The sequence below is a fragment of the Pogoniulus pusillus genome, chromosome 19, assembly GCF_015220805.1.
Source record: "Pogoniulus pusillus isolate bPogPus1 chromosome 19, bPogPus1.pri, whole genome shotgun sequence".
NCBI classification, from domain to species: Eukaryota; Metazoa; Chordata; class Aves; order Piciformes; family Lybiidae; genus Pogoniulus; species Pogoniulus pusillus.
The window spans coordinates 6,394,683-6,501,453 of NC_087282.1; the positions used below are offsets into that span (position 1 = coordinate 6,394,683).

The 106,771-nt window shown below is 54.6% G+C and overlaps 9 protein-coding genes and 1 long non-coding RNA gene across 16 annotated transcripts; 4 read left to right on the forward strand and 6 right to left on the reverse strand.

Annotated features, from left to right (window-relative positions):
* The first annotated feature begins 2,586 nt into the window (after positions 1-2,586).
* On the forward strand, positions 2,587-40,025 carry DRP2 (dystrophin related protein 2). Of its 2 annotated transcripts, none has more exons than XM_064159066.1 (24): positions 2,587-2,955; positions 12,167-12,320; positions 15,991-16,124; positions 16,888-17,044; positions 17,747-17,867; positions 18,358-18,626; positions 19,218-19,364; positions 25,889-25,967; positions 27,140-27,200; positions 28,255-28,316; positions 28,587-28,661; positions 30,734-30,935; positions 31,121-31,206; positions 32,547-32,704; positions 32,844-33,010; positions 33,350-33,461; positions 33,818-33,954; positions 34,220-34,285; positions 35,080-35,145; positions 35,431-35,574; positions 36,423-36,660; positions 36,803-36,923; positions 37,068-37,154; positions 38,461-40,025. In XM_064159066.1, exons 2-24 carry the CDS (start codon positions 12,213-12,215, stop codon positions 38,517-38,519), a joined length of 2,856 nt encoding a protein of 951 aa, XP_064015136.1. In that variant the 5' UTR covers positions 2,587-2,955; positions 12,167-12,212; the 3' UTR covers positions 38,520-40,025. The 2 variants fall into 2 exon arrangements, with proteins under 2 accessions (XP_064015136.1, XP_064015137.1); XM_064159067.1 differs by having other exon boundaries at positions 2,588-2,955; positions 37,947-40,025.
* An 865-nt stretch (positions 40,026-40,890) lies between these two features.
* On the reverse strand, positions 40,891-45,389 carry LOC135183836 (aryl-hydrocarbon-interacting protein-like 1). 3 transcript variants are annotated; one of them, XM_064159070.1, is made up of 6 exons: positions 44,819-45,389; positions 43,733-43,885; positions 43,359-43,547; positions 43,088-43,264; positions 42,824-42,965; positions 40,891-42,341 (listed from the first exon to the last, which is right to left on the reverse strand). In XM_064159070.1, the coding sequence occupies exons 1-6, from the start codon at positions 44,912-44,914 to the stop codon at positions 41,137-41,139; spliced, it is 1,962 nt and encodes a 653-aa protein (XP_064015140.1). In that variant the 5' UTR covers positions 44,915-45,389; the 3' UTR covers positions 40,891-41,136. The 3 variants fall into 3 exon arrangements, with proteins under 3 accessions (XP_064015140.1, XP_064015139.1, XP_064015141.1); XM_064159069.1 differs by having other exon boundaries at positions 43,733-43,912; XM_064159071.1 differs by having other exon boundaries at positions 43,733-43,845; positions 44,806-45,389.
* Positions 45,390-45,469: 80 nt separating this feature from the next.
* On the reverse strand, positions 45,470-51,344 carry TAF7L (TATA-box binding protein associated factor 7 like). Its single transcript, XM_064159075.1, has 11 exons — positions 51,007-51,344; positions 49,972-50,050; positions 49,728-49,861; positions 49,216-49,342; positions 48,950-49,008; positions 47,885-47,957; positions 47,370-47,483; positions 47,065-47,253; positions 46,851-46,963; positions 46,480-46,539; positions 45,470-45,891 (listed from the first exon to the last, which is right to left on the reverse strand). The coding sequence occupies exons 1-11, from the start codon at positions 51,070-51,072 to the stop codon at positions 45,847-45,849; spliced, it is 1,059 nt and encodes a 352-aa protein (XP_064015145.1). The 5' UTR covers positions 51,073-51,344; the 3' UTR covers positions 45,470-45,846.
* Positions 51,345-51,349: 5 nt separating this feature from the next.
* LOC135183837 (magnesium transporter NIPA2-like) lies at positions 51,350-56,050 on the forward strand. Of its 2 annotated transcripts, none has more exons than XM_064159074.1 (5): positions 51,350-51,577; positions 52,495-52,551; positions 53,194-53,284; positions 53,432-53,592; positions 54,854-56,050. In XM_064159074.1, the coding sequence occupies exons 1-5, from the start codon at positions 51,439-51,441 to the stop codon at positions 55,339-55,341; spliced, it is 936 nt and encodes a 311-aa protein (XP_064015144.1). In that variant the 5' UTR covers positions 51,350-51,438; the 3' UTR covers positions 55,342-56,050. The 2 variants fall into 2 exon arrangements, with proteins under 2 accessions (XP_064015144.1, XP_064015143.1); XM_064159073.1 differs by having other exon boundaries at positions 51,370-51,577; positions 54,710-56,050.
* Positions 56,051-57,194: 1,144 nt separating this feature from the next.
* Positions 57,195-58,640, reverse strand: TIMM8A (translocase of inner mitochondrial membrane 8A). The gene is made up of 2 exons (XM_064159077.1): positions 58,421-58,640; positions 57,195-58,026 (listed from the first exon to the last, which is right to left on the reverse strand). Exons 1-2 carry the CDS (start codon positions 58,541-58,543, stop codon positions 57,865-57,867), a joined length of 285 nt encoding a protein of 94 aa, XP_064015147.1. The 5' UTR covers positions 58,544-58,640; the 3' UTR covers positions 57,195-57,864.
* Positions 58,641-58,691: 51 nt separating this feature from the next.
* BTK (Bruton tyrosine kinase) lies at positions 58,692-67,432 on the reverse strand. The gene is made up of 18 exons (XM_064159068.1): positions 67,292-67,432; positions 67,033-67,131; positions 66,724-66,792; positions 66,094-66,175; positions 64,447-64,575; positions 64,290-64,357; positions 63,574-63,755; positions 63,228-63,290; positions 62,916-62,970; positions 62,584-62,666; positions 62,348-62,475; positions 62,136-62,210; positions 61,473-61,644; positions 60,975-61,191; positions 60,237-60,301; positions 59,731-59,849; positions 59,185-59,342; positions 58,692-59,048 (listed from the first exon to the last, which is right to left on the reverse strand). Exons 1-18 carry the CDS (start codon positions 67,430-67,432, stop codon positions 58,977-58,979), a joined length of 1,977 nt encoding a protein of 658 aa, XP_064015138.1. The 3' UTR covers positions 58,692-58,976.
* LOC135183841 (uncharacterized) lies at positions 63,725-68,512 on the forward strand. Its single transcript, XR_010305732.1, has 3 exons — positions 63,725-63,985; positions 67,088-67,228; positions 67,340-68,512. It is a non-coding gene; the product is annotated as an uncharacterized LOC135183841 (long non-coding RNA).
* Positions 68,513-71,609: 3,097 nt separating this feature from the next.
* On the forward strand, positions 71,610-74,765 carry RPL36A (ribosomal protein L36a). The gene is made up of 5 exons (XM_064159076.1): positions 71,610-71,710; positions 72,021-72,126; positions 72,854-72,921; positions 74,489-74,611; positions 74,696-74,765. The coding sequence occupies exons 1-5, from the start codon at positions 71,708-71,710 to the stop codon at positions 74,714-74,716; spliced, it is 321 nt and encodes a 106-aa protein (XP_064015146.1). The 5' UTR covers positions 71,610-71,707; the 3' UTR covers positions 74,717-74,765.
* Positions 74,766-76,114: 1,349 nt separating this feature from the next.
* Positions 76,115-81,806, reverse strand: GLA (galactosidase alpha). The gene is made up of 7 exons (XM_064159726.1): positions 81,637-81,806; positions 81,102-81,276; positions 80,764-80,941; positions 79,231-79,322; positions 78,257-78,418; positions 77,517-77,714; positions 76,115-77,264 (listed from the first exon to the last, which is right to left on the reverse strand). Exons 1-7 carry the CDS (start codon positions 81,804-81,806, stop codon positions 77,001-77,003), a joined length of 1,239 nt encoding a protein of 412 aa, XP_064015796.1. The 3' UTR covers positions 76,115-77,000.
* A 4,634-nt stretch (positions 81,807-86,440) lies between these two features.
* Positions 86,441-97,657, reverse strand: LOC135183842 (glycine receptor subunit alpha-4-like). Of its 3 annotated transcripts, none has more exons than XM_064159078.1 (10): positions 97,540-97,657; positions 94,806-94,939; positions 94,410-94,477; positions 93,454-93,677; positions 93,239-93,321; positions 92,954-93,094; positions 92,654-92,868; positions 92,202-92,351; positions 91,318-91,413; positions 86,441-88,754 (listed from the first exon to the last, which is right to left on the reverse strand). In XM_064159078.1, the coding sequence occupies exons 1-10, from the start codon at positions 97,617-97,619 to the stop codon at positions 88,467-88,469; spliced, it is 1,479 nt and encodes a 492-aa protein (XP_064015148.1). In that variant the 5' UTR covers positions 97,620-97,657; the 3' UTR covers positions 86,441-88,466. The 3 variants fall into 3 exon arrangements, with proteins under 3 accessions (XP_064015148.1, XP_064015149.1, XP_064015150.1); XM_064159079.1 differs by lacking the exon at positions 97,540-97,657 and adding an exon at positions 96,823-96,840; XM_064159080.1 differs by lacking the exon at positions 91,318-91,413.
* Positions 97,658-106,771: the final 9,114 nt, after the last annotated feature.

Consider the following 106,771-nt stretch of genomic DNA (forward strand, 5'->3'; position numbering starts at 1 on the left):
CAGGGACAGTGCCTCCACCACCTCCCTGGGCAGCCCATTCCAATGGGAAATCACTCTCTGTGTGAAGAACTTCCTCCTAACATCCAGCCTAGACCTACCCCGGAATGAGTACACATTGTTGAGTTGGTGCTCTAAGTATTCAGTGCTGCTCCTTTTGGAGCCAGCTCTAAGGAGGTCGCTAGTGGGAAATCTCCTCCCAGTGTAGTGTGGTCTCTCTGCCTTCTTCCTCACTATGCGTTGCTGGGCTCTGCACCTGACTCCTGCTTCACCTGCCTAGGATGAAAAAGGAGCTTCCTTGTGGTCGACCAGGGTCACCTGCTGGAGGTTCCAGCAGGGTCTACCTGTGGAGCACATTGATTTTTGAGGACTCTCTTGGATGTGTTTTACTGAAGATCACTTACGTTCTGACTGCAGTGACCTAGAAAAGCTTTAGCTGTGCTCAGGTTCCCCTTCTAACAGCTGTGTGGCATTAGAAAGCTTTGTTCTCAGAGTCTCCAACCTGGCTGAAAGGGCAGACTCTGCCTCCCTGCTGTGCTGGTCACAGCAGTGGGTAACACGAGGCGAGTTTGCCACTGCTGCTCCACGCAACATTTCTAGACCAACATCCCTCGATGCAGGGCCCACGGAAAGCCCTGTGGCACCTTGAGCAACTCTCCAGCCACATTTGGCATTGCTGTGAGAGGTGTCTTGGCCAGAAATTACTTTCAGAACCACGGTGGCATTGTGAAGCTGTCATTACAACTCCTCTCACTGGGTCTGAATGAGCCAGGTGAACCTGTGTTTTGAGGTACACCCAATCTGCGGTCTGTAAATGAGTGAAAATGGGCAACCTTTACAAGCAGCAGTGATATTTCTGCAGAGTATGGCTGCATGAGTACAAAATTAACCTCTTCAGTCTGCCAGCTCTGGCAGAACAAGGGCTAGAGCTCATTCTGAAAAGGACCAGCGAGATTGTGTTTCTCAAGCTTTAATTTTCCCAGGGAGAGGCTGAAGCAGTCAAGTGGCTAAAGCACAGGGCTGGGATCAGGTTTGAATCCTCTTTCTGGCCAAGTTAATTAACTGTTTCTGTTTGTGTAATGTGGGAAAAACTTCACTGGCATCTTGAGTAGCTTGAAATCCTTGGGTGGCATAATCTGAAGAACTTCTAAAGGTTGTGTACAGACCAAAATCTCAAATGCAGGACTGCTTCTGCCCTCAGCCAAGTCAGCAGCTCAAATCCTTTTGTTTCTTGAGAAGATACCCTGACATTTAAAAAATCTTGGATCAGGATTTCTCTCTAGCTTGGAGAATTGGCTCTTTTTTTTCTCCATAGAAGATTAGGAAGCACAGAACCATAGAATGAAGCAGGTTAGAAAAGAGCTCCAAGCTCAGCCAGTCCAACCCAGCACCCAGCCCTGCCCAATCAACCAGACCATGGCACTAAGTGCCCCAGCCAGGCTTGGCTTCAACACCTCCAGCCACGGCCACTCCACCACCTCCCTGGGCAGCCCATTCCAATGCCAATCACTCTCTCTGACAACAACTTCCTAACAACATCCAGCCTAGACCTGCCCTGGCACAACTTGAGACTGTGTCCCCTTGTTCTGTTGCTGGCTGCCTGGCAGCAGAGCCCAACCCCACCTGGCTACAACCTCCCTGCAGGCAGCTGCAGACAGCAATGAGCTCTGCCCTGAGCCTCCTCTGCTGCAGGCTGCACCCCCCCAGCTCCCTCAGCCTCACTTCATAGGGCTTGTGTTCCAGGCCTCTCACCAGCTTCATCATGGCCACAATTAAGTAATTAACACATTTTTGCTCTGTGATTTTGAATTGGGATATTTTAAAGTTGTTACATCTTATGCCAGACACCAAATCTGGGGTTAAGAAAGGTGGTGGCTGGTTTTGGGATTTCCCAGTGCATGTATGGCCATATCTGACCTAAAATGAGAGCCACCAGTCCTGTGGTTAAGAAAGGTGGTGACTGTTTGGGATTTACCAGTGCATACATGGCCATATCTGACCTGGTAGGTATAGGCTGGATATTAGGAAGAAGTTCTCCACAGAGAGAGTGATTTCCCATTGGAATGGGCTGCCCAGGGAGGTGGTGGAGTCACTGTCCCTGGAGGTCTTCAAGCAAAGACTGGATGAGGCACTTAGTGCCATGGTCTGGTTGACTGGATAGGGCTGGGTGCTAGGTTGGACTGGATGATCTTGGAGATCTCTTCCAACCTGGTTGATTCTATGATTCTATGATTAAAATGAGAGCCACCAGTCCTGTGGTTAAGGAAGGTGGTGACTGTTTGGGATTTACCAGTGCATGCATGGCCATATCTGACCTAAAATGAGAGCCACCAGTCCTGTGGTTAATGAAAGGTGGTGAATGGGATTTTGCAGCTCATACATGGTCATCTCTAACGTAAAATGAGAGCAACCAGTCCTGAAAGGGGGTGGAGAGATGTCGGCAAGCAGCAGGAAGCATGACTGAGCCCGGCAGCCTGTGTCAGGTCTCCGGAGGTCAGACCCCAGCGCCTTCTGTACGTTTGCATTTCTCCTCCCCTCCCTTTTCTTTCTCCCTCTCCGTGTGTATTTTGTCTCCTCCTCCCGTTCATGTCTTTCTTCGCATCTCCGCTCTCCTCCCTCCCCTCCTCCGGATCGATCGATCGCCGGCCGAGGAGCCCTCCAGAGGGCCGGGCGCGCTGTGGCATCGTCCTTGCTCCTCCGCCTTGGCCGAGTCAAGGGTAGCTGCTGGGCGGCTCGGAGAGATGCTGTTCCTCCTGGTGATGTGATTGCATAGCAACACAGCAGTGCGGGGCGGTGGAGGAGGAGGAGAGGCAGGCAGCGTGCAGCCAGCAGCGCCCAGCCTCAGCATGCATCCCTGTCACAGGGTCTCCTTTGCTGATTCACAGAGGCAGCCCCAGTCCCCGCTCCCGCCGCCCGGCCGCCGCTGCCCCCGCCTCTCAGACCCGCTGGACTCGCAAGGTAGGCCATGGCAACGTTCGTTTCCCACTCAGATCTTGGGCTGGGCTGGAAAAGAGGGGAAATGTCGTGGGATGGTTCGCCTCGGAAACGCACTCTTGGGCGTGTGTGCACGTCTGCGCTCCTTCGCGGCAGCGCTGCCCCTGAATATGCCGGTAAGGGAACTCACAGAGGGGAAAAGAAGGCTGGCAGAGAGCACACAGTGGGAGCAAGAGAGGTGGCCAAGACCATTTCCACGAAGGAGAGGCTGGGGAGCAGTAAGTGATGCAGATTCCCATGGCAAACAATAGTAGCTGGCATCCCGATTTCCCCAGCTTTGGCTCTTTGCACACTGGAGGCTTATTTACGCTGACAGCGTTTTTGCCCGACCTGAAGGACTGCTCAAGGCAGAGTGCATGGTGGCCTTTTAGCATCCTCCTGGGAGAATTAGGGGGCAGAGCAAGGCAGGGACCCAAATATTTCTCGAGTAGTGAGTGGGGGTTAGACTGTAGTCTTAGCTTTGCCCTTTTCATTCACTATCTTGCCCGGTGCAGCCTTGCATTTTCATGTGTCCAGCCTCCCCTCCCCCAGCTTCTCCCCAGTCCCTTTCATTCCTTCTCCTCCTCCTCCTCTCTCTCTCAGGCCTTATATTGCTTCCACTGACCTTTCCTTTGATGTGAACAGCCTTAGCTGGCTGTAGAAGCACCTGCAGGAGGCACGGGCTCAGCTCTCTGCTCTCCATTCCATGCCAGACAGGGCAGTCTGGGCAGTTACCCTCTAAGATGTACTGCCACCTGGCACACAGTTATTACCAGTGCCCAGTTCAAGCAGCTTCCTTCAGTCTTCCCTCCAGCACAGCACTGCAGGTGTGGAGCTGCACTGGTGGAGTTGGTAGCATCCTATTGATGGGGTCTCAATGCTGAGATTGCCTGTGTGCAGAGGCAGAGACGAGGAGCAATTACTCCCACACTTTGAAATGCTGTGGGAGAAACTGATGCTTGTTTGGGTTTGGGGTTTTAGTGTTGAAGAGAAAAAAAAAAGGTCTCTAGGCAAATCTTTCTGTGTTTTACCTGTGCCCTAATCCAAGGTCTTTCACACCTTCTCTGTTGCTCCTTGATCTTTCTGGAGCTAAGAGAGGTATTGCATGATAGTTCTCTTTGGTGGCCTTCGTTGATCGATCACAGCACCCCACAAAAGCACACTCTGCCAGGTCCTAGCCACAAGGCACAGCCGTGCTGGGAGGGTTTCTGTGTCTCTGGCAGCCACGCGTAGCACATGTGCCTGCTGTGGCTCTGGTGCCGTCTCACATTTCCCCCTGCCAGGTCCCTATGCTGAAAGCTACTTTCCATGCTGCTGCAGGGATTGGGCAGATGGGCTCTGGTGAGGAGCGTGTGATGGCACTCTGGAAAGGAACCACACTGTAGAGGTGCTGTTTCCCACCATCCTGTTTCACAGCTCTGTGCCCAGGAATATGGGCCCCTGGAGTGCTGGAGTGGGAAGTTGTTGGAGTGGGTGTTGTGAAGTGATGCTGGGTTCAGGTTCTCGCTGTCAGTTGTGGAGATGAAGACCATCTCTCTCTGGATGAATACCTGAGATAGACCAATTCCCCTGGTTTGGACTGGCTACTGTAACTATGAAAGGGGTTGCTCAGCCTGCAGTGACTCTTTTCCAAGCTAAACAAAGTGAGACAGGGAAAGGATTAAATGAATTGGTTCAAACAAAAGAATCATAGAATCAGGCAGGGTTGGAAGGGACCACAAGGAGCAGCCAGTTCCAACCCCCATGCTATGGGCAGGGACACCCTACCCTAGAGCAGGCTGCCCACAGCCTCATCCAGCCTGGCCTTAAACATCTCCAGGCATGGGGACTCAACCACCTCCCTGGGCAACCCATTCCAGCCTCTCAGCACTCTCATGGTGGCCTCACCACCAGAGTCACCATTCCAAGGTCTCACCACTCTCAAGCTCTGAGCTCTGGAGCTGTGTGACGAATTTCTGCTTATAATGCTATGTGGAGAAATATATCAAAGGCTTCCACCTGAGGATGGATGCCTGTGATAGGAAAGCTTTTAAACAAACTAAAAAAAAAAGAATTGTAAGGCTCAAGAGAAAAAGAGACCATAAAGAATTCACCTTGCAAACAGCCTCTCATTTTCACAGCATTGTAAAGACCAAACTGAACTTTTCAGAATTCAACCAAAATAGCTCCATGCCATTTTCCTTTGCAATTTGCCTTAGCATAAGAATGAGATTGCTCTGATACCTCTTAAGAAAGAAAGGAAAAACGTCTTCATGTGGCACACAGCCACATGAAGTGGCCTCAGAAGACTGGTGAATCCCATGCTTTGCCTGGGAGTTCACTGCAAACACAAGCATTTGGGGGGCAAGGCAGAGTATTCAGCACAGAGGAACAGCTGCTACTTTGACACTGAGAGGAAAATCTGCAGGAAGCCAGAAGTTAGCACCATTACCTTGGCTGTCTCTCCATGGTGGATGTGCTCTTCCCACTCTTGCTGCTCAGTTATGTGGTGTGGCAAATGGGTGTTTGGCATGGAGCAGCAAGATGTGTTTCCTGTCCCTAACAGCAGGGAAGGGAAAGCTCAGGTTCTTAGAGGAGAAAAGAAAAGATGAGACACTTGGGATTCTCAGTGTGTTTAAAAAGGCTGATTTCAGGGCTACAAGACACAGCCAAGTCTCTGAAGAAGTGGGTGCAATCTTTAGGGCTGGTGCCAATCGTTAAGCAAGTTCTTGCCACCCTTGCTGTCCCTTCTGGGTGGCTGAAGGATGTTTGCTGCTTCCCCTGCTCCTTCTGTCCATCACAGAGAGCAACTTCTCTGTGTCCAGCAGAGTTGGGAATGTGTGTTTACAGCTTGGGTCCTCAAGCTGCTCAGGTGATTAGTTGTAGTGCTTGTTTAATTGAGGAAGAAGAAGAGATGAGAAGAACTGCTGGGCAAAGCAGGGTTTGGAGGCAGCAGCTTACAGCCCAGCTGGGAGCCTGAAAGAGCGTGTGGAAGGAATTCAGATTTCAGCCTTCCTAAATGAATTTCTGTAAGTTATTTTTAAACAGAGAGAGAGGAGCAGCCAGTTCTGCATGGCTGTGTTGTGGGCATGCACCCACAGTCACCCAGTTATCTGGGGACATCCTTGTCCCAGTTTCTGGAGGCAAGACTAGCTGGTGACATTTTTTCAGCTGGAGCTTTCGTGTGCGTCTGTGCTCTTCTGCTTGGGGAAATGGGGAGGGCCAGCAAGCACAAGTGATGCTGCTGCTTTGTTACGACCTCTGGCACCTCTTTATCCGTTGAACTAAACTAACATTTTGGTTATGGGCTCGAAGCTGAAGTGGTCGTTCAAGAAGGCAGCTCATTAGCAGCAAGAGTGCCCCACTTCACCCGCCCTTGGAGAGAGAGCCACTTGCTCACCACCAGACACCACAAAGGTTTTGTGTTACTTCTTAAGGGCTGCTGCTTAATTGAAGGAATCTTCATTACAATTAACAAAGGAGACCTGGTACTTAGGTGGAAGTGCAGTATGAAGCCCAGAGGAAGCTTTGGTACCTGGATTTTTTAGCCCATGGGTGACAGTGATGCATGCCTGCCTCGTATGGAAGGTTGCTGATAGTCATAGAATCATAGAATCAACCAGGTTGGAAGAGACCTCCAAGCTCATCCAGCCCAACCTATCCCCCAGCCCTATCCAGTCAACCAGACCATGGCACTAAGTGCCTCAGCCAGGCTTTTCTTGAAGACCCCCAGGGACGGTGCCTCCACCACCTCCCTGGGCAGCCCGTTCCAATGCAAATCACTCTCTCTGTGAAGAACTTCTTCCTAACATCCAGCCTATACCTACCCTGGCACAACTTGAGACTGTGTCCCCTTGTTCTATTGCTGGTTACCTGGGAGAAGAGGCCACCCCCCACCTGGCTACAATGCCCCTTCAGGTAGTTCCCCCTTCCCTGGTATGTGGCAGCAAGTGAGAGCCAGGAGACTGTTGGGGTGGGAGGTTTTCCCTTTTTAAGGGTTGTGTTTGGGTATCTGTTGCTGCTTAGCAGAAAGATGGAGACTAAGGGTTCATGCTCTAGGAAAGAGTTGTGTTGTCTGTACACTTTGTCCTAGACTGGTGAGACCTCACCTGGAGCACTGCATCCAGTTCTGAAGCCCCCATTACAGGAGGGCTGTGGAGATGCTGGAGTGTGTCCAGAGCAGGGCCAGGAGTATGCTCAGAGAGCTGCAGCAGCTCTGCTGTGAGCACAGACTGAAAGAGTTGGGGCTGTGCAGTCTGGAGCAGAGGAGGCTCCCAGGCGACCTTCTTGTGGCCTTCCAGGATCTGAAGGGGGCTAAAAAGAAGCTGTGGAGGGACTTTTTAGTCCCATTTAGGAATGGAGCAAAGCTGCAGGTGGGGAGATTTAGAGTGGAGGTGAGGAGGAAGTTGTTGAGCAGGAGAGTGGTGAGAGCCTGGAATGGGTTGCCCAGGGAGGTGGTTGAGACCCCATGGCTGGAGGTGTTTAAGGCCAGGCTGGATAAGGCTCTGAGCAGCCTGATCTAGGGTAGGGTGTCCCTGCCCACAGCATGGGGCTTGGAACTAGATGCTCCTTGTGGTCCCTTCCAACCCTGCCTGATTCTATGATTCTTTTGTTTGAGCCAATTCATTTAATCCTTTCCCTGTCTCACTTTGTTTAGCTTGGAATAGAGTCACTGCAGACCTTCATATTGGTCCCTTCCAACCCTGACTATGATTCTAGTGGGACAAAGGCTTCTCTCCTTTCTCCCTCATCAAACCTTGTCCTAGTGGGGTCATGGGAAGTAGGTCTGCTGGCTTTCTATCTCAGGCTTCAACTATTTACTCCCACATGCAGGAAAGAATTCTTGCTGAAGCAGGATGTGCTGTTGCACTGTCAAGGCAGTCCTGCTGTCTGATGGCTTGGGAATGCTCCCTTTGTTAGCATCTACATGGGAGTTGCACTCTGAAATAGCCACTAGCCTCCCACCTTTCCCCTTAAAGGACACTGAGCATGCTGAGCTAAGATGTTATTACTTCTTTTGCACAGTCAGTTAAACAACAACAAAGCCATTAACATTTCCAGCAGCAGGGAATGTGTTTGTATTTCCATTCCCCTCGTGGGATAAAGGCTTGAGCTGCCTTGCCTCAAAATGCTGCCACATTTTTTTTTCTCCTGATAGGCCAAGATCTGAAATGGAAAGATTCAGCCCAGAAAGAAGGTTTTGGAGGAAATTAGCAATTCAAAGCATAAGCCTTGTGATCAAGAGATCTCTTGACCTATATAGAATCATAGAATGGGTTAGGTTGGAAGGGACCTCAAAGCTCATCCAGTTCCAACCCCCTGACATAGGCAGGGACACCTCCCACTAGAACAGGTCGCTCAAGACCTCATTCAACCTGGTCCTGAACACCTCCAGGGAGGCTGTGGATGACAGAATCACAGAATGTGATCAAAGATGTATTAAAAGCAGAGGCAGGTGTTGGGTGCTTTTAGTATGAAAGGCTGCAAACCAGCATCAAGTAATTAGGCTGTGCCTGTTCCTTCTGAGGAAGGGTCTGATCACCTTTGGGCATAGAGTGAGGCACTCCAACAAAGACCAGGTGAGACACACCAAGGGGAAAGGCTTCACTCCTTGCTTTCTCTATTGTTCAGGTGCAGTGCTTCAGTGCCTGCTCTGGGGGGACTGTAAGACTGCTCCATGTGAAGTCTTCTTGTAAGACTGCTTCTGCTGTGGAAGTCCTCACTTGCTTCTGCTCACATAAGCCTTCCTGGTTTTCCTTCTTGCAAAGAAACGTGCCTGGAGCACCAACCTTGCTTTAAAACTGGTCAATGTTGTTCTATGGCTGTTGCATGCTTGGTCTCCAGCACCAACCTAAAGCCAAGTGCAGTGGGTGAGGGCTGGTGTGGGAGAGGCAGGGTGGATCACAAGTGCTGTTTCTGACAGGTGTAGGCAGCAGGCAATAAATGTGTAGCCAAGAAGCATCCACAAATAAACTGCTCCACATGCTGCAGTGCCCAGACACAGCACCACAACGAAGCAATAAAGTAAAAGAGAGAGAGTCAGAGCTATTTTGCATGCCACAACAGAGGAGCAGAGCAGATCAAGAGCATTTCTCCTCGCCTGGTTCCTATAATAGCAGGGAATTTGGCAAGGGACCATGTGTAGCTGTTGGTTTGCTTGCAGTCATGCCTCACCGTCTGGTAGCCTCTCTCTCTGCCACTGAATGTCCTCCTTTGGGCTGGTTGCTGTGCAGCTGAGTTATTTCCACATTCTCCTGGGTTCTCCATGCCCAGGCTTTGCCCTTGCTGTTGCATAGTGGCAAAGAGCAGCTGAGCCATTGCTGTCAAACCTGCAAGAAGATTTCTGTGTCAGCAAGGTGTTGCACAGGATGTGCTTGAGAAAGTGCACTTGGCTGGCACTTAGCTTCTCAGCTTGGTCTTGCTCTTTGCTGCCTTGAACAGGCTTTAATTCCTTGTGCCACGGCTTCATGTCATGATAGACTGTCACAGCTGAAGGAGTTCACCAGCCCAGCACTCCAGAGGTGAGGCAAGACTGTTCTTTGTGCCATAATGCTGGCAGAGAGCAAGGAAGCACACAGTGCCCTACAGGTGGATACCCAGAAGATGTGGTTTGCCTCTCTCTGTCTCCAGAATTGCACTCACCCTCTGCATGGAGACTTATCCTGGAGCAAAGTGCAGTAAGATCAGAGCTAGTGACCATCCCAGTGTTGCTTCCATCCTGCAGCACTGGTGGGAGGAACAAGGGAGCAGACTGCCCCGGGAGGCCAGGGAGCAGACAGCCTGCATGTGTGGTGCTGGAGGTCTGGCTGAACCTGCTGGGCCAGCACGCACCGTTGCAGTTTCCTTGCCCTGAGCTACAGGGAGGTTGAAACCTCAGGGTAGCAGCTGCAGTGAGACGTCACAGAACCTCATCAGCAAGAGCCATGCAGTAGAGCTCAATGACATTCCTCTGACGGTGGCTTTCAGGAAAAGTAACTTTCTGTGCCCTAAGAATTGTATCTCTGCTTGGCTGAGCCTCGTTTAGGGGACTGGAGACAGCTCAGATCCCAAATAGCACAAGGATTGGAAGACTAGGTCACAGGTTTACCTGCTGTCAGAGACAGAAATCATTCACTTGGATGATACTCTTGGAATTACTTAAGGCCCTGGAGTGTGTAACTATTAATGTCTCCTGACTGACCCTGCCTGCATGGGAATGGAGCAGGGCAAGAGCACTGTGCTGCACAGTGCAGTCTTCATTTGTGCAAATGGGCAGGAGGAGCAGAGGCCAGGAGCTTGGATTATCAGTGTGTTGGAGAGCTCAGCACAGGCTGTTCTGCTGGAGAGGGAGAGAATTAATGGCTGTAGAAATTGCCAAGGGATTAAAAGAACCATAACGTGGTAAACTGTGCTCTTAATATGTGTAATGGAGGAGAAAGAAGCAGGGAAAGCTCAGGCAGGGGAGCAAGAGTTTAGATAGCCTGAGAGATGGGCAGTGTGGACCAGGACCAGGCTTTCTCCTGTCTCTGGCTGCCCAGGGTGAGTGCTGGCTATGCAGGACATGCTGGCTGCTGCTGCCTTGCCAGCACCAAGCAGGAATTTTCTCAGTTAGTCCAAATGAGCTGGGCATAAAGGAGCCAATGACCTTCTAGCAGTGCTGCTCCATCTGCACCCTGGAAGCAGCTCCATCTCCACTTGGACATGATGTCTGGCTGCTGGAGCCAGGTGATAATTTATATCTAAAAGTAGGAAAGCAGTCACCAAGTTCAGCTGTGGGTTGGATGTGAGACAGCAGAGTGCCTCAGCACTGCCTCACCCCTCACAGGCAGCATTTGAGCATCTCTCTTGATTTGCTCTTCTGATCTCAGATGTGTGGAGTCTGGCCTGGGCAAAGCCCTCTGCAGCATTCACAGCTCTTATACTTTAGCTCTCCATCCTGCTGTGAACATCTGAGTGCTCAGCTCCTTTCATGGCACTACCACCGGCCAGATGTAGAGTTGTGGGGGTTGTGCTTCAGTCCAAGAAGCTTGCCAGACACAGGCAAGTGATGCACTGATTTCTCCGGGCTTTATCTGCTCCTGGCTTTTTTGTAAAGCAAGTTTTGGGCTCCTCAATTCAAGAGAGATGTTGAGGTGCTGGAACATGTCCAGAGAAGGGCAGCAAGGCTGGGGAGAGGCCTGGAGCACAGCCCTGTGAGGAGAGGCTGAGGGAGCTGGAGGGGTGCAGCCTGCAGAAGAGGAGGCTCAGGGCAGAGCTCATTGCTTTCTACAGCTCCCTGAAGGGAGGCTGTAGCCAGGTGGGGTTGGGCTCTTCTCCCAGGCAACCAGCAACAGAAGAAGGGGACACAGTCTCAAGTTGTGCCAGGGCAGGTCTAGGCTGGATGTTGTTAGGAAGTTGTTGGCAGAGAGAGTGATTGGCATTGGAATGGGCTGCCCAGGGAGGTGGTGGAGTGGCCGTGCCTGGAGGTGTTGAAGCCAAGGCTGGCTGGGGCACTTAGTGCCATGGCCTGGTTGACTGGACAGGGCTGGGTGCTAGGCTGGCCTGGATGAGCTTGGAGCTCTCTTCCAACCTGGTTGATTCTATGGTGCAGGCAGTGAGGTAAATAATGATTTTAGCTTATCCAGGGTACAAACCTCCAACAAAAAAAATGGCAGCATCGTGACCTGAGATGGTTTCAGATCTATAGAATGGACAAGGGCCCATTACTAACTAACTTCATGGGTCACACAGCTTTAAAAACAGGATGAAAAAGGGAATTTTGTAACTCATAATGAGTAAAAACTCATTAAAAAGTGGCTGTTAGCATGAGATGCATGTATGGGGGACTGAGGCTCTGGGCAATTTTCCTTGTGAACATAAAAGGAAAAAAAATAATGTTTGAAAGTAATGTCTACTCTGTCTAAGCCTAAGTGGTCATGACAGTGAGATCATCCCTTCAGCCTTTAAACCCTGGGTATCCCCTGAAGCTCAACCCTTCTTAAAACTACAACATGACCTGACGAGGACAGGAAATTATTACAGCCAATTGTATGACTAGATGGAAGGGGGAAAAGGGAGAGAGTGGGGAAAAAAGGAAGAGTTTAACTTAAACTGCAACATTAGCACGCATTTGGTTTAAGAAATAAGCATCATTTTAATCTCCAGCCTCGGTGAAGGCAGTGCAGCAGGCAGCTAGGAAGGGGCTCAGCTCCATCAGGAGTTACAAGCTGACCCAGGGACTTTTCCCGCTGCTTTTCAGGTGCTGGTGCCCAGAGCTGTCTCCATCCCCATGAGCATCGGTTCTGATGCAGCCCCTGGTGATGCAGGAATGGCCTTATGTCCTCCCACGATGTCCTGAGTGGCATGTCGCAGAGCCGGTGCAGGGCAACAGCACTGCCCACCCGCTGTCTCAGGTAAGAGCTGGCTCTAGGAGCCTTTCTCATGGCACTGCCTTAAAGTGGTTGTTAGCATCCGTGGAGCAAGCCCGGACCTCTCTTCCTGGTGGCAGAGAAAGCTGTTAGCTCCAGCGCTGCCCTCCCCCACCCCTTCCCCATCAGCTGCCACTTAATGAGCGTTAGCTCTCCTTCAGCATTTTGGCTGCGAAGTGTTTCCCGAAGCAGAGCAAGAGGGGCAAGCTACAGAGCTGGGTTTCCAGCTTCCCCCAAACTAAAGAGCAAGAGGCCATCATTAACAACTCCTCTGTATTTGGTTGGGTTTCCTTTTTTCCACACAAAAAAAACTTGAAAGAACATCAACTTTAGCTGAAAATGTAGTTTCTAACCTTCCTGGTTGCAGAGAAGAGCTTGGAATTAAGCCTCTGATGAAAGCTGGAAGGCAGAGGAGGAGTCTGACCTCTTTTTAGTCTAGTTATACCGGGGAACAGGGTGTGGGTGCTCACACTGCTGGGCTTCCTCCTCCCTTCACTCAGGATCTCTGCACCAGCATGCCAGACTCCTCACCAAAGCTGGGCAGGGAGGTGAAGGCTGGTGGGGTCCCTAGGTAAATGGCAGGGTAGACTGGAGAAGGCAGCATAAGAGGAGGGTGCAGACATCCCCTGCTCAAGTCACAGGCACCACAGGTTTCCTCCAGTGCCTGCCTAAGCCTGGCTTTCTGCTGTGTGGCTGTCGGTGTGGTGGGTGCCATGCACCAGCTGGCTTCTAGCTCCTGTGTTGTAATGGCAACCTGCCTTGTTCAAAGGGTCTGCCATGCCTTCCTCACAGGTGTAGGTGCTGTTACCTAGGAAACAGCTGTCCTCACTCGTCCTAGCTTATCCTGAAAGCTCCTGACAGGCTGCAGACCACACATCCTTTGTTGTGCCCTGGCCTTGCTGAAGCCCCCTCCTCCAGTCTGGAAGCTAGTCCTGCACCTGTTGTGCCTGGGAGGTGGTGGGGAGAAGAGGCTGGCCCTGGCGGTGCCAGAGGGAGGAAAAGCAGGAGTCAGATGTTCAGGCAGGGAAGGAAGGGACGAGAGGGAGAGATAGAAGGAGCTTTTCATCGCCCTCCTGTAGGTGGAGGAGAGCACGTAAACAATGCCGGGCAGCAGGACTGCGGGGGGCACAAAGAGCCAGCCCAGAGCCTTCTGGCAAGAGCAAATATTTGCACCCAGTCCAGGCAGGAACATCTGTGTTGGCACCCTGGGCCATATGGTGGGCAAGGAGGGCGTCTTTGACTCCTTGAGGGTTAGGTCTCAAGGACCTGACTTTTACTTTCCAGTAAACAAAAGCTTGCTGGAACTACTCCCTGGTGAAATCTCCCCGGTAAACGCTCCTGACATCCCTGCGTGTGCTCCAGCATCCCAGGGCAAGGTCTCAGGCAGTGATCCCATCTCAGCCCACTGTCACCTTTGCCATGCCCTTGCAGAGATGGCTCTTCCCCAGCTCCCGGAGCAATCCCTCCTGCACAGCCAGCTTCCCGCAAGGGGCTTTCCCACGCCGGGATGCCCGGGAGCGGGCAGATCCCTTTGTGCTCTGCGGGCAGCCACAATGGTACCATCGGGGTTAAGGCAGGTTGGAGGCTGCTGGAATGCCGTCGGACAAAGCTGGGATTGAGGCGCTGCCGCCCCCCTGAAGATTCCTGGGGGGTCAGTGGTCAGGGTGTCCCCACTCTGCTAAGCACACGGCGCTCGCTTGCGTCTCTGCCGGGTGCTGCCCGCGGCACTCGGAGGGGCGGGAGGCGATGCCCGCTCCTCTGGAGCAGCTGGGCAGCCCTGCGGGGGATCCGTGGCTAAGCACAGGTAGAGGTGTGCTCCGGAGCTGGTGTGAGTGTTCTGTGCCTGACAGCCAAGCTGCTGAGGGGCGGAGGGGCAATGCAAATCCAGGCTGGAACCGCTGGGGCTCGGGGGAAGAGGATGCTTACAGGGGAAGCTTTGCTTTCCCCCTCCCTTCGCTTGCAGGGCTTTTGTCCTCGGGGAACAGATGTTCAACACCTGGCCCCTGCTTAGCCCGTTGTCCCTGGCTCATCTGCTGGGCACGGTCTGCAAAGAGTTGATGGGCTTTCAACTTCTTAAGGCCGGGAGAACTGTGTTGCCTGCTGAGCTGCGCTGCAGTTGCACTCAGAGCCGATCTCCTCCTTTGCTATCCTCCGGGATGCATGGGTGGGTTGGGCTGGAGTGCTCCCTGGCACTGCTGTGGGGCTAACCTGCTTCAGCAACACGAGGATGTGCACATGCAGAGTATCGATTTTCCTACCTGCAAGCAGCAGCTTTAGCTTGAGCAGTTTCTGATTCATGGCCCTAAGATTCCTGTGAACCCCGTGGGTGACAGCTTTTTGTGTTTCTTGGCGCCCCTTGAACGACAGGGTGGGGACGCAGGTGTTAGATGTCTTTAGATGAAGAAAGCTTAGCACCAATGTCGGCAATTGTCTGAGTTCTCTCTGAGTAATGGAGGGTATTGTTTTAGCTGCGTGGCAAACCATGTTTGGTGGTTTCCTCTTACCTGCTCCTCTCCTTGCCTTGGCTGGTTCTGTCCACCTGACTCTTCGGAGCCCTTGGACAGGGAGGAGTGACAAATTCCCCTTAGGCAAGCTGCTGCTTCTCCCCAGAGGTGGCTTCCCTTCTCTGGCAAAGAGGTGCCTGTTGTGTGTTCTCTTCAGAAAGTGCTAATGCGTTTAATTATGGTTGATTAATCACCTGGGGGTAATTATCCCAACTGAGCTCTAATAGCAAGGCAGCATTAGATTGAAATGGTGCCATTTCCCCAGCAAAGCACATGGGTGGCTCACTTGTGGAAATGCAACGTGACGCTGTGCTTTGCACAACAAGCTGGGGTTTGGAGAGGAAATCCCCTGTCACTCACAGTCCTACATGAGATGCTTCTGGTCCTGCTGGTGTCTTTGTTGCCATCACAGGCAGAAGCATGGTACAGTGGTAAAGGCTTATAAGAGAACTCCTTCCCCCATCTGCTGAGGATGTGTTGTTTGGGGGCCAGCATTTGGGTTTCCAGGCTGAGTGGTTTGGTGCAAAAAGTGCTTCCTTTGTGTGCTTGAGTTGGGATCTGCTGTCATCTGCTCTGTGTCCTCTCAGAGCATCCTTTTCACTGCACCTCATTCTAGAGAGGTGTGGAGGAGAAGCAGCATTTCAGGTTTGCTGTGCAGGTTGGTAAGACCCTTACGCTTCTGCAGCTGCCAGTATTTGGGATGGCATAAAGGAGCTTTGCAAGTCCCCTTGGTCCCTACAAACAGCAGGACTCACACTGCTACCTCCTCTCAAAGGACAGCAGCCTCCTGTAGCATGGAAAGAAATGGTCATTAGCCCTGCAGGGACTGTGACACGCCAGGGCCAGCTCTGATTTAATACCTGTCAGTGAGATAAGGTCATTGCTGGATAGCTGAGGAGCACAGACAACCTGCAGAACAGAATTGGTTAAGGCCTTCCTTCAGCCTTTACTCTTAGTGCTGCTGGAGCTGGCACTGCATCCTTCCTCCTGGCTCAGCCATGAACTTCCCTGGAGGTGGTGACAGGTCCTTCTAGGGGCAAGCCACGCTGCTTGTGTGCTGCAAAGGCAGTCAGGGTCAGGACAAGGCAGGGTAGGTGTCCACAGCCCGGTGCCATACACTCTGGGTGCAGCGTGGTTCTGTTTCTGCCTAGGTTGATGTCTCACAGGATGGTGCAGGTCCTTTGTGTATAACCCCCCAGGCTCTGAGCAGTGCTGCTGGGCCCCAGGCCCCTCTAGAGATGAATCTTTGCTGGAACGAGATCAAAAAGAAGTCCCACAGTCTCCGGTAAGAGTCCCTGCCTGGAGCAAGCTCTGGCCTTCCAGCCTTGTCTGCTTCATGTGCTTTTTGAGCTTGTTCACTTGGGGAGCCACAGGAGCTCATGGTGACCTTCACTTGGTTTTCCTCTCTTGTCCACAGACCTCTGGGTTTTTCTCCCTGTGCTGAAAAGCACTGCCTTCATTTCCACACATCCTATCCTTGTCCCCCTCCCTTTCTCCTCTGCTTGCTTTCTGCTGCATTCTCCTCCCTCTACTGCTGCTGTGCCTGCAGCTGGTCTCTTTTTGCCCCACCACCTTGCTGCCATCTCCTCTGGCTTGTCCCTTCCCTGGGAGCCCACTCCACCTCATGGGGGGAGCCACCTTTCAGACCATCAGAGGTTGCAGCTCCAGAGCCAGCATGACAGAGAGCTTAACTGGGGCGTGTTAATTGTCTCCTGCCTCAATGCAGGGCTTCTGGAAGCTATTCAGTCATGTAAATGCTGAGCCAAGCCCCCTCTGCTAAGCAGGCAAATGTGGAGCAACAGTCCTCTGCTCTGGGTTCCAGGATGAAGAACAGTCTCAAAGTTTACACTCCCCAGTACTTCCATGCTTCAGCCCCCATAGCAGTGCAGAGTCTCTGCTGGCTGAAGGTTGTGCACAGTCACCAGTGAGGTCCTGGGGCTGCCTGGGAGCCTCCATTCCAGCTATGGTTTTACGCCTCCCTTCCCTGAGGGTTCTGCTCCTCTGCTGTCCATCTGACCACTGTCCTGCTGTCCTTGCTCTCCTGCCAGGGCTCGGCTGGAGGCCTTTTCTGACCACAGTGGGAAGCTGCAGGTGCCCCTCCAGGAGATCATAGACTGGCTCGGGCAGAAGGATGAGGAGCTCTCAGCACAGCTGCCCCTGCGGGGTGATGTGGTTCTGGTGCAGCAGGAGAAGGAGATGCATGCGGTAGGTTCCCTCACACCTCCCCTGCTACTGTTCACTGCTAAGGTGAGCTGAAGTTGGGCAGCCCTGCCTGGGACTCCTACTGAGGGGCCCAATGCCCACAGCCTGTGAATGTACCAGTCCTTGCCTGTCTCCATCTCTGCTCCCCACAGAGAGGCAGAGCCTCAGTCCCAGAGCAAATCCCCATGGTATGCCAGGGGCAGAGCCCGGCTGGGTTCAGACAGTAAATCCACTTTACACCCTCTAGCTGCCTGCAGGTGCTGTAGCTGATAGTGGGCCTGCCCTGCTAGTTTCCTCCTTTGCTCCTGCCTCTGAAGCAGTAGGACATGCCTCTCACTGCCCTCTGCTTTTGGAATCCTGGGGCCTGAGAAGGTCAGTGGGTCTAAAGAAGGTCAGGACATGAGTGATCCCTGTAGTAGCACACATCATCACCACATCTGAAACTGGGGTAAGCCCAAACAGATCAGAGTTTCCTGCTTCCCTCATCACAGCATTTTCTTCTTGCTGCCAGTGACTGTTGGGCTTTAATTGCTTTTAACATGAAAGCAAAACTAAACTGTTGCTTTCTTTCTTTATTTCTCTCTGTATCTCAAATGAGGTTTGGGTCCTTGAGTGGATATATCACTGCAGCCCTTGGTGATGGAACAACAGGGGCACAATTCTCCAGCTCAGTTTGCTTTCTTATCTCTGTGCTCTGCTTTCTAGGCTTTCATGGAAGAAGTGAAGTCTCGGGGACCATACATTTACTCTGTCCTGGAGTCAGCACAAGCTTTCCTTTCCCAGCATCCATTTGAGGAATTAGAAGAACCAACTTCAGAAAGCAAAGGTCCATGGAGCTTCTCAGTCCTTATTGTTTCACATCACAGCTCCTCCTGTGCTGGACCAGAGAGGATGGAATGAGGGTGGTTGGTGTGCCACAAATCAGCATGTTGGTGCTCTGCCTCATGCCATCATGTGCCAGGCTGTTTAGAGCCCTTTGGCCAAAGATCAGGGCAGTGCTTTGGGCCTGGGTGAAGGCAGAATATGATGGAGTGCATCTCATGTGGCAGTATCAGATGTACTCTAGGGTAGGGTTTTTAAAGGGCAGCAGGGCTTCTGCCTGTAAGGAGGGACAGAGCAGAGGTCTGTGGGCAGGCTGGATAGCTGGAGGAGCTGGCATGGAGACGGATGCCACCTGCTTTCCCTCCCTCTTTACAGCTTCCCCTAGGTGTTTGAAAGTCTCCCTTTTCCCTGCCCTGCCTCCATCTCCTACCCACTCCCCTCTGGGTTGGGCTCTCACTTTGGCTCTCTGTTCCCCTTCTGCCTGGCCTTTGCAGATGTGTCTCCCCGGCACCGGATCCAGAACATCAGCCGCTTCGTCTGGAAGCAGGCGAACGTGGCCAGCGAGCTCTGGGAGAAGCTCACAGCCCGCTGCGTGGACCAGCACCGGCACATTGAACGGACACTGGAGCAGCTGCTGGAGATCAAAGGGGCCATGGAGGAGCTCAGCACAGCACTAGACCAGGCTGAAAGTGTGCGTGAAACCTGGGAGCCCATCGGGGACCTCTTCATTGACTCCTTGCCGGAGCACATCCAGTCGACAAAGGTACTTCTGGCTCTGAGAAGGCTCCAGCCTTGAGCTCAGAGGCGATGAGATGCTGCTTTCCAGGAGGGCACTACTGCTCCTCCTGAGTGCTCAGCCAGATGTAGCATTGTCACTCAGGGCCTCTCTCTGACAGCCTCCTAGCTTTGTGAGGTGGGTTTGGCTCACAGGGTCTCGAGCATTTGCTGTGGTGAGCACTGTGTCATTGCACAGAGCTTCACAGGCACTTTGGCTCAGCATAGGTGAGCCTATCACAGAATCAATCAGGTTGGAGAAGACCTCTAGGATCATCGAGTCCAACCTATCACCTAACCCTTCTAATCAACTGAATCATGACACTAAGTGCCTCATCCAGCCTCTTTTTCCATGTCTCACTTCCCAGGAGGTTTGAGTAATCTCCAGTCTGGCTGCTTTGTTTTGTGGGGCTTTTTGCTTGCTAAGGTACCATGTGGGAGGGTTAGGCAGCAGCATCTTGCCAGCTACTAGCCCGCCCTAGCTTGTGGCAGAAGAATCAGATCCAAGTTCTGACCACTTGCCTACTTCTTTTTCTTCTTCTGTTGCTCTGTGCCTGTTCCCCCTGGCATGGGACTCCAGCTGTTCAAAGAGGAGCTCTCCCCCATGAAGGATGGGGTGAAAGTGGTCAATGACCTCGCACACCAGCTTGCCATCTCAGATGTCCACCTGTCCATGGAGAACTCCCGAACCCTGGAGCAGATCAACACTCGCTGGAAGCAGCTGCAGGTGGGAAAGAGTCAGAACCAAGCACTGCAAATAAATCACAGAGGGACATTGGGGAAGGGCTGGCACTATTGAGCCTCCTGGATGATGAAGTAAGGCTTGGCATAGCAGGGATTGTGTGATGGTTTGGGGGTTACCCCGCCCCTCCCACACTTTTGAATTTGCCCCAGCTAACTCAGACGGACCCTGGGAATATAGATGAAGCAATTTATTTACAGCTAGCAGAATGTACAAGCGGCTATTTACAATATATACAGTTATATACAATTATATACAGAAATATACAAAGGATAAACAATACAAAAGCACAACTCCCCTCCCAGAAACCTGAGTCCCCAGGAGGGGCTCTCAAACCACCCCAACACCTCCCCCCGTCCCTCTCAACCTTACCCCAGTTCTCAGGAAGAAAAGAGGTGCAGCCAAGAGGTTAGGGAGCAAGGTTAGTAGGAGCAGGGTTAATGAGATGTGACCAGGTCTAAGGCCAAAGCAAGAGTGAGAGACAAAAATGGAGAATGTTTTTTTTCTTCTTCCCAGAGTTCTCAGCGTGACTGTGAGAGAAGTAGACACAATTGTTTTTCATTTCACTGCCTGTTATCTAGTTCTGTTACCAAAACATTCTAGCTTGCTTCAAACTAGCACAATCCACCCCTTGTCTACTTCGCTCAGAGTATCGCTGAGAATTATCTAATCTAATCTAAACCAATATTTACACTAAAACAAATATATACAAGTTCAGTTCACACTTCAATCAGATGTAGGTGATTCAAAAGCTCAGAACAGGGACTCCCAGGTGATGTTGGGTTTCGTGCTCACGTACTGTAGATTCTATCATAGATTCTCTCAGTGTTGGGCGCCGATGTTACCTAGAACAGAAAACTCCTAACAGCTTAATTTAAACTCTCTCAGCTAAAGTTAGATTTCTTTGTGGAATACACTGGATTTCACCATTCTCCTGCATTACCCAGTATGTATGACCAGGACCTTCAGCAGAAACCACCCCTCGGACAGGTTTCCCTTCGCCTGAAGGAGAAAATACCCAAACAGTTTTCCCTAACAGATTCTTCTCACGTACAACAGGAACTTTATCACCGTCTACTGTTTGGACCAAGTCTGATTGTGCAGGTCCTGCTCTGTTTACTGAACCTCTACTATTTACCAACCAGGTAGCTTGTGCTAAATGTTTGTCCCAGTTTTTCAGAGTTCCACCCCCCATGGCTTTTACGGTGGTTTTCAGCAAACCATTGTAGCGTTCAATCTTCCCTGAAGCTGGTGCATAGTAGGGTATGTGATAGATCCATTCAATACCATGCTCTTTGGCCCAGTTTTTCACAAGATTGTTCTTGAAATGAGTACCATTGTCTGACTCGATTCTCTCTGGAGTTCCATGTCTCCACAAGATCTGTCTCTCCAAACCAACAATGGTGTTACGTGCAGTAGCATGTGGAACTGGATAGGTTTCCAACCATCCAGTGCTGGCTTCTACCATCGTTAGCACATACTGCTTGCCAGAACGAGATCGAGGTAAAGTGATGTAGTCAATCTGCCAGGCTTCACCATACTTGTACTTTGACCACCTCTCACCATACCATAAGGGCTTGATTCGCTTAGCCTGCTTAATAGCAGCACAAATGTCACAGTCATAGATGACTTGGGTGATAGCGTCCATGGACAAGTCAATTGACCTATCGCGAGCCCATCGGTATGTTCCATCTCTGCCTTGATGTCCAGATGAGTCATGGGCCCACCGAGCTAAGAACAGCTCACCTCGGTGTTTCCAATCAAGGTCAATGTCAAGTTCAGAGTTAGTATCAACTTGAGCAATCTTAGCAGCTTGGTCTGCCTTCTGGTTATGTTGATGTTCCTCAGTTGCTCTGCTCTTAGGCATGTGTGCATCTACGTGCCGCACCTTCAGTGGAATTTTCTCCAGCCGTGCATCAATGTCCTGCCATAGATCAGCACACCAAACAGGCTTTCCTTTCCTCTGCCAACCATTCTTCTTCCAGTCCTTCAGCCAACCCCATAGAGCATTGGCTACCATCCACGAGTCGGTGTAGAGGTAAAGGATAGGCCAATTCTCACGTTCAGCCACATCAAGAGCAAGTTGAACAGCTTTTACCTCAGCGAACTGACTGGATTCTCCTTCTCCATCTTTCGTTTCGGTACCTCTCCTGGTTGGACTCCAAACCGCTGACTTCCATATTCGCTTGTTCCCAACAAGACGACAGGAACCATCTGTGAACAAAGCATAGTTCTTTTCCTGATCAGAGAGATCACCATAGGGAGGAGCTTCCTCAGCACGAGATATTTTCTCCTCTGGAGGTTTGGAACAGTCTGTGCCTTCCGGCCAGTTGGTGATCACCTCCACCAGACCAGGTCGGTCAAGATTACCCATTCGCGCTCGTTGGGTTATCAAAGCCATCCATTTAGACCAGGTTGCATCTGTGGCATGATGTGGTGATGAACCTTTGCCTTTGAACATCCAGTTAAGAACTGGCAGTCTAGGAGCTAAAAGCAATTGTGACTCAGTTCCAATCACTTCAGAAGCTGCTTTCACTCCCTCATAGGCTGCTAGAATCTCTTTCTCAGTTGCAGTGTAATTTGTCTCTGAACCTCTGTAACAACGTCCCCAGAAACCAAGTGGACGACCACGTGTCTCGTTTGGAGCTCTCTGCCAAAGACTCCAAGTTGGACCATTGTCACTGGCAGCCGTGTACAAAATGTTCTTAATGTCCGGACCAGATCTCACAGGTCCTAAGCCCACTGCATGGACTACTTCTCGCTTAATTTGATCAAAGGCTGCTTGTTGTTCAGGTCCCCACTCGAAATTGTTTCTCTTACGAGTCACATCATGCAGAGGTTTGACAATCTGACTGAAACCAGGAATGTGTAGTCTCCAAAATCCCACCACACCAAGAAAAGAAAGTGTGTCCTTCTTACTGGTGGGAACTGCCATGGTAGAGACTTTGTTGATCACATCCTGAGGAATGTGACGGCGACCATCCTGCCACCGCACTCCCAGAAACTGAATTTCTCTGGCAGGTCCTTTGACCTTGTCTCTCTTAATGGCAAAACCTGCTTGCAACAGAATGTCAATGATTTTGTTACCTTTCTTGAAGACTTCCTCAGCAGTTTGGCCCCACACAATGATGTCATCCATGTACTGGATGTGCTCTGGAGCTTTACCTTTCTCCAGTGCATTGTGGATGACTGAGTGACAGATGGTTGAGCTGTGTTTCCACCCCTGAGGCAAACGATTGAACTGGTACTGGATTCCTCTCCAGGTGAATGCGAACTGAGGCCTGCACTCCTTTGCTATGGGAATAGAGAAGAAAGCATTAGCAATGTCTATGGTTGCATACCATTTAGCCTCCTTTGATTCCAGCTCGTACTGGAGTTCCAGCATGTCTGGCACAGCTGCACTCATGGGTGGCGTCACCTCGTTGAGGGCACGAAAGTCAACTGTCAGTCTCCAGTCGCCCGTAGGTTTGCGCACAGGCCAGATGGGACTGTTGAAAGGTGAATGAGCTTTCTCAATGACAGCCTGACTCTCCAATTGACGAATCAGCTGATGAATGGGCAACAAAGAGTCACGGTTAGTTCTGTACTGCCTATGATGAACAGTTTGAGTTGCAATTGGCACTTCCAGGTCCTCTATGTCATGATGTCCCACAACTGCAGATTCATCAGAAAGTTCAGGTCTAATAGACAATTTCAATTTATCATCCTCAATCTCTACAGATGCTATTCCAAAAGCCCATTTGTGACCCTTAGGATCTTTGAAACAACCTTGTCTCAAAAAGTCAATTCCCAAAATGCAAGGCGCATCAGGACCAGTTACAATAGTATGTGTCTTCCACTCTTTACCAGTTAAACTGATCTCAGCCTGTACCTTAGTTAACTCTTGAGATCCACCAGTGATTCCAAAGATAGAAATGGACTCTGTCCCTTTACAATTTGATGGCAATAAAGTACACTGAGCACCTGTGTCAACTAAAGCCCTGTATTTCCGAACTCTTGAACTGCCAGGCCACCTAATGAATACATTCCAATAGATTCGGTTCTCTCCACTATCCCTTTCCTCCTCCTGGCTGGAGGCAGGGCACCCCTAATGCTGAACATGGCATGTAGGGTGTACACAATGATTGGTGTTGTTGTGAGAGGAACTGCAACTGTTGGAACAATTGCAGTTGCTCTCGGGAGCTGAACAAGTGACAGCTACTTTTCTGGCATTATTGCCTCTGTTTCTGCCACTCTGCAGATCCCTGACCCTCTGAGTGGATCCTTTGAGCCTTGGATGTCATCTTCCTCCTCTTCCTCCTGTTGTTCTGGTGGTGCCGGGCCTAACACAATTTTCCTCATAGCATTCCTAAACTCATTGGAACCATCCTCTCTCCTGGCAGCTAACCTCACAGCGCTCCTCTCACTTGAGTATTGTTGTCTCAGCACATCTACAAGGTCTCGCAGACTGACTGTCTCCTCCTCCTCTTCTTGCTGATCACCAGAGGTCCCCTGTCTTACATCCTCCTGCGAACCACTCTTTGTCTTAGCTTTTGCCTTAGCAGGTGCCAGAAGGGCCTGAGCAGCAACAGACTTGGATGTGTCTGCTGGAGGGTTTGAATCCTTAGGGGTCTGACTTGGAGCATTTGTATCCTTAGGGGTCTGACCTGGAGCTTGTGAGTTCAAGTCTGCCTTGCTTTTAACAGGAGGATTTTTGTTCTGGTCTGCTGGCTGGGGGTTCAAATTGGCTGAGCTGATGTCATTAGGATTTGGACTGACTGGGCTAGCGTTACTAGCATTAGCATTAGCATTAGTGGGATTATTTGCCTGTCCTCCTGGGATGCCTGCCAACCCTGAGGTGTTATCATTTTTGCTGGGAACATTCTGATTTTGGGTACCTGCCTGTGCTCCTGAGGCTCCTGCTAAACTCTGTGGCTTGTTTTTGTTATCCTTATCATTGTTTACGTTAGTGGCGGGAACGCTGGCTGTGTTCCCAGCACTTGGAGAAGGAGGGGCAGAGGCTGGCAAGGGGGAAGCCGATAACTGTGTTCCCTTGTTTTGCTGTGAAAGAGACTGCTTCTGAGACACAGAAATTTTCCTAGCTCTTACAGAAGCTGGTTTTGAATTTTTCACACATAATGCCAAAATTAATATGAAATTTAAAACTACAAGAGCCAGTATAATGCCCAGCATCCCTGCCATGCTCTGTTTCGAGTAGAAATCCTTGCATGGATTTGGCATTTCAGTTTGGGGCTGGATGACCCTCATGAGGGCAGTAGATAAAGCAGACTCTCGATTGATTGTAACATTATTGACAAAAACTCTTGTAATATCACTAGTAATATTCTCAGTGACACTAAAACCAGCATAACCAAGAATAAAATCACCCCAGCTCCAGAACATGTTTGAAAGCTTAACTTTAGCCTTCTTAAAAACTACATGAAGTAAGAAATAACCAATTTGATCTTTGATCCAGTTGTACACAAAAAACCAGAAAACAGGCCACACAGCAATCCCCACCAAGTACAATAGCTGCTTGATTAGCTTCATCTTAATTCCCAGAGCTGATTTCCACTCACTGAAATATCTAGCCCCACGTTGGGCGCCAATAAAAAAATGTGATGGTTTGGGGGTTACCCCGCCCCTCCCACACTTTTGAATTTGCCCCAGCTAACTCAGACGGACCCTGGGAATATAGATGAAGCAATTTATTTACAGCTAGCAGAATGTACAAGCGGCTATTTACAATATATACAGTTATATACAATTATATACAGAAATATACAAAGGATAAACAATACAAAAGCACAACTCCCCTCCCAGAAACCTGAGTCCCCAGGAGGGGCTCTCAAACCACCCCAACACCTCCCCCCGTCCCTCTCAACCTTACCCCAGTTCTCAGGAAGAAAAGAGGTGCAGCCAAGAGGTTAGGGAGCAAGGTTAGTAGGAGCAGGGTTAATGAGATGTGACCAGGTCTAAGGCCAAAGCAAGAGTGAGAGACAAAAATGGAGAATGTTTTTTTTCTTCTTCCCAGAGTTCTCAGCATGACTGTGAGAGAAGTAGACACAATTGTTTTTCATTTCACTGCCTGTTATCTAGTTCTGTTACCAAAACATTCTAGCTTGCTTCAAACTAGCACAGATTGCATAGCTGGTGTTCCTGGAGGAGGAGAGCACCAGCCAGTGTGAGGAAATTGGCTGGTAAATCTGTAGAGGTCTTAAGCAGGAAAAAGGCAGTGGGAGAAGCAAAGGAAGATATTTGAGGAGAACCAGGATCTGATGGAGGGATCAGTAGTAGCTGTGGCTTTGGATATAGATACAGAGGAGCTGGAGATGTGACCTGTGCCACTTCAGGCTGCGGGAGGAGGTGCTGAGGGCTGAAGATATTGGGGCAAATACCAAGACAAGCAAGGATGAAAGAGGATTTGCATGCTGGAGCATGTCTGAGCCCATCCACTAACCTTCCTGAATGGGGCTTCAGGTTGAAATGCCTGATGGGCTACCATTGAATTCTCCTGTCCCATTCTGCAGGGCTCCATAAACGAACGCCTGAAGCAGCTCCAAGATGCCCACCGGGACTTTGGGCCAGGCTCCCAGCACTTCCTCTCCTGTACGTGAGTGTGTGCTCCTGGCCTCCTGCCATGAGACTACAGAGTGACTTATCATGGGCTGTGGGACAGGAGAATGGGTTGCAGAGCTCTGTTGCTGCACCTGGAGCTACTAGAACCACTCACACAAACAGAATATGGCACAGGTTGGTGCCTTGTGCACAGGAACCAGAGCAGGAGGCATCTCCCCAAGTTAGCATTGTGGTACCTCACCTTCTGGGACCAAGAGTGGGACATGAGTGTAGTTCCCCCTCAGAGCATAGAGTTGTGACACTTGTGGCAGCAGCTTCCAGGTGATGCTGAGACTGTGCCAGCCCCAGAGACTGAGTGGGCAAGAAAACAGATGGCAGAAAAAGGCAGTGCCCTGTACCCTGCGATAGTCATTTGAAGGCCAAAAATGTGTGCTTCGAGGAGAATTTCTCATGGTGAGGCAGAGGGATGCTGCTCCTGTAGAGCTGAGATGCTGCTGCCTGGCAGCTCTCAGACCTGCAAAGGATGGAAAAGCAGGTTGTGCTTCAGTGCCTGGGATCCATCCTCAGAGATGCTGAGCCCTGCAGGCTCTCCAGAGGACAGTGGAGCTTGTGGGTCTCTTTCTCTGCAGACCATGTCCTCCATCTGAAAGGAGGCACAACCTTTCCCCTTGCTGGAATTGATATGCTGCTCATGACAAGGGAAAATAGCTGAGGGTCATAAAAGGGCTTTAGTCCTCTTGATCACAAGCATAAGGTGACAGGCAATTGGCATGGGATATGTCCTCAACTTCCCAAGATACTGCAGCTGATACACAGAACATCAATAATGAAGGCAGCAAAGGGTTGCCCAAGCCTGGCCATACCTGACAGTGCTCTGTGTGTGCCCAGCTGCCGTGAGCCCTGCCCACTACAGCGCTGATTTGGGCCTCATCAAAACCATCAGTAAGCATCTCTGAGCTCATCCAGATTCAGAGCCCCTGTCTCAAGAGAGGCAGGATACCTCTGACCAGACCAGCAGTCTTGTTTCTTTCAGGCAGCATCTGCCTGCCTGCTCCAGCACCCACGTCTGGTGATGGGGGCAAGCACAGCCTCTTGAGAGACACCCACTTGCTGGCACAGTCCCTCTGGGCTCTCATCAGAAACAGCACCAACATAAAGGAATGTTTGTAGCTGGTCTGACATCTGTGTGTCTCTCCTTGCAGCCTCTGTCCAGGTGCCCTGGGAAAGAGCCATTTCTCCCAACAAAGTGCCATACTACATCAAGTGAGTTGTACTCCCTCCCACACCCGTGGTCTTCTCGGGTCCACTGGGAACAGGAACTGGGGGGGCAGTGAGCTGACCTCTAGCAAAGTGTGTCACTCTCAGCCTGCCAGAGCCAGGCGCACCCAGCCTGCTGAGATGCTCCAGATGAAGGGAGACGCTGGAGCTGGCTGAGGAGGGAGAGACCTTGGCAGCAAGCTGGGACACTGGAGCTGGCTGAGGAGGGAGAGAGCTTGGCAGCAAGCTGGGACACTGGAGCTGGCTGAGGAGGGAGAGACCTTGGCAGCAAGCTGGGACACTGGAGCTGGCTGAGGAGGGAGAGAGCTTGGCAGCAAGCTGGGACACTGGAGCTGGTTGAGGAGGGAGAGAGCTTGGCAGCAAGCTGGGACACTGGAGCTGGCTGAGGAGGGAGAGACCTTGGCAGCAAGCTGGGACACTGGAGCTGGCTGAGGAGGGAGAGACCTTGGCAGCAAGCTGGGACACTGGAGCTGGCTGAGGAGGGAGAGAGCTTGGCAGCAAGATGGGACACTGGAGCTGGCTGAGGAGGGAGAGAGCTTGGCAGCAAGATGGGACACTGGAGCTGGTTGAGGAGGGAGAGAGCTTGGCAGCAAGCTGGGACACTGGAGCTGGTTGAGGAAGGAGAGAGCTTGGCAGCAAGCTGGGACACTGGAGCTGGCTGAGGAGGGAGAGAGCTTGGCAGCAAGATGGGACACTGGAGCTGGCTGAGGAGGGAGAGAGCTTGGCAGCAAGATGGGACACTGGAGCTGGTTGAGGAGGGAGAGAGCTTGGCAGCAAGCTGGGACACTGGAGCTGGTTGAGGAAGGAGAGAGCTTGGCAGCAAGCTGGGACACTGGAGCTGGCTGAGGAGGGAGAGAGCTTGGCAGCAAGCTGGGACATCCTCAATGCTGCTGTGGCCGTGGAGCGTGCTGGCTGGGGTGCAGTAGCTCCAGCACCTGCAGACTCGGTCCCAGGACTGGCTGGGTCCTTTTTTAAATCTCTCATGGCAAGTTGCTCAATTCCCAGGTCGATTCTTGATTTCCTTCTATTTTTCTTCCAGCCACCAAGCCCAGACAACATGCTGGGATCACCCGAAGATGACCGAGCTGTACCAGACGCTGGGTAAGGAGACTGCCACAAAACCACGAGAGCACCTCTGTGTAGCGTGGGGTGCTGCGTGGGATTCCTGCAGTCCATCTGCTTCCCTCTGTGGCAGTCAGCTCCCAAAAGCAATGGGTGCAACCTCCTGCCAGCTCTGCCTCTCCTTCTCCCCGCCACGCACCCTGCTGCTGCCGGTGCGGCTGGTGTCTGGGAGCGGCAAGCGCTGCTCCCTGCCCTGGAGGTAAGGCTGGGGAGCTGCGGGTTTATTCTCCTTTTCCTCTGTTATTGCAGCGGATTTGAACAACATCAAGTTCTCGGCTTACCGGACGGCTATGAAGCTGCGGCGAGTGCAAAAAGCCCTGCGATGTGAGTGCCGAAAGCTTTGCCCTCCTGCTGAGCCTCCTCCGATGCAGGCATTAAACTGACACAAGCTTTTATCAGCACATCAAAGGCAGGAGCCTGCCAGGGGACAGGTAGCTGAGGGGAGAAGCTCTAGGAAGATGAGCGTGTGGCTGGAAACGGAGCAAATCCACCAGCCAGGGGGTCTGTGTCAGCTCCTTTCTTTGCAGGCTTTAGGTGAGGATGCCACAAGGGCTGGTGTTAAGTCCAAAGGATTTGAGAACAAAGTGGTCTGGCTCGGAATTACAAAGCTGTGAGATCAGGCAGGGGCTCTCCCAGGAGCTCCAAGTGAGCCCGGAGAAGCTGTGGATATAACCTAGAGCAGCAACCAGCCTTGCAAGCAGGGCTCCGCTCCTTAAAGAGGAGGAGGAGAATCAATAGAACTGACTTCTGGTTAAACTGCAGTTGAAAGGAGGTTTAATAGCCAGGTGAATCCAGTGCAATAGGAGTTCAACCCATGTGTGGCTCTTTGAGAGGCTCCAGGAGAACTGGTGAGCAGGCAAGGGGCAATCTGAGAGATGTGGCACCCTCAGCTGCTGGAAACCTTTCTGCAAGACCTCTCACCTAAGGCCCTGGCTAAATGAAACAGCAGCAGGATGAGGAAAACCCTCTTCCTGAACCAATTGTTCTTGATAGGGATGAGATACAGCCAGGCAGCAGAGGGGTCTCAGGGACACCAATGGACTTATGAAAGGCCTGGAAGAAGGCAATGAGTGAAGGTGAGAGGAGGTTTGGTACTTAGGAGCGTTGAATCCTGACTGTGGAGTCGTTTCATGACACTGTCATGAGCAGGCCATCCTATACCTGCAGACATTCAGGGACCACATAGCTTTTGCCATCCTATACCTGCAGACATTCAGGGACCACATAGCTTTTGCCATCCTATACCTGCAGACATTCAGGGACCACATAGCTTTTGCCATCCTATACCTGCAGACATTCAGGGACCACATAGCTTTTGCCATCCTATACCTGCAGACATTCAGGGACCACATAGCTTTTGGCATCCTATACCTGCAGACATTCAGGGACCATATAGCTTTTGCCATCCTGCCTCCATGCAGCAACAGCTGCAGAAAGAGCAGACATGGTGAGTAAAAAGGTAGAGCAAAGCAGAGACTTTCCATGTGAGGCTTGTGCAGCTTTGGTTGCATCTCTTGCATCTCATATGCTGTGCTGGCAGCTTCTTCCAAGCCCAGAAATGATGTGGAAGAACGTGAATAAGCATTCAAGACATACTTGAGAAGGGCAAGGAGGCTGCCAAGGCTTCCTTGACAGAGTGAGTGGCAAAAAGAGGAAAGAGGCAGTGTGGGATGTCAGAGCCATATGCAGCCGTGGGCAGTGTGGATGCAAGGGCGAGCAGGAGCAATGCTCGCTGGCATGTGAACTGGGTGTCCCCAGAGCAGCTATCAGCAGCTTTGACAGAAGAAGGGAGGACTTTGCCACAGCATCAAGTTACAGTGTGGAAATGGTACATGATCCCCTGGGCACTGAGGACAGGAATGGTTTCAGAAACAGAAAGACTTTCAGGAAAGAAAGGCTGCTAGATGATAAACACAAAAGAAATCTGAGAGCAGGGCAGCTCACACTGTCCTAGCCCCATTTCAGCTTTGTGCCTTGATACACCTGCTGCAAGTCAGAGGTGAAGACAGGACTGCTTCACTTCTGGGCAGCTGCTGGTAGGGTCTGTGTGGTTCTGTGCTCCCACACCTCCCCAGGCCATCCCTGCAGGGACCTGGCACATGCTGGGTGTCTGTGACTCTGTACAGTGCCTTTCATGGGTAGCAGTTTCGTGACCATGGCTGGCCACAGCAACAAGGAAGGTCACAGAATAGTGGATCAAGTTTGACTACAGCTGAAGATGTGGTTATTTTGGGAGGGGTTTATGGGTGAGAGAGAGCAACCCTGAGAGTTGTGTGCATCCTGCCACGGTGGGGCTGAGATGCCACAGGGCAGGGCTGCATCTCCCTCCTCTTGATTCTTAATGTCTCTCATTTTCCTCTCTGCCTCTAATCCATCCTCCTGTGCTTTCTGAACAGTGGACATGGTGACCTTGACCACAGCCCTGGAAATCTTCAATGAGCACAATCTGCAGCCCAGTGACCGGGCAATGGACGTGGTAGAGGTCATCCACTGCCTGACTGCCCTCTACGAGAGGCTGGAGGAGGAGAGGGGCATCCTGGTGAATGTCCCACTCTGTGTGGACATGAGCCTCAACTGGCTGCTGAATGTCTTTGACAGGTACCGGACCCTCGGTATCCCCTTGAGCTGTGGGGCTGCCATGCAGGGAAGGAAGCTTCCATGATGCTCTTCCAGCTGGCAGAGGTGCACAAAGGCCCTGGCCACTCGCAAGGGGGTGCCTGGTGACCCCTCTGCATAAAGCCCCTCCAGAAGGTTGCAAACCTGTGCAATGTCTCACCTTGCAGCGGCCGCAGCGGGAAGATGAGGGCTCTCTCCTTCAAGACAGGCATCGCGTGTCTGTGTGGGACGGAGGTCAAGGAGAAGTTTCAGTGTGAGTGCCCCATCTCACAGCATCACAGAATCAACCAGGCTGCAAAACAGCTTCGAGGTCATTGAGTCCAGCCTACCACCTTCTAATTAACTCAACCATGGCACTAAGTGCCTCATCCAGTCTCTTTTTAAACGTCTCCAGGGATGGTGATTCCACCACCTCCCTGGGCAGCCCATTCCAGTGCCAATCACTCTTGCTGTGAAGAACTTCTTCCTCACATCCAGCCCAACTCTCCCCTGTTGCAGTTTGAGACTTTGTCCTCTTGTTTTGCCACTGGTTGCCTGGGAGGAGACCAACCTCCACCTGGCTACAACCTCCCTTCAGGTAGTTGTAGAGAGCAATGAGATCTCTCCTGAGCCTCCTCCAGAGCCTGGTGTGCTGTCAACTGGGGAAAGTGGAGAAAGTGGAAATGATTTTGCTCTCTGTCTTAGCTCTTCTTTGCCCAGAAAGAGCAGGGCAACAGCTTTCCTGCAGTGACTAATGTGCTTGCATCACCACCTTCCCTCCCTGCCTCTCTCCCTCCCCAGACCTGCGCTGCCAGAGTCAGGAGGTGTTTTTGCAGACTAACTGCTGCTGTGGTGACCTTGCTTGCATGGCACTGTTAGGAGGAGCTAACAAGCAACAGTCATCCACTGCTTCTCAAAAGGAAGAAACCTGAGGGTGTGTGGCTGGGAAGTAGATTTCAGACAAGTTAAAGGGAGCCAGCCCCTTTCCTTGCTGTGTTTTAACTGTGGCAATCTCTGCTGTGAGATGCTGTGGAGGGGTTAGCATAGGAAGCACCAAGGGGTTAAAGGGATAGGGCAGAGGCCAGCTGTGGCTGTTCAAGAGGTGATGTATGGAACCTCTGTCTCGAGAAGACTCTGAACCCCTGGTTATTGAGAGCTGGAAGAATACTGGTAAAGGTTATTTAAGCATAGCTCAGTTCTCCTCTCTTACAGAGTCATAGAATGGTCTGGGTTGGAAGTGACCTCCAAAAGTCATCTAGTCCAGTCCCCACCTCTGCAGCAAGCAGGAACACTCTCCATTAGATCAGGTTGCCCAGAGCCTTGTCAAGTCTCACCTTGAGTGTCTTCAGGGATGGGGCCTCAGCTACCTCCCTTAGCAACCTGCTGCACCACCCTCACGGTGCAGAACTTGCTCCTAACATCCAGTCTAAATCTCCTCTATTTTGAAGCCATTGCCCCTTGTCCTGTCACTACAGGCCTTATCTGAACTCCCTGCTAGAGACAGGCAGTGGGACCCCTGGTCTGTTCTACACATGGCTCCCATGTGCCCACATCCTGCCCAATGTGCCAGGGAATCAGTCGTGTCTCTAATGTGTCTGTCTGTCCTGCTGGCAGATCTCTTCAGCCAAGTGGCAAACGCTGGGGGACTGTGTGACCAGAGGCACCTCGGGGTCTTGCTCCACGAGGCCATCCAGGTCCCACGCCAGCTGGGGGAGGTGGCAGCTTTTGGAGGTAGCAACGTGGAGCCCAGCATCCGCAGCTGCTTCCGCTTTGTGAGTAGGGTGCCACGGACCTGCGCCGCTCCCTCTTCAGCAGCCCTGCTGGGGAAAGCCTCCCAGAGGTGGCAAAGAGTTTGCATTCCATCACAAATGGATTTCAGCTCTGAGCAGCCCCTTCCTCTCCTCTCCCCAGAGCAATGGGAAGTCCACCATTGAGGCATCCCAGTTCCTGGAGTGGGCCAACCTGGAACCACAGTCCATGGTGTGGCTGGCTGTGCTGCACCGGGTGACCATGGCTGAGCAGGTGAAGCATCAGACCAAGTGCTCCGTCTGCCGGCAGTGCCCCATCAAGGGCTTCAGGTAGGGGCTGTGATATGGGACCTTGGTCTCCAAAGAATGGGCATGATGTCCTTCAGAAGGGAGCTGAGTTTGCTCTGTGCTGTTGGGGTAGCCTAGAGTCATAGAATCATAGACCTCTGCATCAGCAACACTTCAGGCAAGCCAGACCCGGTGCCAGCAGAGGGGGAGGAGAAAGATGTTTTTCTGGGGATTTCAGCCAGCAGCATTATGGGTTCAGTGGGAGGCAAGAGCAACACAGACCACCTCTGTCCAAGGCTGAGCTCTTCTTGGGCTCCAAAATGCTGTGACTTTTTTTTTGCTGACTCTCACTGCCCCTCTGTGGCCTCTTCATCTCTCCAGGTACCGCAGCCTGAAGCAGTTCAATGTGGATATTTGCCAGACTTGCTTCCTCACTGGGCGAGCCAGCAAGGGCAACAAGCTGCACTACCCCATCATGGAGTACTACACCCCGGTATGGAGCTGGGCTGGGCTGCAAGGGTCCCACCTCACACTGGGTCCCCATCAGTGGCAGCAGCCTTGCAATGTTCAGGGTGGTGCAGCCCCTAAGTGGAAGCCTTGTATGGTTTTGTCACCCTCCATGTGCTGGGGGTTCATCCCTGCTGTTCTGGGACTCCTGACGAGTGGGATGCATGGCACCCACCAACGCCAGGACAGGCTGACAGAGCTGCTGTGTGCCCTCTGTTTGTCCTCAGTCTTTGCCTCTCTCTTCCTTAGGCCCAGAAGAGATTTTTTTTCCCCTGCAGATGCCAACCTGTGGTCTCCAACTTTTCATTAAGCACCACCTTGGTCACGTTTGTGTCTTCACAGACTACGTCCAGTGAGAACGTGAGGGATTTTGCCACAACACTCAAGAACAAGTTCCGGTCCAAGCAGTACTTCAGCAAGCACCCACAGAGAGGTTACCTGCCTGTCCAGTCTGTCCTTGAGGCTGACTTCTCTGAGACGTGAGTTGGCTGCATCCCAGGCTGTGTCTTTTGGCCCTGCCTGATATGTGGGCTCCACAGATGGAAACTGCATCTCAGCTGTGAGAGAAGGCTCCCATGGAGCGCTTGATCTAAGGATGATGTAGCACCCAGAGGCCCATATCTCTGCTCCTTCTCTCTTCAGTCCTGGCTTTTCTCAGCTGGGGTGAGAGCAGGGCAGCCTCTCCAAGGCCTGGCTTTGTGTGAGAGCTGCCCAGCCTTGCTGACCAGTGTGCATCTCTTGCAGCCCAGCCTCCTCCCCGATGTTACCACATGCTGACACCCACTCCCGGATTGAGCACTTTGCTAGCAGGTACCACCACTGGGCACTGCTGCCACAGCAGGGCATGAGGCATGACTCTGATGGGGGTGGAGGTGTTTTGGGGAAGATACATGCTGATCTCCTGATGCCTGCAGCCCCTTCCATGCACCCCAGCATGCTGCCAGGCAAGCGCAAGCCAGCTGTGGTGGCTCAGGCTGCAGTGCTGTTAGGAAGAGGCAATTTCAGGGCCTGGCAAATCTTCCTCAACAGTGTTGCTCCTGCCTGGAACACAGCTGATGCCACATGAGATGACAGCACCATGCATTTGACAGCCAATATCTTAGTGATGCAGTAGCCTCCACATACCTTCTGCTCTTCCCAATACGAGCAGCTGGTTGGATTTTCAGTAGGCAGATCCCTCAGTGCCTGCCTGTGTGCTCACCAGTGCTGCTTGTGCTTTTCCCCTTGCTGCTGCCTTGTGGTTTTAAATGCCTCTGTCCTCACCACAGATCCAGGCAGACCAGGGATCTGAAGGAGCACAGAGAGCCTGACTCTGGCTCTGGAGTGCAGCTGGTAGGCTTTCACCCCTTTCCTTTGCTTCTGCAAGAGGAGGCTGAGCCAGCTGCATGGCAGCATCCCTTTCATTTCAGAGACTCTCACTCAGGGCAGCACTCTCCTTTGTTTTCTAAAAAAGCAAAACTCTCCAGAGCCTATGAAGAGAGGCAGACTAGTGCAGGCCAGCTGGGAGATCTGGCCAGACAGGGGTCTTGCAGGGACTGCTGTAAATAGGCTGCACTGAGCAGAGTGTCTATGACCATATCTCAGCCTGCTCTCTTTTCCTCCAGGCTTGCAGAGATGGAAAGCCAGAACTGTTCCTTCTTCAGTGACAGCCTGTCCCCGGATGATAGCCTGTGAGTTCTAGCTCCTTTCCCTTCTCCTCTGCTCCTCATGAGTCAGGGCTTCTGTGGCTCCATCTCTGTCTAGCCAGGCCACAGAAACACTTTCCTTCATAGCTTCTTTCAGTCTGAGGCTCTTGGGTATCCTCAGCTACCCAGGAATTCTGAGGTCTAGACCTGGAGCAGTCAGAATGAGATCTCACAAGGAACCACCTTCCTCCAGCTGTCCTTCCCCAGGGGCACACAAATCCCATGAGACCGATGCCCCTCACTGAAACGTTTCTTCACCTGCTGCAACAGGGATGAGGACCAGTACCTGCTGCGTCACTCCAGCCCCATCACTGACAGAGAGCATGGGGGCAGCCAGCAGCTTCCAGGAAGCCTCAACACAGATGACAAGGGAGATCTGGAGAGAATCCTGGCACACTTAGAGGATGAGAACAGGTAGGGGCATGGGCAGCTCTGAAAGGGGGGTTTATAGTCTCAGAGGAAAGGGCTGGAGAAGCCTGGCAGAGCGCAGGGTGCAGACAGGGAATAGCTGTCTGAGCTGTCTGAGGCTGGAGGTGGGGACCAGAAGAGCTGAGAGGGTTGGTTTGGAGAGTGCCTAGGCTGAGCTGTAAACCTTTATAGATATGCTGAGTGAGGGCATAGTCTCCAAGGAAGGGACAAGAATTTGCTCCCCAAAATGGTGCTGCACTCCTCCCCAGAACCTGTTACCCTCCTGAACTATAAACTGGTTGAAATGAGCCCAGGGCATGGCTGACCTTGTTCACAGAAGCACAGAAACATCCATGTTGGGAAAGCCCCTCAGGATCACCAAGTCCAACCTATAACCCTACTCTACAAGATGCACCTTAAACCATATCCCTAAACACCACATCCAAACGACCTTTAAACACATTCAGGGTCAGTGTCTCAACCACCTCCCTGGGCAGCTCGTTTCAAGCAGTGGTGGTGCTGCTCTGGATCAGGTGAGGTGAGACTCTAGGCAGCACAGAGCAGCTAAGGAGGAGGTGATGCTTTCCCTGCCCTTGTCCTCATTTTCCTAGGAAACAGCTGCATGTCTCTTTTAAACCACTGGAGTGGGGTAGAGCTGCAGGTAGACCACCATGTGGTGCAGGGACGGTGTCTAGCAGTGTGCTAGACCTCAAGCTTCACATCTGGCAAAGCCATAATGCTCTTCTGTCTTTGAGCCATGCCCCATTTCCCCCCTCCCCCCAGTGCACAGCTGCAGGTGTTTCCAGCAGGCTCTAGACAGGAAAGCAGCGATGCTGACCTAAGCTGTCTTGCAGAATCCTCCAGGGAGAACTGAGACGTTTGAAATGGCAGCATGATGAGGCAGTGGAGTCTCCAACCTTGGCTACAGGTTCCCCTGAATCGGTGCAAGACCCACATAATGATGAGCTCCTGGCAGAAGCACGAATCCTCCGGCAGCACAAGAGCCGCCTGGAGACCCGCATGCAGATCCTGGAGGACCACAACAAGCAGCTGGAGTCTCAGCTGCACCGACTGAGGGAGCTCCTGCTGCAGGTACTCTCAGAGCAAGGATTTGGGTAAGCCTGTCCTTGGGGTGGACTTTGCCATAACACAGTCGGGGCGGTGGTGGAAAAGGACAGTCCAAAAGCGGGGAGGACAAGGGTAGAAGATTGTGATAACTTCCTTCTCTCTCCAGCCTCCAGCAGAGTCAGATGGCAATGGCTCAGCAGTCTCTTCTTTGGCTTCTACCCTGCACCAGTCTGAAGGCAGCCAGGTGAAGGAGAAAGAGCACAACACTCCTGACACCGAAGCTGCAGGTGAGGATTGGGATTAAGCTGAGCTCTTGGTTGATCGCTGGAGGCAGCTGCTGCCTGTGCCTTGCCATCTTGCAGAGATGCTGGCTGGCAAGGCAGATGCCCAGAGAGCCTGCTCACCCCTGCCTGCCCTCTTTCCTGCTGCAGACGAGGTGGAAGCCAAAACCCAGGAAGTCAGCGTGTGCCTGGAAGACATCATGGAGAAGCTGCGGAGCGCCTTCCCCACCTCTCGAGGTACTCGAGTGAAATCCCCCTCCGTGGCCTCCTACTGCTCCCTCAGATGAGGTATTCCCCACAGACCTCTGCCCCAATCCCAGCTTCCCTGCAGCCGACGATCCCCCGCAGCACCTGCAGCCAGGAGCTCTGCTGCCACCGCACTGCTGGGACTGGTGTGGTGCCTGGGTTGAAAGGATGAGGTTTCACGTCTGCAAGGAGAGGCAGCCGGAGCTGGCAAGAGTACAGACCAACTTAGACCCCTTTAGACGAGCTGCAAGGCAGCCTCCTGCCCTGCTCAGGACCCCACACACTGCAGGGTTTTCCCCTGTGAAGATGGACAGGCCTGCCACCATCAAGTTTGCTGTGATCATCTTGAGCAACCTCCTCGTTTCATCCCTGTCCAGGCCCTTGTTCAGGAGAGGTCAAGGTCCCAGTTACCCAGCAAGATGGAAGCAATGATGCAAACTCTCTTAACTGCTCATGCACAGCTCTTTCCAGCAGGAATGGGGACTAGGGGATGCATGTGTGGATGGTGCTCCTCTCGCCCAGTGGGTTTTGGTGTTGGTTTTTCTGCTGTCTCTGTGCTCCAGTCCAGGGACAGCACTTGGTCCCCTGCCCAGGCTGCCCATGCATGTGCTGGGGGGAGATATTGCTTGGTGCCAGCACTAACATGATGCAGGGCAGAGCTGCCCTGTTTGCCCATGCAGACCCTCACCCAGTTTCTGCCATCCTTGAGCAGCTCTGCAGCAGCCCCGTTCTAACCAGGTGGCTCTGGGTGTCATTTTCCTGACCTCTCCATTTCTCTTTCAGGTATGACCTCCCTTATCTAACACCTCCTGTGAGCCAGAGGCTTTTCCTAACCAGCTACCTGGCTGCTTTCCTCCCCCTCCTCTCCCTGCCATGCTTCCTGTGCTGCAGCAGACCTCGCACTGCCTCCTTCCAAGCCGGTCGTGCAGGATGCTTGCCAGTTCCAGAAGATCTCAGGGGAACATAGGTCATGCAGGAGTGGGACCATGAGCTCGCCAGGAGGCTGTTTCAGCCACTTGGCTGCAGTGCCTAAGCCTGAGTGGAAAGGTTTGGAAGACAGAACTGAAGCTATGAAAGCTGCCTGCCTCCCCCAGCACTTGCAGGCTGCTGCCTTTGACTGCAGCTCTTGGGGGATGCACAGCTCAGCATTCCATCCCCTTCAGTTTTGCCCAGACACCTCCAGGTCTCTTGGCACCAAAAGAAATCCAAACTCCTGGAGCCAACTAGTTTTTATAAGAACTCTTTCTAACAGCACCCAGCTGCCAGCCTTACAGATGGAACTCTCTCTGCTCCCCAGGGCTCCACAGCCAGCCAGGCATGTACAGAGGGCCTGCAAGGTTTATGGAAGAGGAATGAGTCCATGTTAGAGCTTCAGCCCAGCTAGTAGCCTTATCTTGAGAGGGTCTTTATAACAGAGCCTTATCCTTTAATTTGCATCTCTTTCTCTGTTATATACATACTCTGTACTTCAGTACTCTCATGGACTCACAGCATTAAATTCTAATACTCTAAGTGTAGCTGCCCTTCACTTTCAGTCCAGCCCAACCATCTGCTTCCCCGAGGACCAGTGCCTTCCCCATCGCTGGCGCTGCCTTGGGGCAAGGCTGCTGCAAGGGGACCTCAGCAGCAGGCACTCTGCTCTGCCTGATTCCCTGGGGAGTTGTGCCTTTGCCATAGCATAGAGAGCCTATCCTGCCTGGACCCAGCTCCATCCATGGGGAGCCTCAGCTCCTGCAGTTGTCCATCCCCATAGCACTGCAGGAAGGGGTTTCTACAGTCACAGCTCCAGCCCTGGGGTGACCAGGACATTTGGAGATATGGCTCCAGCCCTGGGACCACCAGGACAGTCAGTTGTGATGCAGGAGCATAACAGGGCACCTCCTTACTACCCCCAAGGAGCATCTGGCTCACTGCTGACCCCAAATTTGATCTGGGCTGAGGGGCTGGAGACACTTGCTGGAAGCAGGCCAGTCCCACTAGGCTGTTCTGCAAGCTGGCAGAGTCCCTCAGTGGTGGTGGCTCCTGGTCCCAAAGGCTCCCTCAAGCAGGCTGTCTTGTGCTGTGTTATGTCGAGAAAGAGGCAGAGTCAGGTGCTGCAGGGTGCCCCAGGGCAGAGGCTGAGCTAGTCCTGACGCTCTGGGGCTACAGGCTGTGGAGGGATGAGATATCTGAGCCCTCGGGGCAGGGCTTTGTGCTGGTGCAAATCATCCTGCCCAAAAGAGGACTTGCTGTGAGGACAGGGGCAGGGCTGTTGTTGCTGGCTGGGATGGGATGCAGTGGTGTAAGCTCTCTGGGGAGGCTGGGACCAAGGCAGTGTGTAGGGGCACAGGGCTGTGCAGATGCTTCAGCCTGCAGGGCACTGGGTTGTGTGAGCTTTATGGCCCGTGTCCACCAGCAGCAGTGCCAGTTGCTGTCCTGCTTGTCCCCTCTCACACTTGGGTGAGTGGTAGGAGTGTGCTAGCAGTGGCACTGTGGCTGCTGTGAGCATTCTGTGTGCCAGGCTTCTTGTTCGACCGTGTTGAGGGACCACATGCCAGTCTGTGGCTGTTATCCTCTTGGCAGGATGGGGGGAGCATGGGGAGGAGCACGGCTTTGGCCTGAGAATGAGGTCTGGAGTACCCAGCCTGGTGGGAACTGGAGGAAAGAAAAGGTAGGCTAAGGGCAGAGCTGCTGGTCCCAGCACTGGGTGCAAGGAGCAGTGGTGTCCAGGCTGGCTGCTTGGTCTGTGTTTGGGAGCTGGGCTGCAGCAGGGAGGGGAGCAGACTGGCTAATGCTCTGGTAACCATGCACTGAGATGCTGCTGTCCTCACTGCTTTGCACCATCTCTGCTCTGGAAAGAAAATAAATTTGTATTTATACCAAGCCCCAGCTCAGTGCTCTGTCCTCTTCTATCCCTGCACCTCAGCTGAGGCAGGGCGACCTCCCAGGGCTGTGCCACCCTGGCACTGCTCCTGCAGAGCTGCTAGGACACAGATGTCTCAGTGCTCTGTGTCACCCTGGCTGTCCACACCATCTGAGGAAGAGCAGAAGCTGTGAGCAGAGCTCTGAGCTCCTCAGACACAGGTGTGTGTCCCAGCCAGGACCTTCCTTCATGCTCTTCCAGCAAACTCTGCTCAGAGCCCTGTGGCAGCCCCTGAGGGTGGGACAGGGGCTGTGTGAGGATAGTCTCTCTTCCTCCTCTTTCTGCTGTAGGAAAGCCTTCAGCCCCAGGATGGATGTAGGCAGCAGTGGGATGCTGACCAGGCAATCCATCCTCTGCCTTCTCCTTGGAGCCCCATTAGGTCTCCAGGGGCCAGAGTCCGGGTGCCTCTGCCCCAAGTGCTGCCAATGTTTTCAGTGTCACAAAGAGGGCCTCAGATTAGGACTAGTCCAGGGCAAGGCTGGGGGCTTTCAGGCCCTCCCCACTGCACAGAATGCAGCCCAACCTCGACTGATGGTGAAGCCTGCCCAGGACTGATACTTGTAGGGCTGGATTTGCTCTCAGCCCTGCCTGGGAGGGCTGGCAGTGCTGGGCAAAGACCTGACACGGTGCCACCGCAGGGCAGAGTGTGGGCAGCTCTCAGACAGGAGCGATTCAGGAGCTTAAACAGGGGTGAAATGCAGCCTTCTCAATTCCCTCCTCAGGGGTAGAGCAAAAGCCACAGGGTCCAGGGCGAGGCAGGAGGTTCAGGCTGCGATCAGGGAAGCTGGTCACGTTCAGGAACAAATCCAGCACATGGTGCCAGGGAAGAGCTTTTATTTCTCAGCCAGAAAAGCTCAGCAGGACCAAGCTGAAAGGCGCTGGAGCCGATGAGTCGGGGCAGGGAGGCAGCAGGAGAGGCTGCACAGCAGGGCTGGAGATCTCAGCAGTGGCAGGGTGAGGACAGCTTTGTTTCTGTGTCACTGCAGCCCCCAGCTCTGGGGCTCTGTCTCCATCGAGAGGTAATGGGTCCTGCTCAGAGCTGGCTGTGTCCCAGGTCCTAGCCCTGAGTTCTCAGCTCTTCCCTGGGCACGCATCACCCCCCTCCCTGGATGCTGCGGGCAAAAGGGGTACTTCTGCTCTGTCACCCAGCTCCTCATCTGTCCCCAGATGCCCAGCCTGGAGCACTGCACCAGGGGTGAAGCTGACAGAGGGGATGTTGCCTTCCTCAGCATCACTGTTGCCTGCTTGCTGCTTTCCACAGCTCCCCTCTTCCACTGCCTCTCCGGATGTTTCACCCTCCAGCTTCGGGGGCCCTTTGAATGGTCCCAGCACCTTGCTAGGGGACTCTGGCTCTGGGGCTCTGCCTAGCTCAGCCTTGGCCCCACTCTCTGTGCCAGCTCCCTCTGACCCACTGGCTTCCCCCTCAAGCTCTTGCCTAAGGCCTGTCCACCCTGCTGCCTTGCATTGTCCTAGAACCTGCTTTTCCATCTCTGCTGCTGGGCTTGCTACTATATGCTCTTCCTCCTCCTCCCCTTTTCCTTCCTCCTCCCTCTCCCCTTTTCTTTCCTTCTCCTCTTCTCCTCCTTCCTTCTCCTCTTCTCCTCCTTCCTTCTCCTCTTCTCCTCCTTCCTTCTCCTCTTCTCCTCCTTCCTTCTCCTCTTCTCCTCCTTCCTTCTCCTCTTCTCCTCCTTCCTTCTCCTCTTCTCCTCCTTCCTTCTCCTCCTCTTCCCTCTGCTCTTTCTTGTTCTCCTCTTCTGCCCCCCTTTCTGCTCCCAAGAAACCTGGCTTTGCATTAGAGAGGCTCAGGTTTGCTTTTCCTAGTCCTGTCCCATCCCTCACTTCCACTTTTGTCCCAACACTCTGCTCCTGGGCTGCTTCTCCTCCTGCCCCTTCACACCTGGCTCTGGACATTCCCTGTTCTGCTTGCCCAGCCCCTTGATTTTCTGCTTCTTCAGTCCCTGCACCATACTTCCCGTGCTCAGTGGTCTTTAGGACCCCAACCTCACCCTCTTTCTGTGTGGCTGACCCATTGCCCTCCTTCTCCTGCTCCTCAGTAGCCCGTGGCCTTCGGGGCGTCTGGAAGAGCCCCTGGTAGCGCTTCCGATCCTCCACGTGCTTCTTCCTCATCCTCTCCCCCAGCTGCTTCAGCTCTTTCTTCACAGCAGCTGCCATGGAAGGGTCGAGGTGTGCCACCCGCAGGAAGTCCTCCCGTGCCTCCCTCTCGTTCCACACAGCAGCGTGTGCCTTTGCCCGCTTGAAATAGGCCTTAGCATTGTCTGTCGGGAGAGGAAAGTCCCTGGCAGGTGTCCTGCAGCCCAGAGCCACCAGCCACAGGAGCTGGGAACCCAGGGGTCAAGGAGAACAAGCACCATCTTAGGCAGGGGAACGTGGAGTGGCTTACAGGCAGAGCAGCAGAGAGACCTGAGCCTTGCAGCTACCACCAGGGCACAGGGGGTGCAGGGATCATCACAGGCAAGGGGAATGATGCTGGGCAGGGACATCTGGATGATGTGAAACAACATCATGGGAAGGGGGACCTAAAGGACACGGGGTGCAAGGACCACTGTGGACAGGGGAAATCAGAGACAAGGGCACGGTCGGGGCAGAGGAATCTGGACATGGGTTCTGCAGTGGGCATGGAGATCTAGATGGCACAGGTATCACCACAGGCAGAGAGACATTGGATGAGCATTGCTATGACTGGGGGATCCAGGGGCCATGGGCACAGCAGTGAGGGCGGGTTGCAGGGCACAGGTACCGTTGTGTTTCTGGAGGAGCTCTGTTGTGTGTTCCAGCACCTCATAGTACTCGCCCAGCTCCAGCTGGCACTGGCAGTAGTTGAGCACCAGCGGTGTCACCAGGCGCTCCAGCTTCAGCCAGCCATCCTCCCACGGCTTTTCCTGTCCAGGGAGCCACATTCAGTGGTTCATGGCTGTGACCTGAGCACCTAGGGCCCACAGGGGTGTGTCCTGCTGAGAAAAACCCAGACAGGGCTGACAGGAGGTGGCTGAGCCTTGCTTACCTTGGCCTGGAGGTTCCTCAGGCAGATGACAGCCTCCTGGTACTTGGCTGCTGCCTGTGCAAACTCCTTGCGGAGGACGAGGCGGTTGCCCTCGCTGTGCAGCACGGGCACTGCTGCCAGCTTCTCCTCCTTGCTCATGGCCCAGGTGTCACGTTTGTAGGCCGAGGGCTCCTCCACCTTCAGGGGCAGTGCGAGCTGAGCCGCCGACCCTGGGCATCCCTAGGCTGGCAGCCAGCCCTAGGTTGGCAGCCCTGCCCACCATCTCCCTCACCCGAAAGAGCTCCATGATGAAGATGAGAGGCTGTGGCGTCCGCTGCAGCTCATCCAGGTCAGGGTAGCCTGTGCTGTGGTAGTCAAACATGTTGCCCATGCCACAGCGGTGCTTCTGCCCTTCCAGGGGGTCCCGGCCCTCTGCGATCCTCCGCATGCCCCTGGAGACCAGGGCATACATGCCCGTGTGCTGCAGGGACAGGGAGCACTCTGCTCAGCTGCACTGGGCCAGCCTCTACACTCCTCCTCTGGGGCAGCCCCACCTTGTGCCACAGCTAAGTGACACCTGTGCCCACCCTGCTTGCACCAGGCAAGGCTGTAGCAGCTGTGGGGTGTACGGTCCTGCTCCCGGGCACATGTGGGGCCCTCACTCACAATGGTATCGCACCAGAACTCGGCCACCTCCCCAGCTCTCATAGAGCTGAGCAGTGTCTCCCAGATCTCCAGCTTGAACATCTTGCCCACGATGATCTCCATGGGGATGCCAGCTTCCCTGCTGTCGTCGATCACTGTCCTCTCAAAGTCATCCTTCAGCGTCTGGAAGTGGAAGGTGATCTGCCGCATTCAAAAAACCTCTGTGTTAAGGTGAGCAGCACTGCAGTGAGACATCTCCACCCCCTCCCCGCCCCCCACTGGCCCCAAATCCCAGTGCTGGGGGGGTGCTGTGGGGCCAAGCCTGCTCGCAGCAGGTGCTGGTTTAATTGGCAGCTCTCTATCTGCAGCAGGAGGCTGTGCCTCCTATCCCCTTGTCTTAGGTACCCAGCAGATGGCGGAGCGTCTTAGCACCCATCGGTGATGGCTCTTGCTGCACTCTCTGGCTCCCCCTTTCTATCCCAGTAGAATCGGAATCAGAACAGTCTGGGGTGGAAGTGACCTCAAAAGTTCATGTTGTCCAACCCTCCCCTACAGTCAGCAGGAGCATCTTCAGCTAGATCAGGTTGCCCAGAGCCCTGTTGAGCTTCAACCACCTTCCTGGGCAACATGTTCCAGTGCTCCACTACCCTCATGGTGGAGATCTTGTTTCTAGCATCCAACCTAAATCTGCTCTGTTCTAGTTTGAGGCCATTGCCCTTGTGCTCCCAACAGGACTCGGTGGAACCACACTGACCAGTCCATACCTACAAGGTTAGGAATCCTTGGAATCCCCTTGGAGCTCCCTGTTGGCACCCCTCACTCCACACACCAGGAATGACAGATTTCCAGCAACCCATCGTGGCTGCTGAACTCCAATGACCCCAGGACAGAGGGAGGTGGCAAGTGACAGGACCAAGGCAAGGTGAAGGCTGTGGGTGGTCAGTAACCATTGAGGGCAACGTGGCTGCCTACCTCCTGGAGGCAGGATCTCCCTGTACCACAGACCTGCAGCTCAGCGCATGGAGACTCTTAACAACGAGCAGGGGTGGAGGTGCCAGACTCACTTCCCTCTCCCAGGGCTTTAGGGTGACAACCAAGAGGATTTACCTTGCTCCCATCCTGCAACTTTGGCAGCTCCCCTTGGCCTCCATGCAGAATCTTCTTTTTGACCCCTTCAACATTCAGCAGGTAGGTTTCCTCCATGGCCGCTCCTGCTGGTCCCCAGAAGCAGCTCACATGCACGCAGCTGTGTTCTGGCCTTTCCTGAGCTGTCTCCCTCAGGTTGTCACTCTTTATTGACTATCTGAACACACAGGTCATCTCCAGGCCTGCTGGTGGCCTTTTGCTTTCTGTGTTGAGCTTGGAAGCCTTCTTCCCTTCTCCGTGAGGTTGCCACAGGAACGTCCTGCTGTGGTGCACCCTTGAAGCCCTCGGGGCCCTTTGCTGCATTCTGGAACTGCCTTTCTAATCCTCTTTCCACCCTGACAGGTTAATCTGGGATTTGCCTGCCTATTCTGTGAGGAATTAAAGGAGCTCTATGGGGATGGGGTGGGGGACAAAGCTTGTTCCTTCCAAAGTGGCAGTTCTTGGGGGTCCTGTCACTAAGTCCCCCTTTGACCCAGCCTTGCAAGAAACATTTCAGCAAATGAGCCCAACACACTGGTGCCAGCACCAGCCAGGGGCTGTGTGTGGTCAGGCACAAGCTGGCAAGTGGCAGTGCCAGTCTATGCCCTAGAGACTGCAGAGGAACACATGGGGTTAGAAATGGTACTTTATTGAGCCTGATTTGCAGATCTGAGCATCCTACAGAGACAAGAGCAAGCTCCTACCAGGCCATGGCCCATCAACTCCAAGACTCAGCAAGATGCAGGAGGCTGCACTGTCCCAGGGAGAACTGAATCACTCTGGGAGAAGAGTGCTGAGTATTTACAGTAAATTCAGTGTTTTGGCTGCTCTCTCAGGCGTAGCTCAATGCTTGAGCTCCACCAGCCAAGCCCAGAACAATGAGAGAGCCTGTAGCACTGTTCAGCAGCGTTTCTGGCAACAGAGGTTTGTGACCAGAGCAAAGGCCTCAGCAAGGCAGGTGAGTACCACTTCCAGCTCTGTGCACAGGTACAAAGACCCAGGCCTGCTCCTCACTTCTCCATGAGGGACTCCAGCTGTTCCTGCAGGGACATCATCTGGGAAGGAAGAGTGAGACATTACAGTAAGGCATGGCTGGGACTCCTGGCAGCACCAGCCCAAGCATCTATCTGTTTCTACAGATCTTCTACCTGTGCCAGTGGCTGCCTTGCCTGTACCTGGCTGTGCCTGGGCTTCTCTGAGACAGAATTCAGCACTGCCCATGATGTGAACCTGCATGACAGGAACCTGGGAGTGGGAACCTCCTGCATTGGTACTTGGTTGAAACTCAGCAGAGGGGCCCAGGCAAGAAATCTGCCAAGGCGTTGCAGCTCCTGGCTTTCTTCTGCACAGGTGCTAGAGGGTTCCTGTGTCCTGTCTTATTCCAGGCAGCAGTCCTAGCAGCCTTGGACTGCTGACCAGACACGTTTTGGCTTGCTGCTCCTCCAGAAGGAAGGCTGCAATCAATCCCACTTCCTACACCTCCTTGGGCCTTAGGAAGCTCCATGCACTGCAGCTAAGGGACAACCACACCTGCCCTGTAACACTGGAGTGCAAAGCAGCTGGCGTGGTACAGGATTCAGCAAGCTGCCAGAGGCTAATCCTGGAGCCTGCTACTTCCCACTCTGCTAGGGGAGTTTCCTCACCTGCTGCTTCTCTCGCTCTTCCTGCTGCTTGAACTCATCCAGCACAGCCTGGAGGCGGGTCTGCAGAGACAAACATGCCAGCCCACAGTTACCAAGGTGTTCTCAACTGAATGGGTGCAGGCACAGCACGTCAAATGGTGCAGCAAGCCCCAAGCTGCACTGACAGCCAGCCCCCTTATTTCCTGCAGTTTCGCAGGTTGTTCTGTCTCCACAGGAAAATGCTGGAGTGTGGATCATAACACCACAGTGTTTTTTAACCCTGCAGACAAAGGCCCCTGGCTTCTCCAGGACAGCAGCTGAATTATCTGCTGGATCTAATGGGAAGCCAGTGCTAAGCAGAAGACTTTCAGAGATCCCAGAAGAGCTCTTACCTTGAGAGCTAGGTTCTCCACTTTCATGATGAGGTCTTCCTGGCGCTTCCTCCTATCTTGAGTCTCCTGGAGTTTACTTTTCAGGTTGTCAATCTGCTTCTGGATCCCCATGACTGGGAGGGAGAGTGAGCTCAAACCCAGAGCAGCAGCAGAGCTGGGATGCGGCACCTCTCTGGCACCTCAGTGACTCTGCTGCACTCTGCCACCCACTCACCTATCTGGTTGGACCCTTCATTCTCCTGTTGCTGCCCATCAGACTCATTCAGTTTGTCCTGCAGCTGCCTATCCAAGTCCTCCTCAGTGTCCATGATGTTCAGGTCCTCGTCATCATGATGATCTCTCTCATCTTCATCTTCGCTGCTGCTGCTGATGTCATTGAATATCTCCCGCAGCTCATCATGTTCTAAAGGGGATGCAAAAAGGTAAAACACAGCTGATGCCCTTCGTCTACCAGGGGCCTGCCTGGCCCAAATGATTACTTAGTTGCTAGAAAGAAAACAACAGCCTTCCCCACTGCACCTGAGCCATGGCCTTGCTTGTGTCCTGACATCCCTGGGGAGGAGATGTCCAGGCTGGTGAGAGAGCCGTGGTTGTCTGCTTCTTTTGTTTCATCTTCAGCAATGACTTCCCAGCCTGACAGCAGGATCAGACAAGTCAAGGGAATAAAGAGGGACATGAAAGATGCAATAGGATAAAAGAATGCCCAAAACTGCAGACCACTGCCCCTCCAACAAGTCTGGCCTTGCAGCTAGGGACATCCAGCACAAACCACCCCAGCCCCTTTTTATGGATTCCTCCCTGCTTTTAATGAAGTTCCAGCTCAGCACAGCTGTGTGGTCTGCAAGAAAGGCCACCATGAAGAAATAATGAGTCTTCAACAAGGCAAAGATGAAGACCCAAAACCTCAGTGCCTCTTGTGTGCTTACGTCCCAGTCGCTCACACTCACACAAAGGTGATTTCTCTCCCCTTTCCACAACCCTCAGGTCCACACAAAGGACCCTGTGCCCTGCTTGAGCTTTTAAACAAAGGATACGGACACTGACAGCTTCAGCATCTGTGCTCAGGAGACGCTTCACCTCTTTCTCTACATCAGGAGACTCAATATACTGGGCCAGAGAGAGGAAAGAGAACAGAGGCACTGTTAAATTCTTTGTGCATGCTGCTGGGGCTGCTCACCTCCAAACCTCCACCTCTAGACTGAGCTCTCTGTCAAGCTTCTCTTCTCTGATGCTTTCTGCTCAGCCTTTGCTCATGCTCACCCTCAGAATAATTTATGCACCTTCAAAAGTGTTCCATCTATTCTGCACAGAGCTCCATGGTGGATCATAGGCTCTCACTTTCCTGCTTATTAAGTAAGACTGCATGTATGCAGAAAGTCCCTCAAGTGTTGTTTCCTGATGTATCACCAAATAAGCTCCTCCCTATCTCACTCAAAATGTTCCATTTTTCACTTTGAAATTAACCAGGAACCTTAATGCAGTGACAACAAATCTCTCTTCTGGACAATAAGAATACTGCAAGTAATTTGTTTCTCAAATGTCATGCAAAATAGCACTTCACTCTCTCCTCAGAAACTGCAAAGCAGAGTTGAAGCCTTCCCAGCCTTTCAGTGCTGCATCTCCCCAGTACCTTGCTTGGCTTCTCTATATGCACAGAGAGTCTCTGAGCTCCATCTGTTGTCACTCCCTCAGCTGAAATGAGCTATTCTATTTGTAGCACTTCTTGCTGAGGAAGTGAACAGGCCATGCATAGAGAGATTTTGGCTGAGAAAGAAGGAAGGAGTGAAGTCTCATTTCCACCCAAGTCTTTCTTTCTTCTCTAGAAACAGGAAAAGATAAGCTATGGAAAGGCAGCCACAAGGCTGGAGTCCAGCAGTTCTCTGCACAGAGGACCTTCCCCTCAAGAGCATCTTGGATAACATGGAGGAAGCACCCAATGAAATGTTTAAATCTATCAGCCTCCCTTCCTTCACACCCTGAGCAAGGAAACACGTGAAGCAATGTTAAGAAATCACATGTCTTTTGGATGAACAGTTCCAGCTCTAAGGTCTCTGCCTTCCTGTCCTCCAGTTACTGCATCTGCATGAGAAGTAACTCACTTTCTTCTTAGCCGTCTTCCGGAATCGTCTCTTCCGCACGTTTTTCAGGGGAAGAGTAACTGTGACAGAGAAAGCAGATGTCATGAGTCAGGCAGATGGCCTGATGGGAGAGCTGCATGCCCAAAGGGAGAAGATCCCTTCAGGAACAGAGTAAACATGAAAAACGGAGCAGCAGCACAGCCAGGATCTGGCAGTGGTGAGCTCCCGCATGGTTCTGAGGACGCTGTGGTGCTGGGATGGAGGGGTGTGGAACAGCCTCTACTCACTGCCATGGTTCCAGATGAATTTCTTCTCTCTGTCCTTGTCCTTCTTCTTGTTTGCCTTGGGGTCAGTGCTCACAGTTTGCTCTTCCAAAGGTGGGTAGAGATCACCATCCACAGAGCAAACAAGCATCTGGAATCCCCACGTAAACAGAGAGGGTGTTTCTTGTGACACAAGGACAAAAAGCTTTTCTGGAAACAAACAGTGACTGCCCCACTGCATGTTGGCAGCCAGAGGGAATCACAGGCATGGGCAAAGAGAAGCATCATGTCTCACACCCAGCTCAGCTCATATCTAACCACAGCAGCAGTCAAGCTGCTACAAGGACAATCATGTTACATGCTTCAGAAATGGGATTTCTAAGCACCACGTAGAGGGGGGGATTTTCAACCACTCATGTTGCGAGAGCACAGAACCTGGTTGTGTTACACCGGCTGCAGAAGTGTACAAGGGCAAATTTACTGCAGAGGGGAACAAGGAACTAAGCTGTTGGGCAGACAAAGAGGACAAGCCCTACCTGGCAAATATCAGCTGTCTTATAGAAAGTTTTCTTGTCAATGGTTTTTAAGCTCTCGATGATGCAGGGCAGATCCACCAGCTTGGCTGCCAGCGGCACCCGGTCGACGCGGACAATGCCATGGCGCCCATCCGCTGTGGAAAGCCATAGCACAGGTCAGTGCTGCTGCTCAACAGCTGAACTGAGGAATACAGGAATGGGCAGCAACTGCAGAGCTTCAATGGCTCTGATCCTGCTCACTCACCGTGCAGCTCAATAGTAAACCTGTCCTTCAAGTTGACGTTCCCGGACTGTACTGCTCGCCGCACAGTGGAGGCATATTCCTGGGAAGGTTGGACAGACTGATGTCAGGACTGGGGGTGCTTCCTCCAAGAACCACCAAAGGCTTCTGTCTAACCTACCCAACCTACTCCTGCTGTTCCAATAAAAGAAAACCAGCAAGAGCAGCAATGAAAACTGCACTCTGCTCCCAACAGCGCACACGAACTCTGTGGCTCTGCTATTCCCAGTGCCCTTCAGACCCCACAACACAGCTGTGGCAGTGCTGTGAGGCCCCCGACACAGAGAGCCTTCCAGAAGACCATGGCCCTGGGGAAGTTACAGTTCACAGTATCACAGTATCATCAAGGCTGGAAGAGACCTCACAGATCATCCAGTCCAACCCTTTACCACAGAGCTCAAGGCCAGACCATGGCACCAAGTGCCACGTCCAATCCTGCCTTGAACAGCCCCAGGGACAGCGACTCCACCACCTCCCCGGGCAGCCCATTCCAGTGTCCAATGACTCTCTCAGTGAAGAACTTTCTCCTCACTTCGAGCCTAAATTTCCCCTGGCGCAGCCTGAGGCTGTCCCCTCTCGTTCTGGCGCTGGCCACCACACCATGCTGTTGTCTCAGCTTTTAGAATCATAGAATCAACATCTAACAAGCAGCATCAAGTGCACTGACACCCATAGCAGCTGAAGACCCAGCACTTGGCAAAGGTCTACCCTCAGAAACATTTCCTGCCTAATCCTCCAAGCTGTCCTCTGAGCCTCCTGCTCTGTGTCGCTGCAGCATCTGCTCAAGAGGAGGCCGTGGAGGATCTGTTCGAGTGGAGCTGAGCTACGGGAGACCAAAAGCACCCGTGCTGTTCCCACGCCCCGTGCCAGGTCTGCAGACTCCCCACCGAGCTGGCACATTTGCCAATCCGCCTTCCCACGCCCGGTGCCCGTCCAGCAAGCGGCACGGAGCTGTGTGCTGCTCGCTGCTACAGCTGCGCCCGGCTGAACGGCCCTTACCGGCGGCAGTCGCAACACAAACTGGCTCTCCAGCTCGTGCGGAGCATCGTCCTTGCTCTTACTCATCCTCTCCTCTCCAGCCTGCCAAACAGGAGGTAGCTGTCTTGTCGCCGAGAAGGCTCACGCAAGGGAACCCTGACCGAACCCCTCCCCAGGGCCAGGCTCTCGCCGTGAGCAGAGGGAAGGGCGCGGAGCAGCGGAGCCTGCCCAGGGCTGTGCCGCTGCCGAGATGCCCACCCCCAGCAGGGCCTGTCCGGCGTTCGCGGGCGCCACCAGCCCCGACCGCCCCCCGGCACCAGCCGCTCCCCCGGAAGCCAGGCCTGGTGCACCGCCAGAGGCTCCCCCGGCCCTCCTGTGCCGCCCCGCCCGTTCCGCCGCGCTCGGCGGCGGGGGAAGGTGCTGGCCGCTCACCGGAAGCGGCGGCCGCCTGCCATGGGGGCCGCGGGCGGGCGGGCCGGCTTCTACGCGGGGCTGGGCCTCGCCCTGGCCTCCAGCAGCTTCATCGGCAGCAGCTTCATCCTCAAGAAGAAGGGGCTGCTCCGGCTGTGCCGCCGCGGCCGCGCCAGGGCAGGTACCGCCGCCTCCAGCGGGGCAGCGGAGCGGGGCGGCAGGGAGCGCAGGGCGCCCCGACCCTCACCCGCGGGCGGCTCGTCCCTGCTGCTTCTGGCCGGTGGGCAGCGCCTCCGGGCTGCCGCTGCGCCCCCGGGAGCGTGTTGCCCGGGCACCGCAGGCCGCGTCAGCCACATCCCAGTCCGGCTGGCGTCGGCCTCGGCTGCCCCCGCTCCCTGCTTGTTTGGGTCTAAAAGTAGGCTTTGCCCATAAAGTTGTTTAGCCTGCAGAAGAGGAGGCTCAGGGCAGACCTCATTGCTGGCTACAACTACCTGAAGGGAGGCTGTAGCCAGGTGGGGTTGGGCTCTTCTGCCAGGCAAGCAGCAACAGAACAAGGGGACACAGCCTCAGGTTGTGCAGGGGAGGTCTAGGCTGGATGTTAGGAGGAAGTTGTTGGCAGAGAGAGTGATTGGCATTGGAATGGGCTGCCCAGGGAGGTGGTGGAGTGGCTGTGCCTGGAGGTGTTCAAGACAAGACTGGATGAGACACTTAGAGCCATGGTCTGGTTGACTGGCTAGGGCTGGGTGCTAGTTTGGACTGGATGAGCTTGGAGGACTCTTCCAACCTGGTTGATTCAGTGATTCTAAGTTAGCCAGCCACTGCTCACAGCGGGGAAAAAAAGGCCCTTTTCTAGAGCTGCACACATGTGCTTGAAAGTACTCTTCAGATGCAGGAGAACCGAGGGATAAAATCACTCAGGGTGCAAGAACTGGGGCTTGTCTGGGTCAGGCCAACGTGCAACAAGGCAGGGAACCCCAAGGCAGGCGTAGGAAATCAGGCTGCTCCTGCTTGCCGCTCCCCGGTAGTTCTTGGGGACGCTAATGAGCCTTTTGTGTAGCTTCCTCTGAGTTGTCAACGTACTCTTTCTTCTGCACTCAGGGCAAGGAGGCCACGCGTACCTGAAAGAATGGCTTTGGTGGGCAGGACTGCTGTGCAGTAAGTACCTGCTTGGCAACCAGCAAAACATGCTTGAGACTGTCGTTGTTTCCAGTTGCTTTGGTGTTTTACTGTTGTCTTTATTGTTTGACTGCTTGGTTTGCATCTGAGTATGCTCTTAAAATACTGTGAAGTCTCATGCATTACCAGTTTCTCTGCAAAACAAGAGCTGAGGAGCTACTTTAACTTGCATGGTCTGCCTAGACATTGTAATGGCTCATCCAGCCTTTAGTACTGCAGCAATTGCAGCAGCCTTAGTTTTTAGCATTAATAACCAAGTGGACTTGATTTAACCTTTAAATATGATGTAAAATCTGTTGCAGGAGAACATTGACTCAGAAATACAAAACCAGGCAAAACTCTTCACACCTTTGAGGACATTATGAAAGTATTTCTCTGTGCCTACTGCTCAGCCGTATAGCTATGTGTGACTAAAGATCATCATGCATAACCTTGGGCCTTCCCTTCCCAAGAGAATCTGCAGTGGGTTTCTACTTCTTGCTGCTGGTATTTTTTCTTTCCTGGTCACACAGCATGCCTGAAGAAACAACAATGCTCAGGTGGAAACTTCTGAGCGCAGTCAAAGTTGTACTGTGCTGAATTGCTCCTGCTCTGATGCTCAACTAACACTTTCTCTTGCAGTGGGAGTTGGAGAAGCAGCAAATTTTGCTGCCTACGCTTTTGCTCCTGCAATGCTGGTAACTCCACTGGGTGCCCTGAGTGTCCTTGTAAGGTATGCAGCCAAAAAAACACCCTTCTGCCACCTACCACCCCTTAGTGGTACTCTTCTTTCCTCTGTCTCTTCCCTCAGGTATTCCATCTCTTGGCCTAATTGGTTTTGGGTTGTTTGGTGTCTTGTGTTTTTTTTTTTTACTATCAGTGCAGTTCTGTCTTCCACCTTTCTGAATGAGCAGCTGAATATTCATGGGAAGATTGGCTGCATCCTGAGTATGCTGGGCTCCACGGTGATGGTGATCCATGCTCCACAGGAAGAAGAGGTTAACAGCCTGGAGTCAATGGCAGAGAAGCTGAAAGATCCAGGTACTTAAATATAAGGAGTCCTGACAACTTCAGGCTTAGAAATGACAGTAGAAGAAGGGATAGAACTTGGCCAGATTGGGAAGGACTGAACTAAAGGGTAATTGAGCTGTTTCTGGTTCTGTGCACTAGTGGAAGAAATGTTCCCCAGTGTGCAGGATAGCTTGTGGCTTGCCTTCTGTGGTAGGGTAAGGCTGGGGTCTTCACGCTCCAAACAGGAAAAACTGGTGGCAGTCAAACATTTAATGCACATACTCAGGATTTACACCTCTCAAAATATACAGAGGCATGTCAGCTTCAGAATGGCTTTTTAGGACTGTCATGTCCTCTTGACTCCAGATGAAAGAAGCAGACAGGACCCCCACTTCAAAGGGTGGGAGTCTGGGTAATGCTCCCAAGTCACTGGGTCTGTGCCAAAGCAAAGATGAGAACTTGGGTCATTAAGTGTTACCAGATGTGTTTTTTGGGTACCATGAAGTGAAAAGCATGGGAATTAGCTGCAGCTGTCATCAAAGGGGTTGTCCTGTGGCAGTTCCAGGATGGAAGTAATCTCTGTACATGAAGGTGGCAGTGGTTTTGTCTGAGGGAAGACAGAGGAGCTTCAAGCACAGATGAATGAGTGATTCAAGGAGTTACACTTAAGTCATCCTGGTATTTATATTAGAAGGTTAATTGGGTTGCAAGGGTATGATCTGGACAGAATAAGCCACAGAAGGTGGAGGAAGGAAGCACAAGAGAAAAAGCAAAGCAGATCTGCTGTTCATTAGAGGGAGTGGTGTGGCCAGATCCTGGGTCTCCTGCAGAACTGTGCCCCCTTGGCTCCACTTGTGCCAGAGCCTGGCTGTGACCCTATCTGGTCCAGCACACACAGTATCCCCTGAGAAGGGTGACTTGGGAGGCAGTGCTGCGATCAGCACTGTAAAAAGCTGTTGTTGCCTCTACAGCTTTGCTCAGGCTGAAGACCAACCCTGCCTCCCAACTCTGATCCTACAGGTAGAGGCTAAAAAGACAGACTGATGGGGCAGTGCCTTGTCTCTCCTCCAGCCCTGCTTGCTGTTCAGTTACGTCTGTCAATGCTGCTGCTGTTCCCTGACAGAGCTCTTTAATTCCTTTCCCCAAGGATTCATTGCGTTTGCTGTGTGTGTCCTGGTGAGCTCTCTCCTGCTCATCTTTGTGGCTGGGCCCCGTTATGGACAGAGCAACGTCCTAGTTTATGTTTTGGTCTGCTCTGCCATCGGCTCACTGTCTGTGTCCTGTGTCAAAGGCTTGGGGATTGCCCTGAAAGAACTGTTTTCTGGGAAGCCAGTCCTGAAAAAACCACTGGGCTGGGTGCTTCTGGTGTGCCTGGTGATCTGCATCAGCATTCAGATCAACTATCTGAACAAAGCCTTGGACATCTTCAACACCTCTTTAGTCACACCCGTTTACTATGTGCTGTTCACCACCGCGGTCATGATGTGCTCTGCCATCCTCTTCAAGGAGTGGCAACACATGGTGCTAGACAACATCATTGGCACCATCAGCGGCTTCCTCACCATTGTGGCTGGCATCTTCCTCCTGCATGCCTTCAGGGACGTGCCCTTCACCCTTGACCTCCTGCCCCTCTTCCTGCAGCAAAGCAGGGCAGACTTGCAGGCGTCGTGGAGGAGTGCAGACAGACATCAGTCACATCAGCACCAGCCTCTTCTGCCCTCGGAGGACAATGGCTGTCAGAGCACGGAGGAGGAAGAGGTGGAAGGTGAAAACATGTGAGAAAGCCTCAGAACTGGTAGTTTTCTGCTCCCACTTCTTGAGCAGCTCCCCTGCAGGGTTGAGTTTGGTGCCTCAGCTGCTGCTAGCTGCTGCTGCACTGGCAGCTGATAGTTAGTGTCTACCTGCCCCAGGTGGGAGACAAGTAACCTGCCAGTGCCAAGAGGCTGACAAGAACAGCAACCTCCTGTAGCTACAGACAGCTGCTCTAGGACCAATCTAGTTCCTGAGATCTGGTGTCTCCTCCCTATTCTTTTCCATGAAGAACTGATCCCAGCTCATTGGAACAAAAACTTCAGCTGCACAGAGGCCTGCAGCACTGACACATTTGTAACCCTTACTGCGTGTGAGGGCCATGCATTGAGGGAGGCCTCACAGCACTTGAAAATACATATATTGAAGTCACAAGATAATAATCTTATAACGTGGTGCTAGGGTTATGTGGAGAGAAGACAGATTTCTGACTTTAAAGATGACATACCCAGAGCATTAACTTAAAAATTCCTGTCCAGTACTTGTTTTGCTCATTCTGCTAGGGTTTATTTTCAGATTGACACCCAAGAACAGCATACAACCAAAACTGGAAATGTTAAGTGGTGCTGCCACATGCTGCTGTGGCTTTCAGAGGGACCAAACTCTTCATGCAATGTCTGCTGTGCAGGTTGAAGCTCCTGCTTACTGCATTCTATTAAAGCCCAATCTGTTCAGTCACTGAGTGCCTACTGATGGATTTGTACAGGAGCTGGGCCAGTGCTGAAAGGTGTGAAGGGAGTAGCAACTGTGTGGAGGCTCAAGAGAAACTCAAAATAGGGCCAGCAGAGGGTATTGCTTTCTCTAGGAACAGGAGTGACCTTACCTCTTGAGGCAAGTTTCTGAAACATAACCAAGCAGTTGTGTCTCTTAATGTGGGTTTGTATCTGCATGGCTCTGCTTGACAAGTTCTCAGTTTGCTCTCAGGAAGGCTGCTGGCTACAAGCCACCCATATAGGAACTCCCACATCCTGCCCAGCTGCCCACAGCAAACGGCCATGTATCTTACAATATCTGAAGGGGGCCTACAGGAAGGCTGGGGAGGGACTATTTACAAGGTCTTGTAATGACAGGACAAGGAGTAATGGGTTTAAACTGGAAGAGGAGACTTAGACTAGATGTTAGTTCTTTACAGTGAGGGTGGCGAGACACTGGCACAGGTTGCCTAGGGAGGCTGTGGATGCTCCCTCCCTGGAGGTGGTCGAGGCTAGGTTAGATGAGGCCTTGAGTGACCTGTTCTCGTGGGGGGTGTTCCTGCCTATGGTGAGGGGTTGGAACTGGATGATCCTTGAAGTCCCTCCCAAGCTAAAGCGTTCTACGATTCTATGTGCAGAACTGCTTTACCAGGTCCTTCTGCAGAGCTCCAAGCCAGTAGCACTGGGTCATTCCAGGCTTCCCAGAGCCACAATGAAATGCTGTGCTGCCTTTCCAGAGGGCAGATCAGTAGTTTGTTGGTTTTCCAGTTAGAACCTTATCTCTGTACCCTGGGGGCAGAGGTCCAGAAGACACAGCCAGAGGTGTCCCTCCAGTGATCTCCCATGAGGTTATAAGGTAGCTGGATACTTACTCCCTGCATTTAGTCTCCCTAACTAAATTACTCCTTACACAGGACAACAGCAGCTGCTAATCCTTTGGGAAAGAGAAGGAAAAGGCCACAGCTTCTCCTACAAATAAGTTTGATTAATGGGACCAAGTTAATTGAGCAACTAATCAGAAGACAACTGTGCCCCCTCCCTACTGATTTGGCTATAAATGGGACCATTGGTCAGGAGGGGAAGTGATGAGGTGGCCAGTGGTCATCTCCCTGTACAAATGAGAATGTCATGTTAAAAATTGACCCAGTTAATATTTATTACATTGACCAGGGGAAAGCAGTTAATGGAGCAAGTCAGTATTGACAGAGTTGTGCTTCAACTTGGAAGTTTGTCACTTGGCCACATGAATGATTTACTTATGGATGCCTGACAGTATTTTCCAGTAGTGACACTGCCTGGGATGATCACTGTGCCAAACAAGCTCTTCTCGTACCTGCTCTGGACTGCAGAGCTCTGGCACCTGCAGGGCTTGTCAGCATCCACCCAGGAGGGTTCATTTCGTGCAGCATCATTTAAGGCAGTGGTCGCAGGCTGGCCCTACCCGGGGCTGAGGTGCTCATCAGCCCTGGGAGCACTGCCTGACCGAGCGTCACCAGCCCTCCCTTCAGCTGAGCAGGCGCATTCCAAACACTCCCTGCAGAGCAGCGGTGGCCCTGGAGTCCCAGCACAAAGATGGCAGCTAGAGCCAGGAGGTCCCAGCATGTCACTATGACAAGATGCGACTGTGTCTCTGTTATGGGCTCTCATCTGACTGCAACTTCCTAGAGACTGGCATTTCAATTAAATCCTAAACCCCAGACCTGATCCTGGCTCATTCAGACAGCAGTAACCAGAAGCCAGCATGGCAGAGGGCCCGGCCTCGTGGGGGGGCTGGCCAGTGTCCCCGGAGCGTGGGTCCCGCTCAGTCGGATAGGCTCTCCGAGAAGGCTGATTTGGACTTCTGTGTCTGCTCCAGCCGGTTCAGGATGAACTGGCTGGTGTCGATGAAGCGCTCCACGCAGTTCACGAAGCACGTCTCGGCCCGGCTGTCCAGCTTCGGACCCGGCTTGTCCATACACTTCTCCTGCACACAGCAGGGCACCCGTTTGTCCTGGGACCACCGCGGCACGACGCCCCCATCCCACCCCGCACACCGAGACTGCCTCATGGGTTCCTCGGGCACACCGGCATCATCTTTCGGTAACCTCTCCCTCTTGGGCGCACCTAGCCCCACCCGCCCGGTGCTCTCGGTAACCCGCCCCCCCGCGCCTTTCCCCCGCCCTTCCTGAAAGCCCTCCCCCGAGGCTCAATGGGGCTGGCAACGCTCCCGACCCTTCTATTTTGTCCTATTCGCACTCTTCCCCCTAGGGACATGGGTCAGCGCGGCGCACCTGCCCGCCTGCGCCACCGGCCTCCCCCGCTCCTTCCCGCCGCCGCGGTCACCGGAGCAGGCACCCCCACCCGCCAGCCGCCCGTACCCAGCAGAGCTCGGTCATCTGGTGCACTAGCTGCTGGAAGCGCTGCTTCTGCGTCTCCACCTCAATGAAGCGCTGCAGCTGGGGGTCAGCGCCGCCCAGCCCGGCGGCGGACGGCGAGTCCATCCCGGTACCGGTGCCGCCGCGACCTTCACGTGCCGCGCCGCGCCGCCGCCGCGCATGTGCTGCGCCCTCCCCTTCCGCCTGCGCGGCGCACGCCCGCTCGTTCCCCGCCCGTCGGGAGCCCCCTGCCGCACGGGCGGACCGCAGCCGCGGAGGGGTCGGGAGCCGTTTATTGCGCACGGGCTCGGTACAGAGCCCAGCGGGGCCGTCAGGGGTCCTGACTCTGTCCTTGGCTGTGAGGGGCTCTGCCGGTCACAGGGGCTGCGGTGGCAGCCGTCCACGCTTGTCCACGGTGTGGCTGCTGCCGTGTCCATGGCAGCGGTGTCGAGGTTCGGTGCGTGGGTCCATCTCGGCGGGCCGCGGGGCAGCACCAGCCCAGCGGTACCAGCCGCCAGCAGCAGGCAGGTGTCACAGGCCAGGCCGGCCCGGCTCGGGGTCAGGGCTCGTCGTCCATGACGTCCAGGATGCTGGCCAGCAGCGCGGTGAAGCTGGGGCGCTCCTCGGCCTTCTGCCGTGCGAGAGAGGGGAGCTGCGCTGGAGCCTGCCGGCCGTGCCACCGCTGCCAGGCGCTGCAGCAGCCGCGGAGCTGTGCCAGCCCCACCCAGGGCACCTGCGGGGGCTCCCCGAGGGCGAGAGCAGCTTACCTCGTGCCAGCAGCTGTACATGACGGCGTAGACCCGCTCGGAGGCCTGCTGCGGCCGGTAGAGGCGCAGGCCCTGGATGACGTGCTCTGTTGTTTCGCTGTTGCTAAACCTCTCGTAGGGCATCTTTCCCAGCGAGTAAACTTCCCACATCAGAACGCCTGTTAGAGACGCGGCAGGGACAGCTCGTGGTGTGGGAGCACCTCTGCCTGAAGCTGGCTGGCAGAGGAGCTCGCTGCTGGAGGAGTACCCTCACTTTGTAGAGTCACAGATCACAGAATCATAGAATCATACGGTTTGGAGGAGACCTCCAAGCACATCCAGTCCAGCCTAGCACCCAGCCCTGTTCAAGCAACCAGACCATGGCACTAAGTGCCTCATCCAGGCTTTGCTTCAACACCTCCAGGTATGGCGACTCCACCACCTCCCTGGGCAGCCCATTCCAATGGGAAATCACTCTCTCTGTGAAGAACTTCCTCCTAATATCAAGCCTATACCTCCCCTGGCACAAGTTGAGACTGTCCCCTTGGTCATTAACGCTGCTCTTACCAAAAGCCCAGACGTCAGACTTGCTGCTGAACTTGCTGTACAGAAGCACTTCAGGGGGAGACCACCGCACTGGAAACTTGGACCCCATGGAGCTTGTATACTCATCATCTAGAACATACCTACAGCAGATAAAGGGGTCAAGGTGTCTCTCTTGGATTTCATGTTCCACCAAATTGACCAACCCCAACAGGAACTGACAGCTCTTAGAGTGACCAGAGGTTCAACTGGTAGAGATGTCACTGTGCAGAGTTTGTTAGTCAAGATTGGGGAAGGGATAGAGTGACACAGAAGGCTGCAGCCAAGAAACTAGAGGTGGAGGAAGAAAGAAGCAAAAAGAGGCAAAAGAGACTGGAGAAGTAAAACAGGAATGGTGAAAATTAGAGCAGAAAGAGAGAAGGAGCAAAAACAGAGCTGGAGAGTGGTAGAGAGAGATTCACATGTGGAAGAGACTGAAGGAGGAGATGGAAGGTTGACAGAGGAAGGTGACACAGACATATCTACCAGACCTGGAAAGCCCAAAATCTGATACTTTCACAATTCCTTGGTCATTCACCAAACAGTTGCGAGCGGCCTGTGGATGGAGAGATGGAGGCAGTCACTCCTACCTGCTCCTGCCTCTCCCATCCCCTGGTACCACCTGGAACTTTATCTTGCTACTATGCACTTAAGACTTTGCCTTACTTTGTCCTGCAGGTTCACCTGGATTGAGGCCAGCTACAAAGCCCTCAGCAAAGACAGCAAGAGAGGACTCCAGGCATTCTGTTTATCTATGGAGGGGCAACTTCCCTAGTGGGATTTTACCTAAGCAAAGCAGCCAGGAGATCAGGCATGGCACCCAACAGGACTGCAAGCTGGCAATGCCATCCTAAGGCCTGAGAAACTGTAGGCTCAGCTTTCCACCGTGGTCAGGAGGTCCCATTTCACATCTGAACTAGAGATGCTGGCTAATGTAAACCCTGCCCTAGCCACAGATGCATTTCCCATGCCCTAGAAAGCTACCCAGTTAAGGACTCTGAGAAGTGTTAAGGACAGTCCTGCCCTTTCTGCAAGCTCTGCTAACTGACTGCAGAGCAGCGACTTCAGAGCATCCTGCCCATGCTCAGGTGGGCAGGGGACCTTAGGGATGTCCTGCAGGGAAGGCTGCATAGCTGCATCTCATCACACTGATGAACTAGCTGGACCATCTCTAGGACAGGCTGTGGCTTTTGCTGAGCTGGAGATGTGTCCTTCAGCCACAGCCCTACCAGGTCTCGGTGCAGGAACTGCTTGGATTCCAGGTACTCCATAGCTTCACAGACATCCTTGCACATCTCCAGCAGCTCTGCAGGCTGGAATCGCTGCCGAGTTTCCCTCAGGAAGTTCAGGAGGCAGCCATTGGCCATGTACTCAGTGATGATGAAGATGGGACGCTGCTTTGTGCAGACTCCATAGAGCTGCACCAGCTTCTCATGAGACAGGTTCCTGTGTTGGGAACAAGAAGGGCAATTCTGAGCATCTCAAAGGCTGCATCCCACCTAGATGCAGAAGAAGCATCTGTGAATAAAGAGTTTGGGAAGAAAAAGTGCTTCTGTCCCAGGTAACGGTGGCACAGCTCACTGGGCAGCCAGCACAAAGGCAGTGGGTTCTGAGAAGTGTTTTACAGGGTGTGAGGCTGCCTGAGACTGTGCCTCTGTGTCACCTTGGAATGCAGCCATTCTGGCAAGGCATATCCAGCACTGAGCTACAGGCTGCTCACCACTTACATCATGACTTTGGCTTCGTCAATAAACTCATCCTCTGACATGGAGCCTTCCCTGATCATCTTGACAGCAACGTCGTACTGGCCTCTCCATTTCCCATACTTCACCACGCCAAACTGCCCTGTCCCCAGTTCTTTCAGGAAGGTCAGGTCCTTTGGGTCAATCTCCCACGACCCTAGGACAGACAGTGCAAGTGTCATGTGGATGCAGGTGACCTCCCTGCAGTGCTTTCCCAGCCATCTGATCTAGCAAGCCCAAGAAGAGCTCACACACATGTGCTGCCTGTAAAAACATCTCCAAATCCAGAGTCACAGTATGGCAGGGGCTGGAAGGGACCTCGAAAGATCATCCAGTCCAACCCCCCTGCCAGAGCAGGATCACCTATACCAGATCACACTGGAATGCATCCAGGTATGTCTTGAATATTTCCAGAGAGGAGATAAAAAAATCTGAGCCTGTTTCCACCGGGGGATGGGAAGCAAAGTATCTTGTGGCTTCTCTTGGTCAGTACTGTCACTAGGGGGCTGGTGAGTGTTGAGAAGCGATTCCTGAGAAGGCTGTGAGCCCTGCTGTTGTGGGACAGCCAGCATCTTATCTCTGCAAGTTACTGCTGGTGGAGACAGGCCCTGCAACCAGGGAGACTTGAGGTAGCTGAGGCCAGCTTACCGTAGCCGAGGCCAGCTGTGGAAGGGGCACTTTTCTGGCGTTGAGACACAGGGTACTTCAGTCTGGATATGAGCCCTGAAACACAAACAGGGGGGTTGGCACAGCGTGTTCCAGCAGGGAACACAAGCCTTCTGCCTTCGGCACAGGAAGGTGAAGACATTGCCACGTCAGTGTCAGGCACCCCTGGCCTGGCTCTGCCTGCCCACACTGACCAGCAGAGTTGTGCTGATGGTAGGTGATGAGCTCGGGGATGGTGTTGAACAGGTGCTTTTCTGCCAGGTAATACTGGTGCTGGGGCGTGCAGCATACCACGTAGTGGCGGATCGTGCCTTGAGGGTCTCTGCAGACACATTACAGGGCATCAGCACTGTGGGGAGAATGGGCAGAGGGTGACGGGTGCCTGGAGGGGCTCTCCGAGGTAGGAACCAGCTCTCTCAGATCCACTTACGCAGAAGACTTGGCGTAGACAGAGACAGTGTACTTCCCTGTCTTGCTGGTGGAGTCTCGGACAATGAAGCCTCCTTCCTTGCCCTAAAACAGAAAGGGGAGGGGAAACACAGTGGTTGTGGGGAGGCATGAGTGTCACAGGCAAGAGCTGAACTGAATGAAGGTCACATCATGGCTGCAGAGCCTGTGGTCAATCAGAGGAGCCCTGCTTCCAGTCCCCGGGGCTGTTGAAGTGACACTGCCCTCTCGGTGCAAGCCAGGGTTGATCCTATTGCTGGACACAGTCTGACAGCAGCCCATGGAGAGAACTCAGCCTCAGGAGTCAGAGCTTACCTCCTGTTTCAATAGCTGCTCTGCTTGGCTCCGAGTGATGTTCTTTGAGTACCACCTGGAAGAGGGACACAGCCATCAGGGCAATCACCACATCCACTGGAGTCACCAGCTACCTGGCCTAGCCAGGACAGGTGGTGCAAGCAGCAGGACAGGCATGGCTGCCATGGTGCCAGAGACTCTTCAAAGGGTATGCAAGAGGGAGAGTGGCCCAGCCAGGCTGGGCTCACAGGCTGCATGGGTTAGCAGAACTGGATGCAACAAGTCTCTGACCAAGCACAACTTGCCATGTCCCTGTGCCTTCTCTTAACTCACTCAAAGATCTCCAGGGAATTGCTGGTTTCAGTGACATAGTTGCTGGGGATGTATCCTTCCCTCCTGCAGAGGAAAAGGGGCTGGTCACACATTAATGGAGAAGGCCAAGGGGGACGCAAGTTCCTGTCCCTAAAGCGTGTGTAGAAATGAGCTGAAGTCCTTGGTGCAAGCCCATTGGGGTCCATACTTGGGAAGGGCTGAGACCACAGCCTGCTTCAGTCTCCCCTCACCCTCCTCATGTGCAATCCCACGGGCGCCTGCAGCCTCTCCTAACCCCAGGGTACTGCTCTGGCACCAGGAGATGGCACCATTGCAGGGCAAGTGCTGTGGGCAGGGGAGATCTTACCCATTCTTGTCACGGCCTTTCCACCAGAGAGGGTGGCTCTCCTCCAGGATGAAGTATTCCTCACCCTTCTGCAGCTGCAGGTCCTGTGCATTCATTGGCTGGTAATTGTAGAGGGCCACCACCTTCTTCATCTCACCTGCTGTGCTGGGGGCAGGCTCAGGAGGAAGGGGCTTCATCACCATCTTCCCCAGAGCAAGGGAGAGCATGGGACACTGTGAGGCTGGCAGACACACTGTTTCCCAGGCAAGACCCTCCCCAGGCCTGGCAGAGCAGTAGGCTCAAGGCAGGTCACCACAGCATTCATCTCAACTCCCCATGCACCTCCACCAGGAGACCAGTCCCCTCCAGTGCTTTTTGTAGCAGCATTTCCTTGCGTTGCAGACCTCCCACTGAGGACCCATCTTCACAAAAGGTAAGTTTTTTCTGTCTTCCTTTTGGCTTAACTCATGATTCCTCCACCCTATATCAGGGCTTCTTTATCCTCCCAGGTGCCCCTGGGGAACCTCAAGGGTGAGATCATTTGGCTTTCCTCCAGGCCTTTGGTCTCCATCCCCTCCTTTTCCCTCACAACACCTTGACATTCCTCTCCAGAGAAGAGCCCTGGCCTGTGCATCTCTGAGCCATGCCCTGTCAGTCATTGAACACGTTAGCTTTCCCAAGAAAGCCCTTCCTTTAAACACCTTGGAGTAAAGCCAGTTGCTGACACTGGCCCCTACCTGGTCCTCCTCAGGCGTTGGGGGAAGAGGCTTCTTTGTCTTGCGATGCGACCGCCCAACTTTTAAACCTTCAGAACAGAAAAGGCATTAAGGTGCCTTGCTGTGGCAGTCCCCAGGGGCTGGGGACATGGCAAGGGGAGGGTGCCCAGTGCCTTACTGCCATTCCTGCTCTCCAGGATCTGGCAGCCCATGGCGTTCTTGGCTGTCTGGGAGCAGCACAGGTACTGGCCGTCGATCCAGAAGCAGGGGTGGTACTTCTGTACCAGGTCGCTGTTGTAGCGGATCACTGCGGCAGAGGAGGGCAGGTGTTTGTCACCTGGGGCTGCTGTCCCCAGCCCAAGTCTCCTTGTATGCAGAGGATTAGTCTCACTAAATCATTTCATCCTCTGTTGTGCTCCTGACACAACAGCCACACGTGGCCCTGCTGCTTCTCAGCTTGCTGCTTGTGTTTCAGTGCTGGGGCCACGCAAACACTGTGCCATAAACCCTCCCAGCTCCTGGCGGGCCAGGCCTCTCCTCTCAGATTTGATCAAAGCTCTTCAGCAGCTCTGCAAAGGGACACAAGAGTGCTTGGAGGACCAAGCCCTGCTGTGAACAGCCCTCCTGCCAGCTGAAACTTCCAGCACCTCTCAGACTGCTGAGGCCCATGGTTCACAGCCCTTTTGAACCCTTTTCTTTCAGAAGCAGGTCAGGAGGCCAGTGCTGTGCCTGCCTTGTCCATGGAGGGAGCAGAGCACTGCCCCTACTCCCTGTCTGCTCAGAGACCTGCCCTTGCCAGGCAGGTGTCAACCAGTTTCCTTATACTTCTCCTCAAGCTAGAGGCACAACTAGACATGCCTAAACACCACCAGCACGGTGCTGGCCCACAGCAGCTCCACAGAGTGCAGGGAACCCCCTCTTTGGAGGAGCAGGACTGGGGGCATCCTGGCAGCAAAAGGCTAGCATTTTCTCTCTCCTTTTCCCTGTGGGTTCTACACCAGCTTCAGCTGCCAAAACAACCCACCTCTTGTAGCAGGGAAGTGGGAAGAGGGCTGGCTGCCTGCTGGAGCAGAGCATCAGGGCTCCGGTGAAAGAACTGACTTCCCTGTTATCAGCCAGCTCTGCTTCCGCCTCGCTCGGGTGAACTTCCCTGTGTCACTTGAGCAGCTAATCTCACCCCCCAGCACAAAGCCACAGACAGATACACAGGCACTAAAGAGACACAGGCAGCCCCAGCAGATTTGGGCCAACTGCAGGCACCCAAGGCCCTCTGCACAGTGCTTCTCCAACACGCTCTCTGCTCCAGCAGGTAGCACTGAAGGAACTGAGTGCTAACTCCACAGGTCTGAGTGAGGCTTGGGATGAGTTGGGAGAGATGCTCCCTGATTTCCAGAAGGTTTTTCCATCTCTGATTCCTAAAGCCCTGGGGGCCCAACCCTCGCCTTGCATAGCTGTGTGGCCACATCTGCAATTTCCTCTTGTCCTCAATAACTTCTGAGCCAGGCTGAGTTAACTTAGATCGGGCTTGAAAGAGAGCAAGACGCTTCAGCTGAGGTGGCTGTGGTGCTGCAGAGGTCAGAAGGTGACAGAGGTGTCCCTTTCTCCTAGGTAGGAGTGGCTGGTGTCATCTGAGGGGTGTTAGTGAATGCATGTAGGGACACGAGACACTTTTCAAGGCAGAAGTTTCTGAGCAGCTCTCTCTCTTCTGTAGACATGTAACCATGAGATAGCAGTCCCCGGAAACGCGGGGCTCTGGGCTGTGCTGCACACACAGCTGCTGGCTTCTGTTTGCTTTCCGAGGGAGCCACAGGGCCCCCAAACTCACCACTCTTCAGCTGATGGATCCAGCGTTTGCGCAGCTCCTCTGTCGGGGAGAAGACGTAGAGAGGCCCTTCGTCGTATACCACCTGCAGGACCACACACCTCATTGCCCTGCCCGGGAGTCTCCGGGGGCAGGGGGGGGATTTAAGGGGGCAATGGTATGGGTGGAGCTGAGGCTTATGGCTAACCCAAACAGCTAGTGCAGAACAGCAGCCATGCCAGCGTGTGCTGGCCCTGCCTGCTGCTCGCGGGACCATAACGGAGAGGTTATAAATAACCTCCTACCCCAAGACTTTCCACTTCCTTCTCTGACTTTCAGTGCACTGGGGGCAGGCAGTTTGGCTCGGGGCTGAGCGGGCAGTGGGCACACAGCATCCCTCCAGCATTGGCCAGGGAACCAAAAGGAGCAGGATAGAGCCCAGTCTAAGCAGCCCCCTTAAACTGAGCTGCCCAATTCCTTGGAGCTCACAGAGGTTCACTTGCCTGCCTCAGTGCAGGCAGCAGCAGAGTGTCCCCAGATGGCTGAGTGACACCTGGCAGTGGGGCAGTAGTGCCATGTTTGGCCCCAGGTCCCTCTGGCACCCTGCAAGCTGGGCAGAGGCAGACTGGCAAAAGGAGTACAGCAAGGACTCACCTGGAAAGGGTAGGGGAACCGTTCGATGATTGAGATCTGCTCCATGTTGTTGTAATCTTCTCCTTTCCTCTGGAAGAGAAAGGCAGAGTTGGATGCTGCCATCCTGCTGCTTGGCTGCTGGCATCTCTCCTGGAACCCACAGCTTTTGGCATGCCCTCGTGCCCTGCATCAGACTGGTGTGGTAAGGGCTGTGGGTGCAGAGCCCTCCACGGCAAGCAGGGCTCTCCTTCATTCCCATCACACCAAGGCAGGGTAACTCTCCCTAACTGCCAGCAGGGACACAAGTGAGGACTCCAGGAGCTTCCTCACCGGGACCTGCCGCTCAGGGGGAGGGTTGTTCTCAGGCACTACTGTCTCCACACAGGTGATCTTCTCGATGTCCACCGAGCCCTTCTTACTGCCGCGGCGCTGCAACAGACAGGGTTGGTTCAAAGCACCACCCAAGGCGGAGACCCGAGGAGACTCGAGCCGACCACCGTCCCCATCCAGCCACCCCTTGGGCTGGGTAAGGGACAGCAAGTGGCCCACGGGCACTGCCACGGCGCAGGCTCTGTGGGCACCGACTCACCCCTCGCTCAAAGTCATACTCATAGTAAGACAGCTTGCTCTCTGTCAGCAGGAACAGGCGCTTCTTGAAGTTGAGGGGAGATGTTTTCTTCTTCTGCTGAGAGCGCTTCAGGAAGATGCTTTCCAGGATGATGCTGGCCATGTTGGTCCTCCCGGCCCCCTCCGCCCCACACTCGCCGGGTTGCTGTGAGCAGGACAACACTGGCACTGCACCGGCTCAGCTGAAAACCTGCCCACCCCTGGACCTTGTTCAGGTGAGCTCTGTCTCCTGCCTGAGGGGCATCCAGAGGGAGCTGGAAGCGCCGTGGGTGGGGAGGAATCAGCTGTAGAGGTGCATGGGCAGGTCAGTGCAGGGTATTTGCCACACGACCTCTCCTGTCCCCGCTCCGACGACAGCCCGTGGACCAAGTGACCACCCTGCCAGCATCAGCTCCCAACGGGTGCTGGAGAGACTCCCCGGATGTGTGGGCAGATAGATGGACACACACCACAGACAGATAGATGGACACATACCACAGGCGGCCAGAGAGGGAGGAAGCCGAGGAAGCTGTGAGAAGTGTAGCCCCGGGGAGGAGCACAGAGCCTGAGCAGCAACACCCAGCAGGCTCCCTCCTCCCCTCCAACACTGCTGTGTGTTTGTGTGGGCCATTTCCTCCTGCCACACCGCAGAGGCTTTGTGCCAGGGGCAGGTTGACTCGGCGGCATGCAGGGGACAGTTGTGGGAGGCCAGTCCCTACAAATCTGTTAGTAGGTCCTGACCCTGCAGCGCTGTGCTGCTGAGCATGGAGTAGCCCTAAGGTCATCCCTTCCCTCTGCCTGTAGCAGTGAGGGAAAGGTGCTCAATGCCCTTTCCTGCCCTGCGAGCAGCCTGGCTGGAGGCCAGGCTCATAGGGCTGCCTCCAGGCAGCAGCTAGAGGGGTTAAGCCCTTCTCAGTGAAACACTCCTGATGAGCTTTTCCAGGGATGGTCTATCTGGAAAGGACAGAGGTGAGAGCCTCATATCCCACTGCTGCCCTGCCATCAGAGCTCATCTGCCCTGGCCTATTTATTGAAGCAGCTTGGCTATCTTAGGCAGCACCCAGGCACTTGTGCCACCCAGACAGTTTCAGCAACCCACAGGGCCATGTGGCTGCAGCTGTAGGCACCTCCTCCTGTGAGGGCTTTAACCAACACTTGTCTCCAGTCTGGACTTATCAGGGAGCTAATGAGCTATGTGGGGCCATTGCTGACCTGTGATCTGTGTCTCCTTCCCCAGCCACCTACATATTCTTCTTCTCTTTCACCTCCACATTGTTCTCTTTTTTCTCCTATACGCATAGCCTTGGGGGACAACCTGGGAGAAGCTACTTCCCTCTCCTGTTGCTCACAGCTTATCTCTGGGGGAAGCTCAGAAGTGAGCCAGAGTCAGGGTTTGAGCCCACCCTGAAACTCCTCTAGACAGCCCATCCACTGCTGCTATGCAAGATGCAGGCATGGGCTCACTTGCCACAGGGACCACGTAGGGAACAAAGATGCCAGGAGCTGGTCCCACCTTCTGTGCCTCTCAGGGGCATGCCCTAGCCCTGATGATACCCTCAGCCTCCAAGCAGATTCTGCTGCTGCAGTCCTGCCCCTGCCCCACTGTGGTGCCTGTAGCCAGGGAGGCTGGGGACAAACAGGGCTCCCTCTATCCCAGGGTGCCCCCTTCCCTCCTCTAGTGGCCCCTATGGCTCAGGCCTTTCCTGCTTGTCTGGGTGATTAAAAAAAAAAAAAAAAACAAACAAAAACTTTTAAAATGAGCATCAGAATCTTTCAGAAAATAAAATGAATCAAAACAAACAAAAAACCCCAAACAACAGCCCCCCAGCAGCCTCTGTTGGCTGGAAAGGAGGGAACCTGGGGGACAGAGCAGGTGATGGCCAGAGTGACCACTGACTGCTGGTGGGATGGTGTGACCCCAGCATCCCCCTGTAGCCCCATTGCCTCTCTATCCCTAGCTATAAGATGTGGCTGCTGGTCCTGTGTCTGAAGAGCAGAAGGGCTCCCACTGCCCTCCCTGGCACAGACACGGGCTGAGCAGAGCAGCCCTGGGCTCTAGCCCACCCTGACTGCAGTGCTGGGCCCCCAGAAGCTTTCCTGCCAGCAGTGCCAGGTAGATGGGACACGTCCTCGCTGTGTCCTCTGGGATAGTGCTACCAGAAAGTACGAGTATCCCAAAGGGCTGTTCTCAGGGTGCATGGCACAGCTGCCCTGTCACCAGCATTGCCACCCTGTACCCAGTGGGGCACACCCTCCCTTTTCTTGGAACTGCCACTGGCTCTTCCTGTCCCTGCCTGTCCCTAGGGCAGAGGGTGCCTGTCTTTGGGGCAGTGGGTGCTCCACAGGACTCAGCCCTTCCGCCAGTCATCGCTCCTGTGACAGCAGAGGTGGCAAGTGGGTGGCTGAAAGCATGTCCTGTGTGTCTCTCAGCAGCTAACATGATTTCCTGCCACTGTCACATCATGACCAAGTGTGTTCTGACACCATCACCAGGCCCAGCTCACACCACTGGCCCTGTGCCACTGGACATCATGCCTTACATGGTCACCCCAACATGCAGACTCCCCGGCCCCTGCACATGGAATGGAGCCACTGATGGCTGATGTGGGCTGGTAGGGGTCTATCAAGATCGGGGCAAGTGGGAAGGGTGACAAACTCCACAGTCCCCCATGTTTCAGGTACAACCTTGTCCCATGCCTTGTTGCAGCCCCAGAACCTTGGCATCCATCCAACACTCCACACTTCTGCCCCTGTGTGGTCCTGGGGTTCACTCTTGAAGTGTCTGGCACACCACACTACCCTGCTCTGCTGTGCCCCCGTGGCAGCTGTCCCCCCCAGTCAGATGCTGCCTGCTCGGGGCTGAGCAGGCTGTGGGACAGGGCTGAGCTTTCCCAGCCTGGCAGCATGTGGCAGCATGTGGCCTGCAGCCAGGACGGCTCTCCTGCCCCCAGCAGGTGCCATGGCCCCCAGCACCACCGAGCAGGCAAGCAGGGGTGTGAGGCCACAAGCAGATGCCACATGTATGCTCCTGCCTCCTGCTGCCCTGGCTCCCCCCTAGTGATGTTAACGGGGCCATGCTGGCACCCAGGGTACCACCACCCTCACACTCCCCACCGTGCCTCTCCCTGTGCCATATGGACCCACTCCCCTGACCCTGCAGACCCTGCTGTACTCACCCAGCCCTCGGGCTGCTGCCCCAGCCGGCCGGGCTCCCGCTGCCCCCTGCTTGCCCGGTGTGGCCCAGCCTGGCAGGTCTGGAAGCAGAGAGGTACAGCAGAGTCTACCGAGCAGGGAGGAAGGACGGGGCCAGCCAACCCCACCCTTTCAGTTCTCCTTTTTTTGCCTTCTGACTCAAAAGTAGCAGCCGTGTTTCCTCCTGGAGACAGCCAGACCACCTCCATGTGGCTGCCAGGGCTCTGGCTGTGAAGGGAGCTTGCCCATCATGGAGGGCATGGGGAGCCTGGACATGGCTCCAGGAGTGCTGGGGCTGGACTTGGAGACTGGAATACAGGGCAAATGCTGGGTGAGGGGCAGTGCTCTGTCCCTGGTGGCTGCCTATCCCATGTCTCACACTGCTCATCCCACACACCCCTCACTGCAGTCACCTCCTGGCACACCTGCAGGAGCATACCCCCATGCCCTACCCCTGGCACCCCCACTCCTCTGCAGCTCCCCACCCTGCTAAGGTGGCCAGCAGCATCCTGGCCTGTGTCAGCCAGCAGGACCAGGGTATTCAGCACTGGTGAGCCCGCACCTTTGATCCTGGGTTCAGATTTGGACCTCTCACTACAAGGTGCTGGAGTGGGTCCAAAGAAGGGCAACAAAGCCGGTGAGGGGTCTAGAACACAAGAGTTGTGAAGAGCAGCTCAGGGACCTGGGGTTGTTTATTGTGGAGAAAAGGAGGCTTAGGGGAGACCTCATTGCTTTCAACATCTACCTGAAAGGAGGCTGCAAAGAGGTGAGTTTCAGCCTCTTCTCCCAAGCAGTAGTGACAGGATGAGAGGAAATGGCCCCGGGTTGCACCAGAGGAGGTTCAGACTGGGAAAAAACCTTTTTGCTGCAAGAGTGGTCAGGCATTGGAGCAGGCTGCCCAGGGCGGAGTCGCCGTCTCTGGGAGCGATCAGAAATCGTGTGGACGTGGCACTGAGGGACAGGGTTTAGTGGCCGCGGTGCTGTTAGGCTGACGGTTGGACCTGATGGTCTTAAAGGTCTTTTCCAATCGTAACGATGAAAACCCCCAGCGCCGGGGCCGCCGCCTCGCTCTCCCGCCGCCAGAGGGCGCTGCACGCCCAGTGCCTGGCCGGCCGCTCGCCCTGCCCGCGCACCTCTCTATGGTCCCTCCGCTTCCGTCTGCTTCCGCTTCCGAGCTGCCCCTTCTCTTCCGGCCGCCGCCGCCAAGATGGTGAGTGTTGGCGCAGCGGGCTGGCTCCATCTGCTGACATCCGCGCCAGCGGCCGTTCATCCTGCCCGCCTGAGGCGCAGGCCGCTGCGATGGACGCTTGGCTGGCGGCTAGAACGGGTCGGGGAGGCGGGGGAAGGCCATAGGCCCGGGGTGGTGGCGCAGGGCCTCCCGGAGCGGGGAAAAGGAAAGGGCGGTCGGGCTGGGTTCTGCGGCGGCGGGGCAAGAGAGTCCCCGGAGCATGGCGTGGCGGCGCTCCATCTCCGTGTGCGGTTGGCGGCTGTGCTGACCTGATTTCTCCCTGCGCCTCCAGGTGAACGTCCCAAAAACCCGTCGGACCTACTGCAAGAAATGTGGCAAGCACCAGCCGCACAAAGTCACGCAGTACAAGAAGGGGAAGGACTCCCTCTACGCCCAGGGTAGGAATGGGTACACGGCAGGAGCCTGGGACGCGGCCCACAGGAAGCTGTGTAGGGCCTGGGTAGTCGTATCTTGCACCAGAGTCATGGTTGTGGGGCAAGAGTGTGACTGGGAGAAGGTGGGATTGCTGCTAACCACAGTATCACCAAGGCTGGAAGAGACCTCACAGATCATCAAGTCCAGCCCTTTACCACAGAGCTCAAGGCTAGACCATGGCACCAAGTGCCACGTCCAATCCTGCCTTGAACAGCTCCAGGGACGGCGACTCCACCACCTCCCCGGGCAGCCCATTCCAGTGTCCAATGACTCTCTCAGTGAAGAACTTTCTCCTCACCTCGACCCTAAATTTCCCCTGGCGCAGCCTGAGGCTGTTTCCTCTCGTTCTGGTGCTGACCACCTGAGAGGAGAGAGCAACCTCCTCCTGGCTACAACCTCCCCTCAGGTAGTTTTAGACAGCAATAAGGTCTCCCCTGAGCCTCCTCCAGGCCAAACAATCCCAGTTCTCTCAGCCTCTCCTCGTAGGGCTGTGCTCAAGGCCTCTCACCAGCCTCGTCGCCCTTCTCTGGACACGCTCAAGTATCTCAATGTCCCTCCTAAACTGGGGGGCCCAGAACTGAACCGGTTGTGCACCTGCAGGCTGAGGTCTGCTGGGAATTAGAAAGGGCATCAGTTCTACTTGGAGCACATCTTGAGTTGCTTACTAAAAAGAACCATTTCCTCCTGCAGGAAAAAGGCGCTACGATAGGAAGCAAAGTGGCTATGGGGGCCAGACCAAGCCCATCTTCCGTAAGAAGGTGAGTGTTGTTCCAGGAAGAAGGACCTGACAGTTCCTTAGCAATCCACATGCCTAGCTGAAGATTGCCACTTAAGCCTCTTGTGGCTGTGCAGTGGTCCTTGTGCTCAAGCCATGTCATGGCAGCTCTGTGCAGGTACTGCTGTCTGGGGAGTGTAAGTTCCCAATCCACTAATCTGTGCTGCTCCTGTCTCATGAAAATGCTCCTTTTTGGGAGGAGTGATTTAACATTTGTTTGCAGAGCAGGCTCTGTAGAGAGCTGTGACACTTTAGGAGAGCTGTGATCCCTTTAATGGAAAGAGTGTTTTCCTTATTGCTTTTCAAATGCTAAGTGGACATCGAAGAGAAAATGAGGTTGATGCTTGTGTTCTTGAAGGGGTAGTTCACGACTGGACCTTTTTGCCAGGTTTGTGAGGCTGTTTTCACTGATGGGTATGATGAAATTGTTCCCTGCAGGTTGAGTAGACAGCATTTTCTTATGGTCTGTTGTCTCCAGAGAAATCCCTGTTGCTGAGCCAGTAAATGAGAACTGCTGTGTTAGGCCTTTACTGAGAGCATCAGAATAGTGCATTCTACTACAGATGAGCTGAAGAAACCTCTTGTCATCCATCCCCTTCAGTGTGGGTACCTGGAACAAGTCCTGCAGCACTTTTTCCCTCTGTGCCTCTGTGTAACCCCTGCCAGGGACCTGGAGGAGGGGGGAAATGTTTGGTATTTACAACAGGGACACAAAATCTGCGGAGCTGATTTGTTAGTTTCTGCATGAACTCTTTAGTTATGCATATAGAGCTCTTTGGCTTTTGGCTAGAAAGTCACCATGTTCTGCTGGAGATGTTCAGGAAGTCTTCTGAGGGAAGGAAAAAACCTTACGCTGCAGTCTCTCAAGTTGACTTTTAGCACTAAGTGGGGAGACCTTGTAAAAGTGCTTCTGCAAGCAGGGTGCACAAGGCAGCTGTACTGCTCTGCAGTTTGGCACTCTCCACCTGCACATTGCCATGCTCATTGGTCTTTTCTTCCAGTCAGCATTATGTGTGTGATTGGCTGAGGTGTGCAGCAGGTACTTACAGCTCTTCAGCTGCTGCAGGAGCCTTGCAGGTTTGAAATCTTCCCTCTGTATTCTTTTGGGTTTCATCTAACTTCTCAGTAGCCACAGGTTTGCATTGAGCATGTTATGATGCTGCTCCAGGGTGAAGTTCCTCAGTTGTGCTGCTTCCAGGGGTTTCTTCTGCTCAGCTTTCTGCTGAACTTGTCCTGAGCACTGTCAGTGCTCTCCCACACTGCAGAAGCACAGACGTTATTCCAGCATGGTTCATCTCTGCAGAGGACCAGCCCTGCTCCACTGAGGGCTTTTGCCGGTGTCCTTTGTCATGAAGGCACAGACCCACTGTACTCTAATGGTCCTTACGCTGCCACCATGTTTCTGATGGAGGGAGCCCAATTCTGTTGTAATCAGAGAACAAGCTGTTCAGTCTCTTTAAGTGCAGATAAGGTTTTTCTGAGCAGCAGTTTGTCTGCTTCTGAACATTTTGTTTATTGATACAAATAAATATTTGATCCTCTCCTCCCAGGCTAAGACCACAAAGAAGATTGTGCTGAGGCTGGAGTGTGTGGAGCCTAACTGCAGGTCTAAGAGGATGCTGGCCATAAAGAGGTGCAAGCATTTTGAACTGGGTGGAGACAAGAAGAGAAAGGTAGGTTTGTGTAGTGGGAGTGGTTTAGAAATGGTGGTGACATTGAGTGGTGAATGAACTCACTCTTTCTCTTCCTTCTTACAGGGCCAGGTGATCCAGTTCTGAGGTCCTTCCTACATATTGTTATGAGCTGTATTAAAGTATTTGGAAGTGATCCATTGCTTGGTTTTGTGTCTTGCCTTGTTGATTGAGTTGGACTTGAAAGTACATCAGCCCAACAGGATGGGGTTGCTTGCAGAGCTTCTTGGTAAGTGAACAGTTCATGATCCGACCTGCTGAAGGCTAAGATCTCCTTAATGTGCTACCAAGAGGTGGTTTAGAATGTCCTTAAGAGTCTGAGGCTCTGATGGCTTTTTGCACCAGTGGCTTATCCGTGAGCATTTTGCTGCTGCTGCTCCTCCTCGGGATTCTTATGAGCTTCCATGTAGAAGGCTGTCTTCAGAAGGGCCTCCTCTACATTCTGCAGCTTTCAAAATCTAAACTGGTTTGTGTCTCTGTTAACACTGGTTCCATTTCAGGAATGCTGTGGTGTATTTGAATTGGTAGATGAAGTAGTGATTTTAAAAGAAAAGCAGAACTGCTTGAGCAGGCCTTTTTGCTTTCCAGGCCCTTTCCTGAGAGGCAGGTAAGAAGAGCCCTCACACCTAAGCAGTGGTTTCAACACAGTAGAGGCCAGAGTAATCCAGACTCACCCAGACAGCCCCTGCACATGGCTGTTGGTCCCCCTTTACAAACAGGGAACAGCCTGAACACATGAGCAGCCAGGAGCTTAGTGCCAGGGGCTTCACCTGATGCAGTGTCACCTGCTGCACCATTAGGCAGGGCATTAAGTGCTGCACCAGCAGGTGCCTGCATGCTGTGGCCATGACCATTATGCAGTGGCTGTGAACATGTAGTCTCTCAGAGACACAAGGGACAGCTTCATGCCCATGGGTCCATCAACTGTATGCTGCCACACTGGCAGTGACGGTGTGACAGTCCTCAGCAAACTGCCCCAAGTCTTCACTGCTGTTGGTTCCTCTCAGAACGTTCCTTAAAGCTCAGGCACAGTCCTGAAGTTCCAAGCGAGCCATGACATGGGTAGCTACCAAGAGCGAGGTACACTGCAGGGCAGCCTACCCTGGGCTTTGATGGGGATCATCCACTTGAGGCAGCATTGTGCTGCCTGGGAGTAGGAAGTCCACTCAGCAGGTGCTGGAGATGCAGTGTAGAGCTCTCCTAAGGAATAGAGCTGGGGGATGAAGGAACCCCTCTTCACATCTCTATAGGGAGTGGGAGCACTTAGTTCCTGAACAGCAGAATTTGTATTCTGGTTTGTTCAGTGCTGCCTGATGTGATTGGTATTTCCAGGCTCCCAGTGCTTAAGCCTCTGCTTGAGATGGATTGTGTGGCTGCATCACATCTTGACTGAGCACTCTGTAGGAATTGTGACAAATGTCACAAGAGCTTAGTGACTGGAACAAACTGGTCTGTTTCCTACAGTGGAACTAAGAAAAAGCTTAGTCTTTCAAAGGGACATTTTAATCAAAGTGCATAGTTGCAGAAATAGGAGCAAACCCAAGATACCCTGATTGTGTAGTAGTCAGAAGAGAACATGCTTGTAGATGATAGTTGCATAAATGATTAAGTATCCATCTTCTGTCTTACAAGGACCTATTACTCAACCTAAAGGCTGCTGCCTGGAAAACAAAGCACACAGGTATTTTTTGAAGGCAGCTCACAGTGGCCCCGTGAAGGCTGGAGATAGAATTGTTACATACACGGAAGTGACAGCCACAGCTGAGAGAGACTTCAAGGGTAAGAAGCTGAGTCCTGATACTTAATAACATTTATAATAATCAGGCATCAAGAAGGCAGCTACTAAGAAGTGATTGAGGCCAGTCCCTGAGATGTAACAAGACAGAAATAAGAGGTCCATGCTCTGAGGAGATCATTGGGTGGAGCAGCTTTTTTTGCTGTTGGAACTGTGTGTCTCAGTCTGGCAAGGCAAGAGCAAGGCAGCCCTGTTGTCCCTGAAATGTTCAAGCTGAGCCACAAGATGCTGCATGCATCCTTTGTTTTGGTTGGTAGCGAGTGTTACCAGGAGTTGCTGCCCTGCTGGGGCCCTTACAGCCCCTTGGAGAACAACTTAGTTGAAATGCCAGAGAAAAGGCAAATAGGAGAAGCAGCATCACTTCCTCTGTTACCTCTTGGTGTTGGAAGAGGAGAAGCAGCATCCCTTTCTGTTAACCTCGTGGTGATGGAGTGATGGGTAGTGTCCTGTTAAGCTGAAGGTTTGAAGTCCATGTAGAAGCACTTGAATGCCTGAGGACAAAGGCAGCCTGCTTGGAGGAAGGAGACAGGCTCCTTGGGATAAGCTTAGGCTGTCAGGCTCACACAAAGTTGTCTCCTATAGTGGCACTATTTTCAGCAGCACAGTCCCTGTTGGGTTCACCTCCACGCTTAGGGAGGAGACCCAGCTGTAAACCCCGCAGTCCCTGCTGGCTGGCAGGAGCTGCTGGACTGAGCAGGCTGGGTTGCAGGCTAGCCCATTGCCCAGGAAGGAGAGGGAGAAGGTGAAGTTCTGGGGTCCCCCAATCTCCTGCTGGTTCAGCACTGCCACGGCGTAGGCTTGGCCCGACAAGGGCCTTTCCCACAGCTCAAAGTTCTTGTCCTGCCAAGAAGAAAATAAACCCAGGGCTTGTGTTAGGGGAGGCAGAACCGATGGCCTTTGTGCCTGTCTGCTTCAGCAGGCTTTCAGGAACAAGTGAGCGCTTTGGGCTCTTGTTCCCAAACCCTGAGCACTTCTCCATACCCAGTGTGTCCCCTGAGCACTCCTCCATACCCACTGTGTCCCCCATGCCCTCTCTCTGAGAAGTCTGGCTGGCTGTGCCCCATGCTGGCCCCCAGCCTGGCCCTGCCATACCTTGGTGATTCTGTATCCCTGCTTGCCCAGCAAGTCTTGGTTGATGGCGATGACCTCTTTGTTCTGGAGCAGCCACTTAGCCTCGGGACTGATGTGCCGCAGGTCATTGGACATGAAGAGGGGAGCTGCCATGATAGCCCACATTGCCATCTGAGTCACTGCCTGGTCCCAGCTCAGCCCAAAGTTTCCAATCACCAGCTGTGACAAGAAAACAAAGATGCCTGGTAACGCTGCCTGCCAAGGAGAAATTGGGCCAGCCTGAGCACTGGTAATTGACAGGATGCTGAGGGTGGGACCCCTGTTTGGGACTGGTTTAGATAAGCTGAGTGCTAGGAGCAGGACCAGCTGGTTGAGAAAGGCAAGGCATGACTAGTGTGGTAATTTAGGATGCACAACCAGTGGAGGTAAAGAATGAGCTGGGCAGCTTTTAGGAATTTGCTTTTGGATGCAGCTATTCCTTGCACTGCTGCCACCCAGGGGTTTTCCCTCTAGTGGGAGACTCCCACTGCCATGCCTGTGCTTAGAACTGGTATTGCTGGTAAAGTCTGTATTGCACAGGGACAGTGGTACTGTCTAGCTCTCATTCTCTTTCCACTCAGAGATCCTCTCAGGTTCCAGAGCCCCTGCCCTCAAATGTTTCACCCCCAGTCCTCTCCCTTCCCATTCTCCTCAGCTTGCCACTGAAGAGAGGATTTTTTTTTGGCTGGTGCTTAATGAAGGTGGATGTTGCTCTACTTAACCATGTCAGGATCATTCCAGCCCCCTGGCCCAGCTATCTTCACAATGCTGTCCTGATGAAGTGCTGTCCAGTCCAAGATACTCTTGATGCTGGTCCAAGAATCATAGACATCAAAGAAGTTCCTCCAGTGATTGCAGTACTGTTTGATTTCTGTATAATTGGGCTGCCAAGACAACCAGTGTGATTAGCCAGAGAGCTCAGCTGTACAACAACAAGGCCATTCACAAGGCTAGACTGGATTAGGTATAATAGGAGGAAGAACTATGGTAACACCTTCCATTACCATGTGCATGTTGGTTCCCTAGGATGCCTTGTGCCCAGTAACACCAGTCTGCCACACTCCAGACAGACACTATTGCTTCCCCCAGGAGAAACCTATGCCTATCAGCTCTGTTGGGAAATTCCTTTGAGTGCTGCTTTCCTGAAGGTGCCATGAGGCCAGTGGGATTAAAGTGGGCATCCCAGTCAGTGCTACCATGTATTGGGTTACACCCTTTGGTGATTAATGCATTTAACTCCCAGTGGGAGGAAGTGGCACAGAGGAAGCCAGCTATGGGTGGAGAGCAGCGTGCTGGTCATGGCCCCAGCTGGCAGAAATCTGTTGGTAAACAATGAGGACAAATCCTATTGAATAGGCTGTCTTAAAGTCTCCTGGTCTCTGGAGATGACAGTAAGGCTGAGTCTATAGCACTTTGTATCCAGGAGGAATAACACTGAGCTCTCCACTAGCTGTGTTTGCACTGCCAGTGATTTTTTTGTGCTTCATCCTGCAGGATCCTAATGCTTTTCAGCAGAGTAATGACTCAGCTCGGGTTTATTGCAGAGCTCTAGAGGAAAAAGTGGTTTCTTTCACCTTACAGTCCTGTTCTCAGATCAGCGAGCAGCCAGTTTCTCAAGAGACAGTTTTGCAGTTTTAGTTCTTTTCTGCTCTTCCCGATTTTAGCCCCAGGATAAACCTTCAGAAACAGTCCTTACCTGCTGCACAGGCCTCAAGTAGAAAGGCCACTCACAGGAGTACACAATGCTCCTTCCAGTCTTGTTCAGGGCCAGAGACATGCGCTTGTAACCTAAAGGAAGAGGACAGATGCAGGTTACACAATCTCCTTGCTCACAGAGGAGCTAATCCAGTGTCTCAGGTTCAGGTTTCAGTTCAACTCTTGCAACATCACGGCTGAGATGGCACAGGAAGGACAGGGGAGCGCATAGTCTGCAGCCAGGCTCTTGCCTCCCAAGGACAGGTGAGTGTTCTGCTACAGGCCATGGGCACACTTGCTGCTCTGAGACTGCTGATCAGTTTGTACATGGAGCCATGGGAAGAGGCTGCAGTTTGCTCTGTGGCCTTCTTTCCCTAGGGAAGTATAAGTCGGTAGCTCTCAAGCTGCTCAGTGCAGCTTTGCTGGGTAATGCTACTGGAGTATGTTCTTGTGAGGCATTTGCACCATATGGAGTGGGCAGGAATGCAAAAGCAATCGTTTTTTTCCTATCCTCGCCCTCAGACAGCCCTGCTAAGTCCATTTTAATCAGCAGAGAGGGAATGAGAAGTTTGCTCTCTGCCCTGGAACTGCTTCAATACAACTGGGTTACACATGTGATCCAACAAGAGCTTTTGGCTCAGCTGTCACTTACGGTGCTGTGTTCCTGGCTGTGGCAGCTGACATATGCCCCACCAACTGGCTTCAGTGGGGATGTCACTTCGGTAGGTTCTCCCTGCCAGGCAGAGCCAGGATTCCTGCTGCCAAACACTGGTGCTGACTGTGCCAGCAGAGAGAACTTGGTTGGGAGAAAATGGCCCTCAGAGCTGTGTTGTTCTTCCTGCAAATCTGCTCCTGTGGCACTGGGATTTGCTCATGATTGCAGAGTCTGCAGCCAAGGCCCCTTGGCACAGTGAGCTACCGAGCTTTCAGCTGCTGACTTGCCAGCCTGTCTGCAAATTGCTCCTGAACTGAGATTTGCACATCAAACCCTCAGCAGGATTTTCATGCCAGAATTCCCTTTTTTTCCTGTAAAAAGCCCTGATAACTGCCCTTTTCATGGCTGACACAAACTATTCTAGCTTCAAGCTGATCTGTGTTGACGTGGCCTCACCAAAGGGATTAAGAGTTAAAGTGTGTGAGATGCTTTGAGTTCTCCAGTAAAGGCAGTGAAGAAGGGTAGAGCCTCTGCCTCATTAATTGCTGGAGCAGCAGTCTGCACAGAGAGCCCCCAGAGTACAGTGTTGATGTTTCTGTGCTCAGCACAATGCAGTCTGCTGTGAGAAAGCTGCCTTTTGAAGGTCTGCACACTACTGAAAGCTCCAAGAGGCTGAACAGGTCAAAATCATTGGAGCCAGCAACAATCAGTACCTGGGCTGGGGAGCAGAGTCTCATACCTGCTTTTTGTAAGTGATTCCCTTACAGGAGTATGCTCAGGGAAAAACAACTCCCTGGATCCCACCTTGGGCCTAGAATTGCTGCTGCCTGCAGAGTATTCCCACCCTGTGGCACAGGGTTGCCTTGAGCCCACAGATACCTTCTGCAAGGAGCTCCAGTGTGCCAGAGTTGCAGCCATCAAACTTCAGCAGGTCCACACCCCAGGAGGCGAATGTTTGGGCATCCAGCTCATAGTGGTTGTAACTGCCAGGGAAGCCAGCACATGTCTTGTTCCCAACGTCACTGTAGATTCCCAGTTTCAACCCCTTGGAGTGAACCTGTGCTTGTAGACAGAAAACGGGAATGGGGCAGCTGTGGGGCAGGACAAAGAGGAGTGGGCCAGCAAGGGAAGCAGAATACTGCTGTGGCAGGCAGGGCTTTAGCTCAGCCCCACTCCGCTGCTCCCCACCCAGCCTGCACTCTGCTCCCAGCACTCACGTAGTCAGCCAGCTTGCGGATCCCGCTGGGGAACCGTTTTGGGTCAGCCTGGAGCCTGCCTTGCTTGTCGCGGGTCGGGGCCATCCAGCAGTCGTCGATGCAGACGAACTCGTAGCCTGCGTCCCTCCATCCCTCGGCAGCCATCACATCGGCAATCTCCACGAAGAGCTGCTCGCTGGGGACGGGGAGGGGGATCAGGAAAACAGTGGAGAACAGTGGAGATCAGGGGCAGCCTGATCTCTAGCACCGACAGGGCAACCGGTGTGGCCTGTCCAGCGAGGGGCTGGGCCAGCGTCAGCGCCCAAACAGCAAAGCAGCAAAGGGGTGCGACGAAGGCCTCGGCTCCGGGCCCAGCCTGCCTCTCTGCCTTGGCACAGGGATGGCACACTGGGGCGCCAGGGGACAGGGCACCGTGCCGGGACGGCTGTCCCCAGCCCTGGCACTCGGCTGAGCTGCCGGTACTTGAGCTCCCCTGGGGCCAGGACCCCCTGCCCCACCTCGCTATCGGGACAAGCCCGCCCGCCGGTGGCGATACCTGACACAGCGACGCGGGTCGGTGGCGCAGTCGGTGGCGCAGAGGAAGCGCTCCCAGTGCAGCCAGCCCATCGGCGGCGTCCGTGCCAGCCCGTTGTCCAGTGCCAGCGCCGCTGCCAGCGCTGCTAGCACCGGCAGGGCCGAGAGCAGCGCCCGCCGTACCGTCGCCATAGCCGCCGCGCCGCTGGGCTGTCCGGACGGCCAATCGCCGCGCCGCTAGGCTCTCCGGCCGGCCAATCGCCGCGCCGCTGGGCTTCTAGGCCGGCCAATCGCCGAGCCGCGCCCGCCACGCCTCCGCCAATCCCAGCAAGGGGTGTGCCGCGCCACGCCCTCTCCCGCGCGGTCACGTGGGGCGCGGTCACATGAGCGGGACGGCAGAGCTGGTGGTGGCCGTGCGGGTACCTGTGCGGGGTAGCGGCACCGGCACCGGCACCCACCGGGCTGCCTTTCTCCGGTTGCTGTACCGAGGCCCCGTGCCCGAGCAGTCCGGAGAGCAGTCCGGGGCTGATGCGAGCGCAGGGGCCGTGGCTTTGTGCGTGCTCCGTGGTGCCAGCAGGGGGTCCTGTGGAAGCGGCGTTTGTGTCCCGTGGTCCCGGGGCTTGGGTTTGAGTCCGCTCTTCAGCCCAGCCTCAAAAGCTCTTGCGAGCGGCTCCTCAGTGAACCCTCTGAGGGAACGTTCCTCCTCGCTGTGCCTTTTCCCCTCTTCTCTTTCCTCCTGTGTCACCACTGCTCTTTTAACCAATCTGGGTTCTTTCACCCCTCTGAGACCCTCTGCCAGGTTCATCTTCCTCGCTTTTACCTTAACCGTGACAGTTCGTCTATCGGCAGTGGAAGAAAAATGCCTTAGTGTGCCAGTGTTTGTTCAGACAGCGTCTTTCGTCCTGCCTGTCCTGGCTGCCTGGGCTGTTTGGGGCGTAAGGGTCTCTTGAGCCTTCTGCTGTGCTGTGGAGCTGACAGGGTCGCTGCTGTGAGGTCAGGATGTTGTGTGGTACTGTAGGTTGGAAGGTAAGGAAGGGTAATTGAGTTTTTGCAGAGCTTGGCTCTCTTCTTGCAGAGATCCAAGGATCAGAGTGAAGCCTAAGGCTGTACCCAGCACTGGCAAGAGGCCGATTCAGAGCTGGGCTATGGCCAGGCTGTTCTGTGTTGCTCTGCCTGCTTGTAGAGACCCCTAATGGGCTGGATCCAGAGTGCCTCTGCCCATCCAGAACTTTGCACTCAAAGACTCTGATGTCTCATTAAACTAGTTCAGCCACAAGAATAAATCATACTTGCTGAGCATCACCCTATTTTCACCAATAAAATCAGCTTGTCTGGGGGTTGAGACAAGAACATCTGGGAATGCAGGGGACAGAGAGCTTTAAGTGGCCCCTGCATCCCAGTCAGTGTTGAGATGAACCCCAGATTCAGTCCTTTTTTTTTCAGGATTCACACAGGTGTGGGCAGTGCTGAGCCTCATCCTGCTGAAGGTATCAGCATCTGCAGCACACGTGGCCAAGGCAATAGTGAGAGCAGGGGGAAATGGGAAGCAAGGAGCCAATTCTTCCCTGCTGTACATCTCCCCCGGGGCTGGACCAGCCCCTGCAACCCCGCTGGAACTCCTACGTCGTGGTCCCCGCCATAGCAGGAGGAGGGGAGCTGGATGGGACCGCTGGGGCTGCTGTGGCTCTGGTCGCTGGCTGCTGCTGGAGCGCAGTGCCGTTGAGGCATCTCGCTAGGTGTCCTCCCATCCCTGCTCTGTGCTTCCGAAGAACAAAAGCTCTTCAGAGACAGCGGCTTGATAATTGCTCCTTGTTTCAGTGCCAGGGTCCTCTCCCTGCCCCTCGAGGGGCTGAGGCGCAGGGGCTTCTCAAAGTTGGGCAAAACAAGCCACTTTGGGAGTGGGAAAACCTCGCTTTATTTTTGCTTTGGTAAAACCACCGGCCAGAGCCAGGTGCTTATCCTGTGTTCCCAAGGGCATGGGAGCACTGTGGGGCTGATCCCTGCTTGGCTCTAGGTTCCCTTGCTGCCCCTTGCCAGCCGTCCTGCCTGCCTCCAGGAGTACGTGGCACACGGAGACTTCTTGGACTGGGGAGTATGTGGGGTGCCCCATAGCCTGCATGTGCTTGCTGGTGTCCCCTGAGCAGCACAAATTGGTCCCAAAGTGCTGCTGGGGGCAGGGGTGTGGATGTGACCGTGGGGGTGTGAGGTTTGGAGGGGCACTGGTGGAGTCCCTCTGAATGGACAGAGGTGACAGGCTGTAGTGTGGTGCTACAGCTTAGATGACAGGGGTGTGATGAGGGCCAAAGTGTCCTTTGGGTCCAGAGATGACTCTGTCTGAGGGGCACCACTGGCACAGCTGTGCTGAGGGCTGGCTGCTGGCATAGCCATGCAGCATGAGCAGCCTGCACCCTGTGGGGCAAGGATCCTGCCCCTGTGGGGCCAGTCACAGGAGGTCTACAGTGTTGTAAGGGCCCTATGCACTATGCCACGGCACAGAGTATTGAGTCCAGTTTTGGGCTCTCCAGTTCAAGAGAGACAGGGAAACCCTGGAGAGAGTCCATGGAGGGCTACGAGGGTGGTGAGGCATCTGGAGCTTATCTCTTAATAGGAGACCTGGGGCTCTTTAGCCTGGAATAGAGAAGGCTGAGAGGAGATCTTATAAATGCATATGAATATCTGAAGGGTGAAGATCATGAGACTGGGGTGGGTTCTTCTCAGTGGTGCCCAGTGATAGGACAAAGGGCAGTGGGTACAAACTACAACACAGGAGAACCTGAACTTGAGAACTTTCTCCACTGTGAGGGTGCAGGAGCACTGGAGCAGGCTGCCCAGAGAGGTTGTGGAGTCTCCTTCTCTGGAGACCTTCAGAACCCACCTGGATGCGTTCCTGTGTGACCTGATCTAGGTGACCCTGCATTAGCAGGTCCTGTGTGACCTGATCTAGGTGAATCTGCATTAGCAGGGGAGGTTGGAGTAGATGATCTCCAGGGGTCCCTTCTAACACCTCCCATTTTGTGATTCCATGTTTCTGTGGCTGGTTCCCAACATGGGCACACTGCCAGCCTGGGCCCTGGTGCCTTCTTGTGCCTTGGTTACCTGATCTGTAAGGGGCAGCCCTGGCCGGCTCAGGACTGTCTGGATGACTTTGGAGCCTGACCTGTTTTAGTAAAACAATCTGTGTGCAGGCATCACACAGACTGAAGGGTGCTGAGTGCTCAGAGCCCCAACAGAGCTGGTGCTTGGTCTTGCTGCATCGAACTCACCTGGTTCTGAACCCAGGGCTGTGCTGCCCCTAACCTGTGTATGCCTGTGGCTGCTCAGTCCTGGCTGTGCTGTTGGCAGGCTGTCAGGAAGCTGCCAGTGCTGGTGATGCTCATTTTACTGTCTGGGAGTCCTGTTAACCTGGTGTAACTCCATTAACTTCAATTTAAAGCAGCAATTAACTTAGCCATGGCTCTTGGTCCCGTGCCCACAGCTGCTTCCCATGGTGGCTGAGATACATCCTCCAGTGCACAGCCTCGGGCAGAAAATGGAAAGCTGACTGTCTGAAGGCTTTGCTGGGGGATGAAGCCACCTTGGCTGGCCCCTGGTCACACTGTGACCTGCAGGAGAGCATGGGGATCAGCAGCCTGGGTGCTGCTACTGTCCCTCGGATGTGGGGCACTTGCTGGAGCTGTGTGATGGAGGGCACTGACAGCCCTGCAGCTGCATGGGTGTCCCAGCAGCTCTCAGTCCAAACTGAGCTGCTAGGAGGACCAGGGATAGGGGCTGAGTGCTGTTCTGCCTCTAAAACTACTTCCAGAGACACCCAAACTACAAGTGTCTGTGGTGCCATGTGGCAGTGTCCCCAGCAGCAAGGCTTTTTCTCCTTCTGTGACCAGCACATGGGACCTGGGAGCTTTAGCTGAGGAGGATGTGTTGCATTTGTACCAGTTTCATTTTTTTCTGGGAGCTGCCAGTTCCCACTGCCAAGTGAATTAGAGCTGACTGCAGCATTTATCTCTCAGCAAGTGCCAGGTGCCCAGACGTCACAAGGGAGAGAAAGGAGAGCAAGGAGTGAAAGTGAAGAAACCAGCACATCACCCTGGTGTGAAACAGCTCCTGGCTGTCCCCTGGGCTGTGCCCTCTCTCAGCCTGGGGAGGGGACAGGAGTAAGACCTCAGGCAGTTTGGTTTGTCCTATCTGAAGAACAACTCCAGCACCAAACTGTCATGGGTGTACCTCACTTTCTCTCCTCCCTACTGTAGAAAACCCTGCTGGGGCTGGGTGGGTGATGGAGCTGCGAGGTACCAACAGAGCCAGTCTGTGAAACTTGGCCAGGAGGACAGAAGGAGATTGATGTTGGCTTGGGTGCTTGGCCTTCAGCTGCAGGCTCTGCCTGCCTCTGTGCCAGCTGGGGACAAAAGTGCCGGCCCTGGATGGCACCACAGGGCTGGCGTAAGTCCCCTTGGGACAGCTGACAGCTCTCTGAGGCTGGCACCCATCCAGCAACTGGCACGAAGGGGCTGTGCAGGGAGGCTCACCCATCAGAGTGCTCACCCGTGTTTGGATGGCTGAGCTCCACCACAGAGCTGGAGCCCCTCCAGCCCCACATCCGTCCTACCTTGGGTCCTGTCCCCTGGCCAAGCCTGGATGTGGAGGAAAGGAGCTGGGGTGACCTCAGGGAGCACCCCCACAAAGCTGGGAGAGAGAGAAGAGTTTGGGGCTGGGAGCTCAGGGAGGTGGGGGGTTCCTACTTAACCCTGCTGGCATCTGCTGCGAGGGAGGTAAGACCTGACAGTCACCACCACAGGATCCCTGGCAGAAAGAAATCCTCAGCACACCACTGAAAACCCAAGAAAAGCTTTATTTGTGTAGGAAGATTGATGCTGTTTAAAAACCCATCGCTGTTGGAGGGTGGCTTGGCCACTCAGCACCTACCAATGATGCCCAGGTGCTGGCACCTCCCTGTTCGGTGCCACCTGGGGGACACAGATGCCAGGCAAGCCATGGAGAAGAGGTGCACCCCTTCCTTTGCCTCCAAATGGGGGCTCTCAAGCTGAAGTCTCAGAAGCCAGGCCTGGATGAATGGTGGAGCCCCGTGGGGACCCTCTGCAGTGGGGAAGGCATGCATGGCAGTGGGATGGAGCTGGCTCAGCCTGTCCTGGTGGGTCCTGGGCATGACATGAGGCTGGATCTCCCCCTGCCCCGTTTGTGAAGTGGTGCATGCAGCTGAGCGTTCTGCAGGGTTTGTGGTGTTGGGCAGGGGGGTGCAGGGCTTTGCTTCTGCTGAGTCTTGTGAGGGAGTGGGTGATGCCAGCCTGAGGAGCACGGCCAAGGGCTATGGTGTGAGTTTCTGCCTGGATATGTCTTCAGCAGGCAGTGCCAGCCTCCCACCCATGTGCCCCTGTCCTGCAGGGTTCCCTTTTACAATGCCAAGTGGGTCACTCGGGCTCTCACCATGCCATAGTGACACCGCAGCCTCCAAGGAAAGGGGTAGATCCCATTTCCTTCCTGCCCTGCCTGGAAGACCCTGGGCCCCCTTCTGCACCCAGAGTCACGAGGACACAGACCCCACTGGCCTGGGAACCCTTTGGGCTGGCTGTGAGCAGAGAGAAAAGAGAGCATTAACACATTTCTCTCTGTAGGACCTACATAAGCATCTCCTACAGCTTTTATTTCCTGCTAAGCACAGAGCATATCCAGGTCTGGAGAGCTGGAAGCCTTGCTGAGCTTGTCCTGTTGAGATTTTGGATGCTCTTTTGCCTGGTGGAGGAGCAGTGAGGGGCACCATGCCTGGGGCTGGGGTGGAGAAAAAGCTACAGAATGGAGCTTTGCTGGTACTGTGCTGGTACAATGTCTCTTTGCTGGTACTGTGGTAATGCAGCATCTGGGGATGCCATCACTCCTCCAAAACGATTGGCCAAGCTGCCCTCACTACTTCCATCCCAAAAAATCTCCCTTTGAAGATGAGCTGTGGGCCCTAGCCTACAGGTAGTGCCAGTGCCAGTCCCCAGTGCCAAGCAGCTCCCATCTGCAGCTGCAATGGCCATCTGCACCCCTTGACCATCAGTGGATTTGGGCTCACCTGCTGCCTGCCTCAGGGCTGGTGTTTCCCCAGAGGAGATGGAGCCTCCTGCTCAGTGTCCTTGCCACAGTACTGGAGACAGCACGAGCAGGTCTGGTCTGTGCAGGGAGGGAAGCTTCCCTGACCTGCTGCGTTGCTGTGCATTGGAGCTGGCTGGGGGCTGAAGAGGCCCTGTCTGTTCCCAGGCTGGGGGCTATGGGGTCACAGCCAGCACTCCCCACTGCCTGGGTGCAGGCAAGGGTGCTACCTGCTGCTCTTTGCAACTGAGCTCTAGGCCAGGGAAGGAGAGAGGATTGCAGCCTCCTGCCTAGCTGCTTGTGGTCTACACCTCAGTGATGCAGCCATCCTGGGGAAGCAGTAGCCTGAGGTGGAAGATGCAGAGGGGTGAAGAGGGTTTGGCTGGAAGGTGGTGCTCCCTGGCCACCACCTTTGCAGCACCCCGAAGTACTGGGGGCTCCCTTGTGCCACGGTAGTGCAGCATCCCTGCGTACTTGGGGCTTCCCTGGCAGCACAGCATCCCTGGGTAATTGGGGGTGACACCATGCAGGAGGAAGGAAGGGTCTCTCCAGCTGACCATGGGAACTTAGGGTTGCTAATCCCCCACCTCCCTTGGTGCTCCAGCATCCAAAGGGATGTGGGGGGCTGCCACATGCCCAGGCTCCAAAGCCCTCTCCCCCAGCTGTGCCACTGCACCAGGCCAGAGGACAACGTGGTTCTGGCTGAGCTGTGGTGCCAGGGTGCACTTGGAGGGGTCAGACTGGGAGGCAGTCATACTTTTCCAGTCCTCAGGGCATTGAGTGGATGTCCTCTGAGCGCAGCACTTTGTAGACGACCCAGTAGAAGATGTTGAAGACCAGGAAGGTGAAGGGGAAGATGGCTCTGGAGATGGTGTCGATGCGCTTGGCCCGGTTGATGTAGCGCCTGTGGAGGCTCTCTCCCTCCCGCAGCAGCGTGCTGGCTGGCATGGGGCTGGTGATGCCAGGGCCTTCTCCAGCCCCATCCTTTGGCTGCAGGCAGTGGCCCAGACTGTAGCCTCGCAAGTAGAAGCGACTCTCTCGGGCAAGCTCTTCCTCCTGGAGAAAGGAAAGGCTGTCAGCCAGGGCAGCTGGTGGGCACCTGTCAGCAGGGCGAGCAGGTGTCTGTGGCTGCACAACCCCTCCTGCTGGGCAGCGTGACCAAGTGAGTGCCCACTGCAAGGCTGGCTGCTTTTCCACAGAGCCCAAAGCATGCAGGCAAAAGCACAGGGCCAGAGGGCTGCAGGCAGAGGCAGGCAGCAGTGTGCTTGGTGTCGAGGGGAGAGCCCTGACCGACTGCCCTGCCTGTGTTTTAAGGGTGCATCCAGGGGCAACCCCAATCTTTGCAGCCTGACATGGATCCACCTCTGGCCTCCTCCCAGCCCCAGCTCCAGGGCTCAGGAAACCCAGCTCTCCAGCAGCTGGGGGGACAGGGCTGAGCTGGAGTGGGGAGAAGTGGACATACGGGGGTTGCATAGGGATGTGGGGTGCACTCGAGTGCAGAGCACTTAAGGGTGCAGGTTGCATTGGGGTGCAGGCAGTTTAAGGGTGCAGGCACAGGTGTGGCAGCCATTTTTGCTGCAGGGTGGAAATGTGGCAGTGAACAGCAGGGGCAGACAACTTGCTGGGGCAGACTGGGCAGGGATGCAGGAGCCTGGTTATCACCAGGACTTGCAGGACCAGGGCCTTCCAGTCCCTCCCAGGACCCAGACCTCCATTTCTCCCTATGGCTTCTTGGCAAGGTCTGTCCAGTGCAGCCGAGAAGGGAATCTGAGAGAGCTGGACTCCTTGCTTGTCTCTCTGCCCTTGCTTATCCCATCTCCCTCCATGCTGGTGGGGGCTGCAGGGAGGGCAGCGTGCCCATGAGGCCGCAAGCCCATGACCAAGCCTGCAAAAGTGCCATGAGAGCCAGGTGTCTGACCTCAGCCCCAGGTAGCAGCCAGCTGCCACTGTTCATGGCACAGCCCTCACTGCCTTGCAGCCCATTGGGTGCCAGCTCTGGTGCCCATGCTCCTCCCCACCAGCACACCACTGCGGCCTGCCTCATCCTGTTCTTTTATCCTTGTGGAGGGCTGTGTGTGGAAAGGACCAGCATGTGCAAGCCCAGACCACCCGTCTGGCTTCTCTCTGAGCCCTCCTGCCACTTGGTCCCTGTGGCTCATTCCGCCTTTGTCCTGCCAGTGCCACATCCGTCTGCTGCGGGTCTCTTTGCTGCAGGCTCGCCCTAGCCCACACGAAGCCTGGATACCAGATCCCAAATGCCATCTCTGACCAGCACTGCCCTGCAGCCTGCGGAGGGCAGCCTGCCCGCTGAGGTCAGCGCTGAGCGGGCAGGGATGGGCTCTCATGCGGAGAGCCTCTGTCCTGGCGCCTTGATTTAACTCGGCAATCCGCCGGCTAAGCAGGATCCCGCAGCGGGAGCAGCAGCCGCGGCTCAGACTGCTGAGCTCTCCTTTGCAGCAGCTTTATTACCCTGCCCCAGGCTCAGCGCTTGCGGCTGCCCCGGGAGATGCGGTGGAAGAAGGCTGGAGTGCCCTGGGGGTCAGCAGCCTTTCTCCATCCATCTCCAGCAGGCCCAGCCAGTGTGTCTGGGGGACTGCGGGTGCTGGTCATCCCGGGTGGGTCCCTCTGGGCTGGGGCCAGGGAGCTCCCTAGGCCTGACTGTGCAGGGTCTGTGGGAGGGATTTACCTTTCGGCTGCAGCACCTGGGTGATGCTGTGTCAGGCACGGCTGCCACAGGAGGAGCTGTGGGCTCTGCAGGGTTCTGCTCCCTCTCTGACCCAGCAACAAGAAGGGGTGCTTCTGGCTGCAGCCAGTGCCTTGTCAGCCGCACCCCTGGGTGGCTCTGCAACCTCCAACTCTGTGCAGCTGGCCTTTTGTTTGTTATAAGCTGGTTCCCGGGTTCAGCAGAGTCTTGCCTTCTGTGCCCTGGCTGGGTGGATGTTCACCTCCAGGAGTTGGAGCTCAGGGGTTGTGAAAGGCAGGGAGCAAGAGAGCTTCTCTCAGCACCCAATGATTGATGATAGCACAGGGGAGGGTCCAGGCAGCCTAGCTGGGCTGGGAGGCAAGAATGCACCAGATCTCATCACCTCCGTGGAGCATCCAGCACAGACTGGGAGCCTGCCCAGCCTCCCAGTCTTCCCTACACCTCGAGCTGCAAAGTGCCCAAATACCCTGAGCAACTGCCCTGAAGACAGCCTCCAGCTCCTCAAAACCTGCTGGCACCAGGAAGGCTGGGCAGGCAGAGCCCTCACCCTGCCAGAGGTGTGAGCACAGCCTGGCGAGCTGGGCAGCTGCCCAGGAGCAGACACTGGTCTGCCCCCTCCTCGCTCACCCCTCTGCAAAGGGTCTGCACTGGTGTCCTGCTTTACAGAAAGGGAAACTGAGGCACGGAGCAGGGCTATCCCTCGGGAAAGCTGCTCCGTTCTCATCCCTTTCTCAAACCCCTTTTCGGCTGGGGAGCAGCAGCTACCGCAGCTCCATCCTTCCGAGCACATGCTCTGTGCCCTGGCTGGCCCCTGGGGCCGGCTCCGTGAGGGGCGTGCGGCCGGCTGGGGGTGCGCTGCGCTGCGCTGCGCTGCGCTGCGCTGGTGGGCGCGGGGCCGCCGGGGCCGTGCGTTACCCGGGAGCTGCAGAGCGTCGCGTAGGTGTGCTCGCCGCCGTGCCGGCCGCTCGCCTGCCGCAGGGACTCCAGGCTGGCCCTCCCGCTGCTCAGGCCCTTGGACAGCACGCACCAAACAGAAACAGGACAGCGGTGACCGATGGCTCTGCCCTGGCCCCGCGGACGGCGGCTCTGAGTGCCAGGATGGGGACCGGGGAGGGGCCGAGGCTCTGCACTAGGGGGAACCTTCCCCAGTAGCGCCCAGGTGCCAGGATCTGTCTTCAGCACATGCCGAAGGGAGTTGTCTGCACAGGTGCCAGTTGGCTGCGTGGTGTGTGCCTGTACTCGTGTTTTCCACGGAGCTCTGGTGCCCCGTGGTGTGCTTGTGGCACGACCAGGAGGGGGGCAGCCATGTGCCTTCCTTAAGCGTATCCCAGGCCTGGTGCTGGTGGGCTGACAGAGGGGAGAGCTGTCCCACCAGCAAGGGACTCAGCCTCTCCAGGCCCTGCTGAACTCCCATCTGCAGTCCAGACTTTGTCTATTGGTGCCACCAAGTCCCCTTGGTGCTTCACCACCCTGGTGCAGCAGTGGACCCCTGTCACCGCTGTGGCACAGTGAGGAGCCTGGGTTTGGGGCTGCAGGTAAGGGGAAAGGTCTGTTGTTGTTTATTTTTCTGCTCTAGGCTTGTTTGTGCTAGCAGGAACTGAGGCTCCCATAGGTGCTGTGCACTCTGCTGCTCAGGAAGGGTTAGGGCATCCCTGACCTGCTCATCCCTGGGGCCAGCTGCAAGCCCCAGGCCGTGGGACAAAACCCAGCTTTGAGAAACTGTCCCTGCAGCCCCAGAGTTTCTCCTCTGTGTCTGAGGATGGGCAGATGCTGTGGCAGCAGTGGCGGGAGGGACTCACCATCCTCTGCCGCCGCTGGCGCCGGCGCAGGCGCATGAACTCCTTGTGCTGGCGGGAGACAAAGTTAACAGCTGCGTACTCCAGCAAGGCGGCGAAGACGAAGAGCAGGCACACAGCCATCCAGATGTCGATGGCCTTCACGTAGGAGACCTGCAGGGACCAGAGGGAGCTCAGGGATCGGCTGTCCCCTGCCTCGCTCATTGCTTCCACTGCCAACTTTGCCCTGCAGCCAAGGAGCCCTCTGGGCTGGGACACATGGGCCAGAGCTTGCCCAGCCGAGCAGTGCCATGTTCCTCCTCGGCACACGTGGCGCTCTGGAGAGCAAGACTATGGACCAAATGGATTGCAAGAGAAGGCTGCTCCTGCCCCTGGGGCACTGAGGGCAGCAGTGGGCGTCCTAGGTGCCCCAGGTAGGGTGCAGTGTGGAAGCCTGAGATGGATCTGGCACTGACCTTGGGCAGGGAGGCACGGGAGCCAGCACTCTGTGTCGTCATGGTGAGCACAGTGGTGATGCCCAAGCCCACTCGGGCTGGTGCTGCATCCATGTTGATCCAGAAGGAGACCCAGGAGAGGATGACAATCAGCAGGCTGGGTATGTACATCTGAATCAGGTAATAACCCATCTGCCTCTCCAGATGGAACTTCACTTCGATGCAGGTGAACTTGCCTATGGGGAAAAACAGGCCCAGTGGGAAAGAGAGACCCCTGAGCCATAGCAGGAAGGGTTGGAAGCACATCCCTGGGTTGCTCACCTGTATTGTAGTACTTGGTGCAATAGCCCAGGTCCTTCTCATCTCTGAGGATGAACTGTGGGAGTGTCAAGCCCTCTGCCACCTGTACAGCCTCTTGCTCCTCTAGCCACTCAAAGATGAGGTCATTCATGGTGTAGCCAACTGGAAAGGACAGAGGAAGTCATGGGAGTGGGGGACATGCAGCTCATTCATCCCCACTGAATGACTGATCCTTCCTCTTCACCTCTCTCAGAAGCAAGGAGAGCCTTTGGGTTAGGACAGCTTGAACCCTCCCTAGGTACTCACAGCTCTCCAGCTGCATGGTGCATGTCTGGATGTCCATGGGGAAGTTCTTGAGGTCCATAGGGCAGGACAGGATCAATGTCAGCCTAAAGGAGGCAGTGGAAATGTTGGAGTTGCTGAGGACTAGGGTAGTCAGTGGGAGAATGCTGCCTCATGTGAGGCAAGGGTAAATCTGTGCCTCCTCACTGGGGCACTGCACCAGAGGAGAAGGGTTGTACCTAATGCTGTAGAGCACATTGCCGTTCTTGAAGATGCGCAGCAGCTTGTTGTCAGTGGTGACCTCGTGGAAATTGGCCCCTTTCTCATTGGCAAAGAACAAGTCTGGCTTCCAGATGGAGTCAAGCATGGAGGGATCAAGGTCAAGGGAGTCATCAGGGTACTCATGGTAAGCCAGACGGGGGTCATTCCACTGCTGCCGTAGGAAGACGTTCACCCGGTAGTCCTGGGGCAGAGAGCACCATGGCAGCTGGGAGCAGCCCACGGTGCTCAAGGAAGAGCAAGAGATGGAGGAGGAAGTGGAAGGGGCTCTCTTGTTCGAGGCTCAGCCCTGTAGGTGCTGCCTGCCACTAACCTCACATAAGGCAGGGGCAGCTCAGGAGCCTCCCCATGCTTTCAGCAGCCAGGGGAAATTAAAAAGCCAAAGCGACAGCAGCTGAGAGGAAGAGGAGGACCAGTAACTGCTGCCTGTAGTGTTCCTTGCAGGGCTGTGTGGCCCTGTAGGGAGCTGATGTGATGGTTGATGGTATTAATGCTTTGGAGCAACACAAATTGGGTGCTTTTGTCTCTGGGGTTTCCTCACGCATGCAAGGAGGCTGGGGTTGGCAGAACACAGAGCTGGCTTGCATGGTAAGGCACCTGCTGAGCCTGCAAACAGCAGAGAGTTACTGCCAGGTGCCTTGCTCCAACCCTTCAAGGGGTTTCTCCCAGCTCAGGTACAGAGAACATGGCACACACAGCCAAGGTCTCTTTAATGGACCCCAGAAAAGCCACAGCCATTTGCTATGACTTAACATGTCCCCAGCATGGTGCTAGCACCAGATCTGGAAAAAGGGCCACAGGACTGCTGCAAACATGACCATGGGTTCAGGCAATGGGACCTGCATGCTCCCTGGCAGAGGAACTGCCAGCCCTGAAGCAGGGGGAGAGGAGTCCATCTTGCTGGCAAAACCCTCACCATGGTGGTCTCGGTGACGGAGCCAAAGCTGTTGATGAAGATGTTGCACGTCACGTTGACAGGAGGACCTGGAAAACAGCATGGAGTTTCCCCTCACTGCTGGCTGGGGAGACACATGCACTGCACAGCCACCCCCTGCTCACTGAGGTCACCCCCACTGTGCATCAGGGTGAGCCCCAGCACACCCTGCAAGCACTGCAGCTGCCCACACTGCCAGATAAAGCAGGCACAGGCAGGGCAGCTGGGACTGCAGGAGCAGTTGGAGCTCTGGAGAGCGTGTTGGGAAGGACTTGGGTCAGGGTCCTGCCCTCAAACCCATACCCTTCGTTCCCTGGGTCTGAGAAGCCACAAGCATGGGTCACAGTCAGGTTTGGGAGCCTCACATCCTCCCCTTACCTTTAAAGTTGGGTCGAATCCGGGCGTCATAGCCTGATGTCCGTCCCATAAGCTTATCCAGGAAATCAGAGGGGGACATGGGCTGGGGCAAGCTCCTTGAAGCAGCTTTAATCTCTTCCCGCCCTGAGACCAGCCTGTGGGGCAGAGAGGCAAGTTAACTGTCTGCTGGCACCAGGGTCTGCAGCACATTTTGGCATCTCACAGGGATTGCCAGCTGCCAGGGGAAGGGGCTGTATCCACCTTGCATTGACTCCAGGTTAATGCACTGACCCCAGGACATCCTCCTCCTGAGCATCCCAGCACTTTGCCTCCTTGCCTGCCTCAGCATGTATGCTGTGTGCCTGTGTTCTGCACATCACCTGCCAGCAAAGCCCCTGCCCGCCATGTCCCCTGCCATGGCATTCAGGGCCACATGCCTCCTGCTCCAGGGCTGTAGTGGGCATGGGGCACAGCAGATGACTGCCCGATGCACAGCAGCTAGGCTCTGTGCCAGTGCTGGAGGGGAAGAGTGAGGAGGGTCCCTCCCAGTCCAATTGCCAGCCCCGGCTTGAGTTGCTCAGCAGTTGTCCACCTGGCACAGACTCCTGGCTTGGGGGACTTGGGAGACACAATGCCCCATCCTGAGCCATGAGCTGGCCTGCTGAGAGTGAGGAGGTGCTGAGCAGCACAGCTGGGGTTGTGACACCTTGCCAGAGGCCACGACCACATGGCAGGAGAGAGCCACCTCTGTACTGGCTGTGGTGTGGAGATGACAAGAGCTCTCCCACGCAGTGCTCCCAACCATGATGGAGACTTATTTAAACTGACCTTAGGGGGGTATTTTGGTGAATACATCCTAGCTCACGAGTTTATCTCCTTCTGTCAGTCTATAATGATCACTTCAAAGAACAATGTGAGACGTTTGCTCACCACACTACCAGGCATGTGGCTGTGATGGAGAGGAATTAGCTAGAGACCTCTGGACACAAAGGGAGCTTTGAGCACACTGCTGGTGCTGCTGCATGCTGCCTCATAACTCTGCAAGAGCCATGCCCAGGTAGATCCTTGCCTGAAGCTACAGCCCTATTATCACAGAGGATGATGGTGGGAGCTCGGACCTCCTGTGATCCTTGTTCCTACCTCATTTCAGAGGAGTAAAATCCATCCTGGAGGAGCTTATTGTGCATCCCTGCCAGCTAGAAATGGCCACTACAAGCCACCCCAAAGTGATCCAGCCGGGCAGATTTTCCCTTAATTGGAGGAGAGCAGCAGAGTACTCAGTACCCTGGTCAAGAGCAAAAGGCTCCCTCCAGGAGCTGCATTAGAAAGGTGTGTCTTTGAGAGGAGGGCTGTGAAAAGCCAGGGTAACAAAGAGTTAAATCAGGCCTCTTCCTGCCACATAGGTGTTAGCCATGTTCTCCTCCTTTGGAGAGGAGGATGAGAGTTTTCTCCCCTGGAGCTCGTGGGAGGAAGGCTCCCTTGGTGCTCAGCAGCTGGCTCCTTGAAGAGGCTCAGCTAACTGGATGAACAGCAGTAGATCTGCAGCCTCAGAGATGCTTGGACCTTGGGGACTGCAGGAGGTGTGGAAATGCCCCAGGTGCAGTCACCTCCAGCAGCATCACTGACAGGGCTGTGCTGGCACACAGCCCCTGGGCACAGCCCCTGGGACCTGGCTCTTCTCAAGGTTTGGCTGCAGCTCCCCAGTCCAGGCGCTGCCTGCCTCAGGGGAATCTTCCACTAACCTGGCCCAGGCACTGCGAGGCCCTGGAGCTCACCACCTCCATGGAGCAATGGGGTGGTGGGGCTGAGAAATAGTCATGCCCGTCTGAAAACGCCACCCCGAGACAAGCAGTTTTGGCATGGAAAGCGATGACATTCTGATACAATTTCCCCTCTCCCCGTCACAAATGCTGCGGTTCCCACCCGTGCTGCTCCAGCCCTGCTGGTCGAGTGGTGGGAGGGGGAGGGGGGAGAGGGAGCAAGCCCATTCCCGGAGCACTACAGCCGCCCAGCCGATCCCTGCCTGGTCCACTCTCACCTGCATCCCATTTTGTCCCGATTGCACCCAAAGTGGCCAGAGGCAAAGGGGGACCTGGAGGTTTTAAATTTTCTACCCAGGTGGGTCAAGAATTGTACCTGCACCGACGGGACCCGAGGTTGACGTCTGTCCTGAGCCCCTCCACCCCCCCCACCCCAAACACTCTAAGCCAGGAGTGGCTCTGGACGTAAAAGGCTTTGCAGCCCTGGAGAAGGAGCTGCCTGGGCCATCACCTGTCTCAGCTCACCCTCATTCCAACCGAGGCAGGGATCCCCAGCGGGCAGCCGCAGGCTGTATGTGGCTGGGAATGGAGGGGAAGATCTGATGGGTCCCCGGGGTGCTCGGTCGGGGTCCTGGAGTAAGAAGGGTGAGGCCAGGCTTGGAGGAGCTCCGGCAACCTGCAGAGAGGTCCGGATCGGGGATGGCAGGGTTCTGGCTGGGGAAAGCAACCCCTGGAGAGGTCCGGATAGGGGCTGAGGGTGCTGGCCCCGCCGGGTCTGGAAGGGGATGCCTTGGTCTAGCAGGAGAGATCTGTCTCTGAAAGAGGGTGATGCCAGGATGCCAGGGGTCCAGGAGAGATGTGGCTCCCGGAGGACGGGGGGCCGGGTACCGGAGGAAGGGGGGTCCAGGTACAGGAGGAAGGGGGTGCCGGGGGAACGGTGCGTAGAGTGGTCCCCCAGCTCCCGTCCCGCGAGTGGACCCACACCGTGCGCTCACCTGAGCGGGCCGCGTCGGGGCAGGAGGCAGCCGAGGAGGAGGAGGAGGAAGGCGAGGGCGCCGGCCCGGAGCGCGCCCATTCCGCCGCAGCCCGCAGCCCCGCCGCCCCGGGCGCACGGGCATGACCCGGCCGGCGGCGGCGGCGCCCCCGCTCCCACTCCCGCCTCACCGGGGCCGCTGCCGCCGCCCCCCGCCCGGTCCTGCTCCTCATAGTCCGGGCGAGCGGGAGCCCGCCGCGGGGTGGGCGCCGGCCGGCTGCGGGCCCCGGGAGCCGGGCGGAGCCTCGCCTGTCGCGGTGGGGAGGAGGCGGGCACGGCAGCGGGGAGCTCCCCGCCTCCTCCCCGCCGTCTCGGAGACCTCTGCCACCCCGTCGGGGCTGTCCCGGAGCCCACGTCCTCCGCGGGGGCTTCTCGGCGAGGGGCGACAGGACCCTGCCCCGATGCTGGGGGTGGAGGCTGCTCCCCGCGGGGTGTGCGAGGGGTCGGGAGGCGCTGGGGGAAGAGATGGAGCACTGGGACCGAGAGATGCGTGGGGGCTTGGGGTGTGCGAGTCTGATGGCTGTGCTGAGATTAGAGGATGAGCAGAGCTGAGCGGTGCTCCGGGGACGAGGGACGTGCTGGGATGGAGTGCTGTAGCTGTACAGGGGCTGGGGGATGCCCTGGTGATAGTGCCCGTCTGAGTGGGAGGGGGCGGCTGGGCACAGCCGCCCTCTTCCTGGCCCGGCGGTGCCTGCCTCTGGGCCGCAGCTCAGGGCCAGCCCGCAGACAAAGAGGGTCCCACATGCAGGTGGGGTCTGCCCTGCTGCTGGGAGCCCTGTGCTCGTCCTTGCCAGAGACTCAGCGGAAGGGTGGGAGATCTTGTCCCTCGGCACCAGGATGGACAGGTATGGCTGAGCTGTGTGGGGAGCTGCGGTGCCTGCTAGGGAGAGGGAAAATGAGGCTGAGCAATGGGAGCTGATTGTTAGCCAGGGCTACCATAAGCAGAGCCGAGACTCGGGTTGCTCGGCTGCCTCTGCTCTGTCCCCTGAGACCACGCTGCCAAGCCGCAGGCACATCTGGTCCTAGGCAATCTGTGATTAATTTGCAAGGGAGTGAATAGCATTAAAAAGAGAGGAGTAAATGATTCCCGGCGGATGTGTTGGTCAGGCTTCCATTCATCCTACTGTGGCCAGCTCATCTCCTTTATTTGCAGTTTGGTAGTGGCCAGCAAAGCCTTTGCTGCAGGGGTTCGTAGAGCAGGATCTCAGAGGAAGAGCCCCCCCTGCGCCTGCTCTCCCCAGACCGTATCGAGGGGATGGGGTCTGCAGTGGCCTCTCCTGGGCAAAAAGCCAGAGCAGGATTTCGAGAGCTCCCCACTGAGTTTGCTGTAGGGAGGCAACACGAGTGAGGGTTGGCTGTGTTCAGCCGAGCCCGGGAGCCTTACCCAGCACGGGGGAGAGGACAGAAGACTGTAGGCAGCGGGTGCTTTGCTGCAAGGCAGTGTGCAGAGGTCCTCGTCCCCGCTCATCATCTCTCCCAGCACCAGGACCTGGGAGAAGTCTCCTCCGATTACCGTTGCCATTAATGTTTGCGGGGCTGCCGTGCTGGGAAGCTCTGGGCAGGATCTGGAGCCCCGGGGCACGCAGTAAACGCACGCTGGGTGACAGCTTCTCTTCCAGAGACTGTCTGACCTAAGTGGATCTGACACTGTCGGGAGGAAAGGAGGCAGCCACATCCTCTCTGCGCTCCAGGGAAACTGAGGCACCCTTGCAGGTGCCTCCATCTATGCCTGTATCTGTGCCTGCCTCTGCCAAAGGGTCTGGGAATGGTTTGGGGTGACTGCAGAGCTGGTTCTGCAGGTGGCCATGAGCGCAAGCTCTCAGCTATCTGCAAGCCTTGGCTGCACATGTCGTGGTCAGCAGGGCACTGAGGCCAAGCTAACAAGGCCCTTGGAGAGGCCAGTGAAGCCAGTGTGGCAACACAGATACCCGGCAGGCAGAGCTGCAGGGGTCGGTACAATCACAGCTCCCCTGCCTGCCTTGAAGCTCTGCAGTCAGCCAGCACTGTGAGGAGCAAAGCAGTGCTGAAAATAAACTGAGAAAATGAAGGCAGTGAACATCCCATCGGGAAGGTGAAGGCAGCGCTGATTTGTTGCCAGCTGGGTCAAGGGGGTGGAGGAGGAGCTGCAAAAGCAGAGCCCAACCATTCCCTAGGGGACCCCAAGCACTGCACTGCATCCTGGCCAGGGGATTCTGGGGAGTGACAAGAACAGATTTCTCCCCCACGCTCCTCAAATCAGAGCATGAAGTGTTTTTCTGTGAAGAGCAAAGATGCCAGCCAGCAGGCAGCTGCTAGTGAAGAGCTCGTGGAGACAGGCATCCACTGCCAGGCTGCCCTGCAGCTACTCTACCCAGGGGCAGGAGGCCCAGAGCGGGCAAGGACCACACTATGACCTGGTTTGTGGGCAGCAGCTGCCTGTCCAGTGCAGTCCCAAGGGCTGGCATTGGCATGTCCCTTTCTGGGGACCCCTCTGTCCCTGTCCCAAAGCCATCCCCATCACAGTGCCAGGCTCTGCTAATAGGAGAGATGCAGGTAGCAGGGTCTGGGGTTACAAAGAGGAGAAGGAAAGTGCACTATCTTTTATTCCCTTTCCCTCCACTATCTCTGAACCCATATCAAACTGCTCTCCTGGGGGTGGAGACTTATGTGCTGCAAATCTGCCTAAATCCACAACCTGGAGGAGGTCTGTGCCAGTCTACAGTGCCTAGGTCCTGACCTCTCTCTGCTGCTCAGACCCCTCATTGCCACATGTGTATATTTAATCCCACTTGATAAACCCTCTGGCACATTTGCAGACAACATAATTCTGAAGGGTTTGAAAACAGGCTTGGGGTTTGGTTTGGTTTGGTTTGGTTGGGCTTTTTTTGTTTGGGTTTTGGCTTGTGGGGTTTGGTGGTGTTTAGTTTGGTTGGTTGGTTCCTTTTTGTTTGTTTGTTTGGTTTTGTTGGTTTTGTTTCTGGTTTTTTTTCCATAGGAAGGCTGTGGAGTGCTTAAACTCAATCTCAAGATGAAGAGCTGTAAGGTAAGTTTTGTGCTGTTTGTGTGGGGAGGGAGGGCAGCAGGTGAATGAGTGCACTTTGGTCTTAGTGGGCCACAAAGCCCCTCTAGTCTCCCCTGCCAGCAGCCCTGTGGGGGGGCCTGGGGACTGGAATGTTGCTGCTCATGCTGTTTCTTGCTCTGTCTTTTGGAGTCACCACCAAGCTTTGCCTTTGCTCTAGAGCCAGGAGAATCTGCAGCACCAGCAGTGGATGCTTCATTCAGTCATAGATTTATGGTGGGCTTTAAGCAACTTGTTTCAGCTGCCCTCCAGCAGGCTTGCCAGGTGAGGTCTCCAAGGGTGGGGATTGGTAGCAGCTTAGAGGCAGCTCCTGTTCTGGGGGGCATTACATGCTCTGCATCTCATAGCCATAGCCAAGTGTGGCCAGCCTCCCACTAAAGACCACTCTGTGATTAACCAGAGGTAAACACTCTGGGAGATTCTTATTTTAATCAGAGAGTGCCACACGGCAGGCACCTCCATCCCATGTCTCCTAATTCACTCCTGCTTTCCTTCTCCTCTCCCAAGGCTCCACCAGCTCAGCTTCTCTTTTGCCCCAGGACTGGGATGTTGGAATTATTTTGCAGGAGCCAAAGTGTGAAATGGAGACACTGAGTTCAGAGGGCTCTGCCAGCCAGCCAGTATGCAAGGGCTGCTGTGTGCTTCTGCTCTGTACTGACTGCCTGTGTGACGAGCACTGGGGACCAAAGTGCTCCTTGTGAAAGAGTGCAGCCCTCTGTGCCTTCAGCTTAGGTCCATCTTTGAATCCTCCAACCAAAGCAAGGGGACACAGACACAGCCCTGCCACCAAGGAAAGCAGCAAACCAAACATGAACACCCTGTGTGCCTGCATTAGGAGAGAGGACAGTCCCTCTGCCCCAGGGTGGGTGCTCAAAGGCTCTCCTGCAGCAAACATTTTGAGGTGCCTAATTGAGTGCAAAGTTAATGCTGAGGAAAGCTCACTCTCGAGGGTGGCTGTGCATTGCTGCTGGCCTGCAGCTCTCCCTGGCAGTTTGATGTGTGTCCAGCTTGGGCACTTCATTCACATTTAAAGGCATATTCACTTGGCTCCTTAATGTCGTGTTGGTCTCCATCTTTCCTCAGAGGAGCTGTACAATGGGCTGAGGCTGCTTGCCTTCCTCAGCAGGAGCAAAAAGTCATCTCAGGGCAACATGTGCATGGCTAAGAAATGAATAACTGTGATGGTGCTCTGGTGGGGAAACTGGGGCCCTGCTGGCACTAGAGCATGGGCAGAGAGATCCATCTCCACCATGGCTTAGCAGGGCAAGTGGGTGTTGGGTTTGGGTGTAGTAACCAGCAGGACAGGGCAGGACTTTCCTGGCAGTGGCCCAGGGAAGTCATGAGATGCTGAGGGGGTTGTGGCTGCTCCTAGGGCAAGGCAGCACCACAGCTTGGGAGGAGAGAACAGGATGGAAGGGATCCTTGGTGCTTATACAGTGGTGCCTTGCCAAGCCAGGCAGGGTGACCCAGAGGAGATTGCAAGGTGAACCAAGACATTGGTCCCAACTCCAGCAAATGTCACTCTATGATTTTGTGGCACATTTCCAGGCTAAAAATACCCCTGCTGGTGGTGTGGTGCGGGTGCTGCATGCAGCAGCTTGCAGAGGGACGCTCCGTGCTGCCGAGGGCAGCTGGCCGCTGGAGATGGGATGCTCTGCATGGGGCTGGCCCTTGTGCTCCCTGAGCAGCCAGGCACAGAGGTCACTTCTTCTCTCCTCCTACTCCGAGGTGACCTAGCACCTCTCTCCAGGGCTGTGCCAGATGGAACCACTCAGCCAGAAGTCCCCAAAAGCAGTCTGTGGGGAGAGAGTGTCCTCAGTGACCTCTGAGCTGTGCTTCAGCCCAACACGGTGTCCTTTGCTGATCTTGAGTGGTCACACTGGCTCGTCTGGGTACCCCTCAGAGTGCATCTGGCTCATGTCAGGACCAGCATGGGAGTGGGATGCTGCAGCAGGGCTCATTTCCCCAGTGAGGGGAAGCCTGAGGAGCTCAGTCCATCAGCGTGGCTGTGAGGCTGCTGCATGTGCTAAGGAAATGTGCACCCCACATAACACTGGGGCAAGGGACCTCACCTGCCACTCTGTGTCCTGGGAAGCTGAGTTTGAGACATCTGAGCAGGTGACTGAAAGGACAGTGTTGGCAAGCCTTTTCCAGGACTGGAGGCAGGATCTGTCTGGACCAGCTTCATCCACCTCCATCATCCTCCTCCTAGCCATGAGGGCCAGCTCAGCTCTTGTACCACTCAGCTATCACAGACAGACTGCTCTGAGCTGGGCAATGAGAAATGCAGGATCTGGCCCTGGGGCCATGTCTGCTTCCACGAGGGGATTTTCCAGTGTTACCCACAGGGATTCAGTCCCCTGTGCCACTGTACAGCTTTGGAGTATGTCATCCTATCCTGAGGACAGCTGTGATGGAGGCCACATGGGCAGACTGTGGCAGTCCTTGGGGCTGGATGCTCTGCTGGATGGGAGCCAGCTGGGCAGCTGAAGAAGGGCCAGGCCATAGGCATTTTGCAGCTCAGCACTGCCTTGGGGAGCTCTTCTGTGCTCTGTTGTACTGGTCATTGCCCTTGGGCAACCTTTATGCAGGTTTTGGGTGCTGCTCTCCTGAAAGCTATCAGAGGGTCCAGTGCTTGTCCTTCAAACCCAGCCCTCACCCAACAGGCACTTGTCCTCGTGTGTCTAACATGTTTCTGATATTTCATGGCAGGTTCTCAAGGAAATATTTCATGTACATCCCTGGAGACATGGCCTAGATGGTCTTAAGTTACTTTTTCTCCTCCTTGGGCTGCAGCCCTTGTGCCTCTCAGGACTGGTGGGGTAAGCTGGGTGGATCACATTTGCAGAAAGAGGTGTAGAGGGAACTGCAGAGAGAGGGAAGGCTGGAGCAACAGTACGGGCTGATCCTGTGACCTTGGCAAGCTGGGCACGATGGATGAGGAGATTTAATTTAGATAAGTGTCAAGCATGACTCTTGAGGCCAGCAGCAAAGCCTGGCACAGATTCCAAACCCCTCACTGAGCACCTTACTCTCCCAGGGTGACCTGGCTCTTTCCCAGATTTGTGTCCCTTCTCCTTTCCCACATGTCACCCCTTTGCTGCCTGCCTTGTCCACAGATTGCCCTGCAAGTACAGGCTGGTTTCCTCCTGAGGCTGGGGGTGCAGGAGGGGAGCTATAGGGAGGAAGCTTGGACTGGATCAGAGCTCTCTCTTGGCTGAAGATACTTCCAGAAATGGCCCTGCTTTGGTGAGAATGGCAATCGGATGGGATTGGGAACTGCTGGTGGGCTGTGGGGAGTGGGGCTGGGTGACAGCACTGCCCTGAAGCCTGCTTTGGTTGCCTCCAGCATTTCCAATTACTCTGGGGAAATGCTACTCTATTTTGACACTGCAATACCCCCCAGCCCCTAACCTCTGCTACCTCTAGCTCCCCACCACAGCTCTAGTCCCTGCTCTACAAAACTGATGCCTCAGCCAGTGCTGGAGCAGTGGTGGGAGACTGTGGGACAGGGTCAGTGTGGTCCCTTGGTCTCCTCTCCGCTCAGGGTACCCAGCTCTGTGCATCCTTGGCCGTGGTTGCCATGGTGATGCTTATCCCTGGCTGCAGCAGGAGTGCTTGCCTGGTTTGGGTAGCTCTCTTTGCTGTTCCTGCCTCTGCAGCTGTCCTGCCCTCGGCCCCAGTGGACTCCAGGCATGAAAGCAGGAGGAGATCACCAGGAGCAAAATGTGCGGTAGCGCTGCGTGGCGTTAGCTGCAGGCTTCCTGCCTCCTCCTCATTGGATGGGAATTGTTTTTATCTTTTTCCCCACCGGAGACCCACCCCCCCGAGAGGGACAAGTTTGGAAAATGGAGCATTACCCATCTGCAAAATCCAGCGGCACGCAGGGAGGAGAAGGGATGAGAAAGCAGCCCTCCTGTACTGCTTTCCCCCCGGCATGGCCACCGTGGTGGAGATGAAGGATTTGTTTAATTAGGCAGCAAATCCTCCTGCTGCTGCACAGATGCAAACAGCAGAGGCTCAGGCAGCAGCTGCTTCCTGCGGGAGTCTTGGCTGCGGGAGCTGGGGTGTGAGGCTGCCACGATGGCACTTGCATCCCGTGAAGCTGGTGGGTGCCACTGTGGCAGCAAAGCTGTGTCTAGGGTGGGTGTTAGGTGCTACCCTGGTGGTGATGTGGCTGCAGAGGATGGTGGTGTAAGGGAGGCTAGGTGACCCCCGGTTTCAATCCCCGGTGCCACTCACTGCCTGCTAAGCTGCTCTGGGCTCAGAGGTGGCTGTATGGGGATCCCTGCAGTGAGTGGCATCCTGGCACATCTCCTCTGCCTCCACGCCATTGCCTTGCCATCCCCAGGGAATGAGGCTGATTCTCCCTGTGAGCTGCTGGCACGTAGGGGCTGCCCAGTGGCGTCACCTGTGTAACTGTAACAAATGCAGAGGCAAATGAGTCCTCTGTCCCCGCAGCCACCTCGAGAAGGGAGCCTGCTCGGTTCTGCTTGGCTCAGCTGCAGGGGGGGATGCAGGAGGATTGTTGTGTGGCGGCTGCTCTCCAGCCAGCTCTCTGAGAGCTGCCTGCGTCTGCAACTCTGGGAAGAGGCAGTGGGTGCTGGGTTGGAAATATTTACATCTCTCCCACCCACCTCTTGCTCCTGCCTTGGGTTTGTGCTCCAGGAAGCACTAGAGCCTGCTCTCTGTGGCTCGGCCACAAGGTGCTGTGACAGTAATGCCACCCCGGGGCTCTCACTGCTGTCCTTTAGCTGCTCATTCCAGCTGTCACCTTCCTAATGCCCACTTGCTTCTCTTACTTGCTAGCCACAGCTGGCACCTGCTGGCTGTGAGAAGGGTCTTGCCAGCACAGGGACAGGATTTGGAGCAGCCGGGTCAGCCCTTGTCCCTTTGTCCTTGGGAGGGGCATCACCCCTGGCACACATGAGTGAGCTGAGGCCATGGTTAGCATGGAGGCATGCAGGAAGAGAAGCACTTTCCCAGGCTCGAGAGGGACATACAGGGGAAATGCTCCCACTCCCAATGGAAATCCATGGCAAAACGTTGTGGGCACAACCTCTGCTTTCCCAACGGCCATCCTGGCTAACCCAGGACCTCCCTCAACATCAGTCTCCTTCCTCTGGGCTCAGGGAGAGTGTGAGATAAGTTAGCAGCTCCTTGCCTCTTTGGAGGGCCCTGAATTCACCTGAGCATTTCAAAGTGTGTGCCATGAGCAGCAAGAATGGGGCTGCCCCACAGCTGAGCCTGTCCCCCACGCTGCCCACACTCTCTCTTTACAGAGCCTGCTCCAGCTTTGCAGGCACAAGTAGAAACAATGATCCAGGGCTGTATTTGCTCTGCAGACTCCATCAGATCCAAGGAGGCAGAGCAACATTGGTCTTTCCCCTTCAGGATTTTCTGCAAGGTAAATGAGAACAGTTCAAGAATATGACCCCAGGAACAGCAGAGCAAGAGGCTAATGAACAGCCCAGAGAACATCAGCGTGAGGTGTTTCTTTGTGCTCCTTTAGGAAGAGAATCAAGGAGAAAGGTAGTGGATGTGAAAGGCAAATCTGCTGGAAAATCAGACATGGGGGGGGACGGACAGGGTGAAATAATCACCTTTCCCCCAATCATGTCATTAACCCAGGGGATTGGCTGCACTGATCCAGGAGCTTGGTGAGAATCTGGGGGGAGGAAATTAGAAACTAGCCTAGGAAAGCAGTTTGGCTCAGCCCGTGGCAGATGTGGGGACAGCAGGGTGGCAGCAGGGTTTGTGCACACATTGCCTCTGGGGTGCTGGACACCTTGCCCTGAGCACAGCTGTGGGGCTGGTGGTTTCCTCTGCTCCCCAGGCTAGTGGCACCAGCCAGGCCATGCATGGTGCATGGCTGGACAAGAGACCTTCCCAATTTTAAAACTTAACATTTCACAGAAATCAGGCCCCTGCAGGGGAAAGCATCAGCCAGGCACATATCAAAGGAGATATGGGTAACTGCTCATCTTCTCTGAAGGGTGACAGGGTGGGAAGGTGAACTCAGCCTGGGTGTAATCTCACTTTCCTGGCACTTCTGTGGTCCCAGATAAAGTCTGACAGCTGATGCAGGCAGGAAATGGGTGCTGGCACCTGGGAGAAGGGCTCTGCCCCTGGTTAT

What these genes read in the sequence shown, in the direction of transcription:
- LOC135183842 (XM_064159078.1), bottom strand. Translation starts at nt 97,619, where the DNA reads ATGGGCGCGCTCCGGGCCGGCGCCCTCGCCTTCCTCCTCCTCCTCCTC. An exon ending in CACCAAGTACTACAATACAG is followed by an intron (nt 92,869 to 92,953) that starts GTGAGCAACCCA and finishes TTTTCCCCATAG; the next exon opens with GCAAGTTCACCTGCATCGAA. An exon ending in GCCAGCGGCGGCAGAGGATG is followed by an intron (nt 91,414 to 92,201) that starts GTGAGTCCCTCC and finishes GTGCTGTCCAAG; the next exon opens with GGCCTGAGCAGCGGGAGGGC.
- GLA (XM_064159726.1), bottom strand. Translation starts at nt 81,806, where the DNA reads ATGGCGACGGTACGGCGGGCGCTGCTCTCGGCCCTGCCGGTGCTAGCA. An exon ending in ACTGGAGCTCCTTGCAGAAG is followed by an intron (nt 79,323 to 80,763) that starts GTATCTGTGGGC and finishes CTCTTCCTTTAG; the next exon opens with GTTACAAGCGCATGTCTCTG. An exon ending in AGGGATACAGAATCACCAAG is followed by an intron (nt 77,265 to 77,516) that starts GTATGGCAGGGC and finishes TCTTCTTGGCAG; the next exon opens with GACAAGAACTTTGAGCTGTG.
- TAF7L (XM_064159075.1), bottom strand. Translation starts at nt 51,072, where the DNA reads ATGAGTAAGAGCAAGGACGATGCTCCGCACGAGCTGGAGAGCCAGTTT. An exon ending in AGACAGCTGATATTTGCCAG is followed by an intron (nt 49,343 to 49,727) that starts GTAGGGCTTGTC and finishes TGGGGATTCCAG; the next exon opens with ATGCTTGTTTGCTCTGTGGA. An exon ending in CAAGCAAGGCCATGGCTCAG is followed by an intron (nt 47,254 to 47,369) that starts GTGCAGTGGGGA and finishes CATCCCCTTTAG; the next exon opens with AACATGATGAGCTGCGGGAG.
- LOC135183836 (XM_064159069.1), bottom strand. Translation starts at nt 44,914, where the DNA reads ATGGAGGAAACCTACCTGCTGAATGTTGAAGGGGTCAAAAAGAAGATT. An exon ending in AGTTGCAGGATGGGAGCAAG is followed by an intron (nt 43,913 to 44,818) that starts GTAAATCCTCTT and finishes TGAATGCGGCAG; the next exon opens with ATCACCTTCCACTTCCAGAC. An exon ending in GCTCCTCCAGAAACACAACG is followed by an intron (nt 42,342 to 42,823) that starts GTACCTGTGCCC and finishes CTCTCCCGACAG; the next exon opens with ACAATGCTAAGGCCTATTTC.
- BTK (XM_064159068.1), bottom strand. Translation starts at nt 67,432, where the DNA reads ATGGCCAGCATCATCCTGGAAAGCATCTTCCTGAAGCGCTCTCAGCAG. An exon ending in GTCTACGCCAAGTCTTCTGC is followed by an intron (nt 62,476 to 62,583) that starts GTAAGTGGATCT and finishes ATGTGTCTGCAG; the next exon opens with AGACCCTCAAGGCACGATCC. An exon ending in CACAGCTGGCCTCGGCTACG is followed by an intron (nt 61,645 to 62,135) that starts GTAAGCTGGCCT and finishes TGTCTGTCCTAG; the next exon opens with GGTCGTGGGAGATTGACCCA.
- TIMM8A (XM_064159077.1), bottom strand. Translation starts at nt 58,543, where the DNA reads ATGGACTCGCCGTCCGCCGCCGGGCTGGGCGGCGCTGACCCCCAGCTG. An exon ending in AGATGACCGAGCTCTGCTGG is followed by an intron (nt 58,027 to 58,420) that starts GTACGGGCGGCT and finishes TGCTGTGTGCAG; the next exon opens with GAGAAGTGTATGGACAAGCC.
- LOC135183837 (XM_064159073.1), top strand. Translation starts at nt 51,439, where the DNA reads ATGGGGGCCGCGGGCGGGCGGGCCGGCTTCTACGCGGGGCTGGGCCTC. An exon ending in CCGCGGCCGCGCCAGGGCAG is followed by an intron (nt 51,578 to 52,494) that starts GTACCGCCGCCT and finishes TTCTGCACTCAG; the next exon opens with GGCAAGGAGGCCACGCGTAC. An exon ending in GCCCTGAGTGTCCTTGTAAG is followed by an intron (nt 53,285 to 53,431) that starts GTATGCAGCCAA and finishes TTTTACTATCAG; the next exon opens with TGCAGTTCTGTCTTCCACCT.
- RPL36A (XM_064159076.1), top strand. An exon ending in GGACTCCCTCTACGCCCAGG is followed by an intron (nt 72,127 to 72,853) that starts GTAGGAATGGGT and finishes TTCCTCCTGCAG; the next exon opens with GAAAAAGGCGCTACGATAGG. An exon ending in GTGGAGACAAGAAGAGAAAG is followed by an intron (nt 74,612 to 74,695) that starts GTAGGTTTGTGT and finishes TCCTTCTTACAG; the next exon opens with GGCCAGGTGATCCAGTTCTG.
- DRP2 (XM_064159066.1), top strand. Translation starts at nt 12,213, where the DNA reads ATGCAGCCCCTGGTGATGCAGGAATGGCCTTATGTCCTCCCACGATGT. An exon ending in AGGAGAAGGAGATGCATGCG is followed by an intron (nt 17,045 to 17,746) that starts GTAGGTTCCCTC and finishes TCTGCTTTCTAG; the next exon opens with GCTTTCATGGAAGAAGTGAA. An exon ending in ACCAACTTCAGAAAGCAAAG is followed by an intron (nt 17,868 to 18,357) that starts GTCCATGGAGCT and finishes TGGCCTTTGCAG; the next exon opens with ATGTGTCTCCCCGGCACCGG.